This window comes from Drosophila navojoa, chromosome 3, assembly GCF_054131105.1.
Source record: "Drosophila navojoa isolate 15081-1374.11 chromosome 3, UAZ_NAV_1.0, whole genome shotgun sequence".
In the NCBI taxonomy this organism is placed as follows: Eukaryota; Metazoa; Arthropoda; class Insecta; order Diptera; family Drosophilidae; genus Drosophila; species Drosophila navojoa.
In genome coordinates this window covers 31,092,638-31,236,816 of record NC_142891.1, presented here as the reverse complement: position 1 = coordinate 31,236,816, position 144,179 = coordinate 31,092,638, and the positions used below count along the sequence as shown (strand labels likewise).

At 38.6% G+C, this 144,179-nt stretch overlaps 3 protein-coding genes and 4 long non-coding RNA genes across 10 annotated transcripts in view; 2 read left to right on the top strand and 5 right to left on the bottom strand.

Moving 5' to 3' along the window:
* The window catches only part of GATAd (GATA zinc finger-domain containing protein GATAd), a 37,654-nt gene extending 12,119 nt beyond the window's left edge, over window positions 1-25,535 (bottom strand). The window contains exons 1-7 of one of the 3 annotated variants that reach the window (XM_089257653.1): window positions 24,698-25,535; window positions 9,534-9,677; window positions 7,644-8,571; window positions 2,745-2,872; window positions 2,582-2,692; window positions 2,279-2,513; window positions 2,047-2,177 (exon numbers count right to left, since the gene is read on the bottom strand). In XM_089257653.1, coding sequence (XP_089113779.1) covers window positions 2,047-2,177; window positions 2,279-2,513; window positions 2,582-2,692; window positions 2,745-2,872; window positions 7,644-8,571; window positions 9,534-9,677; window positions 24,698-25,351 — 2,331 coding nt within the window. In that variant the 5' untranslated portion in view covers window positions 25,352-25,535. The remainder of the gene's footprint in view (window positions 1-2,046; window positions 2,178-2,278; window positions 2,514-2,581; window positions 2,693-2,744; window positions 2,873-7,643; window positions 8,572-9,533; window positions 9,678-24,697) is intronic. The other 2 variants (XM_089257654.1, XM_089257655.1) reach the window with 2 other exon arrangements.
* A 25,278-nt stretch (window positions 25,536-50,813) lies between these two features.
* On the bottom strand, window positions 50,814-51,757 carry LOC149092025 (uncharacterized). Its single transcript, XR_016196438.1, has 3 exons — window positions 51,139-51,757; window positions 51,036-51,071; window positions 50,814-50,976 (listed from the first exon to the last, which is right to left on the bottom strand). It is a non-coding gene; the product is annotated as an uncharacterized LOC149092025 (long non-coding RNA).
* An 87-nt stretch (window positions 51,758-51,844) lies between these two features.
* MFS17 (Major Facilitator Superfamily Transporter 17) lies at window positions 51,845-101,374 on the top strand. Of its 2 annotated transcripts, none has more exons than XM_089257674.1 (5): window positions 51,845-51,958; window positions 66,313-66,404; window positions 87,916-88,076; window positions 88,136-88,469; window positions 101,088-101,374. In XM_089257674.1, the coding sequence occupies exons 2-5, from the start codon at window positions 66,347-66,349 to the stop codon at window positions 101,117-101,119; spliced, it is 585 nt and encodes a 194-aa protein (XP_089113800.1). In that variant the 5' UTR covers window positions 51,845-51,958; window positions 66,313-66,346; the 3' UTR covers window positions 101,120-101,374. The 2 variants fall into 2 exon arrangements, with proteins under 2 accessions (XP_089113800.1, XP_089113799.1); XM_089257673.1 differs by having other exon boundaries at window positions 88,136-89,206.
* LOC149092024 (uncharacterized) lies at window positions 100,440-100,640 on the bottom strand. Its single transcript, XR_016196447.1, has 2 exons — window positions 100,552-100,640; window positions 100,440-100,485 (listed from the first exon to the last, which is right to left on the bottom strand). It is a non-coding gene; the product is annotated as an uncharacterized LOC149092024 (long non-coding RNA).
* A 1,113-nt stretch (window positions 101,375-102,487) lies between the features above and the next one.
* On the bottom strand, window positions 102,488-104,506 carry LOC149092023 (uncharacterized). Its single transcript, XR_016196448.1, has 2 exons — window positions 103,090-104,506; window positions 102,488-102,996 (listed from the first exon to the last, which is right to left on the bottom strand). It is a non-coding gene; the product is annotated as an uncharacterized LOC149092023 (long non-coding RNA).
* A 30,810-nt stretch (window positions 104,507-135,316) lies between these two features.
* gny (ALG6 alpha-1,3-glucosyltransferase garnysstan) lies at window positions 135,317-139,598 on the top strand. Its single transcript, XM_089257675.1, has 4 exons — window positions 135,317-136,035; window positions 138,687-138,884; window positions 138,951-139,110; window positions 139,167-139,598. Exons 1-4 carry the CDS (start codon window positions 135,371-135,373, stop codon window positions 139,566-139,568), a joined length of 1,425 nt encoding a protein of 474 aa, XP_089113801.1. The 5' UTR covers window positions 135,317-135,370; the 3' UTR covers window positions 139,569-139,598.
* Window positions 139,599-143,615: 4,017 nt separating this feature from the next.
* Window positions 143,616-144,036, bottom strand: LOC149092022 (uncharacterized). The gene is made up of 2 exons (XR_016196453.1): window positions 143,943-144,036; window positions 143,616-143,735 (listed from the first exon to the last, which is right to left on the bottom strand). It is a non-coding gene; the product is annotated as an uncharacterized LOC149092022 (long non-coding RNA).
* Window positions 144,037-144,179: the final 143 nt, after the last annotated feature.

Genomic DNA, 144,179 nt, shown 5'->3' with positions numbered 1-144,179 from the left:
TTCACTAAGACTCTTTTGAATTTTAGAAACAATAAAACTAAATGATATAAGAATTATAAAAACGTTGGTTCAAGTGTCGACTGGTCTAAATATTCCATAGCCAAATCTAAATTCAATCTTTTAAATTCTCGTTATAAGAATTATCTTATTAGTTGCAAACGTCAGTTTGGTTGATATCCTAAACAATTTGTATACTTAAAGCGCAAATCTTCTGGTTTGCCGTCCAAATTTGATTTTGGTGCTGAAAAAACTCGTACTGACCAGGATTTTTTTCAATCCACTTATTCTTCTGCTGATCTTTATAGCAACACATATCCATATTCACTTCCCGAATATGGGTCCATGAATGCTCCTAAGGTCACTGCAGCATCTCTAGGACTTTGAAATCATATTTCTCTCCTGGTGCCGATAATATTCCAAGTTGTGTGATAAAAGAGTGCAGTGTTTCTCTTCAGTTACCATTACTAAAATGGTTTAATTTTTCTTTGGAAACTTCTGTGTTCCCTTCAATTTGGAAAGCAAGATATGATATTTTCAATTATAAGAGGCATTACAAAATTATCCGCTATTCCGAAGTTATTTGAAAAAATTATACATCGGCCTTGAAACTTTTCAGAAATCGATTATTCAACCATCTTAGCATAGTTTTGTTCAAAATCGATCAACGTCCTCCACTAGAATTTAATTATCTTGTCAATGACAGTTTTTCTAAAAAAGCAAACTGATGTTATTTATATGGGCTTCAGTAAAGCATTTAACTCAGTACATCATAAAATACTAATTCTAAAGCTGGAACGCTTAGGATTTCCATTAGATTCGTGTCCTGGATCTCATCCTATTTAAAAAGGAAGAACCCAAAGAGTCTTGCTGAGAACAGAAATTTCTAAACTTATCTTTGTTTCGTCTGGTGTACCTCAGGGTAGCCATTTGGGCCCATCACTTTTTTCCCATTTGATAAATGACCTTCCTATCTATATTAGTGTATGACACTGACTTTCAGTCGTACAACTCCTTATATTGTTGACTATAAAATTAATAACATTTCCTTAAAACGCATATTTAAATCAAAGACCTTGGTGTTTTCTTCGACTTCATTTTAATATTCATATTTTTACCATCATAAATGAAGCCAAAAAAATGTATTTCGCTAGCTCAGTTTTTTGGTCTCCGTATCATAAACTGTATCAGGATCGTATCGAATCGGTTCAAAAACAGTTTCTTCTCTTTGCCTTAAGGGATCTTAGCTGAGACGATTATAGTCTTACAATAATAGGCTTCTGCTCATTGGTCTTCCATCGTTGATTCGTCCTCTTTGTTGGGTCGTCTAAATTTTTCGGTTCCGTCCCGAACAACTAGACGTTATCGTCCACTTCATTTACCTGTGTGCACTACGGACTATTCTTTGCATAGTGCGTTTTATTTTTTAAGTGTTAATTTCAATAAATATTAGCACTTATTTTCCTTAGAGCTATCTCATCCTATTAGATTACCTTAGGGAACCCAATCGCAATGCCAAGGCATAAGCACTTGCCAATGTTGTGTAGTGATTTCTCATTCCTATCCTATATTCCATTTTGTCTCTTCTTTGACTCAATTCTTTTTATTTTTTATTCATTGCTCGATTCAGTATTTCTTGCAATATTTGTAAGACTTTCCTTTTTCTTTAACATCTAATTTTAAGTTTTCCATTTTAACACTGTCATTTCATAGTTTCAATAGTATCACTGATCACATTTGGCTGTGAAGTAGGGCATAGCTGGCCAGGCTGGCAAATAAAATACCCTCATCGGGTTGGTGATACTATTGTTATAATGTGATGTACTTTTTATAGGCTATTTTAATTTTAGTTGGCCCCATTTTTTCAATATCTTTTAAATAAATATATTAATAAATAATAAGAGAAGATCTTCAAGTCGAGCAGGTTTATAAATTTATAGTTTATCAAATTAATCCCAAATATAATTAATTATATATAAATAAATATTAACTCGTAACTACCGCAATTACATCCGGACAAAAAAAAATTATAAAGAAAATACTACTTACCTTAAATACTAAATCAGAATATGTTGACGTCTCCTGGGACAGAGGCACTCTCAATTTTTTGCATTCTACTGGGCTATTTATATTATCCGTCTCATAATCCACTATTGTGTTGATAGGTGTTGACCTGTTCCCTATCAGTCATAAAAATTATAGTTATATATATATATTTTTTTTAGCATTATTGATAAAAGAATTTCAAGAAACAAGAAATGTTTATGTTATGACTGCTTACTTTTTTTAGATTTTTCGCACTCTTTTGGACGCCTGCGCCGAGTATGAATAGTGTCACGTCTCATAGAATGTGGTCTATTGACGCCATGAAGTTTGAAATACAATCCACAAGCGTTACAAACCATTTCTCCCCTTACACTACGTCTCCAAATTGTTGTTGTCAAAGTACCACAATTAGAACATGACATATCCTTTTGAGAAGTAGGTAAAGCTGATGTACTGCTACATTTCTGGCTCTATAAAATTTGTATTTATTCCCATAAATATGCATATATCTATAAATGTAGAGATCTTTTAGCTATACCTTTTTATCTTTTAATCCTTCAACCGCCACTGGGGTTTCCATACAATCTGATTTAGTGGGAAAACTTTGCTTTCTTCTACATATTTTAACAACATTTGGTTCAGGCAGGTCCTGTTAATTAAAATTCGATAATTTTTCTTTTCTTTTCTTTTAAAATTGTTACCTTTAAAAGTGGCAATGGTTCCTCAGGTACTTTTGTTAATGCTATAGTTGATGCTACAGGAAATACAAAAGTTTGAGTCATCATATTCCGTAGAAGTTGTGTTGCCCGACTTTCATCTTTATTTTTAGCTGAAAATTAAAAATATGTATATACAAACAAGTATGACAATTCTAGTCGAGAGTGCTCGACTGGATGTAAGAAATAAAAATGAAATTATTTTTGCGCCCAAGTGATTTTCATAGATATAGACATCATGTTAAACTCATAGCTTGTCTTTACTTATTTTTATTTTCGTGAAAATATGTGTTTTATTTGATAAAATTTTTGCAGGAGGGGGGGGGGGGGGGGGGGGGGGGGGGCATGTTAATGACTGATACCACTAACAAGAAATACTCCTCCCACACATCGCCATGCTATGTTATTAACAGCATTTTTTTAATAACTCAACCCCAGCACTAGTACTCCTACTGTTTTGCGGTATTTAGCGTCCCGCTGAGTGCTTCGTCTCCCCCCACTTGTCACTTGCCTCTACTGGTATTGACATTATATATGTGACATTATATTATACAAGAAAAACGAAGAAATTACAAACCGGTCTTTGTATATCGGCGACGCCACCACTCCAACAAGTATAATAATTCACTTTCGAAATAAGGACTTCTCGATCGAGCTTCGTGCCGCTAGTCACAACACTATAAGTTGCTGCTGCACGTGCGTTTGTTAATTGGCCTAATGGAGTTTATGAAACCTTTTTTTGAGCATTAAACTTTTTTTTCACATTATATATTTGGTTTAAATTTTTTTAGCACCACTGCAATATTTATCCGAAAGTCGGAAGATCCTAACAGCTTATAGCTTGATACATTTTCGTTATGTACACGTTTGTACAAAAGCAAGCATTAAACTGTCTGTCAAGTCGATTAGATGGTAAAAATGCAAACCTGCAAGAGTCTACTTCTTAGTAAAATATTATATCTTACGATTATGCTGTCGATCAGATATAGCCATTGTATTGTGATACTGCAAAAGGTCGGTAAATCTCTACGTATTCCTTTTTTGCTTTGTTGAATCGACGTGATTTTTCCTTGGGAAGTATAGCATAAGTATAGTTGGATGCCAATGATAAGACTTTATATGTCAACTCCGAAGTGCCGAATCCCCATGAAAGTAAAATTTGAACTACCATTGGGGTCTTATTGGCGAATGTACAAATTGGTTTCATTCGAAATATGCTCAAAAAGGTATTTTGGAAATAAAAAGAATTGTATGGGCTCCGAAAGTTCAATTTTTTTCAGGAGGCAAGGCAGTACTTGCGAGAAGCCGCAGTTGACACTCATTCAAAAGTTGTGTTGTCTCTATGGAAAAGAACTTTTTAGGTTGATATTCGACAAAGAAGTGCTATTTGAAGAAATGGTTACATCAACATCATCTTCATCTTGGTCATCAATGTCTTCTTTCTCAATACCATTGAAACCTTCTCTATCTGGTTCGAAACCACTTTCCTTATTGGCAGAAAAATCTAGTACGACCCACTCTCCATTAACAAATCTTGCGATTTCCAAAAGTGTCAATGCCTTTGCGAGCATTATTTCCAAGAAATACTGTCGAAAAAAATATATGGGTATTTTGGCTGCAAAGAATAACATATATACATCAGACAATTCAAAACCAATTCCGATGACTCAACTCAAGCAACACATAATCCATGTCTGCAACATACCGATATTCAAGAGTTACTAACAATACACAACAACCAACCCAAAAACTTGATGACGAACGCATTATTATATTCATTCACGAAAGTGAAATGAGTATATTGTATATGGGGCGTGGCAAATCGGAAAATTCGTTATCACATATACCAGAAATCATATTAGTTAATGAGCTAGAAAGCTGAAATTTGGAATGTACATCCGCGTCGACCATCCAAGATCACGAGCTATGGCGGATATATCTACGCCCATTGGGGCATGGCAAATCGGATAAAACTGTATCCCCTAAAGCTCTAAAACTATAACGTTAAAATATGGCACATGAGCTAATTTTATGATTCTATAAAGATTAATGAAAAAATCAGTAAGAACGTTGCAGTCGGGAGTTACCGACTGCGGAATACTCATTCACACCCCATCAGCAATTTACTAGCCAAGTTTTGCTCTAATACTGTAGAAAGTTCAGTTTTTCTCGATTTGCCAAACCCCTACTGGGCGTACACTTCATTTTTGGCCAGCTCGTGGTACAAGCTAACTGTAACCTAGCTGGATGCTTACGCTCCAATAATGCAAAAATAACTGGTATTGTTTTATATTCCACGTTCCTGAAGAGGCGTAACAATATTATTTGGGGAATCGATAGAGGAAGTTACTAGTAACTTTTGCGGTTTGCCACGCCCCCTTTGGGCAGAGATAACTCCATTATAGCTTGGGTGGTCAACTTGCGTATATATATCAAATTTCAGCATCAATAGTGTCTAAAATATAGCAGAATTTGAAAAATCACTATATATGTCCAATTTGCCACGCCCCTAGTATGCGGATCCAGAAAATTTTAACACTTTATAGATCGGAGTATAAGTTCCTAATTTCAATTATCTAGCTTCAATAGCGCCAAAATATACTGCGGACAGGCGGACGATCAGCAAGATGGACATTGCACAAAACCAATATACTCATTTCACTTACGTGAATGAGCGTAAGTAAAAACGCTCTAGTCGAGACTCCTCAACTAGAAGATACCTTGAATATGATATTCATTCTGTACTACTTTTATGCATACATATACATGCATTCGCACGCACGTATAACTGCGAAGTAAGCAGCGACTGCGCTTGGGCTGCGCTGCAGTATAAACAATATTATAAGAATTTATTTGCTGAATAATTTAATTTCTAGACGTACAATCTTAATGAAATTTTCAGAACGTAATAATAATGTTCAAATGTATGTACATTCCAAAGCACAAGTCTCTAGTATTTGAAATGCGTTTTTACAAATTTGGTGCGAAGTGGGCGTGGTATCCAAAATTGGTATATTAATGTTTGTATTCCAAGTCAATTTTTCGATTATCCTCGATAAAAAGATTTATCGAAAAAATAAAATATTATTTACAGAAATATTACATGTTTTTATATATAAAACATGAGCATATCAAGATTTGCGCTTGACAGCATTCTTCACTTTTCATTTAAAATTTTTCCAGAAGAGGAGAATACTCGCCCGCTGTTGCAGAGCTTACCGGAATACATAAAATATTTTTTGGCACCACTTGCAACAATTTTAAGTCCGTTGCCTCCTATGAACGACAAATTTGAATTATAGCGTGTGGTATAATATTTATCAATTTCTAAATCAATTGCATTTTTGTCAAGTTCTTCAAGTTTTCTTTCTTTTGGTTGATTTCTGTCCAAAAACTCTTGAAATTCGTGATTCACATTTGTCGGAGCGTTCTTAATTCTCGCGTCGTCAATTGAATCATTTTGCATATAATAAATTTTAAACATCATGCATTTAACGGTTCCTAAGACATTTTTTTTTTTTTCAGAAACCCGGTCAGTGCCCACCTCTAGTTCAGGGCATAAAAGTTATATGTCTATGCCTACCAGTGGCATGGCGAATCGGAACTGAAGATATTGATATATCCGCTATATTTTGGATACAATTGATGCTAGAGATATATACTCGGGATGACCGCCCAAGATGAAAAAGCTTTGTTGGATATATGCCCGCCCACAGCGGACGTGGCAAACCGCAAAAGTGTATATCTTTTAAAGTTTAATATCTAGAAGCTTCAAATTTGGATAGTTAAGCTATTAGTAACCCCCTCTATCAATTCCCCAAATAATATTGTTACGCCTCTTTAGGGGCGTGGCATATCAAAAAATACCTTGAAATTTTCTCATTTTTTGAGCATAAGCATCCAAATTTTGCAACTAGGCTACCGTTAGCTTTTTCTATGAGCAGGCCAAAAGTGAAGTGTCTACACTCAGTAGGGGCGTGGCAAATCGAGAAAAACTGAGTTTATTACAGTATTAGAGGTAAAATTAGCTATTAAATTGCTTTTGGGGAGTGAATAAGTATTCCGCAGTTTGTAATGCCCGACTGCAACGTTCTTTCTTGTTATATCTAGAGTGAGTGGTACAGGAATAATTTTCAATTGGAAATCAGGGTTTAATGGTTTTGTGAAAATGTATGTAACAGGCAGAATAAGGCACTCCCTACAAAGTATATAGTCTTGAACAGAGCGACGAGCTGAGTCGATTTAGCCCCTTCCGTCTGTCCGTATATGTGAGGGTGTCGACCTCAGAAGATAGAAGAGTTAGAAACTTAAATTTGTTTCTCAGGTCCGTGTATATCACTTACATATCAAGTTTTTAACAAAAAGTGAATAACTGCTCCCATTATTTTGTTATCGACTAGAAACTTTATCGAAAATTAGTTATTAAATTATATCTCCTACACCTTTATAGCTGGAGTCGCCATCCCGTTATCCCTAAGCCATAAATTAGTAAAAGATGTAATTAAAATTCTATTTCAAATGTTATAAGCACGATTTGATAGAGGGATCTTTTGTTCAACATTTGACCATCTCGGGCGAGCGCTTGAGGCGAAATGATTGTACTTTCGTATATTTTCGTAGCTCGAGCCTAAAAGTAATTCGCCGAGCGAGTTCAAAGCCATTTGGGGCGCTAAAGTCCCAGAAAAAGCGTGCAAAAAGCTTTCCACTAGTTGTCTAGTCTATGTGTTGTCTGGTTAGTGCTCATACCGATAGAAGGACAGTAAAATTTAATGAATTTCTGAACGAAAAATATTTCTTTTTGTTTCAACATAGAAGAGAGGAAAATATTCATCTGATTAAAACTATTGTGTATATTGTATATTTACATTTGAAATTAATACCTACCAGCCGAACGAGCTAAAGCTTGCCAAAGTTGAGTTGTGGCAGCATCTGTGGCATGATCCGAATTTACACTTTCCGGAGTCTTTCTGTCATACATAGTTGATGCAATGTCCATCTCTAATTTATTAGAATCAGAACTGTCTTCCGAAGTCGATAGACAAGACGCAGCAATACTTTCGGGTTGTAGATTTTTTGTGTTCAATTGATAGTTAGAGGGACCAACTTCATTAAGAGTAATATTACACTTTTTAAAGCTGTCGTCGGTCATTAATGGATTTATATCAGCAGCAAGTATATGAGGATGGGAAAAGTTACTTGTTGTAGGGACTATATTCAGCTTACTGTTATGTGCACTTTTCGGTTTTTTAACAGATAGGTCTATTTCAACACCATCTTGTACATCACTATTAATAGATGGACGTTTTGATTTTATCACAGAACTTTTAATACTTGTATTTACAACTGCAGAAAGACAGGGTGATTGACGATTTGAGCATGGAGGTGATATGACAATTTTTTTACTTATAGTCATAAGCACTGCCGCAGTTTCTAATTGCTGCTGCAAATTCTTATATTGTTCAATATCTGAAACATTATTCTGTAAATCCACATTCGTATCTATTTTAAAACTTCCATCTGCTTCTTTGGGATTCTGTGCGACAGCTTGAACCAGTGACTCATATTCAGTTTTGTCAAAAGACTGTTGCGGGTTTTCGATCAAATTAGAATATATTATATGCTCTCCACTGTCTTCATTTTGTTTTCCAGTTACTTTTTCCTTACTAGACTGAAAACCATCGCCATGAATGGCTTGTCGTTGGCTGTATCTAGTTTTTGATGATTTGCTCAATTCAGTCAGTGCCTTTGCAGCTATTGCTTCAGATGAAGACTTCAAAATCTCATCCAATTTTAGATCCAAATTGATTGTATTCTAAAAAAAAAAAAAATAAATAAAAAAAATGCATTGTTATTTTCATTATGTTAATAAAAATCGCATATTTGGTACATAATTTGTATATACATAAATAAGATTAAAATGTTTTGCTATGAGGACTGCTTTTGACGAGATGTCCTGAAGCATCTTTATATATCTTTTCAATACCTTTGATTATTTGCGTATTGGAAAATAAATTTGAAACGTCCTTAGTAGACTAATCTTAAAATTTTAACACTTTTTAAATTGAGGGTAAATACGAGTATATACCAAATTTCAAAGAGAGAGTTCTTAGTAAGAGTTATCAGACGTTTTTATTTTGTTCTCTGCGAATTTTATTGTTCTAAATAATTTATTAAATTTTCACATTATTGCGGTTGATTTATTAATTCAAAGATCTTTGTATGTTCTGATTTGTGATTGTTTTTATACCCTGAAATCATTTTCAATGGGTACTCATAATGATTTCGTTAAATCGACTCAGCTCATCGCCCTGATCAAGATACCCTGATCAATTACCCTGATGCCGATTGCTATGCGCCTAGTTTTTGTCAGTTTTTAGATCGAGCTCAAGATAACGTGACTGTAGAAGTTGTATGCTTACACTCCGAAATTTTCAATATTCTTTTATATACCCTCAAAAGACGCGTATTTTTGGGTCGTCGATAGAGGAGGTTACCAGTAACTCAACTTTCCAAATTTTAAGCTTCTAGCTGTAGAATAAATAAGCTTTTGTGGTTTGCGGCTAAGAACATGGTAAGCTCTTTTTAATTTAATGACTCTGTCTGCATATAAAATAACTTTAAATACTTTGTTGCAATAATGAATTGTATTTCGCTTATATTAAAGCAAAAAGTAGATCAATACATTGAATAATGAGAGCATCTTAAACTTTGAATTTGCAAGTGGTACTATTTTATTTTTCGCAGCTGTATATATTTATGTAGCTAAATACTTACAATATCGCTCGATTTTGTTAAAGACAAAAATTCCTTTAATGCTAAGTGTGAATTATGTGCCATATTTCGAAACTTCCAAAACGATTCCAGTTTTATTCGACAGTCGTAGCAGATAAGAGAGGGAAATCCATCGTTTGGAAAAGGCTGAAATATATAAAAAAAATAATTTCTATATTAATTTAAAATGGTTAACATGTCTGAACACTTTCTTGAAACAGAAATATAACCCCAAAGTCAAATAACACGTGTGTGAAAAAAAGTATTACATTGAGATAGATCGACAACAGGGAACAAAATTTCAACTGTCCACGTCTCATATATTGTGAGATCGCCGCGTTCATACGCACGGACAGTCGAGTCAGCTCGTTGCCCTGATCAAGAATATATGTGCGATTCCGACATCCCTGACAGATAAGCCACAGAGTAGTTCGAAGTGAACGCAAGCTTTGAACTAAATCAAGAGTCGATCTTAGAAGAAGAGACGTGATGTAGCCGTCGTACAGAAGAATTTTGTGGCTGAGAGTAGCAGATGATGTGGCAGAATAAAACAGTTAACCGCATAAAAGAAGTGAAATAGAAGTCAAATGAATCACGCTTCGCGTTAACTTATGTTTAACTAAAATCAAATCAAATCTATATATATATATATATACAGTGGCTCACACCTTATTTCGTGCAGCAGCATAGTAGAACTTTGAAACCGTATTCCCGCTAAACCAGTAAAGATATCCAAATGAGGTTTTATTTATTGGTTATTCATTATGTATTAACACTTTCAATTATTTTTATATTATAATTAATAAGTTTTAAAACTAAAGAAAACTAAAAAAACAGCCCTTTTCCATGTCACAGCTTATTTCGTGCACTTCACTTTCAATGACTTTATTGTCCAAAAATTCTGTAATTATGATAATATTTTAACTCATTTTTGTTTAATCAGCTCCTTGAATAGTGATTCCATCGAGTTTACTCATTTTCGGGTGATTCCACTGGAGATTTTTGGCCAATCCTCCAACACGGCCGTTTTGAGGTCATTTTTATTGAATATTGACCATTTCCGAATGGCCACGCCCAATTTTGCCCACAAATTTTCTATAACGTTCAGATATGACCACTGGGCCAGCGGATTTACCACATTTGGACTGTTCCAGATCAGCCAGGACTAGTCAATACCCGGTTTATTGTTTTGGTCATTTGCCTGATGCAATCGGGATCGCCCTTCTAGACCCAGTTCTTCTGCATTTTGGAGCAAATTCTTCTTCAAAAAGGATAGGTACATGTTATTGTTCATATTACCATCAATGAAAACTAAGTATCCAACTCCCAAACCCGACCTGCAGGCCCAACCATCCAACAGCCACTGCCATAGGTCATATTTGATTTTAGGTGCTGATCTTGGAGCTCAGTATTTGGTGGGCGCCAGGCAGAATGCTTCCAATCCGACCCATATATATGCACATGAGTCGAAATTTAATATATTTGCGTCGGATGGGTTCCAATATGATTGCCGCTAAGCAAATACTGAGCTCCAAGATCAGCACCTAAAATCAAATATGACCTATGGCAGTGGCTGTTGGATGGTTGGGCCTGCAGGTCGGGTTTGGGAGTTGGATACTTAGTTTTCATTGATGGTAATATGAACAATAACATGTACCTATCCTTTTTGAAGAAGAATTTGCTCCAAAATGCAGAAGAACTGGGTCTAGAAGGGCGATCCCGATTGCATCAGGCAAATGACCAAAACAATAAACCGGGTATTGACTAGTCCTGGCTGATCTGGAACAGTCCAAATGTGGTAAATCCGCTGGCCCAGTGGTCATACCTGAACGTTATAGAAAATTTGTGGGCAAAATTGGGCGTGGCCATTCGGAAATGGTCAATATTCAATAAAAATGACCTCAAAACGGCCGTGTTGGAGGATTGGCCAAAAATCTCCAGCGGAATCACCCGAAAATGAGTAAACTCGATGGAATCACTATTCAAGGAGGTGATTAAACAAAAATGAGTTAAAAAATTATCCTAATTTTAGAATTTTTGGACAATAAAGTCGTTGAAAGTGAAGTGCACGAAATAAGCTGTGACATGGAAAGGGGCTGTTTTTTTAGTTTTCTTTAGTTTTTAATCTTATTAATTATAATAGAAAAATAATTGAAAGTGTTAATACATAATGAATAACCAATAAATAAAACCTCATTTAATTTTTTTGGATATCTTTACTGGTTTAGCGGGAATACGGTTTCAAAGTTCTACTATGCTGCTGCACGAAATAAGGTGTGAGCCACTGTATATATATCTATAAGAGAATATCTTCAAATTGACTCTTAAAGCCAGATAAATAATAGTACAAATTGGGGGCTCGTCCGGGATTGGTCCAAGTTACACTTTAAACACGGATGCTGTGCGTTACGATTACTCAAAGGTGCTGGTGAAATTCGTCGTGGAACCCAGTTGATCTAGAGCGCAAGCCAGGTGTTAAGTTAAGTACGTAAGTTAGCGCTGAGACAGCATTGATAAGTGAATTTGAGGTATAAGTGACATCGGCAGGAATTCACAGAAGGTTAAGAAAGATGCAGCTGAAGAAAGGTAAGACATTTCAGGAATATTTGTATGCATTGATGGATATAGCAAATTTAGACAATTTAGACGAGGATAGTTTGATCTATTATTTTTTTTGAATAGATACCAGACTAAATAAAATAAAACACTTTTGTACCAAGCTCGATAAATTAAACAGTTATAAGTAAAGGAAGAGAGCTATCAGAGGTTGCGAAATTCGAAAAAGAGAAATCAGAGAAAAATTTTTCGGATAGAAAAGATAGGAAATGTGGAGATGACTCGCATATTTGGAATAATTGTCCTAAGAAAGAGTTTTCTTGCTTTATATGTGGTAAACCGAGACATCGTGCAGTGCAGTGTAAGGGCGAAGTCAGAAACGAGCGGATGAAATCTGTGAATGTTGTTAATGGATGTTAATTAATCGATTCAAAAGTCTGAGAGGACATTCGCTAGTTCCAAGTTCTAATTGAAAGATATAGTTTGTGGCGAAGTGATTTCATGCAGAAGAATATATATCAGAAGTTTCCGCAGAAAGTAACGTTAATTACAATTCTAGCGTTGTAATGGCAAATAAACTTGAAAAATGTGTATGGTTATTTTTAATCAAGATAAAAAAAATGTAAGAGTAAGATAAGGGAAAGAGTTGCCGGTGCATCAGCATCTGAGACAAGTAATACATAGCGATCAGAAAAAAAAAAAATGATTAGGCAAGGAGTATCGGAAAAAGTTTCCTCAATGGTGTTAGGCACCAAGAACAACGGCGAGAAGTGTATAAGGTTGAATTGAAAATGAAAGAAAAGTATTTGGAGCTGTCCAATATAAAAGAGAAGAAAGATCAAGGCGATATGATGTAGAGAGGTAGTTGGAGAACTACAGTGACGACAGATCAAAAGTCGTTCCTATATCAAACAAAGACGGAGCTACGCACTACACATACCTAAAAACAAGTAAGAATGGTCTAGTCAAGACTGCTCTAATAAGAGATCCCCAGAACCCTTAGATTAACTGCTATTTTAAAATTTCTTTACGTCTTAAAGTAAATCTCGGACTGAACGAATACACTTGACTATGATGGTGTTTAGTTTCGTATTGATCTTTATTCTTCTGAGCCCGGGTTTATGTACCCAGACTCATGCATAATTTCAACCCTTAAATCTAATTTATCTATTGCTGAGTGTGTAAGGCTCAGCATTGGGCTATTAGCTATTCTTATCCTATCGCTGAGTTTGTAAGGCTCAGCGCTCGTCTCCTTCGTAATCTGACTCTGGGGTTGAAAGGGTTGGTTTTCATTTGTATATTTATGCAGTCCGTACATGTGGCCCTTATCTTTTCACAGCGTACTACCTGCTAGTCGCTGAGTGCGTCGGAGGCATGTATACGATCATCGTATATTCATATGTTCATGCCTGAATATTCTGCGGGGGGCCAAGTATGTGACTTCCGGAATTGTTGTCTGTGGAAATCCTTATATTATACAGGACAAATACAAATTAGATAATTGTTAATATTCTTGACGAAGTGATCGTCAATCCAATCCTTATGTTCATTCCTGAACATTCTGCGGGGCCCAGAGAGTGGGACATCCAAATAAACCGAGTGTGCCACTTGCAGTTTTAGTCTCCCTAGTTGGTAGCGCTGATGTGGTCATCACTGGAGTGTTTGAGTCGGTATTGTCGCTGTTCTCTTCAACTGCACATTCAGCAGCTGTTGCAGTCTCCGCAGAATTTTGCTCTTCCGTCGTGCGGCCAACTGTGGAAATATCATCCATTGGTCGAACTTCCAATTGGATATCTGTTGATGTATCTTCAGCGATACTCAACGTCGATGTCGAAGTTGTGGCAGAAATTCCATTCTCGTCCTCATCTTCTATGCCCTCCGAATCCAATATCGGAGTTGGTGGAGGCCAGATCTTCTTTATTTGTCTCTTGTCTTCACCCAGCTTTTTTGTTGTTACTACTTGAACTTTATTTTCTTGTTCTGTAGATTCAGTTATATTTCTTCTCATGTGTGGGCTTGCCGGCGGGTTTAAATCCCACTTTTTGAACACAATTGCATCCAAAGCTGCCTGAGATGCTAGCATCTCATCAGCGGTGACCTCGTCACTGTTATCGGAGGAGCTCACGCAATTTCGGATACTGCCTTCATCATCATTCTTCAACAGTTCCTTGTCCACTGGCAAATAACGTTTGTAGCGTCTGCATAAACAGTCCCACGCTAACTTGTAGTTACCCACTCCCACTCTCCTTCGTAATCTGACTCTGGGGTTGCAAGGGTTGGTCTTCATTTGTATATTTATGCACTCCGTACATGTGGCCCTTATATTTTTACAGCGCACTACCTGCTAGTCGCTGAGTGCGTCGGAGGCATGTATACGATCAGCGTATATTCATATGTTAATGCCTGAACACGGACCCATTTCATTTTTGCAATCGATTACTATCATATGTATATGATAGACCAAAATATAAATCGCTTCGATTTTCTCTTAAAATCGCACAACTGCGAAGCACAGAAGACAACATATGCTGCTTAGCATTATCTAGAAACTGAACGTTGGTAGGGTAGAACTTCTAAGATTCGATTGGATTCGGTATCAATGTTTTTCCAAAAATTAGTCTGTTTATTACGAAGTGAAATCGTACACAATGAGCTGCATATACCCGCATATGATTTTATAAATATTTTTTTATCAACATTATCAGTGGCAGAACGAGAATTGTTGCTCCATTGCAAATGGAGCCTGATGCTTCAAAACAAACTTTTGCGGTAGACATAAATCTACACAAGTATAATCAATAATTTTAATGAAACTTTCAGAAAGTAATCATTCCAAAGCACAAGTCTCTAGTACTTGATATACGTTTAATTGGGGGTGAAGGGGCGTGGTATCCCAAATCAGTAAATTACAAAATGTTTGTATTCATTATTTGCATACAGTGTGCCACTAAAGTCACCGTACTCTTGTTGTATTTGCGCGAATGACCCTGAAACTTGGCCAAATTTTTGTTAAATTAAAAAATGTTAATGCAGGATTATAAACTAATATATTTTCTTCTAAACTAAAAAAGAAAAACAGTGAAATTTCAAACTTAACATAATAATATTAATTAAAAACAATAGGAACTCCAATGTCTGCGTCAACAAAAGTCTACGTACTCTTACAAACTAATAGAAACTACTAACTATAAGGAACAATCTTTTCAATTAAACTTCAAATTTAGTATCTAGTGGGATAACCCTTCATCTTAATCACCTCTCTGAGGCGATTTGGCATTGAAAGCACCAATTTTTCGATATATTTGGGATCTAACGCGCACCACTCCTGGTGTAATGCCTCTCGCAGGCGGTTTTTGTTGCTTATTTGGTGCTTCCTTATTTTTTTTTTTCGAGCATATTCCAAACATGCTCGATTGGATTGATATCCTCTGTGGCGGCGTCTCTAAAAGATGTGGAGTGTTGTACGCGAGATACAACCTAGTATTAATTGCTTTATGTTTAGGGTCATTGTCCTGTTGAAACCAGAAATCAGACCCAATTCCAAGTTTCTCGGCGCTGCTCTTTAATTTTTTTTTTAAATATCAATGTACACATATTGGTCCATCACTCCGTCGATGAATTCCAAATTTCCGACTCCTGCTGCAGCTATGCAACCCCAAACCATAATACCTCCGCCGCAGTGTTTTACGGTTTTTATTGTATTTTTGGGGTTCAGTGCTTCTCCTGGTCTCCTCCAGACGCGGAGACGCCCATCTGAACCAAAAATGTTATATCCGAGAAGATAACCTTCCGCCAGAAGTCCATTGGTTTGTCCACATAGGCTTTGGCAAACTCTAAGCGCTTTCTCCTGTTTGTTAAATTTACAAGAGGCTTCTTGCGAGGCGTGTTGGACCTAAAGTTATAGGTTTTAATGGCTCTACGGACTGTTTCCGGGTGAACTTCCTTGTCAATTGTTCGACCCAGCTCTGACACAATCTGCACTGCGCTACAAAAAGGATCCTTGTCCACCAGATGCTTTATTGTGCGCTTGTCACGATCGGATAGTACAGGTGGCCGACCAGATCTCTTGTTGTTTTTGATGCGCCCTTCATATTTGAATCTACCAATGACAGTCTGTATAGTAGACTTGCTTCTGGACATGATTTCTGCTATCTCTGCATACGACTTTTGCTCCTTTGTGTGGAGATGCAAAATCTTTCCACGATCTTCAAGCGATAACTCTTTTCGTGGCATTTTTACTACAAAACTCAAATATTTTGTCCAGCTCAAGTAAAACACGCCAACTATTAAGAATTTACTCATTATTGCATACATATTTCGAAAACCCCCGTTATTTCTAAGAAGAACGCTGGCGCCAGACAGTGCAAGAAAATAAGAGTACGTAGACTTTTGTTGACGCAAATATTTGGGTATGTTTACATTCGCTGTAATATTATGGAACTAAAATTAAAAGTAAATGTTTTTCTTTTATAATTTAGAAGAAAATATATTAGTTTATAATCCTGCATTAACATTTTTTAATTTAACAAAAATTTGGCCGAGTTTCAGGGTCATTCGCGCAAATACTGGAAATCGGCGGTGCAGAAGGAGTATGACAGCCTGCAAAACATGAAGACATGGAATCTGGTCGATCTTCCCGCAGGCGAAAAGGTGATTGGTTGTAAATGGGTTTTTACCACCAAGCGTGATGAGCATGGCAACGTTCAGCGTTTTAAAGCTAGATTAGTCGCGAAAGGATGCGGACAGCAATACGGAGTTAACTACACGGAAACGTTCTCTCCAGTTGCACGTTACTTCTCAATCAGATTGGTGATTGCGTTAGCTGTCGAGCACGGGATGCACTTGCATCAGATGGATGTTTCTGCAGCATACCTGAACAGCGAGCTACACGATGACGTGTATATGCGACAACCAGATGGTTTTATTGACGCTGATTATCCCAAGCGCGTACTGAAGCTGAAGAAATCGTTGTACGGCTTGAAACAGAGCGGTCGGGAGTAGAACCAAAAGCTGGAGAGCGCTCTTTTGGAGATTGGTTTCGTTCCATGTGCTAGTGAACCATGCATTTATACAAACAAAATCAAAGGGTATTTAAATATTATTGTTGTATTTGTTGACGATTTTTTTAAGCAGCTCATATCAAACAAATTCGATGTGGTCGATGGTGGTAGCTGCACTACTGTCTGGGAATGGAGATTGAGCGAGATGGCAAGACTGGTAGTCTCTCCATAGGCCATAAGCAGTACATTGAAGATCTGCTGAAGGATTAAGGCATGAAAAAGTGCAATCCAAGCGCGACTCCGTTGGAAATTGGTTTCCAGACGAGGTGCGATGATGTTGACTACGGTCAGGTGGATAAAAAACGCTATCAATCACTCATTGGTTCGTTATTGTATTTGGCGTTGACTACACGGCCAGATATAATACACTCTGTGGCTAAGCTGGCGCAGAGTAATGCAGATCCGCACAAGAAGCATGACGTTGCAGCCAAGAGGGTATTGAGATATCTGAAACGTAACTTAGATTTGAGACTACACTATAACAAAACGGGTGTGCCTGTCCACTGTTTTGTTGATGCAGACTGGGCTGGCGACAGTAACGATCGGAAGTCCTTTACGGGTTGGTCATTATACCTTGCTGGAGCAGCAGTCTCTTGGGAGTCAAAGAAGCAGAATTTGGTCGCCCTCAGTATCACAGAGGCCGAGTACGTGGCACTTTCTACGGCAGCCAAGGAGGCAGTATACGTTAGAAAATTGATCAATGAAATGGAGGTCGGGCCGATGGCAAAGGTGCTGATACAAAAACAATGTAATAGATATAAAGTCCATTCCCACAGATGACATGATATCAGATGTATTAACGAAGAATTTATGTGAAGTTAAAAGTGTTAAAATTATGTATGTAAACACCGCGAATGTCTATCTCTTTTGCTAACATTATTCTCTTGTTAGGTTCTGTTCATTGTAACGGACATTCCTTCGTTTATGCTTTAAGTTCATATTTCGGCTGCCTGCGCTGCAGCGTATATGCTTATGTATTTTTAGTCTCTAACAAACCTTTGAATCGAATACACTATCTTAAAAAAAAATTAAAAAAAAAAAAAAAAAAAGATTAATCAGTAAAACCTTGTTTTGACATTAATATTTATGTGTATTGAACTTATCTACAAAATAAAAGAATCCGTTTAAAAATCGCATCATTTTTGCAGAAGCTATTAAATCAGCCGGTTCGCGCATTGTACAGTGTGGGCTTACTATGGTTTTATAACTTTTCTTATCGATGGGCTATCTCATGAATGGTTCTAATAAAGCACGACAAAAATCGAACTTCTATAAACTACATATGAATCAATATTTAAAATTTGGCTACTCTATCTCTAAAAATATAGCAGATATACAAAAATAACTTATTTTTTGATGTTTTTAATCGATAACAAAATAACGGGGCAATTTATTAATTTTTAAAAGAAACACTCGATATGCGATTATTCCAATAATCGATTATTCATCTAAAGAAAAAATTTATCTATTAAAAGTCTTATCGAAGAAGCCTACGTTTTCAAAGCTAGAGTTTCAAATTTCAAACATAGATTCTAATGGTTTCGTTATTTGTTATACTTTGGATACCAGAACCAAGTTCCCAAGAATTCCAGTGAAGATCAGAGCCAGTATATTTAATTGTGAATAAATTGTCATTTGTATACCCTGGTCCTATTGAAAATGGGAAATTAGGGTATAATGGTTTTGTTAAAAACATGTAACAGGCAGAAGAAGGTATTCTTGATCAGGGCGACGAGCTGAGGCGATTTAGCTCTGTCCGTATGACTTTCCGTCCGTCCGTATGTATCAACGCGTCGATCTCAGAACACTTAAGAGCTAGACTTGAATGTTTTCCTAGGTTCGTGTAGATTACGCGCATATCGAGTTTACCAATAAAAATCGATAAATACTCCCGATATTTTATTATCGACTAATAACCTTATCGAAAGCTAGTTATTTAATTATATCTCTTACATAATTAATATAATGTAATGAATGTACATACATACATTTGATTATGATTAAACTTTAATTAAATTAAATGATAAAAAAAAAAAATTTTAATATTGCCCACACTACTGCGCAGCCCAAGCGCAGTCGCTGCTTAATGCGCAGTTAGCACAGCGCGTTCTAATACGTGCATGTGTCTGTTGGAGGGTTCAGGGTATCTCTTAGTCGAGCAGTCTCGACTTATAGATATAAATATGGCAAATATTGAACACGATTTGTAGATCATATGCTAAAAACAACATCTGAATTTGCGAAACTGCAAAAAAAAAAATCGATTCGTGATCTAGATGAGTTAGCGAGCAAGGAGGAGATCTTGGAGGCGATTACAGTTGAAGTAACTGATAGCTCACTCCCCATTGAAGCTATCAAATCGCTTCGACCAGCTTTTGGTGGACAGCAAAGAGCTACGGTTGCTCTTCCAATTGGGAAAGCTAAGACTCTGCTCGAGTTGTCCAAAATCAATATACGATTGGTAATATGCAGTATCCGGTCATAGGGCGCCTGTTTCAGGTGTGGAGAGATGGGTCACAGTGCACAAGCATGCACAAAGCCACCAAAATGTAGCGTCTGCGTCCGGAATGGTGACAAGCAGACGGACGACACAGCAGGCAGCTTCAAGTGCCCATCCTACCGTGAAGCTGCACATAAAATTAAATGTTAAGATATCTTCAGCTTACTTTCAGATGTTAAGTCATTCAATGAGTTCGAACGTGGCCGATATGGTAACTTATGGCTCTACAGTTGCTATCTGGCTCCCAGCATGCAGCTTAGTGAATTCACAACTGTGCTTGACGAGCTTGCTGAGGATGGTGGAAGGCCATTATAGCAGGAGACTTTAATTCATGGGCGTTACAATGGGGCAACCACAACAAATGCCAGAGGCCGTATCCTACTGGAGATCTTTGCAACACTAGATGTTGCCCAGCTCTACACTGGCCACGAGTTCACCTTCGGTCGGGCTGGATACGGATCTGTAATTTACATTGCTTTTGTCACTTCATCCCTGTTTCGGGAAGCATCATGGAGCCATTGCGATAGCTATACGAGCAGCGATCATACGGCACTTCTGATGAGCCACCTGCCAGGGCGTCAACCTCGTGGAGAGATTCGTATCGGCTGGATACTTTTGATCCTGTGGCCTTTTCAAGATTATTCTTGATAAAAAAAGTCATCGGATGATTTATCGAACAAACTGGAACTGCGTAGCAAAAATGGTGAATAGTCTCTTATAATAGAGGGTTCAGACAATACGTTTGCATTTAAACTTCATCTCTAATTGCCTCTATTTGTTATACTCCACGAAACTAGAACAATTTTTTTATTTTTTAGCTAAAATACACGACAAGAAAACATTGAAAAATTATAAAAAAAATTTATGGACTGCCCCTACTATATAATGCTGGGCTGCAAGTCGGCTGACCCAGAGTTGCTTTGTATGCAAAAAAAGCGCGGGAAAAATTGTGCAACTTTCAAGTTTAGTTCTGCGGTAAATAAAAATAAAATTTATAGCTTTAAAAATGGAAAACATTACTGATGGTATGTACTATAAATTGTCAATTCAAATTTTTGAGTACATTTGTTTAATTGTCTAATTTTTCAATGTTTTGTTGTTGTGTATTTTAGCTAAAAAATAAATAAATTGTTCTTGTTTCGTGGAGTATAATTACAACTAGAGGCAATTAGTGATGAAGTTTAAATGCAAACGTATTATCTAAACCCTCTATTATAAGAGACTATTAACCGTTTTTGCTCCTTTTTGCTCCATTTCGAAAAAATAACGTTTTTATAGCTAAGTATGAGTTTAAGCGCTCAGAGCTTCTAGACGTATGGGCAAGCAACAATCGCCAAGCAGACGCGGTGAAATTGTTTATGATTGAAAAAATGAATAATAATGTGGATGAAAATGTAGAAAACAGTATTTCTACCCGAGTTGCCCAGTTTATTGCTTTTGTTAAAAGATATTTGCCCAGATGTAACCCTAATCTGCATAGATTCAAAGCAACACATTCACGGTGGGTCGAGGGCAAAATATTTATCAACTTGAAAGAAGTTAAGTCCTCGCAACAAAAAGCTGGCCGTAAAGAACTTTCTTATAAAGAAGCAGGCAGTCGGCTGAAGAGAAAATTAGCTTCTGATCTTGCAAGTCAAGAAGAACACACAACCCAACTGTTTATACATGCTGCATCGGTTTCAGCGTGTATACGAAAAACAATGCACAGTGAGAATGCAAGTGAGATAAGAAAGAAAATAGAAGGCAATTTACCAACTTCTATAGAACTATTCTTGGTATCCCATGTCCCCAACTGTGTACAAAGTTTTGATCCATGGATACCAAATAATGGATAGCTGCATAGTTCCTGTTGGTATTCTCGGAGAAAACGCATCAGAAGCTCAAAACAAAATTTATAAAAAAGACAGAAGGTCGCATGCCAGAAAGAGCAGTAGGCTAAACAACATCACTGATGTTTTTCACAGGGCATTAGATTCATCTGATCCGCTTTTGTCAAGTCTTTGTCTTAAAAAAAGACAGAAGCTTCACAGAAAATTAAAATTTTCAAGCGAAGTGATTGATCTGTTTGCTCTGAATGAGCCTCCGCAAATCGCGCATCAAGATGATACAAATGAAACTGAAAGTTTACAAGCACAAGATGAGGATGAGGATGATACAAACAATTTCGACCCAAATATCGAATTAGATGAAGAAAATTATGATTATTGATGTTAATTTTTTGAGAATGTGGTAATTATTGTAAAATACAAATAAGCCAAAAATTTTTTTCATATTTTTCTTAATTTTACAGGGTATAAACGGAATGATAATACATTTAAATTAAGATATATATAATATATTTAAAAAATTTATGTGTAAAGTACATATGATTTAATTAATGGGTAACAAGGAGGCGGGGAAAGGGCGTGGTCAAATCGTAAAAAAAAAAAAATTTTCAACTTCAATTTCAACCTTCTAGCTCTATTTTTGGAATTGATGCCAAAATTTCGGTCTTTTTTCCTATAGTGCATTGGAAGCACTAGACCGAACAATAAAAGATCTGCGCAATGACTCGAGATGTTTTGGTGGTTCAATGATTTTATTATCTGGCGATTTCCGACAAACACTACCAGTAATTCCAAGATCTACTGCTGCCGACGAAATAAACGCTTGCCTCAAAGCATCAAATCTGTGGCGATACGTAACCAAACTTCAACTGTCTGTAAATATGAGAGTTGCATTGTTGAACGGTCTATCTGCTGATGATTTCTCGAAGCAATTGCTGAATATCGGTAATGGCCGTATTCCTGTTGACGAATCGAGTGGCTTGATTTCATTTTCTCAAAATTTTTGCAATTTCGTCTCATTAAAAGATGAGCTTATCAACAAAGTATTTCCGAATATCATTGCTCTCCACAAAAATAGTAAATGGTTAAGTGAGCGAGCAATTTTGGCGGCTAAAAATAAAGATGTGGATAATCTTAATCTTATAATTCAAAATAAAAACGTTGGTACTCTGTATTCATTCAAATCTAACGACTGTATAACAAACGAAGAAAAAGCCACTAATATCCAACTGAATTTTTGAACTCCTTGGATGTGCCTGGTTTACAACCGCACAATTTACAACTGAAGGTTGGTTATCATGCTTAGAAATTTAAACCAACCAAAACTGTGAAATGGAACGCGTTTGGTGATAAGAAAACTGATGAGCAATGTGATTCACGCGTCGATACTCAAAGGAAAATTTAAAGATGAGGAAGTTCTTATTCCCAGGACTCCGATGATCCCAACAGGTATGCCCTTGGAGTTTAAACGAATCTAATTCCCGATTCGTCTTGCCTTCGCCATGACGATCAACAAAACACAGGGCCAATCTTTGACTATGTGTGGCCTCAATCTAAAAAATGCGTGTTTTTCTCATGGTACGTGGCATGCTCACGTGTTGGCAAATCATCCGCATTATATGTTCTTGCACCTAACCAAAAAACAAAGAATGTCGTTTACCATAAGGTGCTTGAATGAAAATCCGATTAATAAATTAATCAGTGTATCCCAACCTGAACAACATAGCTTTCAACAATTTTTGACCTAGAAATAATGGATAGGATAGAATAATGGATAGAAACAACAAACAAACAAGAAAGCTCTAGTCGAGACTGCTCGACTAGGAGATACCCTGAACCCTCCAATCTGATATTCTAATCATTGTGAACTTATTTTATGCACATATACATACATACACAAGAATCCACACGCACGTAGTAGCGCGCGCTCTACTAATTGCGCAGTAAGTAGCGACTGCGCTTGGGCTGCGCTGCAGTGTGGGCAATATTATCAGAAATTATTTGTTGAATAATATTATTTCTAGACGTACGATCTGAATGAAACTTTCAGAACTTAATCATAATGTTCAAATGTATGTACATTCCATAGCACAAGTCTCTAGTATTTGAAATTCGTTTTTTACAAATTGGGGCGAAGGGGGCATGATATTAAAAATCCATAAATTACAAAATGTTTGTATTCATCATATGTATATGCACAGTAAATCTGAAGCTCTCAGGTCTAATTATGTTAAAATGAGGCTGAAACAACTGAATCCATTTTTCGATTATTCTCGATAAGAAAAGTTATCGGATGATTCATTGAAAAAATAAAGCAAACTCGTGCTGCGTATGGTATACAGGAGTATGCATGCCAAATTTCAGCTCTCTAGCTTTTGTATCTTTTGACGGACGAACAGGGCTATATCGACTCAGCTCGTCGTACTTTGTGGGGTCTGCGATGATTCCTTCTGCCCGTTACATACTTTTGCACAAAACCATTATACCCTGATTTCGCATTTTCAATGGGTTAAGGGTATAAAAAGAAGTATTGCCTTATGTGTCCTAAATAAGATATGACACACATGTAAACATAAAAATATTGATTTGTATTCATATGTACGCAGAGTTCTGCGAACAATTGTATATGGGTTGCTGGCCACGTGTTTTTGCCAATTAACTAAACGTTTATTTAATAATTTTTCTACTAATTATCTATGAAGTTTCTAATTTTTATGCCTCATATTAATTTAGTAAAAATCCAAAGTCTCACGCTTAAAATAAAATAATTCAGTTTCTACTATATGTATATTTACGCTAGGAGTAAGCAATGCATTTTTTGAAGTCTCATCAATTTTTTTACATATGTACATATGTATGTATGTATGTATGTATGTATGTATCTTTAGACTGTCTTCTAACTTCTTGTAAAAACCGCTGATGAGAAATATTGATTCGGTAACAACCGATTAAAACGTTCTTGTATATTGTTCTTAAATATGTACATAATGTGGTAAACAGAAATATTCTGGACAAATTTTTTTATAACAATTCAAATATTAATTAAGGAATCCTTTTTATTATTTTATTATTCCAAAATTGTAACTAAGTTTACATAAACCTCAAAAATTTTGGTTTTTATAATGCCATATCTTGCTTTTTTATTAATTTATATTTTATATGTATCTGCACAAGTGAACGTACGAGTGTAGGTTTGTGTATTGAATTAAAATTACTTTGGCTTACCTTAATAGAGAGACAGTTAAATATCTGAATTGTAATGTGTGGTGATGAATCATCTTTATGCTCTTGGCTGTTCTCATCGTTTGTTGAAGTATTTTCGTCACATTTATAAAAAACATTTTTTGTGGGAGGCGATTTATCAGTGGTAACTAAACTTTTTATAATTTGATGCTCTCCATGATTGATCGATGTTGATGATATTTTCTCATTTAATTTTTCATTATTTCTCGGCAACGAAGATTGAATATGTAATGGTGTCGAATTACTTTGTGCCCTGTCTTTTTTTGAAAATAAGGGATCAAATAGATTGGTTTCAATAGTGCATGGCGGGCAGGCGGAAGCAGAAGGCACACTCGGTGTGTAATTAATTGTTTTTAACTGATTAAATGAATCAGTTTCATTATTATTTTTCACTGTTGATAACGAATTATCACACTCACAGCAACATGTTTTTGTGTCAAATACAGTACATTCACATTTTGAAACATTTTCATTTATATTGCACAGTTTCGCGTCATGACTATATTGGTTTTTATGTGTTTCGTTGGAAATTTTTTCATTTTTCTTATAAATTTGTAAATCTGCAATATCGCGCTCATTGACCAAAGTGAGACACAAACGACAAACTTGGTGATACTTATTTGGTACATTATACATTATTATTAATACCGAGTGTTCTTTCACACTGTTGATGGAATAAGTAAATCTTGTCTGTTTTTTGTTATATTTAAAATTATAACTTTAAACCAAATTAGAAAACAAAGTTAAAGACAATTTATCAATTTTTCATCGTTTTACAACCCACATTCAGATCACCGAAATAGTTCACTTCCATAGTTCTGTAAACCTACGATTGGCGAACTACTAGTTCTCTGATTAATAGGGCTGGATAATCGACATTATAAAAGTACAAATCGAAATAAATACTACACCATCCATGTTAATGATTTCATCCCACTATACATAAGAACACTATATTCGGTGTTTCCCCCCTTATAATAATCTGTATTTCTAAATACGCCCTACTAGGAATATATCCATGTAATTTTTAAAATATTGATATTTTATGAAATTATCATTTATTATAAGTTAAAATAATTATAAAAAAATACATTTTTAGGTTTTTTTTAAATCGATATATCGATATATAAATTTGTTGTATAAAAATATAAATTTGTATCGGAATAATTTATTTACCTTATTATCGAACTATTTTTATATATGTATGAGTAGTGCTGCAAAACCATCGATGGACCGTCCATCGATTTTGTTTGAGTCCGATGGATTAAAATATCGATAGTATCGATGGTTCCATCGAAAATAGCTCCATCATTCAAAAATAGTTAAAAATTCATAGAAAAATGAATCAACTTAATAAACATTTATACTTAGTAAGTTTAAAACAATTCACGATTTTTCCTCTTAATTCATAAAAATAATATTTGTATTCCAGTTCTTCACAAAATATCCTGAAACTAAACTTTGGTTCATAAATATCTTATATAAAATAAAAAGTTCGACTGTAATTAACAAGTCCTTAAATATAACTTAAAATTAAAAAACAAAGTTTGACTATCTTTCACAAAAGTCTTGAGCTGAAAACTACAATTAATTATCATGAGCTCCATTATGTAGCCAATTATTGTGCTTTAAGAAAATTAGCATATCGACAGCTTTTAGCTAAAGACTGCTTCGTTTGTGCGCAGTAATTTCTCCGGCCTTGCTGAAAATGCGATTTATCGACATCGAGAAAATGCCATCGATCTATCTAACAAAAGAAAGTCCATCGATACTATCGATAATTCCATCGATAGATTTGCAGCACTAATTTGCAGCACTATGTATGGGCGTGTTGTAATAAAATAAATAAACAAATAAAATCTGCAGTTGCCAATCAACTTCGTATTCGCTCGGCTCGGTATTTGCTGGCTCGGGTAATGGAAGATAGCACGACGAAATGAGTGCATAAACTCAAACGAATTGGTCCCGTCGTATGTGCTTTGAGCGTTTTGTCCTACTCTCTATTACACTCTATCCTCTTCTCTCTCTATGGTCTCTCAAATCATCGAGCTCGACAGCGCACAAAAATTGAAATTTATTAGCGACGATCCCAGCTCTCTCTTTTTGAATGACGGGTACACCTACATAAATCATAAAATCGTTGGCCACGCTTATACAAAATGTTAGCGTTTTCATGATTATTTCTAGGAAGAGTATGGAAGCATTGCACACATGCTGCGAACGGTTAAAAAACGCCTGTCTTACAGACTTGTTAAAAATAACAACTAAATTAGCTCTAGTTTCGAAAAAAAAAAGTAAATAAATAAATTTCAAACCAAGCGTATGTATTCTAAAATTTTTCTGTACACGCGAAATTATCGTATGCCTATACAATTTTGTTTTCTAAGTGTAGTTAACTACTTAAAATGGGATAAGTTTGTAGCGGTGTAAAATAGAACGCGATTAGTTGATAAGTGACAGTGAATAATAAACATGCGTCTCACAGATATAAATTCTATTGTAGGGGTACCCTGGGCAGGCTGAGACAGACTGGGCAGACTTCCTATTCTTTAATTTATTAATTTAATTAATTAAAAAAAATAATTTAAAAAAATTTTTTTTTTTTTTGCACTCGCGACTATTTGAACAGCTTATATTGAGCACGTTTTGACAAGTATCGTAATATAGTCTTATAAGTAAATTAAGGCGCCGTGTTAATAGAGAGTGCTCTCAGTGAGAGTGTACGGTCGGATTCGTTTTCTGCTCCGCAAATTTGCCTGATTTTCATAATTAATCATTTTTATTAAATTGTTCACACAACTGCGGTCGGTTTGTTTAATCATTCCTGTGCAAGGTTTGATCCGTGGTTTGCTGTGACTCATAAAATTGCTTTTTAATTTTGTTGAAGTTTGGTGCAGCGTCGTATTTACATTTATTTTGCGCTTTGCTATAGTTTTCTATTTTCTGGCGCTCTCCCTGTCTTTACTCTTACACGTTAGTTAGTTTGAGTGTGAGCATACTTGCTCTCTCGATTTCGGTTGTCGTACTGCGCAAATAACTCTCTGTGTTTCTTTCGTTGCGCTCTGTAACGGCTGTTTTGTTGTTGACTATCTCTCTCAACAAAATCTTTCGTTCTGCTCTTAAACGGCTGATTGTTGTTGGACTCGCTCTGTCAACAAATTTTACTCTCTTTGTTTTTATTTCTGTTGCATTTCTTTAATTTCTACTTTGATCTCAATTGCCAATATGAGCTGCTGCAAAAAATCTTGCACGTTCAGGCAGGCAGTGGACTCTGCACAAGCGCAATTTGTCAATTGCTGGTTGTGCGATAATATGATGCATATTAAATGTGCAGGTCTCACTGGTCGTGAGGTCTAAATTAATGAACAACTACATTAGGTGGCCAGAAGTTTGGATCACATAAAGTTTTAAAATATTCTACCGGAACATTTATCTTGAAAGAGTCAATTTCACGCGGTGTTGCAAAGCCAAACTTCGCTATAAAAACATTAGCCGAAAGTCTTGCTTGCGATAAAAGCAGATACTGCCTCACAGGTCGTATCAGATGATAAGAAAACTTGGAGAAGATTCCAATTTTTGAACTGAGACCTGAGTTTCAATAACAGCCTCGACAGAAGAACCAATAGCTTGACAAAACTGAAGCGCAAGGTGAGGGAGGGGCAAGCGAATTAGGTGACGGTGTTGGTATAGAGGGTGGTACCAACAACGAAGAAGACTCCAAGTGAGAAGGGTGACTCTCGAAATTATACTGGGTGAATATTTCTTCAGCTGCAGCCATATCACTGGATAACTGCTTAGAAATCTTTTTCAGTTTTAAAAACTGAGCCCTTACAGCGCTGTACATTTTAGAAAAATTGATCTGTCTTTCTAAACAAATCGGAAAAGACCAGCGAGCACCTCCTTTACCAATTTTTCTTGTATATCACGACCATAATCTTGTAATCACGACCAGTGAGACCTTCACATTTAATATGCATCATATTATCGCACAACCAGCAATTGACAAATTGCGCTTGTGCAGAGTCCACTGCCTGCCTGAACGTGCAAGATTTTTTGCAGCAGCTCATATTGGCAATTTTGATCAAATTAGAAATAAAAACAAAAATTAGAAATAAAAAACAACAAAACAGCCATTACAGAGCGTAACGAAAGAAACACAGAGAGTTATTTGCACAGCACGACAACCGAAATCGAGAGAAAGTATGCTTACACTCACACTAACTAACGTGTAAAGAGCAAAGATAGGGAGAGCACCATAAAATAGAAAACTATAGCAAAGTGAAAAATAAATGCAAATACGACGCTGCACCAAACTTCAACAAATTAAAAAGCAATTTTAAAAGAGACACAGCCAACCACGGATCAAACATATGTGTGTGTTGGTGTTTGCTAGGTGCTTGGCTGCTATGTAAAAAGCACTGACTTAGCTCTACTAATCTCCGGGGTCCCTACTCGGGCTCCAAAAATTTATGTAGTGCAAGCTAGCTATAGATCATGAGGTAACGTGTAAGATCTCCTGGTCCCTTAGCTCATTCGGGAGTGTGGGGGGGGTTCGTTGTTACCTCTCAGATCTTGGAACACAAATTTCAATATTTTAAGATCCCTAAAGTTTTTTTTTATTATTTGGGCCTCATGACCGAATTGAAAGGGAAAGGGGAAGACGAAAACAGAGTTTGTGAGTATAACAAACCGAAAAAAAACATGAATGGGCCTCAGATGATGTTTGGCACACGCTTCTCTAACCTACCCTACCATGGATTATATTAGAAATTTGGAAAAAAAAACCCAAAGAGAAATTTATACGACTTCCTACCCCATTATATAACCGAATTTATTTGACTCCTAAAGCGTCATACCTCCTTTTCAATAAGTGGCGAAAAATTTCATTTTATCTTCATTCAAAAATAATTTTTTTTCTGCACTCTGCCGTTCCTCTCCCCCGTCGCTGAGATCTTCTGAGACTGCAGTTTTTTTCGTGCCCTGACCTCCGCTCGGCAAGGTGACCCTTGTTGGCGTGAAGGGCATTTAAGACAAGACAGAAGTCCACTTTATATATATGTATATATTATATATATATTTGCGCCTGCTGCGCTCTGAAAAATCCCGCCGCCACCACGATCGTTTACGTTTTTTTGCGTTTTGATAACGCTTGGGTTTTTTCTTTTTAAATTATATTTTTATTTATATAATCAAGTTGGTTTTTTTTTCTTTCTTTGTAACTCTAAGTACAAAAGCAAAAATTAAAGCAAAATTGGTGCACAATTGAAGATCTTCGTGTTGCGGCCGGAAAAGACTGAATTGACCCATGTGGCTCTTTTTATACCAACACATTCCAGTCTCCGCTCTTCCTCTTCTTGGAAAGTGCGAAACGAAGCTGGGTGCAAAAGCTTTTCGGGTTTATCTCAAAAGCTCGATCTAGAGGCTAGCTTTTTGGAAGCTCAGCGGGCATTGCAGTGCAGGCGACACATTTGTCGCGAATGATATGCACTGCAATTATTTATATATATCTGCTACGACCATTACAGCCTTGCACATGAATATTTCAACAAACCGATCGCAGTTGTGTGAACAGTTTAATAAAAACGATTAATTATAACAAGTAAGAAAGCTCTAGTCGAGACTGCTCGACTACGAGATCCCCTGAACCCTACAAGCAACTGATATTTCAATAATAATTCGCATACACACAAACATACACGCATACACACATACGCACACACACACGCATACAAGCAAACACAAGTACACACACGCACATATACAGGCGATTGCGCTTGGCTTGCGCTGCAGTGTTGGCAATATAATGAGAATGTATTTGTTGAATTGTTTAATTTCTAGACGTACGATCTTTATGAAACTTTCAGAACGTAAACATATTGTATAAAATGTATCTTAATATATATATATGAGACTCTAGCTTTAAAGATGTAGGATATATAATTTTATAACTGATTTTCGGTTTTTATCGATAACAAAATAAAGGGATGAGTTATCACTATATACGGACATTTTAAAAAAAAATTTGAAGTCTGTAGCTCTTATATCTTCTGAAATCGACGCGTTCAAATATACGGATAGACGGACAGACAGACAGACAGACAGGGCCAACTCGGCTCAGCTCGTCACCCAGATCAAGAATATATATACTTTGTGGGGTCTGCCACGCCTCTTTCTGCCTACATTTTAACAAAACCATTAATTATACTCTGATTTCCCATTTTTAATGGGTTCAGGGTATGAAAATCAGGCAAATTTGCTGAGCAGAAAAACAAAAACGACCGTACACTCTCACTGAGAACTCTCCATTTTTGTGGCTTGTTCTTGCGTCGGGAAACCATCCAGTTTGTTTGTGTTAGCTAAAAATGGCCTAACAAAGAATATACGCTGAAAGATTAATCTGTATTTTTTTAATATCATGATTATTATTAACAAATAAATCATACTTCGGTTGCATAATATTCCCTACAAATAATGGATATGGCATAGCAACGGTTGCTGGATCAGCTTGTTACAAATATAGAAAAAGAACTTATGGACAAATACTTGTAAAAACAAGTAAAAAAGCTCTATTCGAGACTGCTCGACTACGAGATCCCCTGCACCCTACAAACAACTGATATTTCAATAATAGTTAGCACACACACACACACGCACAGACACACACGCATACAAACAAATGCACGCACACACATACACATACAAACACACGCACACACGCATATATAGGCGATTGCGCTTGGGTTGCGCTGCAGTGTGGCAATAATAGGAGAACTTATTTGATGAATAATTTAATTTCTAGACGTACGATCGTAATGAAACTTTCAGAACATAATTATAATGTTTAAATGTATGTGTATACCGAAGGACAAGTCTCTAGTATTTGATATACGACTTTTACAAAGATGAGGGTGAGGGGGTGGATTTAGGGGTGGGGGGTAAATTTGAACAAACACCGAAATTGTATAAAATTCATCTTAATATACATTTTAAATTTGGAGACTCTAGCTTGAAAGATGTAGGAGATATAATTTTTAAACAAATCTTCGATAAGGTTTTTTATCGATAAAAAAGTATCGGAATGAGTTATCGTTTTTTAGTGATAAACTCGACATGCGCGTGATATATACGGACATTTTAAAAAAAAGTTGAAGTCTCTAGCTCTTATATCTTCTGAAATCGACGCGTTCATACATACGGACGGACGGACAGACAGACAGGGCTAAATCAACTCAGCTCGTCGCCCTGATCAAGAATATATATACTTTGTGGGGTCTGCCACGCCTCCTTCTGCCTGTTACATACATTTTAACAAAACCATTATACCCTGATTTCCCATTTTCAATGGGTTCAGGGTATAAAAATATTAAACAAGTAAGAAAACTCTAGTCGAGACTGCTCGACTAGGAGATACCCTGAACCCTCCAATCTGATATTCTACTCACTCTACACTTCGTTCAGGCACACATACATACACACGCACGTATTAGAACGCGCTCTGCTAACTGCGCAGTAAGCAGCGATTGCACTTGGGCTGCGTTGCAGTGCGGGAATATAATACGAATATATTTGTTGAATTATTTAATTTCTATGTACATTCCAAAGCAGAAGTCTCTAGTACTTGAAATACGCCTTTTTCAAAAGTGAGGGTGAGGGGGTGAATTTAGGGGGTAAATTTTAACAAAAATCGAAATTATATAAAATACACATAAGTCTACATTTAAAATTTGGAAGCTCTAGCTCTAAAGGTGTAGAAGATATAATTAAAAAACTACCTTTTGATATGCTTTTTAATCGATAATAAAATATCGGGAGTTGTTATCGATTTGTAGTGATAAACTCGATATGCGCGTGATACACACGGGCCTAGGAAAAAAATTTAAAGTCTCTAGCTCTTATATCTTCTGAGATCGACGCGTTCATACATACGGACAGACAGACAGACAGACGGATAGGGCTAAATCGACTCAGCTCGTCGCCCTGATCAAGAATATATATACTTTGTGGGGTCTGCCACGCCTCCTTCTGCCTGTTACATACTTTTAACAAAACCATGATTTCCCATTTTCAATGGGTTCAGGGTATAATAATAAGAATAGCAACAAAAACGTATAAAATAATTCCAAGCAAAAAAAACAGCAAATATCGACTGTCCATTAATTCTTTGCAAAATGCAAACATTAATCAACATGAGATCTGTATCTCTCTCAGATCGGTTTGGAATTGGCTAATATTTGGTATGTCCACCATTAGCTTCCATTACACCTCTGAGGCGTCGCGACATCGACAATATTAATTCATTTATGTCGTAGTAATCCGGTATTTTGCGCCACTCCTCGTGTATGCAACGATTTAGCTCGTTTTTCGTCTTCGGGCTCCGTTTGGCGACTTTTTTTTTTAGTAAGGCCCACAAATTCTCAATCGGATTGATATCCGGGCTTTGGGGTGGGGTGTCAATAACTTTGCTGCAGTTATATAGAAGCCAAGTTCGACACAGCAATGACTTGTGTTTCGGATCGTTATCCTGACACAGCTTATATTTTAGTTTGCTGTGGTTTTCAGGATTAATGAAGCCAAAGTTGTGCGCGCTTTTTGTCAATTAGTTCTTCAAAATATCCAAATAAAATTCCTTCGTCATGATATTGTCGAATATTCTCAGCTCTCCCACACCTTTCAAAGAAATACAACCCCACACCATTACTGATAGTTTGCCAAACTTAACAGTAGGCACAATGTTTTTGGCGTGGAGGGCTGTTTTTGGTTTCCGCCAAACTTTTCCTGGGCCATCATTATAAAACAACATTATTTTTGTCTCGTCGCAAAAGATTACATTATTCCAAAAGTTAGGACAGTCAATATGAGATCTTGCGAACGTCAGACGTCTCTCAATATTTACAGCAGATAGCAACGGTTTCCTTCTTGCCACATGTGAGGAGTATTTGTGTAAATTGATAACTTTTCTCACAGTCTCGGGACACACTGTCTTTTGTCTTTTCTAATGTCCGTCACCAACTCCCGGAGACTTGTGTTTGGCTTGTTTTCCACTGTCTTGAGAATTTGAGAACAATCCCGTCGAGAGAGCTTTGCTGGTCTGCCTTTAGAGCTGTTTAGCTCCAGTCTATTTTCTTTTTCTGCCCGATTAATAATATTATAAACTGTTCTAAGCTTAATATTGAACATTTCAACTAGCTCCTTGATGGTTTTTCCTTTGGTATAATTAAAATACACTAATTGTATCAAATTGACATCCGTGCGTTTACCAGGCATTGCGAAAATTGAATTTTATCAAAAATAGTAGTGATCGCACAACTTTATTAAAACGAATGAATTCGCGGAAGATTTGTGAAAATAGACGCCGCGAGCCGCATTTGATTTTGATGTCCCGTTAGCTTTTTCTCGTCTTCTTTCAACTAATGTTTGCATTTTGCAAAAAAATTAATGGACAGTCGATATTTGCTGTTTTTTTTGTTTGGAATTATTTTGTACGTTTTTGTTGCTATTCTTATTATTTTTGATATTGATTATCTTTAAGAATATATGAAACTAAATATGATGTTAAAGTTGAATTTGAACGACTTTTTTTGTTTTGCAAACAATTAATGGACATACTGTAGGTGCCTGGCACTCAACTATTGGGGACTGATTGATGATGAGATGTCAACGGCTGCGGCAACGCCCTCTGTTGTTGCTGCGGCGATCGCTGCAACGAGGAACGGCGCGCGAAAGCTTGCAGCTCGTCTTTCATCATGGCATCCATTTATCTCCGACTACCACGTGAAGCCTGTATTGGGCAATGGTTACTAATACAATTTGGGTTTAGAGAGCGCAGTAACTACAGTGAGAGCCCTAAAGTATGCACTACTTCTAATAACTGCTACTTTACTCCAGCAGCTAGGTTGCTGTCTTTGCTAAGACTTAGCACCTTATTTTTTATACCCTGAACCCATTGAAAATGGCAAATCAGGGTATAATGGTTTTGTTAAAATGTATGCAACAAGCAGAAGGAGGCGTGGCAGACCCCACAAAGTATATATATTCTTGATCAGGGCGACGAGCTGAGTCGATTTAGCCCTGTCCGTCTGTCCGTCCGTCCGTATGTTTGAACGCGTCGATTTCAGAAGATATAAGAGCTAGAGACTTGAAATTTTTTTCCTAGGTCCGTGTATATCACGCGCATATCGAGTTTATCACTAAAAACGATAACTCATTTCGATACTTTTTTATCGATTAAAAACCTTATCGAAGATCACTTAAATAATTATATCTCCTACATCTTTCAAGCTAGAGTCTCCAAATTTAAAACGTATATTAAGATTTTTGGTAAAATTTATCCCCCACCCCTAAATCCACCCCCTCACCCTCATCTTTGTAAAAGTCGTATATCAAATACTAGAGACTTGTGCTTCGGTATACACATACATTTATACATCATGATTACGTTCTGAGTTTCATTACGATCGTACGTCTAGAAATTAAATTATTCAACAAATAAGTTCTCATAATATTGCCAACACTGCAGCGCAACCCAAGCGCAATAGGTTATACATTTATATCTCCTACATTTTTAGAGCGGTTTTTGTTACATTTTGGATACCGGCTCCAAATTCACCAGAATCCCCAGTGAAGGTCAGATGCTAGTATAGCTAATTGTGAATGATTTGCCATGTTTTTTTTAAATGCCAAATATTCAATAGAATATGTAGATCATATGCTGAAAGTTTCATTAAATTCGGTTTAGTCAATCGACGTTAAAAAATAACAAATTGTTTGGCCAATTAACAAACGCACGTGCTGCAGCAACAGCAGTTTTCCAATACGTGTGCACACATACATTCAAACATCTAGCACATTCTTAGAATCACATCAGCAGTTAGTTTCGTATTGTATTTTGTAGTTTTCTTTAAATTTCTTCAAAATTTTTATATTTGATTAAATTTCTCTTATATTTTTTCAAAAATCGAAATTAAAATTTTAACCATACTATATGTACGTTTTTATTAGTTTGGTTGTTCTTGCACATTCTTAAAGTCACATCAGCAGTTAGTTTGACTTAGATTTGGTAGATGGCGCTGTAGCAGTGAATCTATTTCAGTTTTGACCTTGAGAATCAGAACAGAAGGGTGGCGTCAAGGTAGAAAGCGCGGCGCTTGATCACGAGGTCTCGGGCTCAAACCTAGAGCGTGTCGTAATTCTTTTTTTTAATTGTTTCAAAATTTTTATATATTTAATTAAATGAGTTTTCTATTTCATTTATATTTTTAAATACATCGAAATTGAAATTTGAACCATACTAAATGTGCTTTTCTATTAGTTTGGTTCAGGGTAGTATCTAGTCGAGCGCTCTCGACTAGAGTTTTCTTACTTGTTTTTTATTTGTTTAAGCCATACGAGGTTTATCAATAACCCCTTTGTGAGCTTATTATCTATTCATTCAGCCCAGCCGGCAACTTACGTTGCTGTCGCAATTTACAAATATTTACAATTACAAATATTTACAACCCAATACAATAATAACACAATGATGGCAGCTATATGTCAACTCCTGTTGACCGTCATACGGGGCGATCGGAGAATCAGGTCCCTTGGTTGTCTCCTTTTGAGCCTCCTAGGAGTTCTGTTTGTCATGAGCATTTTTGCTAGCCTGTTTTTGTGCCGCTCCAATCTGTCATTGTACCGGCTAGAAAGCTGATTTATCGCCTGCGATCCAGTATCACTCCAAAATATTTGGCATCATTCGCGTGCAGCACTGGGTTTCCCTTCAAAAGCACGGCTGGTGGCGTTCTCCGCCTCAGCGTGTAGCAAAACTTTGACGGATTTGCTTCCGTTGATGGCAATGTTCCATCGCCTTGCCCAGTCCGCTAATTTTATCGCAAAGTCTTAGATGCCATCCGCTGCATCGTACTCACAACGGGACCTGTATGTGATGCATACATCATCTGCGAAGGTGGACAGCATTGATGCTCCATACAGGCTGCTATCAGGCTGTGGCATGTCGTGGATGTACAGGCAGTAAAGCAGAGGGCCGAGGACACTACCCTGTGGTACACCAGCTGCCACAACGCGCTCAGTGGATATCGCCGTATGGAAGCGTACCAAAACGCCTTCCCTCAAGATACAATAACTTCCGCTACCTCACTTGGGTCGAATGGCTCAATAGGCAGATCCATTTGAAGCGCTTAAGTCAGCTGGTCGTCAGTATCCTGGACTTCTTGCAGGCTGGCCAAATTGAATGGCTGGAAGCGCTTGGCAAGATGTGTAGCAAACACCTCTTCTTGCTCCAAGTCCGTCCGACACCACGTCCCGTTACTGTCGGCCAGAGGCGCTTTCCTTACGCAACGCCTTTTAATACCGCGCGTGGCCTTCCAGAGAGAGTGCGTTGCGCCACTTGCAACCCCAAACCATGCAGATTTGTGCTCCTCAAGTGCATGGCGGAGCCTAATCCTTGCTCTATTCCACTCGGCTTTGTCCAAGGGGTGACGAGATCTCATCTATCTGGAGCGTATGCGCCTCTTTTTGGCAATGAGCAGCAGAATTTCTCTGTTTACCAGAATCCTGTCGGCTGCAGGTCGCCGAGGCGCTGTGCCAGAGGCCCTTCTAGCTGCTGCCTAAACAGATCAATCGGACGCGTCGATAGCATCATCAATATCGTTTCCAGAGCTCATCTCCACATTGAGGTGAAGTGTCGACTCGAGGTGCTCATGGAACCAATCTAGGTTAGTACGCCTAGTGATTAGCCGTTCCGTCCTAGGATAGCATAGAGCAGACGCATCCAGCGTAATTATGAGGGGTAGATGATCAGAGCTGAGATCAACAACCGCTCTTATGTCCGCGTGGATGCTCACTAATCCTTTGGTCAGAGCAAAATCGATGTAGCCTGGTGAGCCTCTGCTGCCGTACGGATATCTCGTAGCTCCCCCAGAGCGTTAATCTCTAAACTCAGGACGAGGTTTCCAAGCGCATGGCCTCTTTGGTTGCACCTTCCTACTCCCCAAAGCCAATGGGACGAATTCCAGTCTCCGGCGATGGCGAATTTAGAACGATGCTGCTCCAGAATCGCCTCAAACTCATCTGTAGTCCAGACAAACCTCGGTGGACAGTAAATTGCCCCAAAGTTAAAAGGATTAAAAGGATTAAAATAATAAAGGATTAAAATAGCAGCGCCTCCTTTGGCATTGCCGGTACTCGGGTCGTTAGCAGTGCATGCCTCAAAGCCAAATATTTTTGGTGCCAGCAGCTCCTTGCAGTGTGTCTCGCTGAGCAGCAAGACATCAATCTCGTGTCGCCGCATGAAACAATCTATTTCGTGCAGCTTCATGGCAACACCATCGGCGTTCCACACAAGGATGCGCAGCGGCATCATTATCGTGTCTTTTGCGCTTGAAAAGCTGTGAGCAAATTCAGTATTTGCCCCTTCTGCTGTGTCTGTTGTTGTTGCTGTTTCAGCATCATCATCATTAGCTCCATCTGCTCCTCTTGGAGTGAGCGGAGAGAGCTAATGCTTTCATTAAGCGCTTGCAATATGGCATCAATGTTGCCACTGGCCATTGGATGATGTGGATCCCTCGCTGTCCTTTAGCTGCTGCGGCTCCTGTCCTTAGGCAACTGCTGTTGCTGTTGATGTTGGGACTGCTGCTGCTGTTGCTTAGCTACATCCGCATATGAGACCCCGCTTTGAGGAGTGGCCACCGGTCTGCCTCTAGGAATAGCTAGTGGTCCCTCGTTGCTCACGCTTCTGCCGCCAACACCAAAGTTAGTGAGCAGCTGGATGTCTGCTGCAATGTCCAGCATTACTAACAGCTGGTAGAATGCGTGCACAAGTGTGACGCCTAAAAGAAAAGGAATGAGGAAAGCCTTGACGGCAAATCAATGACGCCATTGCCCCCCTCTCTTGCACCACTGGATTCTACCATTGGGGTATTCCATGAACCGCTGCGCAGCAAGTCTCTGGTAGTTTTCGAGGTCGCTGGGTACGTCTCGCCCACTGCATACACGTATATCGACCACACTTCATGAAAACGCAACTCTTTACTTGTGTGTGTGTGTGTGTGTGTGCGTGCGTGCGTGTGTGTGTCATCATTATTGAATATCAATAGCTCGAAGGGTTTAGGGGATCTAGTAGTCGAGCAGTCTCGACTAGAGCTTTCTTACTGATATTCTACTCACTCTACACTTTCTTTCTTTATGTACATACACACGCACGAATTAGAACGCGCTCTGCTAACTGCGCAGAAAGCAGCGACTGCGCTTGGGCGGCGCGGCAGTGTGGGCAATATAATACCAATTAATTTGTTGAATAATTTATTTTCTAGACGCACGATTTCAATGAAACTTTCAGAACGTAAACATAATGTTTAAATGTATGTACATGTCTCTAGTACTTCTTCTGCCTGTTACATACTTTTAACAAAACCATTATACTCTGATTTCCCATTTACAATGGGCTCAGGATATAAAAAGCTCTAGTCGAGATCCTCTGAACCCGTCAAGTAACTGATATTTAATATCAATTCGCACACGCAGACACATAAGCACATGCACGCACTTAACTGTTTAATAACTTTTCTTGCATGCCAAAGCAAAAGTCTCTAGTATTTAAAATACACACTAATAGTCACTCAACATTCTTGTTGTTGTCTTCACTAAATCGTTCACAGCTGTCTTTAACAGTCACTCAAGTATAGTTTATATTTATAGGAGCAATATTGGTATGCACGTATTAACGTAGTTGCTGTGCGTTTATATGCATATACAGCCTCCTACAGAAACAGCAATGGGCACGCGTCGCACGCATGACTATCATCGAGGACCGTTAGCCGAGGTGCCGGGGCTATAGTAGTGGACACTTTCACTCGCAAGGCACCAACGGTACATCGGCCAATGAGAGGCTGCCACGCAATTTGGCGGGAAAGTGGCGTCACCCAGATCACGCCACTTTACCGTTTTAATGGGCACGAAAGGTGATTATTAAGAGTGAAAGTCAGAGTGACAAGAGTGCGGAAGTAAAACTAGAACGTGAAATTCAACATGAGTGGCAAAACAGGACTTCAAAGGACTCCCAGGACCTCATGGGAACAGCAAGGACATCCAGCAAATTGAGCGTGGCCTGCATAACCGAGGAAGTGTTGTGAGTGAAACGAAGCTAGTGTTTTGCTGTGAGTGAGTGGAATAGTAGGAGAGGTCTGCATAGCCGAGCGGGCCGCCGGAATTTACAGATCCAGATCCTGTCGTTTCCCGAATCACTCAAGTGAAACTAGCGTGTCTTAGAACAACACTCTCCCAGCCGGAGTGCGCTGAACCAGTACTCAGCAAGTGTACCTTGCGAAAGCGACACATCACATAAGTTATACGTTAAGCGAAGTGTAAAATGTATATAAAACTTATTCAAGAAAATATACTGTATGTTTTTAAATCATAACTCTCAAGGGACTAACTATTATCGCAGGGGCTTCAACAAATAAATTTGTTGGTAGAAATCCACAGTCAGCTGAAACTAGCCCAGCTTAGACTCTAGTTAAATCGAAGGATCGTTACAATATATATTGAAATTTATTAAGATCGAGCGGATTTGTTAACATTCTTGAGTTGCTCTTCGCTTGTTGTCATAGGGTAAGTGAAGTTTTATTTACTTCGATTAAAATTGGTTTCAACATGACTTGTAAGCGAGGAAAGCATCTGCTGTATACAAACGATATAGCCCGCAAAAACAAATCATTGAAAGACTAAATTAAACCATTTGAAATTGAATGTCGACTTGTGATATTGAACCGATGCATAGAAAACGCCTTTAAGATACAACCTGAGTTGAACGGCATTAATCCAGATTTAGTGCCAACGTTAGAGGTTTTTGTGTGTGTCAACCAAGGCAATTCTAATGAAGCGAGGTAGTGATAGCCAACCTAAAAATGAGTGTCCCGCTAACTCTACAATGATTAGCCCTGCGTCACACTCAAGAAATTTACCGAATATAAAGTTTCCAAGCAAGTTTTTAGCGGAGAAATTTCGGAATATAAGAATATTATTGTACTTATTTATAGATTCAATAGTTCGCAAATTCTGGGAGTTGGAAGAAAAACAAGTAATTAGAATTTGTATACCCCAGAGCAACAACTGTGCGAAAAGTCATTTGTAGAGACTATTTGCAAAACTATCTCGGGGCGGTTCAGAGTGTTGTTGCCATTCAAGTCAAGCCCACATTGTCTTGGTACGTCTTATGACACAGCCAAGCGACGTGTTCTGGCCTGGGAAAGAATAATGAGCAAGCAAGAAGGTATTCGGCCCACACTGTAGGCCAGTCTATACATACATAAGTGACCAATCACATTACGGCAATTATGTATAGCTGTTACACACAGTATGTCACAGTATGAGTATAATACTCTTACTGTGAGCATATGTTTATACGACATATAAAGTACTACACGTCCCTTAGCTTTAAAATAACGTAATAGAATAAAGTTAAGTTAAGTTGTTGTTAAGTTGACATACCATACTTCGTATTTGCTCGGCACGACAAAAACAGTGCGCTGTGAGCGCTCAATCGAAATGGTCCCGATTCCGTATGAAGCACAGCTGTGAGCCATTTTTTCTACTCTCTCTCTCTCTCTCAGTCCCTCTCTCTCACTCTCTATGGTCTCTGAAATCATCACTCTCAGCCGCAAACAAAAATTTCAATTCCAGCTTTTTCCTTTTGAGTGAGAGGGTATACCAAAATTTGTAAAGCGATTGCCACGTTCATACAAAATGCTAGCTTTTCCATGATAATTTCTAAAAAGGGTATGAAAGCGTTGATGCTCATAATGAAAATGTTTCCGCGATGAGCATGCACACACACACTCTCCCTTTCTACATGTACTATGAACATTAGTATGCCTGTGTGCGAAGCTTTTGCTGCCTGTAGCAATTTTAAGTCCCCAGCATTTTCATTTGGTGGATCTTGGGAAGTGCTCACATACATACATATGTATGTGTATATGTACATTTGATTGTGTGTACGCATGCGATGCGATGGTCACAATTATGGAATATCACTTGTAGAAGCGTTTGTATGCCTATATGCCTTTACATGTGCGTGTGTGTATTTCCATGTTTGTAAGCATGGGACATGAGCATTGACGTGTGCCTACCTCAACTTAAATTTTGTGTGAACGTTTTTGGGCTCGAATAGAGGAGGCGCGCTTTTATTTAAGTAGCTGTCTAACTAAAGTGACAAGTGAATTTGGCAATTCTTATTATAAGTTTTTTTTTATTGGCATGCACCTGTATATGTATGTATGTAAATATATGAACAGGTATACTGAAGGCATACGAATGCTCATAATACATGTAGAAACGGAGACTGTGTGTGTGCATGCTCATCGCGAAAACATTTTCATTATGAGCGTCAACACTTTCATACGCTTTTTAGAAATTATCATGAAAAGCTAGCAATTTGTATGAACGTGGCAAACGTTTTACAAATTTCGGTATACCCTTCACTTAAAAAGAAAGAGCTGGGATCGTCGCGAGCAAAAATTTCAATTTTTGTGCGCGGCTGAGAGTGATGATTACAGCAACCATAGAGAGTGAGAGAGTGGGAATGAGAGAGAGAGAGAGTAGAAAAAATGGCTCATATCTGTGCTTCATACGGAATTGGGACCATTTCGATTGGGCGCTCACAGCGCACTGTTTTTGTCGTGAAGTATTTTCACTGCTTGAACCTCCAGCGACCGAGCCGAACAAATACGAAGCATAGTGGTCGACCAACTTAACAGTTTCGAGCTGTAGAAAAATTTGTTCTACATGTCTAGTCTATGTGTTCTCTGGGACGTATGGTTTCAGTATTTCGTGTATTGTTTAGCACCATCAGTAACTCATAATTATTGTCAATAGGAACTTGTATTTGGAAGGCAAATTAACCTTCCAATAAAATTTAATAAGTGTAATTGAATTTCAAAAGTTAAGTTTAGACTAGAATATGCGCATTAGAAAATCATAAAATTAAACAAAAAGAGATAAATGATAAAAGAGCAATAGATTTTAACATAGAAATAGGAGACCAAGTTTATCTGAAAAACGAAACAGACGCTAGAACCTGCTTATATAGGACCCTTTGAGGTCTGATATTCTATTCACACTACACTTCTCTTAGGTACACATACATACACACGCACTTATTAGAACTCTCTCTGCTAATTGCGCAGTAAGCAGCGTCTGCGCTTGAGCTGCGCTACAGTGTGGGCAATATAATACGAATTTATTTGTTGTATAATTTAATTTCTAGACTTACGATCTTAATAAAACTTTTAGAACGTAAACATGTTTAAATGTATGTACATGCACAAGTCTTTAGTACTTGAAATACGCGTTTTACAAAAGTGAGGATGAGGGATTTGATTTAGGGGTGGGGTGTAAATTATAACAAAATTCAAAATCATATAAAATACACATTGGTCTACATTTAAAATTTGGATGCTCTAGCTCTAAAGGTGTACAAGATATAATTTAAAAAAAATTTCGATAAGGTTTTCAATCGATAATAAAATATCGGGAGTGGTTATCGATTTTTAGTGATGAGCTCGAAATGCGCGTGATACACTAGGAAAAAAAATTTCAAGTCTCTAGCTTTTATATCTTCTGAGATCGACGCGTTCGTACATACGGACGGACAGACAGACGGACAGGGCTAAGTCAACTCAGCTCGTCGCCCTGATCACGAATATACAGTGGCTCACACCTTATTTCGTGCAGCAGCATAGGCAATTTTGAAACCGTATTCCCGCTAAACCAGTAAAGATATCCAAAAAATTTAAATGAGGTTTTTTTTATTGGTTATTCATTATGTATTAACACTTTCAATTATTTTTATATTATAATTAATAAGTTTTAAAACTAAAGAAAACTAAAAAAACAGCCCTTTTCCATGTCACAGCTTATTTCGTGCACTTCACTTTCAATGACTTTATTGTCCAAAAATTCTTAAATTAGGATAATATTTTAACTCATTTTTGTTTAATCACCTCCTTGAATAGTGATTCCATCGAGTTTACTCATTTTCGGGTGATTCCGCTGGAGATTTTTGGCCAATCCTCCAACACGGCCGTTTTGAGGTCATTTTTATTGAATATTGACCATTTCCGAATGGCCACGCCCAATTTTGCCCACAAATTTTCTATAACGTTCAGGTAAAACCACTGGGCCAGCGGATTTACCACATTTGGACTGTTCCAGATCAGCCAGGACTAGTCAATACCCGGTTTATTGTTTTGGTCATTTGCCTGATGCAATCGGGATCGCCCTTCTAGACCCAGTTCTTCTGCATTTTGGAGCAAAAGTGTTAATACATAATGAATAGCCAATAAAAAAAACCTCATTTAAATTTTTTGGATATCTTTACTGGTTTAGCGGGAATACGGTTTCAAAGTTGTACTATGCTGCTGCACGAAATAAGGTGTGAGCCACTGTACATATATAGTTTGTGGGGTCTGCCACGCCTCCTTCTGCCTGTTACATACTTTTAACAAAACCATTATACCCTGATTTCCCAGTTTTCAATGGGTTCAGGGTATAAAAACAATAACATAATTATGCACAATACAAAAATTAAAAATAAAACACAAAAAATTCATAAATTTTAACAATTGAAAGTTTTTTTTCTTTTTCCAAAAAGAGTACGACAATACATATATTTTGATACTTTAACTATGTATTGATATCCTATTAAAAAAAAATTTTTTTTTACCTAATTATCGGCGTTGCCGATAAGTAAAAAGACCGGGTTGTAATTTCCTTGTCTTTATTTCTTAGATAGCTGTGTTGCTCGTATAGCATTAGTAAAGATATATGTATCGTCAATACCAGGAGAGGCAACTGATCGTCGAGGGAGGACGAGGTACTCCGCGGGGCGCCCACTGTTATAAGACACACTATCAATCAATCTGGGTTATGTTATTAACACACATTAACGTGTGTTGCGGGAGGAGCAATTCTTGTTAATGGGATCTGGCATTAACAATAATAAAAGATTTTTTCCTAATACAAAAAAATATGTTGTTTGAATCTGCCGAGTTTTTTCGGCAACGCTGGCGCCAATCATTTACGAAGGCACAAATAAAAGCCAATACGATTTCATTCAGCATATTATTTCGATGCGAGAATAACAAATTTATAGATGTGCAGATGTGCAGAGCAGCGTAAATTTACATATGTATGTATGTGTGTAATGCTTAGTTGTGTCACTGACCAGAGAACACATAGACTAGACATGTAGAACAAGTTTTTCTACAGCCTGAAACTGTTAAGTTGACATACCACTATACTTCGTATTTGCTCGGCTCGGTCGCTGGAGGTTCAAGCAGTGAAAATACTTCACGACAAAAACAGTGCGCTGTGAGCGCCCAATCGAAATGGTCCCAATTCCGTATGAAGCACAGATATGAGCCATTTTTTCTACTCTCTCTCTCTCATGAGCATTGGTATGCCTGTGTGCGAAGGTATTGCTGCCTGTAGCAATTTTAAGTCCCCAGCATTTTCATTTGGTTGATCTTGTGAAGTGCTCACATCATATATACATATGTATGTATGTATATACATTGATTGTGTGTACGAATGGGACCTGAATCGAACAATTATGGGATATCACTTGTAGAAGTATTTGTATGCCTATGTGCTTTTACATGTGAGTGTGTGTATGTGCCTGTGTGTATGCATGGGACGTGAACATTGGCTGCCTACCTCAACTAAGAATCGTCTGAATGATTTTGGGTTCGAAATGAAGAGGCGCGCTCATATGTATTTATTTAAGTAGCTGATTAACTAAAGTGACAAGTGCATATGCCAATTCTTTTTAGAATTTTTATACCCTGAGCCCATTGAAAATGTCAAATCAGGGTATAATGGTTTTGTTAAAAGTATGTAACAGGCAGAAGGAGACGTGGCAGACCCCACAAAGTATGTATATTCTTGATCAGGGCGACGAGCTGAGTCGATTTGGCCCTGTCCGTCCGTCCGTCCGTCCGTCTGTCCGTATGTATGAGCGCGTCGATCTCAGAAGATATAAGAGCTAGAGACTTGAAATTTTTTTCCTAGGTCCGTGTATATCACGCGCACATCAAGCTTATCACTAAAAATCGATAACTACTCCCGATATTTTATGATCGATTAAAAACCTTATCGAAAGCTAGTTATTTAATTATAGCGCCTACACCTTTAGAGCTAGAGCTTCCAAATGTTATAAATTATATGTAGATTCATGTGTATTTTATATAATTTCGGTTTTTGTTAAAATTTACCCCCACCCTTAAATTCGACCCCTCCCCTCACCTTTGTAAAAGGCGTATTTCAAGTAGTGGAGACTTGGAATGTATATTCATTTGAACATTATGAGTATGTTCTGAAAGTTTCATTAAGATTGGACGTCTAGAAAATAAATTATTCAACAAATGAATTCTTATTATATTGCCCACACTGCAGCGCAGCCCAACGGCAGACGCTGCTTACTGCGCAGTTAGCAGAGCTTGTTCTAATACGTGCGTGTGTATGTATTTGTGCCTAAAAAAGGCGCAGAGTGATTGGAATATTGGACTGGAGGGTTCAGGGTATCTCCTAGTCGAGCAGTCTCGACTAGAGTCTTCTTACTTGTTTTTTATTGGCATGCACCTGTATATGTATGTAAATATATGAACAGGTACAAGGGATCGAAAATCGCATCCCATTTTGTATACTGAGCTTAATAAGGTACTAAACTTTTTTTTAAATTCCTTCTAATACCCAACCCACGATCATTAAAATTAAATCCAGGTGCTTAAATATAAGCGCGAGTTACCCTCCAATAACTATACTACACACATACACATATGTATGAACTATTCGCCGGTCACAGTGACACAAAGTATTGCCAGGTGCACTTGTCACTTTAGTTAATCAGCTACTTAAATAAATACATATAAGCGCGCCTCTTCATTTCGAACCCAAAATCATTCAGACAATTCTTAGTTGAGGTAGGCAGCCAATGTTCACGTCCCATGCATACACACAGGCACATACACACACGCACATGTAAAAGCACATAGGCATACAAATACTTCTACAAGTGATATCCCATAATTGTTCGATTCAGGTCCCATTCGTACACACAATCAATGTATATACATACATACATATGTATATATGATGTGAGCACTTCACAAGATCAACCAAATGAAAATGCTGGGGACTTAAAATTGCTACAGGCAGCAATACCTTCGCACACAGGCATACCAATGCTCATAGTACGTGTAGCAAGGGAGAGTGTGTGTGTGCATGCTCATCGCGGAAACATTTTCATTATGAGCATCAACGCTTTCATACGCTTTTTAGAAATTATCATGAAAAGCTAGCAATTTGTATGAACGTGGCAAACGTTTTACAAATTTCGGTATACCCTTTCACTCAAAAGGAAAAAGCTGGGATCGTCGCGAACAAAAATTGAATTTTTTGTGCGCGGCTGAGAGTGATGATTTCAGAGACCATAGGAGTGAGAGGGGGGGACTGAGAGAGAGAGAGTAGAAAAAATGGCTCATATCTGTGCTTCATACGGAATTGGGACCATTTCGATTGGGCGCTCACAGCGCACTGTTTTTGTCGTGAAGTATTTTCACTGCTTGAACCTCCAGCGACCGAGCCGAACAAATACGAAGCATAGTGGTCGACCAACTTAACAGTTTCGAGCTGTAGAAAAATTTGTTCTACATGTCTAATCTATGTGTTGTCTGGTCAGTGTTAATAATGAACACCCCATAGTTCCCATAGTTAAGCTTACAGAATTATCTACACTTAATGTGTTGATTACTATTAACGAATACACAGCAAAACTGACTACCGACGATAAGCCGGAGAAGCGAGTCTTGTAAGGCTGCTTGCCGATTGCCATAAGTAAGCGAATAATGAATTAGATTTGAGTTTCGGCTTAGTTAAAGTTAAGATTAGTAGTAAGCCAACAATGAATTTGATTTGATCCTCGGTTAAGTGAAAGTTAAGATTAGTTGTAAGAGAATAATTAGACTTGAGTTTTGGTTTAGTAATAAGTTAAAGTTAAGATTAATTGTAATTGGCCGCCCAAAGCGCAGATGATTTATCGGTGATCAGCGGCACAACCCTACGTAGAGATTGCTTGAGTGGAGAGTTGCGTCGCCGACGTCGAACGCTTCGGGCGAGCGTGAAAAGGAGAGGGAGTCGTCGAGTGGACAGCGTGGAGAACGGTCAAGTTACTCGCGTCAAAAGGTAAGTAAAATAGTGAATGAGTAATTTATAATTGAAGTAAGAAATAAGAGGCGAAGGACGCAAAATATTGGATTTATTGGAAAAGGGCGGCGAAACTGCAGGATCGACGATTGGCGGAAGATTTGGTACACGGCGACGATAATAAGAAGAAGACTGGAAGAAGACACGGCGGACGATAGATACTCATAACGGTGCACGTGATTGGTGGTATTATTAACTACCCCACTTTCCCCATTCCCAGCTTTTATTTCATCCAGCCTCACTAGGTGAATTAGGCTGAAGTAGCCATCCACTCTCCAGTCGCTGACCTGTCTCAACGTCACTAATTGTCCGTAATATTTGAAGAAGTAAAGAGGTCGCGTTGATATTGAGCATATTAATGAAAGTAATGTACAATACAATTTTTCCTTTAATATTAACAAGTTTTACTTAAGTCTATATGGGCTTAAGTCTATATCTCGTTTTAGCCTGTGATATCTTTCACGAGCTTCGGCTCATCCCGAGTCTAAGCTGGGCTAGTTTCAGCTGACTGTGGATTCGTGCTAACAAATTTATTTGTTGAAGCCCCTGCGATATTAATTAGTCACTTTTAAGTTATGATTTAGAAACGTATGTGATGATGTACTGAGTCATATGCTTTACTGAAGTCAGTATAAATAACATCCGTTTGCATTTTTTTAGAAAAACTGTCATTGACAAGCGAAGTCAATTCAAGTAAATTAGTGGACGTTAATCGATTTTGAACAAAACCATGTTGAGATGGTTGAGTATTCGATTTGCAAAAATGCAAATGATGAAAGATTCTTTCCAAATTGAACAAGCTTTTCGGTCGGTGATTATGGGTGGTTTTCCCAATATTTTGCACAAATGAGTGTATTGGTCAAATAAGATTTTTCACTTGGTATTTTTTGCAATGTCGCAATGCAAAACTACTAAAAACTTTGTTTTTTATGCGGTCAAAATGAGACCAAACTTCCGACACAAACTTCCGACACAAATTTGCGATCGGTTTTGCGAGCGTTGGCGTTATCCGGTGAAGACGTAGGGAAAAGAACATATATGTATATGTATGTCTAAGAAATCACAGAATATATTAAAATCAGGCTACAAATGAGTTTGCATAAAAAAAATGTACTCCACGTAGCGACAAATTTTTGTTCTTCAATTCGAACCCAAATGCGTTCACATAATTCTAAGTTGAGGTAGGCACACGCTAATGTTTATTTCCCATGCTTATACACATGCACATACACACAAGCGCATGTAAAGGCACACAGGCTTATGTATGTACTAGAGGGCTGCATGAGAAATGGTATGAGTAAGTGAGTGCGCTCATATATGACTCAGAGGCACAATATTCTATTAAACGAGAAAGAGTCGAATACATATGAGGACGGGTATATGAGTTGCTTCACCGAGTATCGCTGCTAGCAGAGAAACAAAATTAGCGAAAAAACGAAGGGCAATGTAGACAATGTAATCGTGTGTGTGCAGGCCAGACGGCCGACCAACGGCAAATTTGCCGTTACAATTTCGTAGTGAATACATATTCTTTATGCGTACCAACGCTTTCATATCCTTCCCACAAATAACGAAAATTCGATGTACATATATTTGTTATGCAATAAACTCGTTAGGAGTATTATTCTTTGCTCGATTTGATATATTGAATAAAGCAATTATAATTAATAAAGAAGTTAATAAAATTATGTATAGATCGATACATAAGATAATGACATGAAAACACTAACATTTTACATGAGCATGGCAAACCCTTGAAAGAGTTACATATACTCTCTAAAAGGAAAGGGCATAGAAAGAGACAAAACATGAAAAAATAGGCGTGCAGTTAAGTTTCATATTAAAATGCATGCTTTTCGTGTGAGGGCTCGCAGCGCACTGATTTTGATTTAAGATTTTTTCACTGAGCGAGCCTCAAGCGACGGAGCCGAGCAAGTACGAAGTGTTGACACGAACATATATGTGCACTCAAAGATGCTTCTGATAACTGTTGTATTCCTCTTTAGGTCTTATTTATTCTTATTCATTATATTGAAGGCAGAGGGTTATGAGTCACAGGACCTCGGACTCCCACACTCAGTCTCATCTCGAATGGACTCTATTTTGATAGTTTACAAATGGTAGTATGTACAAATGCTTCTACAAGTGATCTTCCAAAATTGTTATCATCAAAGCCCATGCGTACATATGTACATACAATCAAATGCATATAGTATGTAAATACTAATGTATGTATGCGAGCACTCCTCAAGATCAACCAAATTCAAATGCTAGGGCCTAAAATTGCTACAGGCAGCAAGTCCTTCGCACGCACACACGCAAACTAATGGTCATACATGTAACGTGCGTGTGCACGCTCGTCGCGAAAACTTTTTCATTAAGAGGACCAACGCTTTCATATTTTTGTGAGCTGCTGCTTGTGCTCACATGCATAAATACATATACCCAGTGGCGGAAATGTCCATTATTTTGTCCATTACTCATGGATTACTTGTCGTCTGTGTGCATGAAAAGATCGATTAAAAGCTGCCTTACTTTTTTAAGGAATGGCCGCTTTTTCTCCAGGGTGCATGAAATTATTGAATTTTGTATTGCAGAAAGTAATGAGGTGACGAAGTTTCCTTCGGCTCTCCATTACCCATGCGTATACTTTTTAAATATTGTAATGTAGAAATTCCGCAATCTGAACAAAACGCCTTATGGGTTAGTAATGTGCGTACATTACAACACAATATATGTACATACCTGCAACCCATTTTCACACTATATAAGAATGCTTACTTCTTTACAAATGTAATTGCATAAATAATAGAATACTAATGTAAATATAGAAACGATTCAGTAATTTACTGTTTTTTATTTAAATTTATAAAAATAATTTATTTTGTAATATTACGAATTTATTTATATAATTATTTGTGGTTTTTTTTTTATCAAATTTCTGCTTTGCAAGCTGATCCTTGTGACCCCGAAAGCAGTTCCTGTCCACCCATAGGTTTTAATAGCATCTGTTAAGTAAACATTATTTTTTGTCATTAAAAATTATATTAAGATAATTTATACATACCAGACAGAGCATGTTCGTATATTTGAACTGCTTTCACTAAAATAATGCAAGCCAATTTATAATATATATTATATATTTATAACTTACTGCCTTACTTACTTACCTTTAAATTTACGCAATTTTGCACTTGTATTTGCACTCATTAACACTATACACACAAAATGAATAGGCATAGACAAAAAAAAAAAAAAAAAAAAAAAAAAAAGCACGCATTCCATGCAACAAAATTCAAAACGAAATTCGGCGAAAAATTCACGTCGCAACGAAAGACGAAAATCGTTTGTTGATTAGCGGGGAAGGGGCATACAAAAACGAAGTTGACAAGAGCTCGATTCTGTCGTACGAGTAGCACTTTTTAATTTGTACATTACAAATGCGCTGAAAAAATGTTCATAGTTAATGCATTACTTTTTTCTCGTATGTAATGCATTATTTCAACAGACCTCAATCAGGTCGTCGCCACTGGGATACATATTTGAGAGAGCAGAGAGTAGAGAGAGCAAGAACAAAAATTGAGCACAGAGGCATCCTTTATTCAAAATTTGACCATCTCGGTTGAGCGCATGAAGCGGAATGATTGTGCTTTCGTGTATTTTCGTAGCCTGAACCTAAAAGTGAAGAGCCGAGCAAATACGAAGTTGGGTGGGTCGAAATCTTCAAAAAAAAAAAAAAAAAGTGTGCAAAACGCTTTACACTACGTGTCCGGTCTATACGTTGTCTGCTTAGTGGTGATAGAAATAAAATAAGACAAAATTAAATTGTCGATATATCGACCAGAATCCATCAATGTATCGAAAAAGTATAGTTCCATCGATATATAAACTAATGGTTCCGTCGATGGTTCTCCAGCTCTAATGTTTACTAAAAAGTGTAAATTCACAACTGAAACCGGTTTTGATTAATACAATTGCATATTTTAAATGGTAGGTTTGAAATGATGCTTATGTGTATAATATTTTCGTGTTGTGTAAGAATTTCCGAATATCATATACGCATGTAGCCATGCAATTATTGAAACATGTTGTATATGTACATACACATGGGTGCATTTATAAGAATATGTACAGTGAGGGAAAAGTCAACAAACACCACCCATTTTTCGATATTTTGGGGTTTCGAAACGAAAATAAAAAGTGGGTATGCCAATAGTTATTATTATTTTTTCCAAAAAACATAAAATGTCACGGAAAAAGTGTACATACAGCGTGGAAATCCCTATGCAAGATTGCAAGAAATTGTAGGAAAAAAGGAAATCACGAAAGTGAAATGATTTTATTGGTTTAGTGTAATGTCCGTCTTGCTGTTCGCCCGTCTATCCGTATGAGCGCAGTTTTTTTCGGCGCTATCGAAGCTAGAGACTTGAAATTTGGTACACATCTCCGATTTATAAAGTGTTCAAATTTTCCCGATTCGCTCACTCGGGGCGTGGCAAATCTGAAAATGCATTTTCCGATATGCCCGAAATTATATTAGTTCTAATCGAAATTTGATTATCAGCCTTCGTATTGACAACATATGGAGAAATCACTGATTTAAGGACTTCCACCGTCCAGACCATTATTCGCAACAACAACAACAACGATTCCACTGAAAGTAAGAAGAGGTCAGTTAGGCCAAAGAATCTATCGAGTCTCGACGAGAGGAACATCCGCACAGAAGTCACAAAAAACCCGAAAAAAGGTTTAGGAGTTATGCATCAAAAAACAATTGCCAATTTCTTACATCACGATGGTTTCAAGGGCCGAGTTCCACGAAAGAAACCTTTGATTACCGATAAGAATCGGACTTTGTACCGGAATTGGCCAAAACGCACTTAAATAGGATTTCCAATTTTCGGAAAACAGTTTTACTTGCTGATTAGATTAAAATATAACATTTGTGGAGGTGATGGCCGCTCTAAGCCGAAAGCTTGGTGGTATCGATGCCCCGTCGACTACAGGCTGTTATAAATGCCAATGGCGGACCAACCAAATATTAATAAAAACAAGTAAGAAAGCTCTAGAAGAGACTGCCCGACTAAGAGATCCCCTGAACCCTTCGAAGCACAAGTGTCTAGTATTTAAAATACGCCATTAACATATATGATGGTGAGGGGGTGGATATAGGGAGTAAATTTTAACAAAAATCGAAATTGTATTTAATGCGTCTTAATATATGTTTTAAATTTGGAGACTAGCACTAAAGAGATCGATTTTTAGTGATAAACTCGATATACTCGCGCTATATACGGACATTTTAAAAAAATTGAAGTCTCTAGCTCATATCTTCTGAAATCGATGCGTTCAAACATACGGACAGACAGATGGACGGACAGGGCCAAATCGACTCAGCTCGTCGCTCTGTCCGTCCGTCCGTCTGTATGAGTGCGTCGATCTCAGAAGATACTAAAGCTAGAGAGCTGAAATTTTGTGTGCATACTCACGTATACCATACGCAGTACGAGCTTACTTTTTTTTCGATCAATCATCCGATAACTTTTTATCGAGAATAATCGAAAAATTGATTTTGTTTTTTGAGCCTCATTGGAGTACTATTAGACGTGGAGACTTCAGATTTACTGTGTATATACATATGATGAATACAAACATCAACCGATTTTGGATACCACGCCCCCTTCGCACCCAATTTGTAAAAAACGCATTTCAAATACTAGAGACTTGTGCTTTGGAATGTACACACCATATGATTACGCTCTGAAAATTTCATTAAGATTGTATGTCTACAAAAGAAGTTATTCACCAAGTAAATTCTCATACCATTTCCCACACTGCAGCGCAGCCCACGCGCAGCCGGTGCTTACTGCGCACTTAGCAGAACGTGGACGCGTGAGGGTGGCTGCATATGTATGAATGTGCTTGGAGGGTTCAGGGTATCTCCTAGTCGAGCAGTCTCGACTAGAGCCTTCTTACTTGTTTTATTTTCGTTTCGAAACCCCAAAAGGTCAAAAAATTATTGGTAGACTATGTATGTACATATGTATATTTGTTTGCACATATGTATGTATGTATGCATGAGGTGGCCTATCTAGAATTCGATATAGCGCGCATGGATACATAATGGCCAAATCGACGTTCAAATGCCTGTAAAAACTTTAAAAATGCTTTAATCTGTTTTTATATTCTTTTATATTATCTTTGGAATTCTATTTATTTTATATATTTAAATATGAGAATAAAATCAGTTGTTTCACTTTTCATTCTAAATTAAAGTTTTTTCAGATGGATACATAAAATGAGCTACATATGTATCCACTTTTGCTCGTTTTAATCTTTTTTAAAATATTTATTATTTTTAATATTTTGTCCAAAGATTCTTTAGTTTTAATCACACTAGAAATGCTATTAGGCATACTTTCCAACACTTTCCAAAAAAAATATGCTGAATTTAGCTCTACTCAGCTGGATCCGACACCATAACCCCTCCGTCCCAGTCCGTGGTGTATCTTACTTTGAGAGCCATTTTTTAACCAAAGCGCAACAATTGTTATCAAAATTTTTGGATTTACATGTCAATTCTTGACGATTTTCGCTTTGTACTTGAAGTCATTGTCCAGCTGAAACACGACTTCTTCCTTGGGAGAGGAAGTTGAAGCCTATACCATATAAGAGCTAGAGGCTGCAATTTTTTTTTTTAATGTCCGTATATATAGCGCGTATATCGAGTTTATCAATAAAAATCGATAACTCATCCAGTAATTTTGTTTTCAATAAAAAACCTTATCGAAAATCAGTTATAAAATTATAAATCCTACATCTTTAAAGCTAAAGTCTCCAAATTTAGAACATACACTGCGCGTCATCAGGTTAGCGCCCATTGAAAATGGGAAATCGGGGTATAATGGTTTTGTTGAAATGTATGTAACAGGCAGAAGGAGGCGTGGCAGACCCCAAAAAGTATATATATTCTTGATCAGGGCGACGAGCTGAGTCGATTTAGCCGTGTCCGTCTGTCTGTCTGTCCATCCGTCCGTCCGTATGTATGAACGCGTCGATCTCAGAAAATTAAAAAAGTAGTCTTCAACTTTTTTTTAAATGTCCGTATATATCGCGCGCATATCGAGTTTATCAATAAAAAACGATAACTCATTCCGTTATTTTTTATCGATAAAAAACCTTATCGAAGATCAGTTATAAAACTATGTCTCCCACATCTTTAAATCTAGAGATTCCAAATTTAATATGTATATTAAGATGCATTTTATACAATTTCGATTTTTGTTAAAATTTACCCCCCACCCCTATATCCTCCCCCCACCATCATCTTTGTAAAAGTCGTATATCAAATACTAGAGACTTCTGTTTCGGTATGCACATACATTTAAACATTATGATTACCGTCTGAAAGTTTCATTACGATCATACGTCTAGAAATTAAATTATTCAACATATAAGTTCTTATTATATTGACAACACTGCAGCGCAAAAATAAAAATAAAAAACAAGTAAGAAGACTCTAGTCGAGACTGCTCAACTAGGAGATACCCTGAACCCTCCAAGCTGATATTCTTATCTTTCTGCACTTATTTTATATACGCACACATTCATACATATGCAGCCACCCTCACGCGTCCACGTTCTGCTAAGTGCGCAGTAAGCACCGACTGCGCGTGGGCTGCGCTGCAGTGTGGGCAATGGTATGAGAATTTACTTGGTGAATAACTTCGTTTGTAAACACACGATCTATATGGTCAAAATGTGTGTATATTCTAAAGCAAATCGGGGGCGAAGGGGGCGTGGTATCCAAAATCTGTTGATTACAAAATGTTTGTATTCATCATATGTATGTATATACACAGTAAATCTGAAGTCTCCACGTCTAATAGTACTCCGATGAGGCTCAAAAAACAAAATCAATTTTTCGATTATTCTCGATAAAAAAGTTATCGGATGAGTTAATAAAAAATAAAGCAAACTCGTACTGCGTATGGATACACGAGTATGCACACAATATTTCAGCTCCCTAGCTCTTATATCTTCTGAGATCTCGGCGTTCATACGGACAGACGGACGGACGGACGGACAGACGGACAGGGCTATATCGACTCAGCTCATCGTGCTGATCAAGAATATATATACTTTATGGGGTCTGCGATGATTCCTTCTGCCTGTTACATACTTTTACACAAAAACATTATACCCTGATTTCCCATTTTCAATGGGTTCAGGGTATAAAAATGCTGCGTCCTAGAATATCTAATCTTTCCCGGCGGTCCCTTGATGAAATTAGGAAACGGAATATCGCGAGTCAATTATCTGACGAAGAACGAGAAACCGCCCAAGAAAGGTGCCGCGTTAAAATTGCCATTCATTTTGGCAACTACGTGCGAGATACGAAATTGCGGTAGCGATTGCTTCTTCTGGAATAGCGGCCACATTGTTAGACGAATGCCGTACGGCTCACTGAATGTTAAAATTGTCATTGATTTTGGCAACTGAAGGTTGGCTCGGTAGTTATCATGCTTAGAAATTTAAATCAACCAAAACTGTGCATGAAACGCGTTTGGTGATAAGAAAACTGATGAGCAATGTGATTCACGCGTCCATAATCAAAGGAAAATTTAAAGATGAGAAAGTTCTTATTTCTACGATTCCGATGATCCCAATAGATATGCCCTTTGAGGTTAAATGAATTCGATTCCCGATTCGTCTTGCCTTCGCCATGACGATCAACAAATCACAGGGCCAATCTTTGACTATGTGTGGCCTCAATCTAGAAAATGCGTGTTTTTCTCATAGTCGTGCACACAGGTAAATGAAGTGGACGATAATGTCTAGTTGTTCGGGACTGAACCATAAAATTTAGACGACCCAACAAAGAGGACGAATCAATATCACCACTAATAAATTTGTTCAGAAAACCCGTTCCTAAAAAAATTGTACTGCGATTGATTAACGATGGAAGATGGGAAGCAGAAGTCTATTATTGTAAGACTGTAACCGTACATTACTGTCCCAGCTAAGATCCCTGTTAAAGAACAAAAATAAAAATGTTTTCCCATGAGAAAAAACTTTTGTGTATATTCTTGATGAATGACGACATGCTGAGTCGATATAGCCCTGAGCAGATATACCACATCCTTCCGTATGAAAGCATAAATTTACGAAGATATCTTGCATGCATACCCGTATGTACTATAGGCAGTATAATTTTTCAATAACTTTATGCTAAAGCTTCCCTTATTACAACTAAAAGCTCAAACCTCAAAAGATTTACTTACGTGAATTTATATCGGAACTTTGAAAATAAGAATTTTTTCCTGATATTAAAAATTTCGACATCTTTATTACTTCTATTGGCTTGATTTTTCTGATATTTTTGTATGAGATAGTTGGTATAAGATAATTGAACAAGAAGGCTCTATTCGAGACTGCTCGACTAGGAGATACCTTGAACTCTCCAAGCTGATACTTATCATTCTTCACTTCTTCTATCCATACTTACACACGCATCGGGCCGCACGTATAAAAACACGCTATGCAGCGACGGCGCTCGGGCTGCGATGCAGCCGGGATGGGCTATCGATTTTTAAAGATATATACGGACATTTTAAAAAAATTTGAAGTCTCTAGCTCTCATATCTTTTGAAATCGACGCGTTCAAACATACGGACAGACGGACGGACGGACATGTGCCAGTGCATTTGTCACTTTCGTCAGTCAGCTACTTACACACACACTTACACTTTTTATACAATGGGAAATCAGAAAATAATGGTTTTGTGAAAAAGTAAAAAGTATCTATGTATGCGCAGAAGGAGGCGCGGCAGACCCCACAAAGTATATATATTCTTGATCAGGGCGACGAGCTGAGTCGATTTGGCCCTGTCCGTCTGTCCGTATGAACGCCGAGATATTAGAAAATTTAAAAGCTAGAAACCTGAAATTTTGCGTCCATACTCGTGTATACCATACGCAGTACGAGTTTATTATATTTTTTAAATAACCATCCGATAACTTTTTATCGAGAACAATCTAATAATTGGTTTTTATATAAACCTCATTGGAATATTATTAGACGTGGAGACTTCATATTTAATGTGTATATACATATGAACAAAAAACAAACGTTTTGTCCTAGAATATCTAATCTTTCCCGGCGGTCCCTTGATGAAATTAGGAAACGGAATATCGCGAGTCAATTATCTGACGAAGAACGAGAAACCGCCCAAGAAAGGTGCCGCGTTAAAATTGCCATTCATTTTGGCAACTACGTGCGAGATACGAAATTGCGGTAGCGATTGCTTCTTCTGGAATAGCGGCCACATTGTTAGACGAATGCCGTACGGCTCACTGAATGTTAAAATTGTCATTGATTTTGGCAACTGAAGGTTGGCTCGGTAGTTATCATGCTTAGAAATTTAAATCAACCAAAACTGTGCATGAAACGCGTTTGGTGATAAGAAAACTGATGAGCAATGTGATTCACGCGTCCATAATCAAAGGAAAATTTAAAGATGAGAAAGTTCTTATTTCTACGATTCCGATGATCCCAATAGATATGCCCTTTGAGGTTAAATGAATTCGATTCCCGATTCGTCTTGCCTTCGCCATGACGATCAACAAATCACAGGGCCAATCTTTGACTATGTGTGGCCTCAATCTAGAAAATGCGTGTTTTTCTCATAGTCGTGCACACAGGTAAATGAAGTGGACGATAATGTCTAGTTGTTCGGGACTGAACCATAAAATTTAGACGACCCAACAAAGAGGACGAATCAATATCACCACTAATAAATTTGTTCAGAAAACCCGTTCCTAAAAAAATTGTACTGCGATTGATTAACGATGGAAGATGGGAAGCAGAAGTCTATTATTGTAAGACTGTAACCGTACATTACTGTCCCAGCTAAGATCCCTTAAGGCAAAGAGAAGAAACTGTTTTTGGACCGATTCGATACGATCCTGATACAGTTTATGCTACGGAGACCAAAAAACTAAGCTAGCAAAATAAATTTTTTTGGCTTCATTTATGATTGTAAAAATATGAATGTTAAAATGAAGTTTACAGTCGAAGAAAACACAAAGGTCTTTGACTAAAAGATGCGTTTTAAGGAAATGTTATTAATTTTATAGTCAACAATATAAGGAGTTGTACACTTTGAGCAACTTAGGTGCAACTGGTTTGCCACACACCAATGTTAAAATGCATTAAGGTCATCTTGAAGGTGTAGATGCCCATTTTCACTCAAGTATGGAAGGCAAAGTATATCATCCGCATAGGATGAAATCCAGGACACGAGTCTAGGGGAAAATCCCAAACGTCCCTGCCACTCAAGCTTCGGCGAAAAGGGCAGGATTTTTCTACAAGCGTGGATAAGTTAAATTTTTGTTTTTCCGATAGTACATAATGTCAACGTTTACGTGTACGTGTATAGGCTTTGTCGAATATTTATAAGTTTCGGTTATGGCATTGAGATCCGGTGCGTATGTCATTATGCTTTAGTTCAATCTATCTCTTTCACTCTTTTGCGCATACAGCAGGTAATGAATAGGTACTGGCAAGTGCAATGGGCAAGTGCCTTTGCATACAATTAAATATATATGTATATGTATAAGCACATGTACATATTTACATACATTAAATGACAGGTATAAATGCGTAGATCATATACACATATATAAATCAAGAGATATTGTATTTAAATTCAATTTTTATTCATAATAAAAGTTAATTTTTAATAAAACTATTGACAATAAGAGTTGGGATTTGATTAATATATACAAATTAATCTTAGGATTTTTAACATATAAATTATTTATAATAATAAAAAACATTTTTTTTTAATTAGCTGGGACAGTAATGTATCTTATTTTTTCGATAACTAATCCGATAATTTTTTATCGAGAATAATCAAAAAATTAATTGTATTTTCAGCATAGTTTGAATACTATCACTGACCAGACAACACATAAACTAGACAACTAGTGGAAAGCTTTTCGCACGCTTTTTCTGGGGCTTTAGCACCCCAGACGGCTTTGGATTTGCTTGGCAAATTACTTTTAGGTTCGAGCTACGAAAATATACGAAAGCACAATCATTTCGCTTCACGCGCTCGACCGATATGGTCAAATGTTGAACAAAAGATCCCTCTATGCTCAATGTTTCCCTTGCTCTCTCTCTCTCGATGTCGCATGCCGATGGAGGTATTTTATTTGCCAGTCCGGCTAGTTATGCCCCACTTCACAGCCGAATGTGGTCAGTGATACTATTGAAACTATGAAAACTATGTTCAAAATCGATCAACGTCCTCTAAGTTACTAGAATTTACATCGCTTGTCAATGACAGTTTTTCTAAAAAAATGCTAACTGATGTTATTTATACTGACTTCAGTAAAGCATTTGACTCCGTACATCATCATATACTAATTCTAAAGCTGGAACGTTTGGGATTTTCATCTAGACTAATATCCTGGATTTCATCCTATTTAAAGGGAAGAACGCAAAGAGTCTTGCTGAGAACAGCTATTTCTAAACTCATCTATGTTTCGTCTGGTATACCTCAGCGTAGCCATTTGGGTCCATTACTCTTTTCTCTCTTTATAAACGACCTTCCCCATCTCTTATTCTAAGATATATATGTATGCTGATGATGTAAAACTTTGCCTTCCATACTCGAGTGCAATAGGTCATCTACACCTTCAAGATGATCTTAACGCATTTCAGCATTGGTGTGTGGTTAACCAGTTGCAACTAAATTGCTCAAAGTGTATGACAATGACTTTCAGTCGTACAACTCCTTATATTGTTGACTATAAAACTAATAACATTTCCTTAAAACGCATCTTCACAGTCAAAGATCTTGGTGTTTTTTCAACTGTAAACTTAACTTTAATCTTCATATTTCTACCATCATAAGTGAAGCCAAAAGTGTGCTTGGCATTATTAAACGTTGGAATTTAAAGATCCATATGTTATAAAGAAATTATTTATTTCGCTTGCGTCCCATCTTAGAGTATTGCTCAGTTGTTTGGTTTCTGCAGCATAAACTGTATCAGGATCGTATCGAATCGGTTCAAAAACAGTTTCTTCTCTTTGCCTTAAGGGATCTTAGCTGGGACAGTAATGTACGACTACCCTAGTATCATAGTAGGCTTCAGCTCGTTGATCTTCCATCGTTAATCAATCCCAGAATAATTTTACTATTTTCCTGCTCAAATTGATTAACGGTGAAATTGATTAATGGTGATTCGTCCTCTTTGTTGATGCGTCTTAATTTTTCGGTTCCGTCCTGAACAACTAGACATTATCGTCCGCTCCATTTACTATAATAAATAAAATAAATAGAAGCATTAGAAGCATGTATGCATGCGACATCGAGAGAGAGAGAGAGAGAGAGAGAGCAAGGGAAACATTGAGCATAGAGGGATCTTTTGTTCAACATTTGACCATCTCGGTCGAGCGCGTGAAGCGAAATGATTGTACTTTCGTATATTTTCGTAGCTCGAACCTAAAAGTAATTCGCCAAGCGAATCCAAAGTGCAAAAAGCTTTCCAATAGTTGTCTAGTCTATGTGTTGTCTGGTCAGTGATACTATCTGACCTGGAGACTTCATATTTACTGTGTATATAGAATTAAGAATTACAAAGATTTTGTAGTTTTCGGATACCACGCTCCTCTCGCCTCCAATTTGAGAAAAGGGTATTTAAAGTACTCGTGACTTCTGCTTTGGAATATACATAAATAGAGTGTTATGATAACGTTCTGAAAGTTTCATTGAAATAGTCCCTCTACAAGATAAATTATCCAACAAATTAATTCCCATATAACTGCCGCTACAGCGCAGTTAGCATCCGCCTGCTTACGCGCACGTGTGGATGAATATGTATGTATTTCTGCGTATAGGTAGTACAAAATGATTAGAATATCAGCTTGGAGAATTCAGGGTATCTCCTAATTGAGCAGCCTTCTCTCTTGTTATACCATGAACCCATTTAAAATGGGAAATCATAGTATATTGGTTTTGTTGAAATATATGTAACAAGCAGAAGGAGGCGTGGCAGACACCACAAAGTATATGTATTCTGCGGCGAACGCGACCGATTTTCCGTAACGAGCACTGGATGAGTATTTGGAGAGCTTGTATTAAGCGTCGTTGGTTTGGCCAACTTCCGAGTTCACGTTGTAGCAAGGCCTTAAACTTCAGTAGAATTGATTCGACTATTAGCTTGTACATTAACTTTGTAATTGCAAGTGCACTTTTTTCATTAGTGACCATGACCAGTTAAAAACTACGGAGGTGCGTAGCATTTTCAAAAGTTGATCAGGCTCACTTATGAAAAAAGTGCACATGCAATTAAAAAGGTAAAGTACAAGGTAATGTAGATGCAGATGCATATTAACTTAAGAGAAGCTTATCAAGAGCAATTATTAACAGCTACTTGTTTTTTAATGTTAAAGAACAAAAATAAAAATGTTTTCCCATGAGAAAAAACTTTTGTGTATATTCTTGATGAATGACGACATGCTGAGTCGATATAGCCCTGAGCAGATATACCACATCCTTCCGTATGAAAGCATAAATTTACGAAGATATCTTGCATGCATACCCGTATGTACTATAGGCAGTATAATTTTTCAATAACTTTATGCTAAAGCTTCCCTTATTACAACTAAAAGCTCAAACCTCAAAAGATTTACTTACGTGAATTTATATCGGAACTTTGAAAATAAGAATTTTTTCCTGATATTAAAAATTTCGACATCTTTATTACTTCTATTGGCTTGATTTTTCTGATATTTTTGTATGAGATAGTTGGTATAAGATAATTGAACAAGAAGGCTCTATTCGAGACTGCTCGACTAGGAGATACCTTGAACTCTCCAAGCTGATACTTATCATTCTTCACTTCTTCTATCCATACTTACACACGCATCGGGCCGCACGTATAAAAACACGCTATGCAGCGACGGCGCTCGGGCTGCGATGCAGCCGGGATGGGCTATCGATTTTTAAAGATATATACGGACATTTTAAAAAAATTTGAAGTCTCTAGCTCTCATATCTTTTGAAATCGACGCGTTCAAACATACGGACAGACGGACGGACGGACATGTGCCAGTGCATTTGTCACTTTCGTCAGTCAGCTACTTACACACACACTTACACTTTTTATACAATGGGAAATCAGAAAATAATGGTTTTGTGAAAAAGTAAAAAGTATCTATGTATGCGCAGAAGGAGGCGCGGCAGACCCCACAAAGTATATATATTCTTGATCAGGGCGACGAGCTGAGTCGATTTGGCCCTGTCCGTCTGTCCGTATGAACGCCGAGATATTAGAAAATTTAAAAGCTAGAAACCTGAAATTTTGCGTCCATACTCGTGTATACCATACGCAGTACGAGTTTATTATATTTTTTAAATAACCATCCGATAACTTTTTATCGAGAACAATCTAATAATTGGTTTTTATATAAACCTCATTGGAATATTATTAGACGTGGAGACTTCATATTTAATGTGTATATACATATGAACAAAAAACAAACGTTTTGTAATTAACAGATTTTGGATACCACGCCCCCTTTAAACCAACTTTTAAAAAACGTATTTGAAGTACTAGAGACTTGTGCTTTAAAATGTTGTTTTCAGCTAGACACATTTGACATTTTTTTTAAATGTCCGTATATAGCGCGCATAACGAGTTTATCACTAAAAAACGATAACTTATTTCGATATTTTTTTTATAGATAAAAACTCTTATCGAAAATCATTGTTATACCCTGAACCCATTGAAAATGGGAAATCAGGGTATAATGGTTTTGTTAAAATTTATGTAACAGGCAGAAGGAGGCGTGGCAGACCCCACAAAGTATATATATTCTTGATCAGGGCGACGAGCTGAGTCGATTTAGCCCTGTCCGTCTGTCTGTCCGTCCGTCTGTCCGTATGCTTGAACGCGTCGATTTCAGAAGATATAAGAGCCAGAGGCTTGATTTTTTTTTTTAAATGACAGTATATACATCGCGGATGTCGAGTTTATCTTTAAAAATCGATGACTATTCCTGATATATTGTTATCGATTAAAAGCATTATCAATCAAGGCAGACGCCACTGTAGCTAATTCTGAATGATTTTTAATTTTTTCAAATTTGTCAATTATTCAATAGAATATGTAGATCATATTCTGAAACTTTCATTAAATTCGGTTTAGTCAATCGACGTTAAAAAATAAAATGTTTGCCCAATTAACAAACGCACGTGCTGCAGCTACAGCAGTTTTCTAGCACATTCTTAGAATCACATCAGCAGTTAGTTTCGTTTAGTTCTGCTAGATGGCGTTGCATCAGTGAATCTATTTCAGTTTTGACATTGCAAATCCTAACAGAGGGGTGGTGTCATGGTAGGGCGCGGCGCTCGATCGCGAGGTCTCGGGTTCAAACCCAGGGCGTGTTGTAGTTTTCTTTTAATTGCTTCAAAATTCAAAAATCGAAATTAAAATTTTAACCATACGATCTTACGATTTTATTAGTTTGGTTGTTCTTGCACATTCTTAAAGTCACATCAGCAGTTAGTTTGGCTTAGACTTGCTAGACGGCGCTGCAGCAGTGCATCAATTTCAGTTTTGCTATTACAAATTCGAACAGAGGGGTGGCGTCATGGTAGAAGGCGCAGCGCTCGATCGCGAGGCCTCGGGTTCAAACCCAGAGTGTGTCGTAGTTCTTTTTTTTAATTGTTTCAAAATTTTTATATATTTAATAATTGAGTTTTCTATTTCATTTATATTTTTAAATACATCAAAACTGAAATTTGAACCATACTAAATGTGCTTTTCTAGCGCTCTCGACTAGAGTTTTCTTACTTGTTAAAATTATATCTCGCACATCTTTATAGCTAGAGTCTCCAAATTTAAAATATATATTAAGATGAACTTTATACAATTTGTTAAAATATACCCCCACACCTATTTCCCCACCCTCACACTTGTAAAAGTCGTTTTTCAAATACTAGAGACTTGTGCTGGGGTATATGCACACATTTAAACATTATGATTACGTTCTAAAAGTTTCATTAAGATTGTACGTCTATAAATTAATTTATTCGACAACAAAATTCTTATAATATTGCCAACACTGTAGCGCTTTGGCAAATATATGCATATCCATGTTATAATCATAGTCTGAAAGTTTCACGAAGACAGTCCATGACAAGAATAGTTATTAACCTATTAAGTTTCCATAGTAAGCCTGTGGATGTGTGCATGGGTGCGTGTGTATGCGTGTGCGGATCTCGTAGTGGAACAATCCCGAATAGAGCTTACTTACTTGTTTTGTTTAATATTGTTGTTACTTCACTTGCGAAAGTGTTTTATTCGTTGAATATTTGTTTGATCGATTCGGTTTTTAGAGGATTTGGTTGGGTGCCAGTTAATTATATTCACCATTAGATACTTGGGTATCATGTACGAATTAACGGTTGTTATGTCTGTTGGAGGCGACACGCGGTGTTGCGAGGAATGACAAGACTAGAATAATTCAGTGGCGATGACCGACGTTTTTTATTTCCAAAAATCAACTAACTCTTACTGTCTTAAATTCTTATAATCGAAGGTATGCCTAGCCTAGAAAGCGCTGTCATTGCATATAGTGCGAGGGATTATATTTCTCTAAACAGCAACACTGTTGTTCGTCGACGCTTCTGACGCTGTTGTGCAATAAAAGAATGCGTGATCAGCTTGAATATTTACGTTCTGCTGGTCAGTTATTTAACTCATACTACTTTTTATACGCTGAGCAAATTTTTAATGGGAAATCAGGGCATAATGGTTTTGTTGTAACAAGCAGAACGAAGCGAGGTAGACTCCATAAATTACATGTATTCTTGATCTTGAGTCGACTTAGCACTGACCGTTTGTCTGTCTTCCCGTCCGTCCGAATGTATGTATGAACACGTCGATCTTAGAAGATATAAGTGCTAGAAACCCATATCGAGTTTTTTTCATTCCAAAAGCGATAACGACCTTAAGAAGGTAAGGCGACAAAACTGTGGGAACGCTTCATGCAGTCGGCCAAGATGGTCAACTTTTTAACGAGGTATGCTTATAATTTTCCTTGCTCTCTCTCTCTCTCTCTCTCTCCCTTTGTGCTTTCTGCATGCAAGTAAAACTTGCACCTCATCAAGATTGAAAGTTCTTAGCGATGAGCTATGAAAAAATGTTAGCACACAGAGAAATAAATGATTTGATATGAGTGGGACTTCATTCAAGTCTAAGACCATCGAATTCATTATGTTTCATTTACATATTTAGTAATGTTTTTAATTTTTTCTTTTTCATAGTAACTTTCGTATATTAAAAGGAAATACAAGAATTATGTGTTCGGCACCAAGGAATGTACGCAGAACAGTTTGGCATTATTCTAATGTGGGCGGTAAGATACTCTTTTGTAATTTATTATTGGGCGGTCAGCACGAGTATACATAAATATTTTGAGGTCTCCATTATTAATAGTGTAAAAAATATAACAGAGTAGAATAGTCGCTAGCTCTAAATGTGTAGGATATATAATTAAATAAACAGCTTTCAATAAGGTTTCTAATCGATACTAAAATATCGGGATTAGTTTTTAGATTTTTGGAAAATAGCTCGATATGCGCGTGACCTAGGAAACAAAATTTCAGGTCTCTAGTTCTTATATCTTCTGAGATTTATCTGCCACGCCTCCTTTTGCTTGTTACATACATTTCAAGAAAGTCATTATACCCTGTTTTCCTATTTTCAAATGGTTCAGGGTATAGTAAGTAAGAAAACTAAGAAAACGAGAGTGCTCGACTGGATACTACCACTGACCAGAGAACACATAGACTAGACATGTAGAGCCAACTTTTTATACTCATTCACGAAGTGAATTAGTATATTGGTTTTGTGCAATGTCCGTCTTGCTGTCCGTCCGTCTGTCCGTCCGTCCGTCTGTCCGTATGAACGCAGTTCATTTCGCCGCTATTGAAGCTAAAGACTTGAAATTCGGAACACATATTCGTGTATAACTCCGATTTATAAAGTGTTAAAATTTTCCCGATCCGCCCACTAGGGGCGTGGCAAATCGGAAAATGCATTTTCCGATATACCAGAAATCATGTTAGTTGAAGAGCTAGAAAGTTGAAACTTGGTATGTAGATCCGCGTTGACCCCCCAAGTCCAAAAAGCTATGGTGGATATATCTACGCCTATTGGGGGCGTGGTAAATCAGATAAAACGGTATCTCCTAAAGCTCTAAAGCTAGAACGTTGAAATTTCGCACGTGAGCTACTGATATAATTCTATAATGACTGATGAAAACATTTTATGTCTACGCCTACTATGGGCGTGGCAAATCGGACCTGAAGATATAGTGATTTTTCAAATTTGGCTACATTCTTGGCACTATTGATGCTAGAGACTTGAAATTTGGTATATATACGCGAGTTGACCTCCCAAGTCCATCGAGCTATGGTGGATATATGTCCGCCCAAAGGGGGCGTGGCAAACCGCAAAACTTGATATCTCCTACAGTTTAAGAGCTAGAAGCTTCAAATTTGGATAGTTGAGTAACCTCCTCTATCGATACCCCAAAAATAATTGTCACGCCTCTTTGGGGGCGTGGCATATCGAAAAATACCCTGTAATTTTCACATTTTTTGAGCGTAAGCATTCAAATTTCGCATTTACGTTACCGTTAGCTCTTTCTAAGAACTGGCCAAAAATGAGGTGTCTACGGCCACTAGGGGCGTGGCAATCGGCATTTGTAGTCTCAAATTGCGATATTTATATGCTTGAGCTATATATTTATTTATTTATGTGTACATACATACACACATACAAATGAGCGCGTGCATAAGAAAGGCTGGAATGCTTGATGCTACATATGCGTGCAGACTTATGTACATACATATACATGCATATATGCGTACATACATATATGAGGGCTTTTTAAGAAGAAACAAATTTAAACTTATAAAATTTTTCAATTAGAAAAAAGAATAAAATAAATATCTATTTTATAAAAAACGAAATATGTATGAAAAAAACACACAACATTGAAGGGGCTTTGAGCCTCCGCCGCTGTAACATAACCTGCGACGCCTCTATCACCCACGCTATCGTCGTGCTTGACAATCTGGTAGCTAAAATACAATAAGCTAATAACAGAGCGTCATCTGACAAAACTACAATAACAGCTAGAAAATGCAGAAATCAATCGCAATTCTTAGAATGCTAAAAAGCGCGCTTTTGTAATGTAAACAAACGCTTAAGAATCTGCAATAGGTGTAACCGAAAGCTATTAACGAAAATTACCATACATTTGTACTCAAAAAGTGCACGATCAATATAATAATTATCGATTACTCGATAAAAATTACCAAAAGCTACAATATAATCAAAAAGGGAAAGAGTGGGGAGTCACTACCGTTGTTAGTATTTAGATCATTATACAAATGATACGCCGAGTTTCGTTTTCATTTCTTTTCAATTTATTCTTCAGCAACTTTCATACGCTACATGCGCTCTTTTCGCTACCCGCATTTATTTCACTTAACAAAAAAAGAACAACACTTAAATTCTAGTTGGCTACTATTCGCTGCTCAAAACTTAATAATCTAACTTCTTTGTCATCGTCCGCCTCTAAGCCTCCGCCGCGATTGGCCTCGGCGTCGGCAATGCAACTCACCACGGCGTCGGCTCTTCGAACCTTCGCCGCGAAGGACAGAGTTGCATTGCTGATCGCCGCGACTTGCGCGCGTCCCTTGACCCATTTTTAAAAAGAATAACAAAGCTATGTGAGGCGGTTCAGCGAGCCGCCTTACAGTTTTGTACTAAATTTTTTTAAAGCCAAATTAAATTTGAAATAAGAATAAATGCTCTTTGTAAACATAGCATAATGTATACGGACTGTGAATGAGTATTCCGCAGTCGGTAGCGCCTTACAAAGTTCTTACTTGTTTACAGGTGGAAACTGTTAAGTTGGTCTACCACTATTCTTCGCATTTGCTAGGCTCGGTCGCTGGAGGTTCGAGCAGTGAAAATACTGCACGACAAAAACAGTGCGCTGTTAACGCTCAATCGAAATGGTCCCGATTCCGTATGAAGCACGGATATGTGCAGTGCTGCCAACTTTTCAATGCAAGAATATGCTAAATTAGTCTTTCAAACCTGCTAGAAACGGCTAGATCAAATTCAAGAATAGCCAGAAAAAGAGCCATTTCAGTTATTATACTCTGAACGTCGAGCTGAGTCGATTTAGGCCTGTCCGTCGGTCTGTACGTCCGTCTGTCTGTATGTATGAATACGTCGATCTCAGAAAATATAATAGCTAGATTTAAATTTTTTAAATGTCGGTGTATGTATATAGCGCAGATATCGAGTTTATCTCAAAAAGAGTCCATCCACAATAAATATTTTGAAACAATTAAATTCCAATAGTATGTGGGCCTATAGAATATTTATACCTTGTTTTTTTTTTTTTTTTATATTCGTTTATTAACAGTTTTTATAATAATACAAGGTGCAAGTTGCGTGTTGGCTAGGATAGTGCGCGATGCTTGCGGGACGGCCGTAAAGCATTGCTTCGCAAGCACTGTGCGCTACCTTAGCCTGGGACAGCTCGACTTCTCATTCGCTCGACTCTGCGGAGCTCCATCAAGCTTCCCAAGCTTCCTCCGATTCTAGCATGGTGTTGACAATGTTGTCCGCTCTGATGGAGCGGCCCACTGCCTCTTCTTGTATGTGTATATGTACATTTGATTGTGTGTACGCATGCGATGCGATGGTCACAATTATGGAATATCACTTGTAGAAGCATTTGTATGCCTATGTGCCTTTACATGTGCGTGTGTGTTTTGCATATGTGTAAGCATGGGACATGACCATTGGCGTGTGCCTACCTCAACTTAGAGTTGTGTGAACGATTTTGGGTTTGAATTGAAGAGGCGCGCTTTTATTTAAGTAGCTGTTCAGGCATGAACATATGAATATACGATGATCGTATACATGCCTCCGACGCACTCAGCGACTAGCAGGTAGTGCGCTGTAAAAAGATAAGGGTCACATGTACGGACTGCATAAATAGACAAATGAAGACCAACCCTTGCAACCCCAGAGTCAGATTACGAAGGAGACGAGCGCTGAGCCTTACAAGCTCAGCGTTAGGATAAAAATAGCTAATAGACCAATGCTGAGCCTTACACACTCAGCAATAGATACATTAGATTTAAGGGTTGAAATTATGCATGAGTCTGGGTATATAAACCCGGGCTCAGAAGAATAAAGATCAATACGAAACTAAACACCATCATAGTCAAGTGTATTCGTTCATGGTTTTTCGAGCCGGATGAAGTATTTTAATACTTCGATGCAGTCCACAAGGAAAATTGTTTGTGTCTAGTACAAAGTGAAGTGCTAAATAATTGTAGATTTGTGCATTGGCTTACCAACCCAAGCTGTGAGTCGAGGAACAGCAAGATCAACCTGGTGATCAAAACAAAAAAACAAAAACAGGAATTCCATTAGTGTACAGGTCTCCAATGTCATATCTTGCTATAATGTTATTTCAGTGTTTTAAAAAACAATTACAAGGCAACAACTTTTCGTAGAGTTTTTTTTTAGTACCCTAAACCCATTGACAATGAGAAATCAGGATATAATGGTTTAGTGGAAGGTATGTAACAGGCAGAGAGAATCATCGCAGACCCCATAAATTATATATATTCTTAATCAGGGCGTCGAGCTGAGTCGATATAGCCCTGCCCGTCCGCTTGAACGCATGCATTATCGTATATGTGTGCTTTTGGAATGTACACACATGTTAATCATATGATCATCGGAAAGTTTCATAAAGATAATCGTAGCATAATGTACACACACTTTAGAAATGTACACACATTTTAACCATATCATCCTCTGAGAGTTTCATAAAGATAATTCTTCCAGAAGAGAAAGTCAACTAAGAAATTCTAAAAATATTGCCCACATTGCATTGCCCAGTAGCAGAGATCGTGCTTATATGTATCTTCTAGTCGAGCAGCCTCGACTACTTACATTTGTTCTTGTTTTTACGTTCGCTGTAAGTGTAAATGCGACCGGCCAGCGTTGACGTAAAATACTGGGGTGACAAGCAAAAAGAAAACGGTACATTGGTGTGAGGGACAGCAAGAAATTGCCTGCATGAGTACCACTCACACAATTTTAATACTTATTCAAGAACGTGAAATGCCGTCTTGTGCAATGTCCGTCTTGCTATTGAAGCTAGATTCTTGAAATTTGGAACATATATATTTATTTATTTATTTATTTTTTATTTTTTTATTTCTTAAAGCTATTGACAAAAACGAGAGTCAAATTAAATTTAAACAAGTAAGAAAGCTCTAGTCGAGACTGCTCGACTACGAGATCCCCTGAACCCTACGAGCAACTGATATTTCAATAATAGTTAGCACACACACACACGCACGCATACAAACAAATACACACACACACATACACATACAAATAAACACACGCATACCCACACACTCACATATACAGGCGATTGCGCTTGGGTTGCGCTGCAGTGTTGGCAATATAATGAGAACTTATTTGTTGAATAATTTAATTTCTAGACGTACGATCGTAATGAAACTTTCAGAACGTAATCATAATGTTAAAATGTATATGTATATCGAAGCACAAGTCTCTAATATTTGATATACGACTTTTACAAAGATAAGGGTGAGGGGGTTGATTTAAGGGTGGGGTGTAAATTTTAACAAAAACCGAAATTGTATAAAACACATTTTTATATACATTTTAAATTTGGAGACTCTAGCTTGAAAGATGTAGGAGATATAATTTTTTAAGTGATCTTCGATAAGGTTTTTTATCGATAAAAAAGTATCGGAATGAGTTATCGTTTTTTAGTGATAAACTCGATATGCGCGTGATATATACGGACATTTAAAAAAAAAAGTTGAAGTCTCTAGCTCTTATATCTTCTGAAATCGACGCGTTCATACATACGGACGGACAGACAGACGCACAGGGCCAAATCGTCTCAGCTTGTCGCCCTGATCAAGAATATATATACTTTGTGGGGTCTGCCACGCCTCCTTCTGCCTGTTACATACTTTTAACAAAACCATTATACCCTGATTTCCCATTTTCAATGGGTTCAGGGTATAAAAAGAAAATGGTAAGTATTAAAAGAAATTGCAAGAGAAGTTAATAAAAAAATAAGAAATAGTAAAAAGAAAAGAGTAAAGGAAGAGCACAGAATAGAATATAGGATAGAATTGAGAAATCACTACACAACATTGACAACGAAAATGTGTACGAATGCTTATGCCTGGACATTGTGAGTCATTTCCCTAAGATAAGCTAATAGCAAACTTTTCATTTTAGGAAGAGAGAGCTTTAAGGAAAAAACGTGATAATATTTATTAAAATTAAGACTAAGAACATGAAACGCACTGTGCAAATGATAATCCCTAGTGCACTCAGGTAAATGATGCGGACGATAGTGTCTAGTTGTTCGGGACGGAACCGAAAAGTTTAGACGACCCAACAAAGAGGACGAATCAATATCACCACTAATCAATTTATGCAGAAAAACAATTCCTAAAATCATTCTGCGATTGGTTAGTGATGGAAGATCAATAAGCTGGAGCCTACTATGATAAGACGGTAATCGTAAATTACTGTCCCATCGAAGATCCCTTAAGGCAAAGAGAAGAAACTGTTTTTGGAACGATTCGATACGATCCTGATGCAGTTTATGCTGCGGAGACCATACAACAGAGCAATACTCTAAGATGGGATCTTTAAATCTAAAAACCAACGTTTAATAAAGCCAAGCACACTTTTGGCTTCATTAATGATGGTAGAAATATGAAGATTAAAATGTAGTTTACAATCAAAGGAAACACCAAGATCTTTGACTGTGTGGATGCGTCGTAAGGAAATATTGCTAATTTTATAATCAACAATTAGAGGAACGGTACGATTGAAGGTCATTGTCATACACTTTGAGCAATTTAAGTCCAGCTGGTTTGCCACACACCAAAGTTGAAATGCATTTAGGTCATCTTGAAGGTGATGATGTCCATTTGCACTGGAGTATGGAAGACAAAGTTTTACATCATCAGCATACATGAATATAGTAGAATACGAGGTACAATTAGGAAGGTCATTTATAAAAAAGGAGAAGAGTAATGGACCCAAATGGCTACCCTGAGGTACACCAGACGAAACAAAGATAACTTTAGACATAGCTGTTCTGAGCAAGACTCTATTCCGCAATTAAATAGGATGAAATCCAAGATGCAAGTCTAGGCGAAAATCCTAAGCGTTCAAGCTTAAGAATTAGTATGTGATGATGTACTGAGTCAAATGCTTTACTGAGGTCAGTATAAATAACATCCGTTTGCATTTTTTTAGAAAAACTGTCATTGACAAGCGAAGTAAATTCAAGTAAATTAGTGGACGTTGATCGATTTTGAACAAAACCATGTTGAGATGGTTGAATAATCGATTTGCAAAAATGCTGCAAGGCCGATGTTATAATTTTCTCAAATAGCTTCGGAATGACAGATAATTTCGCCATGCCTCTATCAGATCTTCCACCTTTTTTGTATAAGGGAATGATGAAAGATTCTTTCCAAATTGAGGGGAACACAGCAGTATCCAAGGACAAGTTAAAAAATGTTAGTAATTGTGACTGAAGAGAAACACTGCACTCTTTAATCACACAACTAGAAATATTATCGGTACCGGGAGAGAAAGATGATTTCAACGTCCTAATGGCCGCAGCAATGGAATATTTGGACGAGTCAACACTTGAACCAGACTTTTTATAATTTTCAAAACATTTAGATTTGATGTTTCTCAAGTTCAAAAGAGTCTTGGTAAACCAAGGTGGCTTATTTGAAACTGGCGAAATACGGCAGAGAGGGACACAAGCATCCAGAATAGAGTTTAAGGTAGAGTAAAAATACGATGCTGGCAAATTAATATCATTCGACTCATATAAAATAGACCAGTCTGTTGAATTAATTAATTCATTTAGCAAAACAAAATCGCATTTACGATAACAACGACTTGAATTAGAAGGCAAAGGAATATAATTGCGATGATTATCAACAGCTAATAATACTTCTAAAGTGGGGTGATGTATATCCTCAGGTATACAGAAAGGAGTCGATCTCACGACATTAAAGAGCGAATCGTGATTAGTAAACACAAAATCAAGTGAGCGATTTAGATGATTAGAAATAGAGTCAATCTGAAACAGAGACAGGTTAAACAATTCATCAAAAAGTTAGTAATCAATTGTCGGAATAACGTAATATGTATTACAAGTTGCTGACCAAGAAGTGTTGGGAATGTTAAAATCCCCCAACAGAAGAAGCAAGTCTCTATCATTCACATGCTCATAAACTTCTTTAATCCAATTAATATGTTGTGCATAAACTTGTAAATTAGAATAGGGAGGGATATAAGAGCATGTGATAAACAATGAGCGCGATGGGAGAGTTAATTTAACCCCTAAAATCTTCGCATCATGAAGGGACGAAAAGGTAAACACATCAGAGAGGATACTGGATTTGACCGCAATTAGCACACCACCCCCTCTGCGCATTAAACGGTCGAGTCTATAAATAGTGAAATTACTTGAAAGGATTTCACTATTATAAATATTATTACTTAGCCACTTTTCAGTAAATGCAATAATTCAAGCCGCGTACATTTTGATAAAGCAGAGACAGCTGAGAAGAAGATTGGAAAGAATTAACTTTTTTGGTACAGTATTAGATGACGATTGCACCGAAGGTAGAAGGTATACTCGTGTATATCTCCGATTTATAAAGTGCTAAAATTTGCCGGATCCGCCCATTAGAGGCGTGGCAAATCGGAAAATTCATTTTCCGATATGCCAGAAATCATGTTAGTTGAAGAGCTGGAAAGCTGAAATTTGGTAGATCACCAGCAAATGGGATAAAACTGTATCTCCCAAAGTTGTAAATCTAAAATGCAAAAGTTTTGCACGTGAGCTAATGTATCGGTTCTTTTAGAGATTATATATCCACGCCTTTTAGGGGCGTGGCAAACCCTTTTGATGCTAGAGACCTGAAATGTGGTATACATACGCAGGTTAACCTCCCAAGTCCAACAAGCGATGTTGGATTTATCTTTGTCCAAAACGGGCGTGGCAAACCGCAAAAGTTTATATCCTAAAGTATAAAAGCTAGAAGCTTCAAATTTGGATAGTTAAGTTACCAGTAACCTCGTCTATCGATTCCCCAAATAATACCCTGTGATTTTTTTTTATTTTTTGAGCGTAAGCATCCCAATTTTGCAGCTACGTTACCGTTAGCTTGTTCTATAAGCTGACCAAAAACGAAGTGTCTACGCGCATTATGGGCGTGGCAAATCGAGAAAAACTTAATTTTCTACAGTATTAGAGCTAAACTTAGATACTAAATTGCTTATGACGTGTGAATGAGTATTCCGCAGTTATTAACGCCCGACTGCAACGTTATTACTTGTTTATAAGTGTATACTGAGCCAGTTTTGAGTGACACCGGCTCACAAATTTCTTTGAGTGTGAGCAAGGTGGCATAAATTCACACTCTTGCACTTCTCTGAGCAAGGGATTCCTAGAAATAAAATCTACGTGGGCCATACGCTTCCCTTCCCGATACTGTATATCAAACACATGCAAGATTGAACTTGCATCAGTATGAAGTTCCGGCATTTCAGATCAAATACTGTTAAAACTGGTTTTTTTGTAAAAATCGTGACAATTTTTTTGCGAACTAATTCATGCTTCTTTTTATACTCTGCACCCATCAGAAAGTGAAATCAGGTACAATGGTTTTGTTGAAATTTAATAGGCAGAAATAGGCAGACTCCACAAAGAATTTGTATTCTTAATCAGGGCGTCGAGCTGAGTCGATTTAGCTCTGACCGTTTGAGCGCGTCGATTTCAGAAGAGCTAGAGACTTGAATTTGTTTTAGAATGTCGATAACTCATCCTGTTATTTATTATCGATTAAAAAAGTTAAGGGAAATCAGTAATCAAATCATCTTTAAAGCTACAATTTTCAAATTTGCAACATATATTCAGATGCATTATATACAATTTCGTTTTTTTTTTATATATAATTCGTCATATACGCAATTCAATAATATGATCATAGTCTGATAATTTCATAAAGAAAGGTTATTAAACAATTAAATTTCGATAGTAGGACCACACTAACGCTAATACGTGTTTATGCGTGCATGCGTATGCCTATGTATTGTGAGGAGCAATATAGGTATGCACGTATTAATATATATGAACGTGCGTTTATATGCATATACGTGCATATACATGTTGCTCCACACAGCGACGCGAATACTGTAGGAGCGCCTGTTAGAGGCGGTCTCTTTCGCTCCTACAGATTCAGCAATGGGTTCGCGTCGCACTCACGACGATCATCGGTGACCGTTAGCCGAGGTGCCGTTCGTGCCGGGTGATAGTAGTGATCACTTTCACTCGCAGGGCACCAACAGTACTTCGGCCAATGGGAGGCTGCCACGCAATTTGGCGAGAAAGTGACGTCACCCGGATCACGCCACTTTACCGTTTCTGTGGGCACGAGCGGCTGAAAGGCCCCGCTCCAGAGCCGAACAGGCCCCGTTACCACCCGAAGCAGGGCCTGTGGCTGGGCTATAAAAGGCCACCGGCGGCTCCATACGGGGATTCAGTGAGGATAAAAGGATAAAAGGAAGTGACGATTAAGTAAGTGAAAAACGATTAGTGAAAGTCAGAGTGCCGTGAAAGTCAACGCGAGTGGTAAAGCAGGACTTCAAAGGACAGCAAGGACATCGTGGGAACCGCAAGGACATCGTGGGAACAGCATCATCAGCGGCACCGATCAGGACTTCGGTGCACATCAGCGGCTTAAGCGAGACCTGCACATCTGAGTAAATTCACGTAGCCGTGCGCAAGAGAAGTGTTCGTGAGTGAAAACGAAGCTAGTGTTGTGCTGTGAGCGAGTGGAATAGTAGGAGAGGCCTGCATATCTGAGCGAACCGCCAGAGTTTTGTTCAGACCGAAGTCCTGGCGTTTCCCTAATCGCCCCGGTGAACTAGCGTGTTTTTAGTACAAAACTCTCCCAGCCGGAGTGCGTTGAACCAGCGCTCAGTAAGTGTGCTTCGCTAAAGCCAACCAGCGAACCAGCATAAATTTAAGTGACCTGTACATTTTAAACTTATTCAAGAGAATATACATTTACGCTATAAAACCTAAATTCACAAGTGACTAATTAATATCGCAGGGGCTCCAACAAATAAATTTGTTGGCACGAATCCACAGTCAGCTGAAACTAGCCCAGCTTAGACTCGGGATAAACCGAAGGTTCTTTACAAGTGGCGCCCAACGTGGGGCCCTGCGATAAGAGCTTAATTAGAAATTGTGACTATGGTGCGAGCGTGGGTATATAACTTGAAAAAGGATGAAGTGTTGAGTTATGGTGTGTTCGGAATGAGTTTGTCAGGCACACTGGACGCTATGCGGACGCAGTTCGGCGACTGGGTTGAGAGGAATGAAGGTAGCATTCCTTACTCACTGAGGATCGCCGAGCTGAGTCGAATGCATGGACGCCGCGCCATACTGAGGGATGAGGCAACAACCGCCGTAGTTGACGACGACTTAGAGTGCGCGAGTGCAGTGGCACGGCTGCAGGACACGCGACAGGGTGAGATGAGAGCCACATCCACCCCGCAACCCGAAATAAGGCCACGAGAACTTCGCAGCACAGTCCAAGAATATCCGAAGGTGGCCAAGCAAGTGCGAGAGTGGAGCTTCCGCTTTGATGGCACCACAAAGCCGTTGGAGTTCTTGGAGCAGGTGGAGTGGTCGGCGGACACATATGGCCTGGATCTGGACATGATCCCGAGGGCGATGCCAGAGCTGCCGATAGCCCCAGAGGCTATCTGGAGAAGCTGGACACATCTACAACAACAGCCTGCCTGATCTGCGTGCCTACGCCCGCCCGTATCATTTCCATAATCTGGTGGAATTGATGCACCTGGCAGACGAGATCGAGGAGCTGGAGAGGGACCGCGAGAGGTTGCGGCAGCAGCCACGGTCGGGCCGGACACGATGTATGGCCATGGACGACGCTGGAGGCGATGAGTATCGCCGCATGGAGGATGAGGCGAAGCCTCAGGACAGGCGCAACCGGAGCAAGGACTCACATCTCGAATCCAGCCAGGGCATGCCGGGTGTGTGGCCAGGAGGGGCACCGCGCTTGTACGTGCCGCAACAAGGCACTGGATTTTTGCTGGCAGTGCGGGCGCATTGGGGTGAGAACGTTTGCCTGTTGCCAGTCGGGAAACGAGCAGCGGCACCCGCCATCCAGGGGCGAGCGGGAGCAGCGGCCAGGAGCCAGATGGCCAGATGACAGCGATTGTGGCCATTGGAGCCACCCAACAACACAAGCAGCTTTACAAGCGAAAAGCTTGCTGACAGGCTCAGAGGAGTGGGCGTGGTGCGTGCAACACGGCGGCGCATACGCTTAGCGGACGGCAGTTGCAGTCATGTAGACTCGCAGCTGGAGACGACGATCAGCCTGGGGAATCAGCAAAGCCAAATCCCGTTGCTGATTCTGCCAGGAGTGATCGACGATCTGGTGCTGGGCTGGGATTTCTTGGCCAGCATGGGCACCACACTGAAGTGCGGTGGCTTGACGCTGAGGATCAAGCCAAGAATTCCACAGTCGAGCGGACAGTCAGAGGAGAAGCTGTCCGTGGCTGTGGCCAGCGTGGAGGCGAGCCCAGAGACGCCAGTGGAGGCGAACATGGAGCAGCCAACGCCTATGCGCAAAGACCCAGAGGTGGATGCTTTTCTGAGGCATGAGCTGAAGAAGTTCCAGCATGTGAAAGGCATGCAGGACAACAGGCCCATAAAGCAGTGCTACTTCCCCAAAAATCCAAAAATGCAGGCGGAGATCAACCTGCAGGTGGATGAGCTGCTGGCCAAAGGCTGCATTGAGCCCTCGAAGAGCCCACATAGCGCGCCGATTGTCATGGTTCGCAAGAAGAATGGGAAGTGGCGGCTATGTGTGGATTTTCGACAGCTGAACAGCAGATCCATTAAAGATGCATACCCGTTGCCGCGTGTGTATCACATTTTGGATCAGCTGCGAGAGGCGCGCTATATCAGCAGCCTGAATTTGAAGGATGGGTATTGGCAGATACCCATGGAGAAGGCCAGCAGACCACTGACGGCATTCACGGTGCCAGGAAAGGGGCTTTATCAGTGGAAAGTGATGCCGTTTGGACAAGCAGAATGTGGTAGCAGATGCGCTCTCATGGCAGCCTCTGGGAGAGGAGGCGTGCTGTTTGGTCAAGAGCAAGGAGATGCCAGCTGGGACACGATGTCGCTGGCTCGCCAAGCTTCGGCAGGACATAAAAAAGGCGCCACATAAGTTTCCAGACTATATGGAAGAGTCTGGGAACTTATATCGGCACATCCAGCATCAAGCCGGCCACGAGGATGTGGCGGCATGGAAGTTGTGCGCGCCGGCGGACCGGCGCAAACAAGTTCTGGAGGAGAACCACGACGCAGCCACCGCTGGCCACCTTGGGAGCCGAAAAACAATCGGTCGGGTGGCAGCGCGGTATTACTGGCCAGGTATATACCGGGATGTCAGAGCATATGTACAGCGCTGCGAAGTGTGTCCAGTCAGCTGCAAGCTGCTGGGCAAATGCTGATGGCCTCTGCCATCTCTGAAATGGTTGGCCCTCTGCCGAGATCAAAGCATGGGAACACTATGCTTTTGGTTTTCATAGATCGCATTTCGAAATGGACGGAGATGGTGCCGCTGCGGAGCGCGAATAGCGCGGCTCTCCAAAAGGCATTTCGAGAGCGGATCTTGGCGCGGTTCGGCACGCCAAAGGTGCTCATTACAGACAATGGCACCCGATTCACCAGTCGGGTATTCAAGGTTTTTCTGGAGGAGCTTGGAGTGCGTCACTAGTTGACAGCACCATACACATCTTAAGAGAATCCCACTGAGAGGGCCAACAGAACAGTGAGGAAGACGATTGCGCAGTTCGCTGGAGGTGACCAGAGATGCTGGGACGACGCATTGCCGGCATTATAACCTATGGAGGCGCAGTGGAAGCCGGCCGTAGGTGACAAGGTGTGGGGAAAGGAACTCCACTTGTCGAATGCCGCAGAGGGATTCGCAGCAAAACTGGCACCACGCTATGGAGGCCCTTATATAGTGGCCAGTTTTGTGTCACCAGTAATCTGTCGGATCAGGTTGGAGGCCGATAAGCGGACCAGGACGGTGCATGTGGCGGATCTCAAGCCGTGGAGAGGAGACACGGGTGAGCATTAAAGCGGCTTCGTTTTTTTTCCAAAAAAAAAAGGGAGTGAATCACAGCGAAGTGTACTGCTTCTAATTTAAGCGCAGAAAGAAGAAGAGGAGAAAAAAACACAGCAAAAATTTTGCTCAAAAGTGCATAATTTTGGTACATGTCATAACGCCCAGTGTCATAAGGCCCATGGGCGCTAAGACACACATTTTTGCGACATAAAGCTCACGGGCGCAATGACACTTTTAAATGTGACATAAAGCACGCCGGACACGATAAAAGGGCTTTAAAAAATAAGAAAACAAAACAATTACATTTTTAAATATTTTATTGAAAAATTTTAATGGGATTCTCAACTATTTGTCTACAATATGGGCAGAGCAGTAAAGAGTTAGCAGTTCGATTTTGTAAATTTGTGTGACACTCCAAACATATCTTGAAGTGGTTGCAAGGCAGAAGTACCACATCTCTCGGTTTGTCAACACAAATTATGCATTTTAATACATCAGTCATTTGACTGAAGTGCAAATTGCTATCAATATCCTCCTGTTTAGAATCTGAAGGTAACTCTTCATTTTCGAAGCTGGTGTCCCACTTAATTAGGTCATTATTTTCGTTTAAGAGACAACTAAAAAATTATATTTCGGAAATGTTTTTGCTCTCCAAGTCCTTGAGAAGGTCTTCAATTTTATTTTCCTTATCTTTTTGTTTTTTTTTGCGCTTTTTGCTAAGAGCGGTTATATCGCTATCAATAGCACTAGCTAGCATAACGGACAAAGCATAGTCCTCATCTCGAATAACTTCGAGAAATTTAATAAATCGGCCATGCTTCTGGAATTTTCTCGATAATACCGCGTTGAAGGATTCTAAAGAGCTAGTTGTTCGCATAATCTGTGAGCGCACAGAGAAAACATCAGGGGTGATCTGGAAAAATATATTTTGGTGAATGATGAAAAACGTACAAATAGTGATGAAACGAAGTTATTATTCTTACTTTGACCATCCATTCCATTTCAAAATATTTCAAGAACCGTTTGAGAATATCATGCTTACTTTTTGGTAGTTCAAGCATTTGGTCCTTCAAAATGGTAAACATATCAGAAATTTGCCAAGGCTGAATTAATGGGAGGCTGAGAAAAGTTCTGTACCATTTATAACAGTCTCTATTATTTTTCATTGTTGCTCGAAAATTTTATAATATTAAACTGTTGCGCTTCAATGCTTGACAATAGTGAAACCAACAGACATTTAATGTTGCCATTGGGAAAACAATTTTCAACGCTTTTCTTAAGGCCATCTCATTGTCAGTTGTAAAGTTTTTTGGCTGGACTTAAAGTAGTTTGCATTCAAAAATGCAAAAAGGTGTTCGTAAGCATCAGTTTTTTTTTGTCATCAAAATGTATATAAATGGAAAGGTCTGTAACATAAAGAAATATATATGTTAATTGAGAGCAACTAATTTGAATATAGCACAACAAGTATTTGTGTATTTACGTAGTTTCTGTATTAATAATGAACAATAAGTAGTTGTTTAAAGCCGCATGAAGGAGTTATATTAAACGTTCCATCTATCAACAAGAAACAAAGCTCTAGTCGAGACTGCTCGACTACGAGATCCCCTGAACCCTCCAAGCAACTGATATTTCAATAATAATTAGCAAACACACACACACACACACGCATACAAACAAACACACGCATACAAACAAACACATGCACACACATACACATACAAACAAACACACGCATACACACACACTCACATATACAGGCGATTGCGCTTGGGTTGCGCTGCATGTTTGGCACTATAATGACAACTTATTTGTTGAATAATTTAATTTCTAGACGTACGATCGTAATGAAATTTTCAGAACGTAATCATGATGTTTAAATGTATGTGGATACCGAAGCACAAGTCTCTAGTATTTGATATACGACTTTAGGGGTGGGGAGTAAATTTTAACAAAAACCGAAATTGTATAAAACACATTTTTATATACATTTTAAATTTTGAGACTCTAGCTTGAAAGATGTAGGAGATATAATTGTTTAAGTGATTTTTTTTTTTTGATATTTTTTATCGATAAAAAAGTATCGGAATGAGTTATCGTTTTTTAATGATAAACTCGATATGCGCGTAATATATACGGTCATTTTAAAAAAAAGTTGAAGTCTCTAGCTCTTATATCTTCTGAAATCGACGCGTTCATACATACGGACGGACGGACGGACGGACGGACGGACGGACGGACGGACAGACAGACGGACAGGGTCAAATCGACTCAGCTTGTCGCCCTGATCAAGAATATATATACTAAGTGGGGTCTGCCACGCCTCCTTCTGCCTGTTACATACTTTTAACAAAACCATTATACCCTGATTTCCCATTTTCAATGGGTTCAGGGTATAAAAAGTGATGCTCTCCTACTCTGTTTTCAATCATCTTTGCAATGCTTGGCGATAAAAAAATAGAATAAGCAAACTTTTCTTCTAATATTGTTGTCCTATAAAAGGGTTGCTGGTTGTGCTTTGAAGTGCCATATTCTTGCCGAAATTCGGTATCGTCAAATAGCAATTTAGTTTCAATTGGTGAATTTGGATTTTTCTGCGTGACTTCACTCCGAATTCTAAACAATTGCCGTCTTATTTTCGGATAAGCAACTGAATGTCCAGTTTCTCCACTCTTTTGACACTCCTCATAAAAGATTTCACGCACTCCTTTTCTTTTTAAGTTTTTTTGAGGAGACGAATGATTATACTCGAGACTCAGTTGAGTGCAAACGCCAGCATTGGACAAGCTCACGGTCACATTGCAATCTTTAATATAACAAATATACCGCGAAGTACTTTTAATTTTAAATAATTGTTGCTGGCTTGGTAGAAGCAATAACTTCGAGTTTTTTCGAAAGCCAGCAACAAAATATTTTCATATTCCATTTTAAGTGCACTTTGCCTGAAGATTAATGACAAACTGATGACAATTATTTTTAGCAAATGCGCCAAGAACGTGTAAAACACCAAAACAGAAGAGATAACATATTAAACGGTACTTTTGGCACGGTTCTTTCATCGATTGATAATGCGCTTTGCAAGTTTTTAGAAATTTCGGGCGTTATGACACTCTTCAATTGTGTCGTAGCGCCCTCGGGCGCTATTTCGCTTTTGGAGTGGGCGCTAGCTCACATTTAAATGTGTCATTGCGCCCGTGGGCTTTATGTCGCAAAAATGTGTGTCTTAGCGCCCATGGACCTTATGACACTGGGCGTTATGACATGTACCCGCATAATTTCGTCTGCGAATTACGGTATATTGGGTGCGCAACAACAATTTGTTTGAGCTGCGCGCGCACGACAGCAAGCAGTGTACAGTACTGCACCGAAAAACTTAGCTGCCAGTGCATGTGCAATGCACTATGCACAGATACAACAACAAAGCAGTGCAAGTGCAAGCAGTACCCACCTGCAGTGTATGCGCCCTTAGCAACAGCGCGCGCAGCCGAAATTATATTTCTAACGAAAGCGAGAGCGAAAAACAAAAACAAACCGCACGCATTCCAGGCGAAAATTGCTGCGCACCCACACCCAAAGCGAAGCGAGAGCAAGCAAGCGTAAGCCCGGGTCAAGGGACTACGTCGGCTGCTCAGCGATCGCTAGCGGACGAAGTCAAAGTGAGCGACAACTAAAACCACCAACAACAAAACACCCAGCGGCATATAAAACGATCGCTAGCGAAGAGATGCCAACAACAATGCAACGCCAATAAAAATGCTACGCGGCAGAAGAGCTTGCATTTGGATATTCGGCTAGAAGGGCTATGTATGCGTGTGCCAATGGGAATGTGGGAAAAACGGTATCTGGGCAGTACCGTAGGCTGCCTGGAATTCAGCCATAAGGCAGCGAAGGTTAGAGTGGGCTGAGCGTAGTACACAGGACCCGTTATGTGCTGCCGCCTAAGCAGCGGCGCGCGGCAGCATAGGGTATAAAATGAGCATGTGGGCGTCGGGCCGGTTTTTCTTTTGGATGAGTTACCAGAGTGGACCGACGGCGCTCGAGTGCGCCGTCCACATGCCATCAAGTATTCGAGTGCAGACGAGGAGCACGCAGCCATGATTTTGGGGTACTCGTTGGGAGTCCTGGCCACCGTCGATGCCTGCCACGCGACGAATTCATCCGATTGTCCGTGCTTGGGCGTAGGCGCGAATGAGGAGTGGCCGCAAAATGCCAGCCGGCGTCAAAGTTCGACACCAGTGGCAGTTGCGAACGACATCGATGTGGCCAACTCCCAACAACAGCCCAGAATTTTGCCTTCAGCAACGGAGAGGACGGCGAGGGATGTCGGAAGGCAGGTGGCCGCCGCACGAGTGCCAAAGCCACCGGGGACTACAAAACCACCAGGTGAGTTTTGTAGGAGCGCCCGGCGCGGGCAGAGGCAGCGGCGGCAACCCATTAACGCGGGGCATGCAGTCGGGCATGTGGCTGCTTGCTGGGAGAGGGTGGTTGCAGACGCCCGCCACTCAACTGGCTCCACCGGTTGCGGAACTTTGGGTGTCGACAAAGCTTGGCAACCGATCCTCGCGCACTGGCCAGTGACTTCGCTGTGAACTGTGCGCGAAAGAGGATTGACCAATAAGCGTACCGACACCAAAGACGCGACACCGGTGTCCAATTGCGAACGACGTCTGTGGCCCGATCTCCTAGCAGCAGTGCATGGAACTGGACTGCAGTACCCCACCGGAGCATCCCCAAGCGTCCAAGGAGCAGCAGGAACCAGCAGAAAGGCGTCTCCAGCGGCGAGGGGCAACATGCGCCAAATGGGTGAAGTGCCGCGCGCACATGCGCCAATGCCACCGGGGGCTGCAAAACCGACAGGCGAGTTTTGCAGCAGTGCCCGGCGTGGGCGTTGGCAGCGGCCATCAGGGGGCATAATGGAAAAGATGCCCGGCCTGAAAACAATATTTTTGGTAATTTTATGAAAAATTAAAAAAATAATGAACTTTTCACTTACCGGCAGAATACAGCATTGCCAGCGGTAAGCGGAAATGCAGCTGATGGCGTTAGTAGAGCGTTAACAGCGGCGTTCAGAGCAAAATGGAGCAGCGTAAAATGGAGCAGCGTAAAATGGAGCAGCGCAAAACGGAGCAGCGCAGCGGAGGCGGGCGCCAAATTCAAACACGATGGTCTCGTGTTTTCCCGAAGGAAGAGGGGAGTGTGAGGAGCAATATAGGTATGCACGTATTAATGTATATGAACGTACGTATTTGCTGTGCGTTTATATGCATATACGTGTTGCTCCACACAGCGACGCGAATACTGTAGGAGCGACCCTCGCATTGGAAAGGGGGTCAAAGTCCTGTTAGAGGCGGTCTCTTTCGCTCCTACAGATTCAGCAATGGGTTCGCGTCGCACTCACGACGATCATCGTTGACCGTTAGCCGAGGTGCCGTTCGTGCCGGGTGATAGTAGTGATCACTTTCACTCGCAGGGCACCAACGGTACTTCGGCCAATGGGAGGCTGCCACGCAATTTGGCGGGAAAGTGGCGTCACCCGGATCACGCCACCTTACCGTTTCTGTGGGCACGAGAGGCAACCAGCATCATCAGCGACACCGATCAGGACATCGGTGCACATCAGCGGCTTAAGCGAGGCCTGCACATCTGAGTCAGTTCACGTAGCCGTGCGCAAGAGAAGTGTTTGTGAGTGAAAACGAAGCTAGTGTTGTGCTGTGAGCGAGTGGGTTAGTAGGAGAGGCCTGCATATCTGAGCGAAGTCCTGGCGTTTCCCTAATCGTCCCGGTGAACGGGAGTGCGTTGAACCAGCGCTCAGTAAGTGTGCTTCGCTAAAGCCAACCAGCGAACCACCATTAATTTAAGTGACGTGTACATTTTAAACTTATTCAAGAGAATATACATTTTCGCTATAAAACCTAAATTCCCAAGTGACTAATTAATATCGCAGGGGCTTCAACAAATAAATTTGTTGGCACGAATCCACAGTCAGCTGAAACTAGCCCAGCTTAGACTCGGGATAAACCGAAGGTTCGTTACAGTATGTGCGTTTGTGTGTGCATGTACGAATAATTATTCAAATATCAGTTGCTTGAAGGGTTCAGAGGATCTCGTAATCGAGTAGTCTCGAAGAATTCCACCTGCTTGATATCCATGATAATGAACTGAGTCTTTTAAAAGTTAACATGTTACACAATAGCTTCAGGAACAGGTGATATAGGATCAAGCAAGTTTGGAGCGGATGACAAAACTGAAGCGCATGGTGAGGGAGGGGCAAGCGAATTAGGTGACGGTGTTGGTGCAGAGGGACAATGGGGTGGGGGACTCTCGAAATTCTACTGGGTTAGTATTTCTTCAGCAGCAGCCATATCATATCATATCGAGAGAGCAAGTAAGCTCACACTCACACTAACTAACGTATAAAGAGTAAAGACAGGGATAGCGCCAGAAAATAGAAAACTATAGCAAAGTGCAAACTAAATGTAAATACGACTCTGCACCAAACTTCAATAAGATTAAAAAGCAATGTTAAAAGAAACACAGCAAACAAAGGATCAAACCTTGCACAGGAATATTTAAACAAACTGACCGCAGTTGTGTGAACTGAGAGCTCTCTCTCTATATTTTTCAATATATATATGGTTGTTTATACGACGCGTGCAGACTTTTGTAAGTTTCAGAAAGTTCAGTTTTTGTTGTTCTAACAAAAAAGTCTCTGTTGATCGACAGTTTGATCTCATTTCTGATCAGTCGAATTAGGCGCGTCTTGAATGTTACATTACGCCACTAAAATTGTGCAGCGAGTCTCAGCGTGCTGTCAGGTTCTCTGACGCGCTTTTCACATTCATATATTTCATACATACATTTCAACAAAACTATTATACACTGATTCGCATTTTCGATGGGTTCAGCATAAAAAAAAAGCAACGTAAGATAACTCTATTCAAAGAGTGCTCGATTAGTTACCCGACCCAAACTAATAAAAACGCACATTTGGTATGGTTAAAATTGCAATTTCGATGTATTTAAAAATATAAAAAAAGACTCATTTGAATAAAAATATGGAAAACGGTTGTAGCTGCTTTATAAGCTCGTCGCCCCGTTCAAAAATTTATATACTTTTTACTTACATTTCATCATTTAATTTTCAATGGGCTCAGGGTATAACAAGTAAGAACGTTACCGGGTTACCGCCTGCGGAATACTCATTCACATCCCATCAGCAATTTAGTAACTAAGTTTATCTCTAATACTTTAGAATATTCAGGTTTCCCGATTTGCCACGCCGATACTATGCGTAGACACCTCATTTTTAGTCAGTTTTTAGAACGAGCTAACGGTAACCTTACTATAAAATTTGAATGCTTGCGCTCAAAAAATGCGAAGAACACAGGGCAATTTTCAATATGCCACGCCCCTAAAGAGGCAATAAAATAGTAAGAAATTGGAAACTTCTAGCTTATATAATTTAGGAGAAGTTAACTGTACAAAAAATATATAAATAAAATAAATAATATATAAATAAATAAAATTTTTCTTAAATTACAATTTCAGATAAAATTCCTGCCAGAATAGTCTTATATTTTCTTTCCTGGTCTGGTTTTCTGGTGTCATTCATGATGCGTAATGATATGAATTTTGCTCTGGTTGCCATGATATCGTATCACAATGGAACAGAGAATGAAAATGGAAATGACTTTTATGCATTGAATATAGTAAAACAAACATAAATACAGTTATTCAATCGAAACATTAAATCTTTTTTCTATTACAGGGTAGCAGCGCTGAAGATCATACATCAATAGTCAAGTCTGTGATCATAAGCTCGTTTTATTGGTGCTATGTGCTGTCTCAAGTCGTTGGCGGTGTCGCAACGCAAGCTTTTGGTACTAAGTGTGTATTTGGATGGTCACAGTTGGCAACAGCTTTGTGCAGTCTACTTATGCCATTAGCTGCAGAATTTCATTACGCTGTTGTTATATTCTTACGCTCAATTCAGGGATTTGCATCTGGCCTCACTTGGCCTGCCATGTACGCAATGGTGGGGTACTGGATTCCTATGATAGAGCGTTCACGCTTTATGTCAAGCTTTCAAGGATTTAGTATTGGTATTGGTTTAACGTATCCCCTCTGTGGATTTATTATAACAACGTTCGGTTGGCCAGTAGTTTTTTATACGACTGGTCTTTTGGGAATTGGATGGTGTTCTCTATGGTACATGCTAGCGTTTGACACACCACAAGAACATCCCCGTATAAATGCCGAGGAACTACATTATATAGAGCGTCATATTGGGGAAGATGTACGAAAATCATATTCAATAAAAGTTCCATGGGGTCAAATATTTAGATCATTGCCAGTTTGGGCGATTGCAATAACAACATTTGGTAGAATTTTCGTACATTATATTTTTATAGTTAATGGGCCGACTTTTATGAATCATATTCTAAAGTTCGAATTTGGAACAAATGGAATTTTGTCTGGAATGCCATTTCTGTGCTCATACATATCGTCGGTATTTTTCTGTTATATTGCAGATAAACTATTATTAAATAATATTTTGAGTCTTACTAAAGTAAGGAAATTGTTCACAGCATTATCGCAAGTTGTCCCTGGATTACTAATATGTTGTTTAGGGTATATAAATAATATAACGATTCTTTTGACAATCTGGTTCATATCTGTTATTTTTATTACGGCATCTTACGCTGGAGCAATGGCCAATATTATAGATATCTCACCAAACTATGGACACTCAGGAGCAGTGCTAGCATTCTGCCAAACAATTCACATGTCTGCATCATTTCTATCACCGTTGACTGTTGGATTCTTAGTAACTCAAGAGGTAAATTCTAATAACTACTAAAAAGATAATTCCATTGAAAAGATTAATTTGTATTATACACTGAATCCATAGAAATTGACGTATGTCTGTATTTTAACGCATTGATCTCAGAAAATAAACTATATACATTCGATATAATAATAATATATACTATATACATTTCCTATATCAATTTTAATGAAAACTAGGCATAAGGTCATTTTGTACTAGCTGGCCCGGCAAACGTTGCATTGCCCTATCCATTATTTTTAGGTAAAAAATTGTTTAAAGCTATGTTGTTCAGTTTGGGATACACTCTGATTTATTTATTAATCGTATTTTCATTCAAGCACCTTGTTGTAAACGACATTCTTTGTTTTTTGGTTAGGTGCAAGAACAAATAATGCGGATGGTTTGCCAACACGTGAGTATGCCACGTACAATTGACTATGAGAAAAACACGCATTTTCTAGATTGAGGCCACAAATAGTCAAAGATTGGCCCTGTTATTTGTTGATCGCCATGGCGAAGGCAAGACGAATCGGGAATCGAATTCGTTTAAACTCAAAGGGCATATCTGTTGGGATCATCGGAATCCTGGGAATAAGAACTTCATGTTTAAATTTTCCTTTGAGTATCGACGCGTGAATCACATTGCTCATAAGTTTTCCTATAACCAAACACGTTCCATTGCACAGTTTTGGTCGGTTTAAATTTCGAAGCATGATAACTACGTAGCCAACTTTCAGTTGTAAATTGTGCGGTGGTAAACCAGGCACATCCAAGGAGTTCAAAAATTCAGTTGGATAATTAGTGACTTCTTCGTTTGTCACACAGTCGATAGATTTGAATGAATACAGAGTACCTACGATTTGACTTTGAATTATAAAACCTTAATCTTTATTTGTAACTTAACCATTTAGTATTTTTGTGGAAAGCAATGATATTCGGAAATACTTTGTTGATAAGCTCATCTTTTAATGAGAACAAAATGAAAAAATTTAGAGGAAATGAAATCGAGCCACTCGATTCGTCAACAGGAATACGGCCATTACCGATATTCAGCAATTGCTTCGAGAAATCATCAGCAGATAGATCGTTCAACAATGCAACTCTCATATCAACAGACAGTTGAAGTTTGGTTACATATTTTTGATTACATTTGATGCTTTGAGGCAAGCGTTTATTTCGTCGGCAGCAGTAGATCTTGGAATTACTGGTAGTGTTTGTCGGAAATCGCCAGATAATAAAATCCTTGAACCATTTCTTATTGCCGTCTCACGGGCCGCCTCTCTTTGAGAAGCACGCATTAAGGCCCTTCTTTGCTGGGAACTAACGCACCGCCTTTCTCGGGCGATTTCTCGTTCTTCGTCAGATAATTGACTCGCGTTATTCCGTTGCCTAATTGCATTATGGGTCCGCCGGGAAAGATTAGATCTTCTAGGACGCGGCATTTTTATTAATAGTAATACTGAATATGCCCTCGCACATAACCACAAAACAATCAAGATATATAAATAATTTACACAAATTTATGTTTGAGACAAACAAATAACTGAACTTTCGAGATATTTAGCTTCTGTACGTGTAGGCTGTGCCGTAGACTGACTGACTACATTTGTTTATTTACTTCTATACTATTGTATAATATGAGAGCAGGACCGAAAACTGTCACTGCCTACTGAGTATCAATGGAAATTTGAATCTTTAGGGAAAACCGCGTTTTTCAAGTATTCGTGAAATTTTTTCAGTATTTTTAAGATCTGCTATCCTACTCGTAGCAGAGATAAATCCAACAAATCCAAAACCATGAAAATTGGTCAGGCAGATCTCGAGTTATAAGTGCTAGAAAACTGTTCACAACTCTCTTTTATATACATAGATATATAAACAGGTGCAAGGGATCGACAATCGTATACTGAGCCTAATCAGCTACTACACTTTTTTTTTTTTTAATTCCTTCTGATAAGTAACCCACGATCATTAAAATTAAATCAGGTGTTTAAATACAAGCGCGAGCTACCCGCCAGTCACTATACTACAGCTCATACATATATGTATGAGCTACTCGCCGGTGCCAGTGCCACAAATTAGCAAGTGCACTTGTCACTTAAGTTAATCAGCTACTTAAATATAAGCGCGCCTCTTCAATTCGAACCCAAAATCATTCAGACAATTCTTAGTTGAGGTAGGCAGCTAATGTTCACGTCCCATGCTTACACACAAACGCACATGTGAAGGCACATAGGCATACAAATGCTTCTACAAGTGATATCCCACAATTTTCGGCATCGCGTCCCCTGCGTACACACAATTATACATATATACATATGTATGTACATATCTATGTACATATATATGTACATAAGTGTGAGCACTTCTCAAAATCAACCAAATGCTAATACTGTGCTCTAAAATTGCTACAGGCAGCAAGAGCTACGCACACAGGCACACAAATGCTCATAATACATGCAGCAACGGAGACTGTGTGTGTGCACGCTCGTCGCGAAAACATTTTCATTGTGCGCACCAACGCTTTCATACCCTTCTCGCAAATAATAACGAATACGCAAATTTTTTTTTGTACGAGCCTGGCAAACGGTTTGAAGAGTTCGGCATACACAGAAAGGAACACATGGGTTCTAGCTGCAAAGAAATTTCAATTTTCGTGAGCTGCTGCTTGTGCTCACATGCATACATACCTAAACATAGTTGAGAGAGCAAAAAGCACCGAGATAGAGAGAGAACAAGGGAAACATTCAGCATAGAGGGATCGACCATCTCGGTCGAGCGCATGAAGCAAAATGATTGTGCTCTCGTATATTTGCGTAGCCTGAACCTAAAAGTGAGGAGCCGAGCAAATACGAAGTTGTGTGAGTCGTAATCTATGTGCTCTCTGGTTAGTGCTCTTGACGAGAGGTATTAGCTGACTCGAGCTGGAAGCGATGGAACCATCAATAATTTCCTAACTCTTGTGTACAGAAGAATGTACGCAGAGTGAATTTTGGGTTAAAAGAAACATTCTTTTCACATAATCTTAGGTGTCTTGAATAGTCGGAACATTATTAATAAAATATCTAAAAATACAAAAAAATCATCTTACGCTATCCGCATCATGTGGTGTTGGATAGTTTTTGATGACATCATAGTTCTTGTCATCTGGCAATACTCCTTTATCCGTGCATTTGTGACCAAGGAAGATCACTTCATGCATAAAAATTAACATATTTGGGTATTTAGTTTAAGATTGCATTTCCTACCTGTTTAAAATTTAATATACACTACATTTTCATTTTAGTTGGCTGACTTCTGAGTAGGGAAGATAAATTTCACATCCTGAACCCATTGAAAATGGGAAATCATAAAATATATATATTCTTGATCAGCGCGACGAGCTGAGTCGATATAGCCCTGTCCGTCTGTCCGTCCGTCCGTCCGTATGAACGCCGAGATCTCAGAAGATATAAGAGCTAGGGAGCTGAAATATTGTGTGCATACTCGTGTATACCATACGCAGTACGAGTTTGCTTTATTTTTTCGATAACTCATCCGATAACTTTTTTATCGAGAATAATCGAAAAATTGATTTTGTTTTTTGAGCCTCATTGAAGTACTATTAGACGTAGATACTTCAGATTTGTGTATATACATATGATGAATACAAACATTTTGTAATCAACAGATTTTGGATACCACGCCCCCTTCGCCCCCAATTTGTAACAAACGTATTTCAAGTACTAGAGACTTGTGCTTTGGAATGACCATATGACCATATAATTACGCCCTAAAAATTTCATAAAGATCGTATGTTAACAAAAGAAGTTATTCACCAAGTAAATTCTCATACTATTTCCCACACTGCAGCGCAGCTCAAGCGCAGTCGCTGCTTACTGCGCAGTTAGCAGAGCGCGGGCGCGTGAGGTTGGATGCATGGTTATGTATGTATGTATGTGTGCGTGCATAAAAGAAGTGCAGAATGATAAGAATATCAGCTTGGAGGGTTCAGGGTATCTCCTAATCGAGCAGTCTCGACTAGAGTCTTCTTAATTGTTATATAATGCTTTTATGTTGAAATATTGTTGCTTAGATAACCCGTTTTCAATTAAAAACTCTACTGACACCTTCAGCAGTTATAGGTACTGAGACATTCAATGATAGTTTATTTTCCATATCCCATAAATTGTCACTACTCATGGTTTTTTGCAACACAAGTTTTATTGGTTTCTTTGATGAAAAAATGTGTTTTGAATTATTACTATCTGAGGCAAGTTCAGAAGCGAACTTCCTCTTTAATCGGGATCCTGTTTCGGTATAGCTAAAGGTCTTCTCCCATATTCTTATTGTTGGCGTGACAGTATATCGTCAGATGCTAGCCAAGGCATATGTTTTTGCTTAAATCAACTCAGATTACGATTTCGAGATAAAAAAATCAGGTTTATGCCAAACTATCGGTATTTTTGCCCATAGTGCATGGGCTAAAAACATCTACTCAATTTTTTAACATATGTTTTTATACCCTGAACCCATTTAAAATGGGAAATCAGGGTATAATGGCTTATAATTCTGCGAAGCTCCATCACGATTGTGGTCGGAAATTGTGCTTATAAGTTTCCAAGCTGCCTCCGATTCCAACATCACGTTGACCATGTTGTCCGCTGTAATGGAGCGGTCCAATGCATCTTCCAGACAACGCCTCTCCTCTAGGAAGCTTCCACATTCGAATAAGACGTTGTTGGCGTCCTCCACCAGACTCGTCCGCATTCGTCAGTTTCATCGTGGCCACAGCGCTTTAAGTAGCTCCGAAAGTATCCATGTCCCGATACAATCTGTGAAATATAAAAATTAATTTTGCCGTGTTTGCGTGTTATCCATGGCTCAAACTCAGAGCCCTTTAGTTGAGCATCGTATAGGCTCGTGTGCATTCCGTTCCACGGCCTCGGCGACTAGGTCATCCAGAGACACCCTGCTGGCTATGACGAGCGCCGCGTCGTCAGAGAGTGTTCTGAATGCGCAACAGACTCTGATTGCGCTCAGTCTGTAGATCGCGCAAATGCCCCGGCTGTACCTCGGTGTTGCAATCGCGCTTGCCCATATTGGCGCAGCGTAGAGGAGACGCCGTTGCTGTTTTGGTCCCCGCGTATTAAGCATAATTCTTGAGAGATCTCTACAAGAATCAGTTGACTTTTTATTCACATATTCTAAGTGCTCGCGGAGAGTTAATCTTGTGTCTATCATGACACCAAGATACTTTATCGCTCTCTTTGACGCAATGGTGTCGCTGCCGATCTTTATATTGGCAGTTTCCACTCTTTTGCGACTGCTGATTAGGACGGCTTCAGTTTAGTGTGGCGCTAGCTCGAGCCCAGCTCCTTGCCTATTGCGACGACGGCTACATCACCAGAAAAGTCAATGGTGTGTGCACCTGCTGTGTGTGTGTGTATGTATGTATTTGTGTGTGTGTATCCGCCCGTCCGTCCGTCCGTATGTATGAACGCGTCTATCTCAGTAGATATAAGAGCCAGCGATTTTTTCTAGGTCCGTGTATATCACGCGCATATCAAGTTTATCACTACAAATCGATAACTACTCCCGATATTTTATGATCGATTGAAAACCTTATCGAAAGCTACTTTATATCTACTACACCTTTAGAGTTAGAGCTTCCAAATTTTAAATGTCGACTTATGTGTATTTTATATAATTTCGGTTTTTGTTCAAATTTACCCCCGACCACTAAAAGCCTCCCTCAACCTCACCTTTGTAAAGAGCGTATTTCAAATAGTAGAGACTTGTGCTTTGGAATGTATATACATGATCAATTTTCTGAGTTTCATTACGATCGTACGTCTAGAAATAGCCCAAGCGCGTGTGTGTGTGCGTGTGTTTGTTTGTATGTGTATTTGTGTGCGTGTGTTTTGGTTATATTGAATTATCGGTTGCTTGTAGGGTTCAGGGGATCTCGTAATCAAGCAGTGTCGACTAGAGCTTTCTTACTTGATTTGTTATTCGTGTATTAACAACTTTTATAATATGAGTGTGTTTAGGTGACTAGGGGTAGCGCACGATGCTTGCGGGACGGCCGTAAAGCCTTGCTTCGCAAGCACTTTGCACTCCCTTAGGTTTGCCCGTCGTCGCTCGATTCTGCGAAGCGCCATCATGATTGTGGTCGCGAAGGTGCTTATAAGTTTCCAAGCTGCCTCTGATTCCAACATCACGTTGACCATGTTGTCCGCTCTAATGGAGCGGCCTAATGCTTCTTCCAGACAACGCTTCTCCTCTAGGAAGCGTCCACATTCGAATAAGACGAGGTTGGCGTCCTCCACCAGACCTCGCCGCACCAAGAACATTCGTCGGTTTCATCGTGGCCAAAGCGCTTCAAGTAGCTCCAAAAGCGCCAATGTCCCGATAGAATATGTGAAAGATAAAATTAACTTCGCCATGTTTGCAAGTTATCCATGGCTGAGCTGTTCCACCTTGTTTGCTATCGTGCAATGTTGTTCGCTCTAATTTCGGTGCGTCGTATAGGATCGTGTACATTCCGTTCCACGGCTTCGGTGTGTGTGTGTAAGTGTGTTTGTAAGTGTATGTGTGTGTGTGTGTTTTTTTTTTATATTCGTTTATTAACAAAAGAATGGGAATTCGTGTGAGTGTGTGTGTGAGTGTGCGTGTGCGAATTATTGAAATATCAGTTGCTGGGAGGGTTCCGGGGATCTCGTAGTCAAGCAGTCTCGACTAGAGCTTTCTTACTTGTTTATATATGGAATTCAGCCCCATTCCCATATATAAAAATAAAATAAAATTCAAAACTTTATCTCTTTTATCTTCTGAGAGCGAAGCGTTCAAGCATATGGACATATGGACGGACAGGGCTATATCAACTCAGCTCGTTGCCTTGATCAAGAATATATATATTTTATGAGGTCTGCCACGGCTCCGTCTGCCTGTTACATACATTTTGACAGTACCAGTATACCTAAATTTCTCATTTTCAATGGATTCATATAATTGAAAATAAAAAACAAAATCAATTTTCAATTATTTTCGATAAAAAAGTTATCGGATGGTTTATCGAAAAATTAAGACAAACCTGTACTGCGTATACTATTCGCACTATACACGATACATGCCTAATTTCAGTTCTCTAGCTTTTGTATCGCCTGAGATCGACGCACTCATACTAACGGACGGGTGGGCAGACGGACAGGTTATATCGACTGACTTCGTCATCTTGATCAAGAATATTTAAACTTTATGGGGTCTGCACGCCTCCTTCTGGCCGCTGCATACATTTTCACAAAACCATAATACCCTGATTTCCCATTTTCAATGGGTAGACAAAGTTTTAATTATTTTTGTAGAATCATAACATTAGCTCACATGCAAAATTTTAACAGTCTAGCTTTAAAACTCTAGGAGATACAGTTTTATTCGATTGCCACGCCCTCAATAAGCGTAAATATATCCGTCATAGCTCGTGATCAACTAATATGATTTCTGGTATATCGAAAATGCATATTCCGGTTTGCCTCGCCCCAAGTGGGTGGATCGGAGTATGTGTTTCAAATTTCAACGAGTATGTGCTTCAAATTTCAAGTCTCTAGCTTCAATAACTCCGAAATAAACTGCGTTCATATGGACAGACGTAAAGACGGACGGATTTCAAGACAGACATTGCACAAAACCCATTACACTTTCGTGAATGAGTATAAAAATAACGGCACGAGCCATCGATATTTGAAGTTAAGCTCTTGCCTCATATATTCTGAGATCGGATAGACACACAGACGGACAGGCTGAACTCGTCGACCTGATCAGAAATATGTATACTTTGTGGGGTCTGCCACGACTTCTACATAGAATCCAAGAAAACCAATTGTTTTTTTTAACGGGTTTGGCTTATAGAAATTGCAGACTATAGCTTTTATGATATATTAGATACATAAAGGATTTTTATATAGGTTTCAATCGATAACAAAATGACGGGAATAGTTGAGAGTCATCTTGAAAATGGGAAAGAACAACCTTTTGAAATTCCATTCAGCAAATCAATTTTTTTTCTAGTCCATCGTTTTCATATATATAGAAGGCTCTCAACAAAAAAAAATTTAAAAATAAAAAAAAATAATAATAAAACAAGTATTTTTTTTTTTTTTTTTTCAAAAAGTTTTAGTTTTTCCTAATGGCTAGCAGTTAGGAAGGCATGCTTAACTTAATTTTTAATTTTTTCTTTATTTTGTAAAATTATTTTGCTAATCGGAGTTGTACAGCTCTGTCAAGTTTTGAGACAATACTGTGTCTACCGAATCTTCCGTCTCCGGAATGCTCAAACTTTAATTGGAGCAGCTGGCCTCCAAATTACCAACCGATTGCTTGGATTCATTGGGTATTTTAAAAACAATATTGACTCAAAATAAGGTTACGAAGTTTATGTACCAGTATCAGGTGCACAATCTCTTCTTTTCAAGCGACCTTTACTTGTACCCGTTTCGGGACTGGTCCCAAAGATTTTTATATAATTTATACACTGAACTGAGTTTTGCATGCATTTTTCGATAAATCATCCGATAACTTTTTTATCGAGAACAATCGATAATTCTGTTTTACATATTATTAGGCGTGGAGACTTCAGATTTACTGTGTATATACATACGATGAATATAAACATTTTGTAATCAATAGATTTTGGATACTTCGCCCCCAATTAAAAAAAAGTACTAGAGACTTGTGCTTTGGTACTACATTTGTGAGTGTGGATGAATATGTTTTTATGTGTGCGTGCATAAAAGAAGTGCAGAATAATTAGAATATCAGCTTTGAGGGTTCAAGGTATCTCCTAGTCGAGCAGTCTCGAGTAGAGCCTTCTTACTTGTTTTTTAACAGTCTCCAATGGTTAAGAAAAACAATTTAATTATGAAAAACAAATATTAACCATTTTCAGATATTTGGCAACGTATGCTTCCTTCACATCATTGTCATATGCATTTTAAATTGGAAGGTCTAAAGTTTAGGTTATTGCGAAAGAAACGGTCATTGAAGTTCGGGAAAAGTCGCAGCCAAAGCATATGATACAGCCTTCAAAAGAAATGATTATTGACATAACTGAAAAATTTTGGAAATTGTATAACTTTCCAAATTGTGCTATAGATGATATGGCAAACAAAGTGATGGTGGCACCTTTAATGCATCACATCTTTGTCACATCTTTGTTTTTATCAATAAAAAAAAGCGGGAGCAAGTTATTGATTTTTAGTGATAATATGATATGCGCGCTATTTATGTATATGTACCTCTGAGGTCTACGCGTTCATACATACGGACAGACGGACGGAAGGTTAAATCGACTCAGCTCGTCGCTTTGATTTGTGGGGTCTGCCACGCCTCCTTCTGCTTGTTACATACATTTTAACAAAACCGTTTCCCATTTTCGATGGGTTCAGGGTATACAAATATAAATACATTTTTAAGCAAACTGTTATTTAGGCTCAAATTGCGAAAAAGAACATATTTCAACTACTAACCAACGCCTGTTTAAGCTTTTTCGCGAATCGCTTTACTTTTCGCTATGGCTCTCTTCTCGCTTCGCTTGCACTCTAACATGTTTTAAGCGATTACATTTAAATCTGCATGTAGAGCTTTCTCGCATATTGCCGCTCAATATTATAGCATCGCCGTTCGCGGCCACTTTAACGTCGTCTAGCTCGTTTCTTTCAATGCCGCAGTGGCTAGGGATCCAATGCGCTTTGTATGACAGACAGCTAACAGGATAATAAGGTATCAGGCAGTCAGGTAAATAAATAGGCAAAGAAGCACACAGCGTCGAGCTTATGGAAAATCCATCAATCTACAACTTTGAATAATTAAAATAAACTCTTTTACATTTTCAACAAGCAAGTCTAGTCGAGACTGCTCGACTAGGAAATACTCTAATCATTCTTTACTTCTTTTATGCACACATACATAAAAATGCTTTCGCACGCACGCAATGTGTCAATATTATGAGAATTTATTTGATGAATAATTTAATTTCTATGTGTACAATCTTAATGAAACTTTCTGAACATAATCATAATGCTTAAATGTATGTATATTCCAAAGTACTCTTACAAACTAGGGGCGTAGTATCCGAAATCCGAAATATTTATATACACAAATACACACTAAAAGTGTTCAAGTGGGGCTGAAAAAAAAAAAAATTGTTTGGATTATTCTCGATAAAAAAATTTATCGGATTACTTATCGAAAGCTTGTACTGCGTATAATCACTAACCAGAGAGCACATGGACTATACAACTAGTGGAAAGTGCACGCATTTTCTGGGGCTTTAGCACCCCAGACTGCCGTGGATTCGCTCTGCGCCTTACTTTTAGGTTCGATCTTCGAAAATATACGAAAGCACAATCATTTCGCTTCATGCGCTCGACCGGGATGGTCAAATGTTGAACAAAAGATCCCTCTATACTGAATCCCAATGGCGGAAATGCCCATTATTTTGTCCATTACTCATGGAATACTTGTCGCCTGTGTGCATGAAAAAATCGATTACAAGCTGCCTTACTTTTTTAAGAAATGGCCGCTTTTGCTCCCGGGTGCATGAAATTAGTGAATTTGTAATACAAAAATTAATGAGGTCACGAAGTTTCCTTCGGCTCTCCATTACCAATGCGCATACTCTTTAAATATTGTAATGTAGAAATTCCACAGTCTGAGGAAAACGCAGTATACAATTTCAAAGTCGCTTATTGGTTAGTAATGTGCGTACATTACAACACAATATACCCGCAACCCATTTTCCCACTATATAATATGGCTTACTTCTTTGCAAATGTAATTGCATAAATAATTGATTACTAATGAAAATATAGAAACGATTCAGTAATGTACCATTTTTTATTTACATTTATAAGAATCATTTAATTTGTAATATTACGTATTTATTCATATAATTATTTGTGTTTTTTTTTTATCAAATTTCTGCTTTGCAAGCCGACCCTTGTGAACCCGAAAGCAGTTCCTGTCCACACATTGGTTTTAATAAACATTATTAATTTTTTGTCATTAAAAATTATATTAAGATAACAAAATTAGAAAAGTGACTCGTCACAGCGGATAAAACGAAACATAGACAATAAAACAAACGAAAGAAGGCACGCATTCCATGCATTCGCGATTTCGTCACGACGCAACGAAAGACGAAAATCGCTTGTTGGTTAGCGGGGAAGAGCATACAAAAACGAAGTTGACGATCGAAGCTCGATTCTGTCGTATGAGTAGCACTTTCTATTTTGTACATTACAAATGCGCTGAAAAAAATGTTCATAGGTAATGCATTACTTTTTTCTCGTATGTAATGCATTATTTCAACAGACCTCATTCAGGTCGTCGCCACTGGGATGTTTCTTTTGCTCTCTCTCTCTCTCTCTCTCTCTCGATGCTCTCTGCTCTCTCAAATGTGTATGCACGCGAGCACGAGCAGCAGCTCACGAAAATTGAAATTTCTTCGCAGCAAGAACCAATGTCTTTCCTTTTGTGTGAATAGTATACCGAACTCTTCAACCCGTTTGCCAGGCTCGTACAAAATATTTTTTTATGGGAGTTATTAGCGTGGTGTTCATAATGAAAATGTTTTCGCGACGGACGGGCACACGCACACTATTGCCCCTTGATACATGTATGAGCATCTGTATGCATTTGTCTAGCTTATAAAACTTCTGATATCTAGGTTTTCATAAATCGGGCGCACGGACAGACGGACTACATTGACTCAGCTCGTGGCCTTAACAAGAATATATGTATGTATATACTTTGTTGGGTCTGCGATGATTCATTCTGCCTTTCCCATTTTCAATGGCTTTAGGGTAATAAATAAGTAAATTAATGGAACTTACATTTATTTTATTTTTAGGATTCCATAGATCAGTGGAGAAAAGTTTTTGAAGTGTCGGGAATTATTTCTGTATTGACATATATGTTTTATCAATTCTTTGGTACTGCAGAAATACAATCTTGGAATACACAACGACCAGTTAGCAATCCGCGGCATGAGTTGCTTAAAATACTGTCAACGAAAAATGGAGAAAAAACACATTCCTAAACTTTAATATCTGATTTATCTTTGTAATAATTACAACTACATTTTTATCGTGCATGTATAAAAATAAGTTTAGTTAAAATTGATTTTATTGTGTTTTATTTATAATTGTATATAAAGATTCTAAATTATATATAATTGACCTGTAAGAACTGGAATCGTATACTTCTATTGGCTTTGGCTTCCATATTGATTTTTAAGAATACCGATAAAGTATCTTGGTGTCATGATAGACACAAGATTAACTTTCCGCGAGCACTTAGAGTATGTGCAAAAAAAGGCAGCTGATTCTTGTAGAGCTCTCTCGAGAATTATGCTTAACACGCGGGGACCTAAACAGCAACGACGTCTCCTTCTAATGAGCATCATTAGGTCCGTCATCCTCTATGCTGCGCCCATATGGGCAAGAGCGATGGCAACGCCGAGCTACAGCCGGGGCATTTGCGCGATCTACAGACTGAGCGCAATCAGAGTCAGCTGCGCTTCAGGACTATCTCCGATGACGCGGCGCTCGTCATAGCTGGTATGGTACCACTGGAGTACTTGGTCGCCGAAGCCGTGGAGCGAAATTCGCACGCGCCTGCGCGACCCAACGCTATCAGGGCGAACAGCATTGCACGATGTCAAAGAAAGTGGAATAGCTCAGCTAAAGGGCGGTGGACGCACAAGCTCATCCCGGAGCTTGAACCATGGGTCAACCGCCAGCACGGCGAGGTAAACTTCTACCTTACGCAGATCCTCTCGGGACATGGATGCTTTCGGAGCTATTTGAAGCGCTTCGGCCACGAGGAATCTGACGAGTGCCCCTGGTACGAACGAGGGCACGTGGAAGACGCCAACCACATTGTTTTCGAATGTGGACGGTTCCTGGAGGAGAGGCGTCGTCTGGAAGAGGCAGTGGGCCGCTCCATCAGAGCGGACAACATTGTCAACACCATGCTGGAATCGGAGGAAGCTTGGGAACTAACAAGCACCTTCGCGGCCACAGTGATGATGGAGCTCCGCAGAGTCGAGCGAATGAGAAGTCGAGCTGTCCCAGGCTTAGGTAGCGCACAGTGCTTGCGAAGCAATGCTTTACGGCCGTCCCGCAAGCATCGCGCACTATCCTAGCCACCACGCAACTTGCACCTTGTATTGTTATAAAAACTGTTAATAAACGTATATTAAAAAAAAATATATATATATATTTATATACTACTGGGAGTCGAGTTGCGTTTTCGTGGAGTGCGGTCGATATTATTGGGATCCATGTGAAAGTGGAGAGATCTAAAGAAAAGGTGTATGCTGGCGCATATCAATCCTATCTTCCCTACTCGATCATCGCAGTGATCTTCCTGCTTATTAGGTGTATGGCTTCATGGGCCATACGCTAGCGGGCAATGCAATTATCGCTTCCGCTTTACAATTGTTTTCTTAACATTAATTATGTTTATGCATCGCAGTGCAAAAAAAAAAAAAATTTGTTCTTAATTTTTAGTTAAACTAACATCAGCTGGTCGTCACCGGTTGGTTCGCTGATGTTCCCTCGATGGCGTAAAAGGCGGCCTGCCTTTCACGCTGTTGTTTCTGCTGCTGATGTCCGGGGCCTATGGGCACGTGTAATTGCAATGTAGGCTTCCTAGAGGTCCCTCGCAGTCATTTGGGCACGTCTTCTTCGGTTTGTCTATGGTGACTTTGGGCAGTGTAGCATTCCTGGTTTCAGAAGTTGATTAATAATTGGTATCTGTAAATAGTGGTAGAGGTTGAGTTTTTGGTCTTTAAATGTTATTGTGCTTGTTGAATTTTATCAAGCTCATTTTGTAAAGCTACAACGTACCCAGCGACTTCGAAAACTACCAGAGACTTAGTGCGCGGCGGTTCGTCGAGTACCCCAGCGGTGAAGTCCAGTGGCTGCCTACCTCAACTAAGAATTGTCTAAATGATTTTGGGTTCGAATTGAAGAGGCGCGCTTATAACTAAAGTGACAAGTGCATATGCCAATTGTTTTTAGAAGTTTTTTTTTTTTATTGGCATGCACCTGTATATGTATGTAACTATATGAACAGGTACAAAGGATCGAAAATCGCATCCCATTTGTATACTGAGCCAAATAAGGTACTAAACTTTTTTTTTTTAATTCCTTCTGATAGCCAACCCACGATCATTTAAATTAAATCCAGGTGCTTAAATATAAGCGCGAGTTACCCGCCAGTAACTATACTACACACATACATATACAGTATGAGTTATTCGACGGTCACAGTGCCACAAAGAATTGGCATATGTACTTGTCACTTTAGTTATAAGCGCGCCTCTTCAATTCGAACCCAAAATTATTTAGACAATTCTTAGTTGAGGTAGGCAGCCAATGTTCTCGTCCCATGCATACACACATGCACGTCAATGTTCATGGGACATGCATACACACATGCACACCAATGTTCACGTCCCATGCATACACACAGGCACATACACACACGCACATGTAAAAGCACATAGGCATACAAATGCTTCTACAAGTGATCTCCCATAATTGTTCGATTCAGATCCCATTCATACACACACAATCAAATGTATATACATACATACATACATATGTATATGAGCACTTCACAAGATCAACCAAATGCAAATGCTGGGATTTAAAATTGCTACTAGCAGCAAGAGCTTCGCACACAGGCATATAAATGCTCATAGTACATGTAGCAAGGGAGAGTGTGTGCGTTTTCACTATGAGCACCAACGCTTTCATACCCTTTCCACAAATAATATCGGAAACACATATACAGATTTTGTACGAGCTTGGCAAACGGTTTGATAAGTTCGGTATACTCTTCACACAGAAGGGAAGGCATGGGTTCTTGCTGCGAAGAAATTTCAATTTTCGTGAGCTGGCAGCTCAGAGCTGCTGCTTGTGCTCACATGCATACACACATATACACATTTGAGAGAGCAGAGAGCATCGAGAGAGAGAGAGAGCAAGGGAAACATTTAGCATAGAGGGATCTTTTGTTTAACAATCGACCATCTCGGTCGAGCGCATGAAGAGAAATGATTTGGTGTTCCCATATTTTAGTAGCACAAGCCTAAAAAGCGAGGAGCCGAGCAAATACGAACGGTCTGGGAACCAATGCTCGAAAATAAGTGTGCAAAACGCTTTGCACTAGTGCTGCAAATCTATCGATGGAATTATCGATAGTATCGATGGACTTTCTTTTGTTAGATAGATCGATGGCATTTTCTCGATGTCGATATATCGCATTTTCAGCAAGGCCGGAGAAATTACTGCGCACAAACGAAGCAGTCTTTAGCTAAAAGCTGTCGATATGCTAATTTTCTTAAAGCACAATAATTGGCTACATAATGGAGCTCATGATAATTAATTGTAGTTTTCAGCTCAAGACTTTTGTGAAAGATAGTCAAACTTTGTTTTTTAATTTTAAGTTATATTTTAGGAGTTGTTAATTACAGTCGAACTTTTTATTTTATATAAGATATTTATGAACCAAAGTTTAGTTTCAGGATATTTTGTGAAGAACTGGAATACAAATATTATTTTTATGAATTAAGAGGAAAAATCGTGAATTGTTTTAAACTTACTAAGTATAAATGTTTATTAAGTTGATTCATTTTTCTATGAATTTTTAACTATTTTTGAATGATGGAGCTATTTTCGATGGAACCATCGATACTATCGATATTTTAATCCATCGGACTCAAACAAAATCGATGGACGGTCCATCGATGGTTTTGCAGCACTACTTTGCACTACGTGTCCGGTCTATGTGTTCTCTGGTTAGTGGTGTGACCGATAGCTATTAACGAAAATTACCATACATTTGTACTCAAAAAGTGCACGATCAATATAATAATTATCGATTACTCGATTAAAATTACCAGAAGCTACAATATAATCAAAAAGCATAATTGTTTTGTACTAAATTTTTTTAAAGCCAAATTAAATTTGAAATAAGAATAAATGCCCCTTTGTAAACATAGCATCATGTATACGGACTGTGAATGAGTATTCGGCAGTCGGTAGCGCCCGACTGCAACGTTCTTACTTGTTTTTAATTTAATTTGACTCTCGTTTTTGTCAATAGCTTTAAGAAATAAATACATAAATAGATAAACCATTTTACTCTCGCGCAAAAGAGAAGTAAGTCGGTATCTTGGTTGAGAAATTAGCGGAAAGTACAAACAATTGACAAGTGCCTTCAAAGGATATTTTTTTCTTTTCTTTTGACAATGTGAATGTGTGATTCATTAAATCGAAAATGTGTCAGATATTTTTTAACTTTCCTTCGGCTGGATGGTGTTTGTCGTGATTATAAATTATTTTTAAATTAGTATATACAGATTTTATTATCTAATAGCATTATTTCTATATTTACATTTCATTATACCCTGAACCCATTGAAAATGGGAAATCAGGGTATAATGGTTTTGTTGAAATGTATGTAACAGGCAGAAGGAGGCGTGGCAGACCCCACAAAGTATATATATTCTTGATCAGCACGACGAGCTGAGTCGATTTGGCCCTGTCCGTCTGTCTGTCTGTCCGTCCGTCCGCCCGTCCGTCCGTCCGTCCGTCCGTCTGTCCGTATGTATGAACGCGTCGATCTCAGAAGATATAAGAGCTAGAGACCTCAACTTTTTTTTAAAATGTCCGTATATATCGCGCGCATATCGAGTTTATCACTAAAAAACGATAACTCATTCCGCTATTTTTTTATCGATAAAAAACCTTATCGAAAGTCAGTTAAAAAATTATATCTCCTACATCATTATAGCTAGAGTGTCCAAATTTTAAATATATATTAAGACGTATTTTATACAATTTCGGTTTTTGTTATAATTTACCCCCCGCCCCTATATCCACCCCTTCACCCTCATCTTTGTAAAAGTCGTATATCAAATACTAGAGACTTGTGCTTCGGTATACACATACATTTGAACATCATGATTACGTTCTGAAAGTTTCATTACGATCGTACGTCTAGAAATTAAATTATTCAACAAATAAGTTCTCATAATATTGCCAACACTGCAGCGCAACCCAAGCGCAATAGGTTATACATTTATATCTCCTACATTTTTAGAGCGGTTTTTGTTACATTTTGGATACCGGCTCCAAATTCACCAGAATCCCCAGTGAAGGTCAGATGCTAGTATAGCTAATTGTGAATGATTTGCCATGTTTTTTTTAAATGCCAAATATTCAATAGAATATATAGATCATATGCTGAAAGTTTCATTAAATTCGGTTTAGTCAATCGACGTTAAAAAATAACAAATTGTTTGGCCAATTAACAAACGCACGTGCTGCAGCAACAGCAGTTTTCCAATACGTGTGCACACATACATTCAAACATCTTCTAGCACATTCTTAGAATCACATCAGCAGTTAGTTTCGTTTAGTTCTGCTAGATGGCGTTGCATCAGTGAATCTATTTCAGTTTTGACATTGTAAATAAGAAAAGAGAAGTAGTGTCATGGTAGAGGGCGCGGCGCTCGATCGCGAGGTCTTTGGTTCAAATCCTGCTAGGCGTATTGTAGTTTTCTTTTAATTGCTTCAAAATTTTTATATATTTGACTAAATTTCTCTTATATTTTTTCAAAAATCGAAATTGAAATTTTAACCATACTATATGTACGTTTTTATTAGTTTGGTTGTTCTTGCACATTCTTAAAGTCACATCAGCAGTTAGTTTGACTTAGATTTGGTAGATGGCGCTGTAGCAGTGAATCTACTTCAGTTTTGACATTGAAAATCAGAACAGAAGGGTGGCGTCAAGGTAGAAAGCGCGGCCCTTGATCACGAGGTCTCGGGTTCAAACCCAGAGCGTGTCGTAATTCTTGTTTTTAATTGTTTCAAAATTTTTATATATTTAATTAAATGAGTTTTCTATTTCATTTATATTTTTAAATACATCGAAATTGAAATTTGAACCATACTAAATGTGCTTTTCTATTAGTTTGGTTCAGGGTAGTATCTAGTCGAGCGTTCTCGACTAGAGTTTTCTTACTTGTTTTTATTTGATTTCGTTCATAGGAGGTGGTATGTTTTAGATTTTTTAATAAACTCAATTATCTTGCGGATGTTAATCCCGGTTGGGTTTGCTAGGATTGATAAGGGGCACGTGTTTTGGAAGATTTGGGTATGCAGGTTAGAGGTTGTGGGGCAGTCGCAGAGGATGTGTATTATATTAATTTATGTGGTTGTGTTGCCCCTTGTTGGGGCAAGGAAGGGTGTTGTCAGGGTTGTTATAGTGCTGTTATGTCATGCTTGTGTGGCCTAGTCTTAGCCTTAGAAATTTTATTTGATCACTGCGTGTGATGCTTTTTTGGTCTGTCTGTTAGGTAGTTGGACGTGTTGGATAGGTTTGTATTTAATCTCTGGTACCATCGGTTGCAGAGCTCTATGTTCAGTTTAAGTTTTTTTGAGAGTTCGTTTTTGAGGGGGCATATAAAATGTGTCTTTGGCTGTCGGCTAACTCGCTCCCATTAATGCCGCAGTGGCTAGGGATCCAAAGGAGTTTTATTTTTGAGTCAGATTGGGTAAGAAGGGCTTTAATAGTTGTGGGATAAAAGTTATTTTTATTAATATTGCGAATGGATTTTATGGATGCGAGGGAGTCGGAGCAAATTATATACTTTCCAAGTCTGTTTTTGATCAGATTTATTGCATCGAGAATGGCTATGGTTTCAGCTGATAGGATGAATAATGGGAGAGGGTGCATCTTTTCAGGATTTTGCTTTAAGTCTTAATTGCAAAGGTGACTGTGCTGTGGTTTTGCTTGGGAGGGGAAGGTAGGGAACGTTGGTTTCTTTACATCATGTTATGGTTTTTTCTATTGTTGTCAATTTGTTTATTTTTTGGCTGTCCTTCTTTTTGGTTTTGGCTATGTAGGAGTGTTTTGTAGGCTTTGGCTGTGATCAGGTCTCTTTTTATACCCTGAACCCATTGAAAATGGGAAATCAGGGTATAATGGTTTTGTTAAAAGTATGTAACAGGCAGAAGGAGGCGTGGCAGACCCCACAAAGTATATATATTCTTGATCAGGGCGAAGAGCTGAGTTGATTTAGCCCTGTCCGTCTGTCTGTCCGTCCGTCCGTCCGTCCGTCCGTCCGTCCGTCCGTCCGTCCGTATGTATGAACGCGTCGATTTCAGAAGATATAAGAGCTAGAGACTTCAACTTTTTTTTAAAATGTCCATAATTATCACGCGCATATCGAGTTTATCACTAAAAAACGATAACTCATTCCGATACTTTTTTATCGATAAAAAACCTTATCGAAGATCAGTTTAAAAATTATATCTCCTACATCTTTCAAGCTAGAGTCTCCAAATCTAAAATGTATACTAAGATGAATTTTATACAATTTCGGTTTTTGTCAAAATTTACCCCCCACCCCTAAATCCACCCCCTCACCCTCATCTTTGTAAAAGTCGTATATCAAATACTAGAGACTTGTGCTTCGGTATACACATACATTTAAACATCATGATTACGTTCTGAAAGTTTCATTACGATCGTACGTCTAGAAATTAAATTATTCAACAAATAAGTTCTCCTATTATTGCCACACTGCAGCGCAACCCAAGCTCAATCGCCTGTATATGCGTGTGTGTGTGTGTGTGTGTGTGCGTGTGTGTTTGCTAATTATTATTGAAATATCAGTTGCTTGGAGGGCTCAGGGGATCTCGTAGTCGAGCAGTCTCGACTAGAGCTTTCTTTCTTGTTTGCTCTATTGTAGGTATATTTGCTTCGATAAGTAGGTTAGCGATAGGTGTTGAGCGTAGTGCCCCAAGTGATATGCGGATTGCGGCATTAAATAAAGTTTTGAGTTTATTGAGGGTTGATTTGGGAGCATAGCCGTAGATGAGCAGTGCGTAGTCAATTTTCGGAATTACTATAGACTTAGTTACATTTAATATAGCAGTTTTAGCTTAGAGCTTGCTAGGCATTTAATGATAAGTTTGTTGTTTAAGGCTGGCAGGATTTGTTTGATGTGCGCGTCCCATCTATATTTATTATTAATAGTTAGTCCTAGGATCTTTATTTTGATGACTGAGGGGATAGGGGTGTTGTTGCATGATATGCTGCAGTTTTGCGCTTGGATATTTTTTTTTGTTTTGGATATGCAGCAGTTAAGGATTTTATTAGGATTTATTATAGGAATAACAAGGCTGGTTTTGTTCCCACAATCCTGTGGGGTGGTGTTTGTTGAATATAGTATTGAAGAGGTTTGTAATTCTGGCTTTAAGGGCGCTATAGGTATTTTTTATCATAGGATAAGAGATTCTGTTTAGGCCGGGAATTGTACCTTTGAGGGTGTGTAACGCTGCTAGTAGTTCAATTAGTGTTATGTCAGATTCTATCGCTTGTGCTCTAGGGCTGTTTGAGTAATTGACATATACAACATATTTGCTGGTAATGAAGCTATTGCTAAAATTTTGGTCGTTGGAGCAGTCAGACCAATGTTGGGCAAACAAGAGGGCTATGTGGTTTGTGTCTGTTGTTAGTGAGTTGTTGGTTGTATCTGTAATGCAATGTAAAGTTTTGGTAGGGTTAAGCCCGCAGAGCCATCGGATATTAGTCCAGATCTTGTCGGAGGGGGTGATGGGTTCTATTTTAGATGTGAAGTTTGTAGTAGCATTAGATTTGGATATTTGAAGTTCTCTCCGGAAGAGGCCGTTAGCTCTTTTGTAGTTGAGAAGGTTGTCGGTGGTGCTATTGCGTTTGAAATTTCGCCAAGCTAAAAAATTCGTTGGATCTGACTTCGGTCAATGTTTTATTCTACTAGGAGGTGTTTTTGTTGTGAGTGTGAGGGGTTGTTTGTGGTATATTATGATGAGCGGATTGTAGGATTATTTTATTCATTATTGCAGCTTCTTTATTAATGTTAGAGGTTCTAGGTATAAGTTCGTTTAGGTCGTTAGTTAGTTTGGTGAATAATGGCCAGTTGGCTTCTTTTATTTTGAAGAGGAGACGGGAGAAGTTGTCTGATTGGGGTTGTGGGAACAAGGATAATAAAATTGGAAAATGATCGCTGCTCTGAAGGTCATTGATTATTTTCCAAGTGAAGGGAGTTAATACTGAGATTTCAATATGTGTGAAGGTGTTGTGAGTGGAGAAGTGTGTTGGTGATCCGTCATTAAGCATACTGAGATTGGCGTTTGGAGGAACTTTGATAGGCTACGTCCTCTCCGGTTATCTTGGGCTGATCCCCAGCTGTGATGTTTGCTGTTGAAATCGCCTAGGATAATTTGGTCGGTGCTGTTAGTGTCTGGTATAAAGTGTTCGGTTAACTGATTAGGTGAAAATGTTTAATTTCGATTCCTAGCGTTTCTGTGTGCAGGTTGAACTAGTGTCTTATGTTCTATGGATTTGTGGCCCAATATATATTGGTGTAAATTTGAAAGTTTACTGGGTCAGGGATGGAGATAAATGTATTGTAAAAGTGGGTTTCTTGGAGACATACTATGTGTGGTGAGTATTTTTATACCTGTCCGTCTGTCCGTCCGTCCGTCTGTCCGTATGAACGCAGTTCATTTCGCCGCTATTGAAGCTAGAGACTTGAAATTTGGAACACATACTCGTGTATAACTCCGATTTATAAAGTGTTAAAATTTTCCCGATCCGCCCACTAGGGGCGTGGCAAATCGGCATTTTCCGATATACCAGAAATCATGTTAGTTGAAGAGCTAGAAAGTTTAAATTTGGTATGTAGATCCGCGTTGACCCCCCAAGTCCAAAAAGCTATGGTGGATATATCTACGCCCATTGGGGGCGTTGCAAATCAGATAAAAAGGTATCTCATAAAGCTCTAAAGCTAGAACGTTGAAATTTCGCACGTGAGCTAATACTATAATTCTATAATGACTGATTAAAATCGGCAAATCGGACCTGAAGATATAGTGATTTTTCAAATTTGGCTATATTTTAGGCACTATTGATGCTAGAGAGCTAGAAAGTTGAAATTTGGTATGTAGGTCCGCGTTGACCCCCCAAGTCCAAAAAGCTATGGTGGATATATCTACGCCTATTGGGGGCGTGGCAAATCAGATAAAACGGTATCTCCTAAAGTTCTAAAGCTAGAACGTTGAAATTTCGCACGTGAGCTAAAGCTATAATTCTATAATGACTGATAAAAAATGTTATGTCTACGCCTAATAGGGGCGTGGCAAATCGGACGTGAAGATATAGTGATTTTTCAAATTTGGCTATATTCAAGGCACTATGATGCTACAGACTTGAAATTTGGTATATATACGCGAGTTGACCTCCCAAGTCCAACAAGCTATAGTGGATATATGTCCGCCCAAAGGGGGCGTGGCAAACCGCAAAACTTTATATCTCCTACAGTTTAAGAGCTAGAAGCTTCAAATTTGGATAGTTGAGTTACTGGTAACCTCCTCTATCGATCCCCCAAAAATAATTGTCACGCCTCTTTGGGGGCGTAAGCATTCAAATTTCGCATTTACGTTACCGTTAGCTCTTTCTAAGAACTGGCCAAAAATGAGCCACTAGGGGCGTGGCAATCGGCATTTATAGTATCAAATTGCGACATTTATATGCTTGAGCTATCTATGTATGTACATGAATATACAAATAGGCTTAATAGGCATTGATAACACGGAAGGAAACATTTTTATAAAATCTAAAAATAAAATTTAAATATTTAAAAAATATAAAAGAAGCTAAAATAACAAAATTTGCAATTTACAAAAAAGAGTTTTCCGCGGGACTTGAACTCGCACCCAAGCCATGTTTGTCAAAATAACAAAAACAAATTTAGCCGGCGCCTTTGCCGACAGCGCTACCGCCTACTGTCAACAATAGTAATTAAAATGAAATTCAAAATTAAATTCAAAAACAAAGCAAAACAAGAAAGAAAGCTCTAGTCGAGACTGCTCGACTACGAGATCCCCTGAACCCTACAAGCAACTGATATTTCAATAATAATTAGAAAACACACACGCACACATACACACTCGCATATACAGGCGATTGCGCTTGGGTTGCATTGCAATGTTGGCAATAATAGGAGAACTTATTTGTTGAATAATTTAATTTCTAGACGTACGATCGTAATGAAACTTTCAGAACGTAATTTTAATGTTAAAATGTATGTGTATACCGAAGCACAAGTCTCTAGTATTTGATATACGACTTTTACAAAGATGAGGGGGTGGATTTAAGGGTGGGGGGTAAATTTGAACAAAAACCGAAATTGTATAAAATACATCTTTATATACATTTTAAATTTGGAGACTCTAGCTTGAAAGATGTAGGAGATATAATTTTTTAAGTGATTTTCGATAAGGTTTTTTATCGATAAAAAAGTATCGGAATGAGTTATCGTTTTTTAGTGATAAACTCGATATGCGCGTGATATGTACGGACATTTTAAAAAAAAGTTGAAGTCTCTAGCTCTTATATCTTCTGAGATCGACGCGTTCATACATACGGACGGACGGACGGACGGACGGACGGACAGACAGACGGACAGGGCTAAATCAACTCAGCTTGTCGCCCTGATCAAGAATATATATACTTTGTGGGGTCTGCCACGCCTCCTTCTGCCTGTTACATACTTTTAACAAAACCATTATACCCTGATTTCCCATTTTCAATGGGTTCAGGGTATAAAAAAACAAATCAGTCTCATTTCAACGCTAGAGTATGCTTTTATGTGTACATACATACACACATACAAATGAGCGCGTGCATAAGAAAGGCTGGAATGCTTGATGCTACATATGCGTGCAGACTTATGTACATAAATATACATGCATATATGCGTACATACATATATGAGGGCTTTTTAAGAAGAAACAAATTTAAACTTATAAAATTGTTCAATTAGAAAAAAGAATAAAATATCTATTTTATAAAAAACGAAATATGTATGAAAAAAAAAAAAAAACACAACCTTAATGGGGACTTGAACCTCCGCCGCTGTAACAACTTTCGACGCCTTAAGCGCCCACGTTATCGCTTTGCTTTACAGACTGGTATCTGAAATACAATAAGCTAATAACAGAGCGTCATCTGACAAAACTACAACAACAGCTAGAAAATCCAGAAATCATCGCAATTCTTAGAATGCTAAAAAGCGCGCTTTTGTAATGTAAGCAAACGCTAAAGAATTTGCAATAGGTGTGACCGAAAGCTATCAACGAAAATTACCATACATTTGTACTTAAAAAGTGCACGATCAATATAATAATTATCGATTACTCGATAAAAATTACCAAAAGCTACAATATTATCAAAAAGCATAATTGTTTTGTACTAATTTTTTTTAAAGCCAAATTAAATTAAATTTACAAACGGACTGTGAATGAGTATTCCGCAGTCGGTAGCGCCCGACTGCAACGTTCTTACTTGTTTTAATATCCGTATATATAGCGCGCATATCGAGTTTATCACTTAAAAACGATAACTCATTCCGATACTTTTTTATCGGTAAAAAACCTTATCGAAGATCTTCTACATCTTCCAAGCTAGAGTCTCAAAATTTAAAATGTATATTAAGATGCATTTTATACGATTTCGGGTTTCGTTAAAATTTACCCCCCACTCCTAAATCCACCCCCTCACCCTCATCTTTGTAAAAGTCGTATATCAAATACTAGAGACTTCTGCTTTGGCATACGCATACATTGATGCCTCATGATTACGTTCTGAAAGGTTCATTACAATCGTACGTCTAAAAATTAAATTATTTAACAAATAAGTTCTCATAATATATTGCCAACACTGCAGCGCAACCCAAGCGCAATCGCCTGTATATGCGTGTGTGTGTGTGTGTGTGTGTATGCGTGTGTTTGTTTGTATATGTATGTGTGTGCGTGTGTTTGTTTGTATGCGTGTGTGTGCGTGTATTTGTATGGATGCTTGTGTGTTTTTTTTATATTCGATTATTGACAGTTTTTAATATAATAATAATACAAGATGCAAGCTTCGTGGTGGCTAGGATAGTCCCCGATGCTTGCGGTTGACCCATGGTTCAAGCTACGGGATGAGGTTGTTCGTCCACCGCCCTTTAGCTGAGCTATTCCACTTTCTTTGCCATCGTGCAATGCTGTTCGCCCTGATAGTGTTGAGTCGCGCAGGCGCGTGCGAATTTCGCTCCACGGCTTCGGCGACCAAGTACTCCAGTAGTACCATACCAGCTATGACGAGCGCCGCGTCATCGGAGATAGTCCTGAAAGCGCAGCTGACTCTGATTGCGCTCAGTCTGTAGATCGCGCAAATGCCCCGGCTGTAGCTCGGCGTTGCCATCGCTCTTGCCCATATAGGCGCAGCATAGAGGATGACGGACCTAATGACGCTCATTAGAAGGAGACGTCGTTGCTGTTTAGGTCCCCGCGTGTTAAGCATAATTCTAGAGAGAGCTCTACAAGAATCAGCTGCCTTTTTATGCACATATTCTAAGTGCTCGCGGAAAGTTAATCTTGTGTCTAACATGACGCCAAGATACTTAATCGCTCTCTTGGACACGATGCTGACGCTGCCTATCCTTATATTGGCAGTCTCCACTCTTTTGCGACTGCTAACTAGGACAACTTCAGTTTTGTGTGCCGCTAGCTCGAGCCCAGCTCCAGTCAACCAGATTGATACTTTCGCTGCACATATCCTCTGTATCTTTGAGCTCCTTTCCTATGGCGACGACAGCTACATCATCAGCAAAGACAATGGTGTGCGCACCTGTTGGTAGTTCCAAGCGCAGTACGCCGTCGTACATGATATTCCATACGAGAGACCCCAGCACTGAGCCTTGGGGTACTCCAGCTGACACTGTATGAGTTTGGGGACCCTCACTCGTATTGTATACCAGTGTTCTTCCTCTGAAGTAACTCTTTATTGTTTCTTTAAGATATTTAGGGATATTATATTGTGACAGCGCATTCAGTATCATATCCCAACTAGCTGTATTGAAGGCATTCTTTACGTCCAGGGTCGCAAAGGGCGTCAATGGAGCTTAAACTTTCTGGAAAGAGCGTTTCCACAATCGATTTAAGCTCCAGACGATCCGTAGGCTGCACCTGTCTACCTGCGTATAGTCTTTTAACTACTATCTTATATGCCCTGTCCCAAGGGTCATATTCGGCTGAGTCGCTCAACTCTAAAAAGCATTCTCTTTTGCTTGCCTGAATGGCCCGAATGCGTATGTGTGCATGTTTGTGTGTGTGCGAATTATTATTGATATATCAGTTGCTTGAAGGGCTCAGGGGATCTCGTAGCCGAGCAGTCTCGACTAGAGCTTTTTTACTTGTCTTTATTCAAACGCATTAATGATTATTTTTTTGATTCGATGAGATTGCTCTATCGTACCGTGTCCTCTTTTGAACCCAAACTGGTGTTCGGGTATGATGTTTAGTTTGTCCAGCACTGGTAACATTCGTCTTAAAAGTACTTCTTCTACTTAAGAAAGAGTCGTTTGGTATATCGACAGACTCAAGGTTATTGTAAAAATTATCTACAATTTCAACAGTTTGAGTATCATGTACATCATTGCGTTTAAAACCCGAGCTTAAGTGTTCTGCAAATGCAGCGTTAGCTCTTGCTGTCGATAATTGTGCTCATTCTTCTGGCCGGTCTCTTCAGATACCTCATAGCCTTCCAGAGACTATAATCAAGGTCACTCGTATTTGGACATATTCTGATGTCGCTTCATTTTTTAGATCCTTGGCAGCCTTGTTAAACCTTTTCCTGTCAGTCGGGCTTCGATTTAATTGCCATATTTTCCGAAGTCTTCTTTTTGCAGATTCAATTTCATTCCCTGACTTAAGTCATATATCTAGACTAATTTGTTCTTCAAGCCACTTCTTAAAAGCATTTATGTTTTTTTTTTTTGCATTAATGATCCTATTAGGTCTCTGCTTGAAACAATCTGTGAAGTCGTAGGTGACAATTATTGGTGAATGATCAGAGCTCAGATCAAATTTCTTCTCTATTTTGAAATTGTTGTGTGGTAGTCCAGAGTATACAATAAAATCTAGTAAATCTGGGATATTATTCAGATCACTAGGCCAGTGTGTTGGCTCTCCGAAAGATAATGTTGAATAGTTGTTATTTCTTATGCATTTATATAGCTCGGCACCTTTTGGGTTTACCCACCAGGGGTGGGTAAGCATCCTAATTTTGCAGGTTACCGTTAGCTTGTTCTATAAGCTGACCAAAAATGAAGTGTCTACGCCCAGTAGGTGCGTGGCAATTAGAGCAAAACTTGGCTACTAAATTGCTGAGGGGGTGTGAATGAGTATTCCGCAGTTGGTAACGACCGACTGCAACGTTCTCCCTTGTTTTATTACGAAATCAGTTACTATGCGTGTGCGCGACTGTACTCTATGAGAGTTTCATAGCAACTGACTCGGATCTGTTATTGACATTACTTCATACGGCACTTCTATTCACAATAGGTTAGCCAACTGCCAGGGTGCCAACCATGTAGACGGAATCGGTATCGGTTGGATATTTTTGATTCCGCAGCCTTTTCGGTGGCCATTCAGTCGCTGGGAACAGTTGGTAATACTGGCGCCAGGGCATACCAACTGGTAGCTCTAATACAGAGTACCTGCAATAGCAGCATGTTACGCCGCAAGCAATTCACGAGACATCAAACGCCAAAATTTACAAATAGGTTACAAACGCATTCAGGCGAGAAGAAGCGAAGACTATACGCAGGTAGACAGGTGCATCCTACGGATCGCTTGGAGCTTAAATCAATTGTGGAAACGGGTTTTTCAGAAAGATTAAGCCCCATTCATGCCCCTGAGTCCAAGTCTGCTGATTAGAGCTCAACGAGCACTCAAATTGTTTTAGTTACAGACGAAGAAATCTTATTAGCCAGGGCCAGGATCGGACGGGATCCCAAATATTGCAATAAAGCTAGCCGTAGTCTTGCACCCTAGTACGTTTACCGAATTATACAACGAATGTTTAATTCACGAGATGTTTCCTGCGGCATGGAAAATCCAGAACCTGGCATTGCTACCCAAGGCTGGCAAACCACCAGATGAGCCATCTTGATAAAAATAAAAATAACAAGTAAGAAGGCTGCTCGACTACGAGATACTCTGATCCCCCCAAGCGTATATTCTTATCATTCTGCACTTCTATGCACGCACACATACATACATATGCATCCACCCTCACGCGTCCGCAGTCTACTACCTGCGCAGTAAGCAGCGACTACGCTTGTGCTTGTTGAATAACTTCTTTTGTAGACATAAAATCTTAATTTCAGAGTGTAATCATATGGTCAAAATGTGTGTGTTCTACGAAAGCACAAGTCACAAGTACTTGAAATACGTTTTTTACAAATTTGGCGAGAAGGGCGCGTGGTATCCAAAATCTGTTGATTACAAAATGTTTGCATTCATCATATGTATATGCACAGTAAATCTGAAGTCTTCACGTCTAATAGTATTCCAATGAGGCTCAAAAAACAAAATCAATTTTTCGATTATACTCGATAACAAATTTATTGGATGAGTTATCAAAAAAATAAAGCAAACTCGTACCACTAACCAGAGAACACATAGACCGGACACGTAGTGTAAAGTGTTTTTCACACTTTTTTTTTGACATTACGACCCACACAACTTCGTTTTTGCTCGGCTCCTCACTTTTAGGTTCAGGCTACTAAAATAATCGAGAGCATAATCATTTTGCTTCTGGCGCTCGAAGATGGTCGATGGTTGAACAAAAGATCCCTCTGTGCTCAATGTTTCCCTTGCTCGCTCTCTCTCTCTCTCTCTCTGGGCTCTTTGCTCTCTCAAATGTGTGTATGCATGTGAGCACAAGCAGCAGCTCTGAGCTCACTTGTCACTTTAATTAATCAGCTACTTAGATATAAGCGCGCCTCTGCAATTCGATCCCAAAATAGTTCAGACAATTCTAAGTTGAGGTAGGCAGCCAATGTTCACGTACCATGCTTACACACATGCACACACACAAACGCACATGTAAAGGCACATAGGCATACAAATGCTTCTACAAGTGATATCCCATAATTGTTCGATTCAGATCCCATCCGTACACTACATACATATGTATGTATGTGAGCACTTCACAAGATCAACCAAATGCAAATGCTGGGAACTTAAAATTGCTACAGGCAGCAAGAGCTTCGCACACAGGCAGACAAATACTTATAGTACATGTAGCAAGGGAGAGTGTGTGCGTGCACATTCGTCGCGAAAGCATTTTCACTATGAGCACCAACGCTTTCATACCCTTTCCACAAATAATATCGGAAACACATATACAGATTTTGTACGAGCTTGGCAAACGGTTTGATAAGTTCGGTATACTCTTCACACAGAAGGGAAGGCATGGGTTCTTGCTGCGAAGAAATTTCAATTTTCGTGAGCTGGCAGCTCAGAGCTGCTGCTTGTGTTCACATTCATACACACATATACACATTTGAGAGAGCAAAGAGCACAGAGAGAGACAGAGAGAGAGAGCAAGGGAAACATTGAGCACAGAGGGATCTTTTGTTCAACCATCGACCATCTTGGTCGAGCGCCAGAAGCAAAATGATTATGCTCTCGATTATTTTAGTAGCCTGAACCTAAAAGTGAGGAGCCGAGCAAAAACGAAGTTGTGTGGGTCGTAATGTCAAAAAAAAAGTGTGAAAAACACTTTACACTACGTGTCCGGTCTATGTGTTCTCTGGTGATTGCTCGTACTGCGTATAGTATACACGAGTATACACATATCAGCTCTCTAGCTCTTATATTTTCTGAGATCTCGACTCAGCTCGTCGTGCTGATCAAGAATATATTTACTTTATTAGGTCTGCCTCGCCTCCTTTTGCCTGTTACATACATTTTAACCAAACCATTATACCCTGATTTCCCATTTATAATGGGTTCAGGTCATAAAAATAACCTTTTAACTTATCTGAAAATTCATGATTTAGGATTAGTTTACATATAAGAGAAGTATTTATTCATAAAATAGACAAAAAAAAAATTGTTTGCTTCATAACCGTTTTATGCACTTAAAATGGGTTACACTACCTAAACTCAGGCCAAAAAAGATAAGATAAACTTTCTCTGACCCGTTTACAGTTAGGTCAATTTTAGCATTTGAAACGGCAAATTTCTTATTTTTGTTTATCATCTAAATATATCAATCAATGTTCTAATTAAATTTAATGTAAATATTATATCTCAGATGCACAGACATTACTTATTTTTATATCCTGAACACATTGAAAATAGGAAAACTGGAGAGCACAATGACACGACGCCGACAGTAGGGCGAACAAAATTAATTATATCAATAAAAGGTAATAAACGAATAAATAGAAGGTAAACTTGGGATAAACGATAATGTTAATGATATCAATGAGAGTAATGAGATTAAAATAATAATATAAAAAAAAAAACATATATGAATAAACAGATGCAAATAAATAAATAAAGAACAAGTAAGAAGACTCTAGTTGAGACTGCTCGACTAGGAGATACCCTGAACCCTCCACTCTGATATTCCAATCACTCTGCATCTTTTTTAGGCACACATACATACACACGCACGTAATAGAACGCGCTCTGCTAACTGCGCAGTAAGCAGCGACTGCGCTTGGGCTGCGCTGCAGTGCGGGCAATATCAAACGAATTTATTTGTTGAATAATATAATTTCTAGACGTCCAATCTTAATGAAACTTTCAGAGCATGATCATAGTGTTCAAATGTATGTACATTCCAAGTCTGTACTACTTGAAATACGCCCTTTACTAAGGTGAGGGTGAGGGGTCGAATTTAGGGGTGGAGGGTAAATTTCAACAAAAACCGAAATTATATAAAATACACATCATTCTACATTTAATACTTGGAAGCTCTAGCTCTAAAGGTGCAGGCGCTAAAATTAATTTGTCTCTCCCTCTTTTTTATACCCTGAACCCATTGAAAATGGGAAATCAGGGTATAATGGTTTTGTTAAAATGTATGTAACAGGCAGAAGGAGGCGTGGCAGACCCCACAAAGTATATATATTCCTATATATATTCTATATATCTTGATCAGGGCGACAAGCTGAGTCGATTTAGCCCTGTCCGTCTGTCTGTCTGTCCGTCCGTCCATCCGTCCGTCCGTATGTATGTATGAACGCATCGATCCCAGAAGATATAAGAGCTAGGACTTGAAATTGTTTTCCTAGGTCCGTGTATATCACGCGCATATCAAGTTTATCACTAAAAATCGATAACAACTCCCGATATTTTATTACCGATTAAAAACCTTATCAAAAGATGGTTAACTAATTATATCTTGTACACCTTTAAAGCTAAAGCTTCCAAATTTTAAATGTAGACTTATGTATGTGTATTTTATAAATTTTCGATTTTTGTTCAAATTTACCCCCCACCCCTAAATTCAAGTACTAGAGACTTCTGCTTTGGAATGTACATTCACTTGAACATTACAAGTATGTTCTGAAAGTTTCATTTAGATTGCACGTCTAGAAAATAAATTATTCAACAAATAAATTCGTCGCTGCTTACTGTGCAGTTAGCAGAGCGTGTTTTAATACGTGCGTGTGTATGTATGTGTGCCTAATAAAGGTGTAGAGTGATTGGAGTATCAGGTTCAGGGTATCTCCTAGTCGAGCAGTCTCGACTAGAGTCTTATTGTTTTTTCTCTCTTCTTTTTTTCTTTTGTTTTCTCTTATGCTATACAATTTCGTTCGCTTTTATCGTCTTAATCTATCTTATTACTTCTTTATTCTCTTCTCTGTCTTCATCCACTCCTGCTTGTTTTACTTCACTTTTCGTTATTCGTCTTAATCTATTTTGTTCCCCTTTACTTTTCTTCTTTATTTCATCTTAACCTATTATGTTTTTATTTCGCTTTCTTTATTTTTCCTAATTCATTCTGTTTTGCTTCGCTTTCTTTATTTTTCTTATTTTATTTTGCTTTTACTCTGCTTTTCACTCGTTTCAGCTTTGTTATGTCTACCCATTTCATTTAATTTCTTTTAATTTTATTTCATTTTATTTAGTTCCGTTTTTTTTTTTTTTCATTTTATTTTATTTTATTTTATATTACTTTATTTTATTTCATCATCTTTTATTTTACTGGCCTCGGCCCACTGTCCGTCCCTGCGATCAAAATCGCCTAATGTCATTTGCGCATATTTGCACATATACACGCACCCGCATATGCGCACATATAATCATACTCTATTACTCTGGCCTCGGCCCGCTGTACCATCAAAATCGCCTAGTGTCATTTGCGCATAACTACACATATCCGCCCCCGCGTATGCGCATACATATACGCTTGATCAATTACCCTCTCTCGATGCATATATACGCTTGCCTTCTCACATACATACATACATAAACACTCTTCTTCTTTTGTTCTCTCCCCGCTAATCCTCACATGCACCTATGTATATATACGTACATATGCACACTTGACTATGAGCGCTTTCTTGACTATTTATTTCACAACTACACTTTCTTAGGGCGGGTATATTCACTTTTCTTCTTACTATTATCGCGACCCTTTTCTCTCGACTTGCTCGTTTGTAGCCACATTAGTTTCTTGGTGCAATTGCAGCGGTATCAATAATCTCGATGACATTTAATTTCGTTCCCTTTGACATGCTTGTGCATGTGCGTCTTCGACTTACGCTTCTGCGTAATATTTTCCGCACGCACTATACCTTTCTGCCGCTCTGCAGCTTTCACCACGCGACCAGCAATGCAGTTCACCACGACGAGCTTTCGAGCCGCACGGTTGAATTGCTGATCGCGCGCGCGTGCCTAATTATTTAAATCTCTGCTTATATCCTAAAACTGATTGCTACAACACTTATGACTACTTATTAACTACTTAATGCTATTTTACAAACTAATGCTTATTCTACTTATTACCTAACTTACTCTCTACCAAAATATGACTTCATGATTCAGCTCGTAAACAAAAATATAAATCAAAATATAACAAAACGTAATTCAAAATATAACCTCTTACTTACTATAAACTAAAATTATAATTTCAATTCCCAACATATTACTTCATTTCAAAAATATTCCGCCAATTCATTATTAACGATAGGTACAATGTAAGGTGGGCAAATAGGCCATCTTACAATACTTTAACCTTTAACTCAAAACAAACCCAAATACTTAAATATCCAAATCATAAAATATAGAAATGCTTAAAATAATACAATGGAATATGAAAGGATACAGAACAACTATAACGAACTGCTAATTATTAAAAAAAATTAAAAAAGTAAGAAAGATCTAGTCGAGACTGCTCGACTACGAGATCCCACTGATATTTCAATAATGATTAGCACACACACACACACACACACACACCCACATCCTTGGAGTTCGAGTTGCGTTTTCGTGGAGTACGGTCGACGTCATCGTGATCCATCGTGGACAATAGCTGTAGACAACGTGGTTGCTGTGGGCGCGACGCACCCAGCGACGGCAAAAACTATAAAAAACTTACTTCGCGGCGGTCTCGCGGAGTACAATCCGGTGGTGCAAGAGAGGGGGGCAATAGCGTCACTGTTTTTGGCGTCAGGGCTTTCCTCCTTCCCTTTCTTTTTTAAGCGCGAAAGATTTGTCACATTAGGCGTCACATTTGTGCAAATAATAAAAAATCAGGCGCATTCCCTCTAACAGCTGTTAGTAGTGCTGGAAATTGCAGCGGACAATCAGCTGTAGTTAGGTTGAGTTTAAGTTACTGCGGTCTCAAATTATATTAGTAGGCAGTGCCCACTACAGGCTTCACGCCGTGGTAGTCGGAGCAATATGGAGGCCAAGATGGAGGAGGAGCTGCAAGCTTTCGCGCGCTATTCTTCGTTGCAGCGATTGCCGCAGCAACAACAGAGGGCGTTGCCGCAGCCGTCGACTTGTAATCAGTCTCCAGTGGCTGAGTGCCAGGCACCCAAGTCTTTAAAGGAAGCGTTAGCTCAAATGGGAGTTACGTTAGAGGGTTTGTCTGCCCTATTTGGGGGGCAGCGGCATATAAATGCACTAATGAGAGAGGAGCTGGCTAGGCTGGTCAGTCTCCACAAGACGGCCGAAGCGTTCTGCAACCGACCGGTCAAAGACTGCAGACCACGCTGGTCAAGGAAGTAGCTCAGAAGGCTAAAACAGCGAGTGTTAGTGCTACAGCATTATAGTAATACGCCCAAGCGGTCGAGGGAAGTTGCCACTGAGCAGAGGAAAACTCCCTCGAAAAAGCCGAGGCACAATAAAAGCGCAGCAAATCCAATAGAGCCAATGGCTCTACGGGCTGCAGCCGATAAAACCAACCAAGTAGGTCGACAGACGAATTCAAACAGCTGGACGGTTGTTAAGGGACGCAAGCCGTTGCAAAAACGTTCCAGAAGTGACGCCATCGCGGTTTCAGGTGTATGTGGTTGCAGCTATGCGGACATGCTTCGCGTAGTCAAGAGCGAACCAAATTTAAAGCATCTGAGCGGCGACGTCCAAGGTATTAAGAAGACCGCTAAGGGGGACCTTTTGTTGCAACTGAGTAGGAAGCCGGAGCATAGCTCTGAGGCTCTGCACGAAGCTGTAGGCAAAGCCTTGGGTGACCGAGCGGTAGTTAAAACACTTACCGAATCGGCTCAAATTGAGATTCGCGACCTAGATAAGTTAGCAAGCAAAGAGGAGATCTTGGAGGCAATCAGGGTGGAGTTGAAGGATAGCTCACTCCCCAATGAGGCTATCAAATCGCTTCGGCCAGCTTTTGGTGGACAGCAAAGAGCTACGGTTGCTCTTCCAATTGGGAAAGCTAAAACTCTGCTCGAGCTGTCCAAAATTAGAATAGGATCGGTAGTATGCCGTATCCGAGCCGTGGAACAGCCTAAACGCTGTTTCAAGTGCCTCGATTACTGTCATATGGCAGCAAACTGTCGCAGCGACTGTGACCTAAAGGGCGCCTGTTTCAGGTGTGGAGAGATGGGTCACAGCGCAAAAGCATGCACCAAGCCACCAAAATGTAGCCTCTGCATCCGGAAAGGTGAAAAGCAGACGGACCATTCAGCAGGCAGCTTCAAGTGCCCATCTTACCGTGAAGCTGCTCGTAAAATGAAATGTTAAGGTTCTTGCAGCTTAACTTAAATCATTGTATTGCTGCCCAAGACCTTCTAGAGCAGACTATTAGGGAAAAATGTATAGACGTAGCTTTTCTCAGTGAGCCCCACCACTGTATAACCAGCTGCCCAGCAGACGTTAATGGCAAAGCTGCGTTGTGGGTATGCGGCAACTCAACGATCGTACTTTCGAATGTTAAGTCATTCAATGGGTTCGTACGCGGCTGATATGGTAACTTATGGCTTTACAGTTGCTATCTGGCCCCCAGTGAATTCACGACGGTGCTCGACGAGCTTGCCGAGGATGCTAGGGGTCGGAAGGCCATTATAGCTGGAGATTTAAACTCCTGGGCGTTAGAATGGGGTAGCCTCACAACAAATGCCAGAGGTCGTATCCTACTGGAGATCTTCGCGACACTAGATGTTGCACTGCTCAACACTGGCCACGAGTACACCTTCAGTCGGGCGGGATATTGCGATAGCTATACGGGCAGCGATCATACGGCACTTCTATTCACAATAGGTGAGCCACCTGCCAGGGCGTCAACCTTGTGGAGGGAGTCGTATCGGCTAGATACTTTTGATCCCGCGGTCTTTTCTGAGGCCATTCAGTCTCTGGGCACAATTGGTAATGCTGAGGCCTGCAATAGCAGTATGTTACGCCGCAAGCAGTTCACGCGACAACAAGAGCCTACGTATTGGTGGAATGCACAAATAGGTGACATTCGTCGCAAATGCATCCAAGCTACCAACGGGCTCGCGGTAGGTCTACGTTTTTTGAGAAACAACTATCTTACCAGGCAGCTAGAAGACAGCTGAAGAGGGCCATTCGGGCAACCAAAGAGAATGCTTGTTAGAGTTGTGCGACTCAGCCGAATATGACCCTTGGGACAGGGCATATAAGATAGTAGTTAAAAGACTATACGCAGGTAGACAGGTGCAGCCTACGGATCGTCTGGAGCTTAAATCGATTGTGGAAACGCTCTCTCCAGAAAGTTTAAGCTCCATTGACGCCCTTTGCGACCTTGGACGTAAAGAATGCCTTCAATACAGCTAGTTGGGATATGATACTGAATGCGCTGTCACAATATAATATCCCTAAATATCTTAAAGAAACAATAAAGAGTTACTTCAGAGGAAGAACACTGGTATACAATACGAGTGAGGGTCCCCAAACTCATACAGTGTCAGCTGGAGTACCCCAAGGCTCAGTGCTGGGGTCTCTCGTATGGAATATCATGTACGACGGCGTACTGCGCTTGGAACTACCAACAGGTGCGCACACCATTGGCTTTGCTGATGATGTAGCTGTCGTCGCCATAGGAAAGGAGCTCAAAGATACAGAGGATATGTGCAGCGAAAGTATCAATCTGGTTGACTGGAGCTGGGCTCGAGCTAGCGACACACAAAACTGAAGTTGTCCTAGTCAGCAGTCGCAAAAGAGTGGAGAATGCCAATATAAGGATAGGCAGCGTCAGCATCGTGTCCAAGAGAGCGATTAAGTATCTTGGCGTCATGTTAGACACAAGATTAACTTTCCGCGAGCACTTAGAATATGTGCATAAAAAGGCAGCTGATTCTTGTAGAGCTCTCTCTAGAATTATGCTTAACACGCGGGGACCTAAACAGCAACGACGCACAGTGGAGCCTTTGCTCATTTTGCGTTACAAAAATCATAACTTTTAAACCAAGCAAGATATTTCAAACATTTAAAAAGCATTCGACAGAGAATTCTTCAAGCTATAAATAAACCAAAATACAGGGTGATGCGTTAACAGGGTGCTTCACAGTTTTACCTCAAACCTGAAAAATGTGATTTTTGTCCTAAAATGTATGTTTTTGTATGAAAAACTACCAATTTTTTTGTTGAAATTGATTTTATTTAAATTATATGCAATAAATATAACAAAACAAATAAAAAAAAAAAAAAATTAAAAAAATTAAAAAAAAATTTTTTTTTTTTAATATTCTGTAAAGTAGTTTTGCCGTCGGCATTTCTACTTACGGCATGCAGCTGCATGCAGATTTGACCTTTTTTATGCCGACTTTGGGTTAGTTTTTTGCTATAGAAACCCGGGGTGGAACATGGTGGCAGCAAAAGTTTTATTTATATTAAAGAGGACATATTCAGAAACACGTGTGTATAAATTGAACTCGGAACTCGGCGGAACTCAAAAGATATAGACTACTTTAGGTAAAAAAAATGGTCAAATTTAGAGGTTTAGTAAAAAAAAAAACCAGCTCTACAATGAAAAGTCGTATTAACTTAATTTTTTGTTTATTCTATTAGTAATAATCCATTCTTTAAATCGCAACCAACACTGCAAAAATTGGTGAAAGATTTTTCCTACAATTCTATTGACAAGTGGGATACTTTTCACAAAAACTCGCTGCTTTTCACAACATTGCCACTTTCCCAAATTTTGAAGGGCTATAACTACCCTTAAAATTGATCGATTTTCAAAAATCTTTCGGCTACAAACCAGTAGATCGATTTATTTTCATATGACATCAACTTTTTAAAAATCGCTTAAAGTACCTTTTTTGATTTTTGCCACGCTATTTCGGCAAAGGCTCCACTGTGCGACGTCTCCTTCTAATGAGCGTCATTAGGTCCGTCATCCTCTATGCTGCGCCCATATGAGTCGCACGCTCCTGCGCGACTCAACACTATCAGGGCGAACAGCATTGCACGATGGCAAAGAAAGTGGAATAGCTCAGCTAAAGGGCGGTGGACGAACAACCTCATCCCGGAGCTTGAACCATGGGTCAACCGCAAGCATCGGGGACTATCCTAGCCACCACGAAGCTTGCATCTTGTATTATTATTATATTAAAAACTGTCAATAATCGAATATAAAAAAAACACACAAGCATCCATACAAATACACGCACACACACGCATACAAACAAACACACGCACACACATACATATACAAACAAACACACGCATACACACACACACACACACACGCATATACAGGCGATTGCGCTTGGGTTGCGCTGCAGTGTTGGCAATATATTATGAGAACTTATTTGTTAAATAATTTAATTTTTAGACGTACGATTGTAATGAACCTTTCAGAACGTAATCATGAGGCATCAATGTATGCGTATGCCAAAGCAGAAGTCTCTAGTATTTGATATACGACTTTTACAAAGATGAGGGTGAGGGGGTGGATTTAGGAGTGGGGGGTAAATTTTAACGAAACCCGAAATCGTATAAAATGCATCTTAATATACATTTTAAATTTTGAGACTCTAGCTTGGAAGATGTAGAAGATCTTCGATAAGGTTTATTATCGATAAAAAAGTATCGGAATGAGTTATCGTTTTTAGTGATAAACTCGATATGCGCGATATATATACGGATATTAAAAAAAAAGTTAAAGTCTCTAGCTCTTATATCTTCTAAGATCGACGCGTTCATACATACGGACGGACGGACGGACAGGACCAAAACGACTCAGCTTGTCGCCCTGCTCAAGAATATATATGCTTTGTGGGGTCTGCCACGCCTCCTTCTGCCGGTTACATACTTTTAACAAAACCATTATACCCTGATTTCCCATTTTCAATGGGTTCACCACACATAGTATGTCTCCAAGAAACCCACTTTTACAATACATTTATCTCCATCCCTGACCCAGTAAACTTTCAAATTTACACCAATATATATTGGGCCACAAATCCATAGAACATAAGACACTAGTTCAACCTGCACACAGAAACGCTAGGAATCGAAATTAAACATTTTCACCTAATCAGTTAACCGAACACTTTATACCAGACACTAACAGCACCGACCAAATTATCCTAGGCGATTTCAACAGCAAACATCACAGCTGGGGATCAGCCCAAGATAACCGGAGAGGACGTAGCCTATCAAAGTTCCTCCAAACGCCAATCTCAGTATGCTTAATGACGGATCACCAACACACTTCTCCACTCACAACACCTTCACACATATTGAAATCTCAGTATTAACTCCCTTCACTTGGAAAATAATCAATGACCTTCAGAGCAGCGATCATTTTCCAATTTTATTATCCTTGTTCCCACAACCCCAATCAGACAACTTCTCCCGTCTCCTCTTCAAAATAAAAGAAGCCAACTGGCCATTATTCACCAAACTAACTAACGACCTAAACGAACTTATACCTAGAACCTCTAACATTAATAATGAATAAAATAATCCTACAATCCGCTCATCATAATATACCACAAACAACCCCTCACACTCACAACAAAAACACCTCCTAGTAGAATAAAACATTGACCGAACTCAGATCCAACGAATTTTTTAGCTTGGCGAAATTTCAAACGCAATAGCACCACCGACAACCTTCTCAACTACAAAAGAGCTAACGGCCTCTTCCGGAGAGAACTTCAAATATCCAAATCTAATGCTACTACAAACTTCACATCTAAAATAGAACCCATCACCCCCTCCGACAAGATCTGGACTAATATCCGATGGCTCTGCGGGCTTAACCCTACCAAAACTTTACATTGCATTACAGATACAACCAACAACTCACTAACAACAGACACAAACCACATAGCCCTCTTGTTTGCCCAACATTGGTCTGACTGCTCCAACGACCAAAATTTTAGCAATAGCTTCATTACCAGCAAATATGTTGTATATGTCAATTACTCAAACAGCCCTAGAGCACAAGCGATAGAATCTGACATAACACTAATTGAACTACTAGCAGCGTTACACACCCTCAAAGGTACAATTCCCGGCCTAAACCCTATCTCCTATGATAAAAAATACCTATAGCGCCCTTAAAGCCAGAATTACAAACCTCTTCAATACTATATTCAACAAACACCACCCCACAGGATTGTGGGAACAAAACCAGCCTTGTTATTCCTATAATAAATCCTAATAAAATCCTTAACTGCTGCATATCCAAAACAAAAAAAAATATCCAAGCGCAAAACTGCAGCATATCATGCAACAACACCCCTATCCCCTCAGTCATCAAAATAAAGATCCTAGGACTAACTATTAATAATAAATATAGATGGGACGCGCACATCAAACAAATCCTGCCAGCCTTAAACAACAAACTTATCATTAAATGCCTAGCAAGCTCTAAGCTAAAACTGCAATACATATACTATATTAAATGTAACTAAGTCTATAGTAATTCCGAAAATTGACTACGCACTGCTCATCTACGGCTATGCTCCCAAATCAACCCTCAATAAACTCAAAACTTTATTTAATGCCGCAATCCGCATATCACTTGGGGCACTACGCTCAACACCTATCGCTAACCTACTTATCGAAGCAAATATACCTACAATAGAGCAAAAAAGAGACCTGATCACAGCCAAAGCCTACAAAACACTCCTACATAGCCAAAACCAAAAAGAAGGACAGCCAAAAAATAAACAAATTGACAACAATAGAAAAAACCATAACATGATGTAAAGAAACCAACGTTCCCTACCTTCCCCTCCCAAGCAAAACCACAGCACAGTCACCTTTGCAATTAAGACTTAAAGCAAAATCCTGAAAAGATGCACCCTCTCCCATTATTCATCCTATCAGCTGAAACCATAGCCATTCTCGATGCAATAAATCTGATCAAAAACAGACTTGGAAAGTATATAATTTGCTCCGACTCCCTCGCATCCATAAAATCCATTCGCAATATTAATAAAAATAACTTTTATCCCACAACTATTAAAGCCCTTCTTACCCAATCTGACTCAAAAATAAAACTCCTTTGGATCCCTAGCCACTGCGGCATTAATGGGAGCGAGTTAGCCGACAGCCAAAGACACATTTTATATGCCCCCTCAAAAACGAACTCTCAAAAAAACTTAAACTGAACATAGAGCTCTGCAACCGATGGTACCAGAGATTAAATACAAACCTAACCTGCAACCTCTAACCTGCATACCCAAATCTTCCAAAACACGTGCCCCTTATCAATCCTAGCAAACCCAACCGGGATTAACATCCGCAAGATAATTGAGTTTATTAAAAAATCTAAAACATACCACCTCCTATGAACGAAATCAAATAAAAACAAGTAAGAACGTTGCAGTCGGGCGCTACCGACTGCGGAATACTCATTCACATCCCGCGGAAAACTCTTTTTTGTAAATTGCAAATTTTGTTATTTAAGCTTATTTTATATTTTTTTAATATTTAAATTTTATTTTTATATTTTATAAAAATCTTTCCTTCCGTGTTATCAATGCCTATTAAGCCTATTTGTATATACATATAAATACATACATATGTATGTATGTAGGTAGCTCAAGCATATAAATGTCGCAATTTGATACTACAAATGCCGATTGCCACGCCCCTAGTGGCCGTAGACACCTCATTTTTGGCCAGTTCTTAGAAGGAGCTAACGGTAACGTAAATGCGAAATTTGAATGCTAACGCTCAAAAAATGTGAAAATTACAGGGTATTTTTCGATATGCCACGCCCCCAAAGAGGCGTGACAATTATTTTTGGGGCATCGATAGAGGACGTTACCAGTAACTCAACTATCTAAATTTGAAGCTTCTAGCTCTTAAACTGTCGGAGATATAAAGTTTTGCGGTTTGCCACGCCCCCTTTGGGCGGGCATATATCCACTATAGCTTGTTGGACTTGGGAGGTCAACTCGCGTATATATACCAAATTTCAAGTCTGTAGCATCATAGTGCCTTGAATATAGCCAAATTTGAAAAATCACTATATCTTCACGTCCGATTTGCCACGCCCCTATTAGGCGTAGACATAACATTTTTTATCAGTCATTATAGAATTATAGCTTTAGCTCACGTGCGAAATTTCAACGTTCTAGCTTTAGAACTTTAGGAGATACCGTTTTATCTGATTTGCCACGCCCCCAATAGGCGTAGATATATCCACCATAGCTTTTTGGACTTGGGGGGTCAACGCGGACCTACATACCAAATTTCAACTTTCTAGCTCTTCAACTAACATGATTTCTGGTATATCGGAAAATGCATTTTCCGATTTGCCACGCCCCTAGTGGGCGGATCGGGAAAATTTTAACACTTTATAAATCGGAGTTATACACGAGTATGTGTTCCAAATTTCAAGCCTCTAGCTTCAATAGCGGCGAAATGAACTGCGTTCATACGGACAGACGGACAGACGGACGGACGGACGGACGGACAGACGGACGGACAGCAAGACGGACATTGCACAAAACCAATATACTAATTCACTTCGTGAATGAGTATAACAAGTAAGAAAACTCTAGTCGAGAGCGCTCGACTAGATACTACCCTGAAACAAACTAATAGAAAAGCACATTTAGTATGGTTCAAATTTCAATTTCGATGTATTTAAAAATATAAATGAAATAGAAAACTCATTTAATTAAATATATAAAAATTTTGAAACAATTAAAAAAAAGAATTACGACACGCTTTGGGTTTGAACCCGAGACCTCGTGATCAAGGGCCGCGCTTTCTACCTTGACGCCACCCTTCTGTTCTGATTTTCAATGTCAAAACTGAAGTAGATTCACTGCTACAGCGCCATCTACCAAATCTAAGTCAAACTAACTGCTGATGTGACTTTAAGAATGTGCAAGAACAACCAAACTAATAAAAACGTACATATAGTATGGTTAAAATTTCAATTTCGATTTTTGAAAAAATATAAGAGAAATTTAGTCAAATATATAAAAAGTTTGAAGCAATTAAAAGAAAACTACAATACGCCTAGCAGGATTTGAAACAGAGACCTCGCGATCGAGCGCCGCGCCCTCTACCAGGACACCACTTCTTTTTTCTTATTTACAATGTCAAAACTGAAATAGATTCACTGATGCAACGCCATCTAGCAGAACTAAACGAAACTAACTGCTGATGTGATTCTAAGAATGTGCTAGAAGATGTTTGAATGTACATATGTGTGCACACGTATTGGAAAACTGCTGTTGCTGCAGCACGTGCGTTTGTTAATTGGCCAAACAATTTGTTATTTTTTAACGTCGATTGACTAAACCGAATTTAATGAAACTTTCAGCATATGATCTACATATTCTATTGAATATTTGGCATTTAAAAAAAACATGGTAAATCATTCACAATTAGCTATACTAGCATCTGACCTTCACTGGGGATTCTGGTGAATCCTGCGCTTGGGTTGCGCTGCAGTGTTGGCAATATTATGAGAACTTATTTGTTGAATAATTTAATTTCTAGACGTACGATCGTAATGAAACTCAGAACGTAATCATGATGTATAAATGTATGTGTATACCGAAGCACAAGTCTCTAGTATTTGATATACGACTTTTACAAAGATGAGGGTGAGGGGGTGGATTTAGGGGTGGGGGGTAAATTTTAACAAAAACCGAAATTGTCTAAAATACATCTTAATATACGTTTTAAATTTGGAGACTCTAGCTTGAAAGATGTAGGAGATATAATTATTTAAGTGATCTTCGATAAGGTTTTTTATCGATAAAAAAGTATCGGAATGAGTTATCGCTTTTAAGTGATAAACTCGATATGCGTGTGATGTATACGGACATTTTAAAATAAAGTTGAAGTCTCTAGCTCTTATATCTTCTGAGATCGACGCGTTCATACATTCGGACGGACGGACGGACGGACAGACAGACGGACAGGGGCAAATCGACTCAGCTTGTCGCCCTAATCAAGAATATATATACTTTGTGAGTCTGCCACGCCTCCTTCTGCCTGTTACATACTTTTAACAAAACCATTATACCCTGATTTCCCATTTTCAATGGGTTCAGGGTATAAAAAGTAAGAAAGCTCTAGTCGAGACTGCTTGACTACGAGATCCCCTGAACCCTACAAGCAACTGATATTTCAATAATAATTAGCAAACACACACACACACACGCATACAAGCAAACACACGCATACAAACAAACACACGCATATACACACACTCACATATACAGGCGATTGCGCTTGGGTTGCGCTGCAGTGTTGGCAATATAATGAAAACTTATTTGTTGAATAATTTAATTTCTAGACGTACGATCGTAATGAAACTTTCAGAACGTAATCATAATGTTAAAATGTATGTGTATACCGAAGCTCAAGTCTCTAGTATTTGATATACGACTTTTAAAAAGATGAGGGTGAGGGGGTGGATTTAGGGGTGGGGGGTAAATTTTAACAAAAACCGAAATTGTATAAAATACATCTTTATATACATTTTAAATTTGGAGACTTGCTTGAAAGATGTAGGAGATATAATTATTTAAGTAATCTTCGATAAGGTTTTTTATCGATAAAAAAGTATCGGAATGAGTTATCGTTTTTTAGTGATAAACTCGATATGCGCGTGATGTATACGTACATTTTAAAAAAAAGTTGAAGTCTCTAGCTCTTATATCTTCTGAGATCGACGCGTTCATACATATGGACGGACGGACGGACGGACGGACAGACAGACGGACAGGGCCAAATCGACTCAGCTTGTCGCCCTGATCAAGAATATATATACTTTTTGGGGTCTGCCACGCCTCCTTCTGCCTGTTACATACTTTTAACAAAACCATTTTACCCTGATTTCCCATTTCAATGGGTTCAGGGTCACTATACCACACACAACTATGTGTATGAGTTACTCGCCGGTCACAGTGCCACAAAGAATTGGCAAATGCACTTATCACTTTAGTTAGACAGCTACTTAAATAAAAGCGCGTCTCTTCTATTCAAACCCAAAATCGTTCACACAACTCTAAGTTGAGGTAGGCACACGCCAATGCTCATGTCCCATGCTTACACACATGCACATACACACACGCGCATGTAAAGGCACATAGGCATACAAATGCTTCTACAAGTGATATTCCATAATTGTGACAATCGCATCGCATGCGTACACACAATCAAATGTACATATGTATATATGTATGTATGTGAGCACTTCTCATGATCGACCAAATGCAAATGCTGGGTTTCAAAATTACTACAGGCAGCAATAGCTTCGCACACAGGCATACAAATGCTCATAATACATGTAGCAACGGAGACTGTGTGTGTCTGCATGCTCATCGCGAAAACATTTTCATTATGAGCATCAACACTTTCATACCCTTTTTAGAAATAATCATGAAAAAGCTAGCATTTTGTATGAACGTGGCACACGCTTTACAAATTTCGGTATACCCTTCACTTAAAAGGAAAGAGCTGGGATCGTCGCGGACAAAAATTTCAATTTTTGTGCGCGGCTGAGAGTGATGATTTCAGCGACCATAGAGAGCGAGAGAGAGGGACTGAGAGAGAGAGAGTATAAAAAATGTCTCACAGCTGTGCTTCATACGGAATTGGGACCATTTCGGTTGAGCGCTCACAGCGCACTGTTTTTGTCGTGCAGTATTTTCATTGCTCGAACCTCCAGCGACCGAGCCGAGCAAATACGAAGTATAGCGGTCGACCAACTTAACAGTTTCGAGCTGTAGAAAAATTTGTTCTACATGTCTAGTCTATGTGTTCTCTGGTCAGTGGCAATACTCTAAGATGGGACGCACAAGCGACGATTGTGTGGATGCGTCGTAAGGAAATATTGCTAATTTTATAATCAACAATTAGAGGAACGGTACGACTGAGGGTCATTGTCATACACTTTGAGCAATTTAAGTCCAGCTGGTTTGCCACACACCCAAGTTGAAATGCATTTAGGTCATCTTGAAGGTGATGATGTCCATTTGCACTGGAGTATGGAAGGCAAAGTTTTACATCGTCAGCATACATACATATAGTAGAATACGAGATACAACTAGGAAGGTCATTTATAAAAAGGGAAAAGAGTAAATTTACACAAATAAAAAAAAAATAAATAAATAAGCTGTTTTCGCTTCAAACACGCGCAAAAGAATGAAAAACTATCGATAGCAGCGACCAAACATGGGTAAAAAAAATCGATGTATCGATAGTACCATCGATGTCTGTCAGTTCCAGCTCTAACTTCTAGTACACAATCATTGATCGGAATAGCTTATTAAAATTGCAATACTTTTTGTTGGACAATATGTCCTCGGAAGAATTAGCAATAGTTTTTGTTGCGATATCACTAAGGTCTATCATATCAATGAGTTCCTACTCTGGACTTAACAAGCCGCCGATGTTTGGTGATTATGAAGCTCAGCGACACTGGCAGGAAATTACATTTAATTTAGAAGTAAAACTGTGGTATACTAATAGTACGCTCAATGACCTACAGTATTGGGGGCTAGATTATCCACCCCTTACAGCATATCACAGTTATTTACTTGGTCATGTAGCAGAGAGACTTAATCACAGCTATGTTGAATTACACAAGAGCAGAGGTATTGAATCAAAGGAGCACAAGAGCTATATGCGCTTTACAGTTTTAGCAGCGGACGCTTTAATTTTTATTCCTGCTATATTGGCTCTGTCTAATTGTATGGATCGTACTTTTAAAAAAAACTTGAGGCAAAAAATGCAACTACTCTTTGCAATATACCCAGGACAAATGCTAATAGACAATGGACACTTTCAGTACAATAACATGTCGCTTGGACTCGCATCTGTAGCTGTTGCTGCTTTGCTGTGTGATCGAAATTACGTTGCCGCTTTTACATTTACGTTGGCTTTGAATTATAAACAAATGGAATTATACCATTCCTTGCCGTTTTTTGCTTACCTCCTGAGCACATCTTTATTTAAAAAAAGGTATATATTTAGAATTAAATGAATAATAATTTTAACGTTTGATCGATGACTCCTTTTTATGCCCTGAACCTATTGAATCAGGGTATTGATTTATTATATGTACATACATAGTATATATGTAAGTAATACGTGTGTCAGACACAAATGCTAGGTTAAAGAAGTTCTCCTAGATATTTACATTTATCAGTGTATTGATGTACTTTTTATACCCAATAAAATTGGGAACTCACGGTATAATGGTTTTGATGAAGTGTATGTAACAGGTAGAAAGAGGCGTGGCAGACACCACAAAGTATATATATTCTTGATCAGTGCGACAAGCTGAGTCGATTTGGCCCTCTCCGTCTGTCTCGCGTCGATAGAATCAGAGTTTATCACTAAAAATCAATAACTGCTCCCGATATTTTATTTTCGATTAAAAACCTTATCGAAAGCTGGTTATTTAATTATATTGTCTACACCTTTAGAGCTAGAGTTTCCAAATTTTGAATGTAGACTTATGAGTATTTTTATTTTTGTTGTAATTTACCCCCTTCACCCCTATGGAATGTATATACATTTGAACATTATGATTACGTTCTGAAAGATTGTATGTGTCTAGATTGTATGTCTAGAAATTAAATTATTCAACAAACAAATACTTATAATATTGCCCATACTGCACCGCAGCACAAGCGCAGTCGATGTGCAGTCAGCAGAGCGCGTTCTAATACGTGCGTGTATATGTATGTGTGCCTAAAAGAAGTGCAGAGCGATTAGAATATCAGATTGGAGTGTTCAGGGTATCACCTAGTCGAGCAGTCTCGACTAGAGTTTTCTTACTTGTTTTATTATCTAATGAAACCCCTATACAAAAAATATTCCAGATACTATTAAATATTTTAAAACTTACTCTGAAGATAGTAATTCTATACAAAAACCGGTAAGAAAAACCAGCTCAACTACCGGATCCCCTTTTGCCTGTTACACACATTTTAACAAAAGCATTATACCGTGATTTGCCATTTTCAATGGGTTGAGAGTATAACAAGAAAGCTCTAGTCGAGAGCTACAAAAAAAAGCGATGTTGCAAAAGAATTTAAGATTTAAGATTGGGGACGCTGTGTTGGGTTCTTGTGAATATATAACAACTTGGTGTTCAATGAAATAATATATTTTATATAATTTGGAACAATAGGTCTGAATTGTGTCTAGTCCGAATATAAACTGAACCAAATCAGGTCTATTGATCAGGTTCTCTCCTTGAATGTCTGACTGGACTCTCCAGCCTCCTTAGATTGTCGATAGTCTTAACTCCTCCCCGTCTAAATATTTGCGTCCCGCAGATCAATCCTCCAGCCAATCATACCCTCTATAGTTTTGTAGTCCCCGTCTAAATATTTGTGTCCCGCAGATCAATCCTCAAGCCAATGATAGTTACGAAGTCCAGGATCACAATTCTGGCATCTCCCCGTGAATATTCGAAACTAGGAGACATCCCATTGGCATCTTGGATATCCACGAATATTCCAACTAGGAAGGATATACACATGTTAAATGCTGTGGGTGCTGTTATATCCACGAATATTCCAACTAGGAAGGATATACACATGTAAAATGCTGTGGGTGCTGTGAAGTGATTATTAATTAAATCAGAAAATGATATTAATCGTCTCGCAGAATTCCTTGCTGTGGAGATAAAACGTTAGTAATGCTAGTAATGCTCTAACAGCGTTGTAAACACAATTTTTTTTAACACATTTTTTTTTTAAATTGTTGACATGAATATTATTTCTTTAAAATTATTTCATCGAATTACCAATTGTATTACTACGTGTTATTGTTTTGTCTGTTGTAGAATTATTTGAATTATCAATTTCTAAGTATGTTATCTTTATATGGCATGGTCTCATCATCTGGTTTCTCTCTTACATTTATTGCATTTGCATTTATTTAAATAATTCATGTTTTTATATTTGCATATTTATGCCTTGTTTGTTGAGATTTCCAGACAACCGCCTTTTAATTTTGTTATATAGTTAGTGCATTAAACTTAACTCCTTTTAATTTATACGGAAACCCATAATTCAACACACGTGGAAATTGTAACGTTTATTTTTTATGACATTTGTCTTACGGAAGGATTTGAACCTCGATACGAGAATCAATCTGTACCACCATTTAGCCTGCAAATTTCTTGTATTTCGTTTTAAGAATCGTCTCGGCAAGGATTTTAACCTAGGTATTGTCAATACCACCATTTTGCCACGACTTCTTTATGTTTATAGAATTGTCTAGTGCTTGCTAGAAATTATGTTATTTATTGTATTATAATGTTATGGCAAGGTGTTTCACCCCATTACTTTGCAAATCACAGAAGTACTTCTTAATTTTGCCAACAATTGTCCAATCCAGCTTTTAGATTTGAAACAATTTATTTGTACTTGCTTTTTTATAAGTTATTTTTATATTTTGTTATTGACACGTCACCATTTTCCTTTTTTTCGTGAAGAATTTGGGTCCCTGCTCGGGCGCCAGTTAAGCGCACCCACACTCGATATATATATATATATATGTATATATATATATGTATATATATATATATATATATTAATAGTGAATAAGTCTCAATCTAATGTATCAAAACTAGTATTATTTGTATTATTTTTTAGTGTAAAGACGGCCGTGAAAGAGCTTACTATAATAGCTACCATTGTGCTATTAACATTTGTGATTTTATGGTATCCTTGGCTAAGTTCAATTGACTCAACTTTAAGAGTATTTCACCGTCTCTTTCCTCTTGGACGTGGGGTATTTGAAGACAAAGTCGGCAATGTTTGGTGCACCCTTAATATCTTTTATAAATTAAGGTAAAATATATATTTATTTGTTCGGTAATTGCAGATATATATTATAAAATATTAATTTTTTTTTAGAAAATCCATTAGCAATCACAAAATGGCATTCATTTGTTTTGGAACCACATTATTAACAGCCGTACCTATTAATGTGCATCTTTTTTTCCAGCGAAGTAAATACACATTCTTATTAACTTTATTCAACACGGCTTGTGTATTTTTCTTGTTTTCATTTCAAGTATGTATGAACTATATTATATATACCAAGTATATTAAAAATTAACCTCTTTTTAGGTTCATGAAAAGTCAGTTTTGCTTGTAGCCCTGCCCTCGTTTTGTTTAATATACTGGTGGCCAACGGAAATGCTATTTTTTCTTAAAGTTTCTGTTTTCAGTATGATTCCACTCTTAAGAAAAGATAATTTGTTAGTTCCAACAGCGGCTCTAATGATAATTTTTCGTTTCGTTTTTAAAAGTTGGGCATTTAAAACTGATGACATTACGATATCTAAAAGTTATTTAAAAATGAAAATCGGACAAGTCTCGGAAATTTTAATGATTGCCACTTCGCTAGCGTTTTTATTAATAGAACCACCCTCTAGGTTTCCGGACACTTGGCCATTAATAATTTCTGTAATAAGTTGTGGTTATATATTGATATTTCTAATTTGGGGGTATACCAGACAGTTTATGTAAATCTCATTATTAAAAAACTTGATGAATCGACTATTATTGTTTTTAATTATTTTTATTAATTATCTTTTACTGGCATATTTAAATAAAACAATTATTGAATTTGCGGTTAATTTCCACAAATCGGCCAAAAGAAGTCTTTTTTTTTTAGTTAAATAAGATAATGGAAAGGTTGTATCCTTTGATTTTATACTCATTCACGAAAGTGAATGTGTGTGTCATTTATAGTGTCAAAATTTTCCCCATCCGCACTAGGGGCGTGGCATGCATGCATTTTCCGATATGCAAGAAGTCATATTAGTTGGAGAGATAGAACGCTGAAATTCGCAATGTAAATCCGTGTCGACCACCAAAGATCATGACCTATGACGGATATACATACATGTGTACGCCCACTGAGGACGTGACAAATCGAATAAAACTGTATCTCCTTGAGTTTTACAGGTACAACGCAGAAATTTTGCATTTTATCTAATGTTACGATTCTATAAAGATTGATGCTAGAAACCTCCAATTTGATATATATACTCGGACTGACCACCCAACACAAAGAGCTTTTTTTCAAGAGAGTCTTGTACTTTGGTATGTACATTACTTTGAACATTATGATTACGTTAAAAGTTTCGTCTAGAAAATTCTCATAATATTGCCAACACTGCAGCGCAGCTCAAGCGCAGTCGCTTGGGATTAGGGACTTTTGCTTTGGAAAATGTATGCTTATTCATTCTATAACCATAATCTGCAAGTTTCATGAAGATAGTCCATTGACAAGAATTAAACAATTAAGTTCCCATAGCATAAATAGTAACGAGCCTTCGGTTTATCCCAAGTCTCTTAGCTGGGCTAGTTCCAGCCGAATGTAAGTTCGTCACAAAACCAAATTTATTTATTGAAGCCCCTGCGATAATAATTATGAATATATGTATATGTAGATATGTATGTATATATTTACCAAAGCAAAAGTCTCTAGTATTAGAAATACTCCTTTTACAAATATAAAAGTAAGGGGGTTGCTATAGGGGTGGGAGGTAAATTTTAACATAAATTGAACTTGTATAAATAGCATATATTTAAAATTTGGGTTTATAGGAGATATAATTTTATAACTTCAAAAGAAATGATTACTCAGATAGATGACAAGTTTTGGCAATTGTGGAACTTTCCAAATTGTGCTGATTAATGGAAAAATTCGTATTCAGTGCGCACTTCATTCTGGATCTATATTCTATGACTAGTGATTGACTCAACCTAGAGGTGCCAAACTATCGATAGTGGGCCCCATCGATTGGGGACGCTAGTAATTTCCAAACCAGCGACAGAGGTCGATAGTACCATCGATAGTGGTCGATAGTCGCAATAAAAAAACGGTGATTCTTAACCTTACAAATTTTTTAAAATTTGTTCACAGTCGCTGCTTTTGCAATCGCAACTTGCTTCAGAACTGTGACCTAAAATTAGACAAAAATGTTCTAAGCATTCTAGCTAATTATTTGAAAATGTATTACCTCTTTTAAGAAAGCGATCCATTTATATATTTTTAATATATAATAAATAAATATTTGTGCACCACAAATTTATTAAAGCGCGAATAGGTGTATCGAGATAAATTGTCGGATAAGTCGATAAAACCAGAGTTGCATTGAGTAAGCAAACGAACGGACAAGTTTGAATTTACCGCAGATGGCTATTATAGTTATCATATTGTCATATAAATTGTAGACTATAAAATTAGTAACATTTCCCTGAAGCGCATCTTTACAGTCAAAGATCTTTTTTGAGTATAAGCTTAGTTTTAATGTTCATATTTCTATTTTTTATTAAACGTTTGTCTAAAGAATTTAAAGATCCATTTATTACCAAACATTTCACTTTTGCGTCCAATCTTATCTTAGTTGTATGGTCTCCGCAGCATAAACTGTATCAGGATCGTATCGAATTGTTCCAAAAACAGTGTCTTGGCCTTAATGTACGATTACCATCGTACCATAGTAGGCTTCATCTTTCATCGTTAATCAACCGCATTACAATTTTAGGAATTGGTTTTCTGCACAAATTGATTAGCGGTGACATTGATTCGTCCTCTTTGCTGATGCGTCTTAATTGTAAGGTTCCGGCCCGAACAACTAGACATTATCGTACGCTTCATTTACCTGTGTGCATATTCTTTGCATAGTGCGTTTTATGTTCTATGCGTTAATTTCAATAAATATTACCACGTATTTTCTCTTGGAGTTCTCTCTTCCTAAAATAAAATCTTTTCTATTAAGTTACCTTAGGGAAACCACTCGCAATGCCCAGGCATAATCAGTGGTGTACATATACATATATCTCTTGTTTAACTCATTTCGTTTTATTTCTTATTCTTTGCTCTTTTCACTTTTTTTGGTAATACCTACCTTTTTCTTTACCAAAATGTTTCCTTAAGATTAATTATAATTTTAATTATATTTAATCTCTTTTAATATCTAATTTTAAGTTTTCCATTTTAACACTGTCTTTTCATACTTTCAATAGTATCACTGACCACATTTAGCTGGCCGCACTTTCAAATAAAATATATTTATATAAAATATATATTTTAATGTCCGTATATAGCGCGCGCATATAGAGTTTATGACTAAAAAACGATAACTCAATCCGATATTTTCATTGATAAAAACCTTATCGAAAATCAGTTAAAAAATTATATCTCCCACATCCTTAAAGAAAGATCTGGACGAGACTGCTCAACTACGAAATCCCCTGAACGCACGCATGCATAAACACGCATTGGCTGCAGTGTGGGCTTACTATGGGAACTAAAGACGCCAAATTATCGATGGCACTATAGTCATAGCCTGATCTCATAGCAGCAGTACAAGTAATGACTGCAGTGCCCCACCGGAGCATCTTTGGGAATCCAGAGAGCAGCAGTGGGGCGTTTCCTGTGGCGAGGGACAGCATGGGCCAAATGGGTGGAATTGCCGCGCGATCATGCGCCAATGCCACCGGGGGCTGCAAAACCAACATGAGAGTTTTGCAGCAGCGCCCGGCGTGGGTATTGTCAGCGGCAGGCCATCAGGTCAAGGGGCATGGAGGGAAAGATGCCCAGCCTGAAAAATAATTTTTTTTTTTTGTAATTTTGTTGAAAATGAAAAAAATTTTGAACTCCATTCACTTACCGGCAGAGTACAGCATTGCCAGCGGTAAGCGGAAACGCAGCTGATGACGTTAACAGAGCGTTAACAGCGGCGATCAACGCAAAATGGAGCACCGAGGATGGAGCGACGAAAATCGGAGCGGCGCAGCCGAGGTGGGCGTCAAACTCAAATACGATGGTCTCGTGTTTTCCCGAAGAAAGAGGGGAGTGTGAGGAGCAATATAGGTATGTACGTATGAATGTATATGAACGTACGCATTTGCTGTGCGTTTATATGCATATACGTGCATATCTGGCTCTATGGAGTTCCAAGCTGCCAGTATTCCGTTTTTTAATTATTCTAGATTGTTATACCGGTTTTGGTAAGCTTTCCTCGCCAAAATTTCCCACAGATTTTCTATAACATTTATATCCATGCTCTGGGCAGGTGTTTGGATAAGTTTGGGACAATTATGGATTAGCCAGAGCCTAGCTAACATTGAAGTATGCTTGATAGAAACCAAAGTCTTCCAGAATCCCCAATTTCTCCGCACTCTGCTTAACATTTTTTTTTCAAAATGTCAAGGTAGCCAAATTTAACTAATGTGCCATCAATAAAATGCAATTGGCCAACTCCCGCACTCGACATACAGCCCCAAACCATGACTGAACCTCCTCCATGCTTAACTGTGCCTATTGTGTTCTTGGGCTCAATCTCAGTATTTGGCTTACGCCACACATACACCTTACCATCGGACCCATTTAATATAAATTAATAAAAAAAAATATTTGAATATGATATACAACCAACTAACATGATTCCAAAAGTCATCGGTTTTTAGCAAATACTCTTTTTCGAATTTTATCCTAAACGCCTTGTTCTTAGGCCTAATATAAGGCTTTTTTTGGGCAACTCGGCCATGCAAATCATATCGGTGCAAAGTTTTGCACACTGTGTTGTCAAACATATCCTTTCCAAAGTTTGTTTTTTCTCAGTTCCTTTGCGGTTTTAAAGGGATCAACCTTAATTTCCCTTATAATCGACCGCTCTTCTCTTGAGTTTAGTCGCTTTGTTAATTAACCTTCCATCTTCCCGAAACCTTTTTATAATATCATGGACGGTAGATTTGCTTCTTCCGACCAGATCTGCTATTTCCCTAACGGGTTTGCCATCAAAATGTAGTTTTAATATTATTTGGCGTGCCTCAACACCAGTTTGCACCCACGTGGAGCCACTTCGCAAAATTAATTTTTGTTACTGTCACTTATGAGCTTGAGAACATAACGAAAAGCAATAAGCAAAACGAAAACGAAAATCTCCGCCAAATAACGGATCTTTTTCTTGCAGTTTTCTTTTGTTTTTTGTTTTAGGAGGCTAATACATAATGGATTTAAGTAAAAATATGATAACGGTAAATAATTAACTTACTGCTAAAGAAAAAACACATTGAAATAAATAAATAGTCTTGTCCGATTTGGCGATGGAGGCACTGTAC

What these genes read in the sequence shown, in the direction of transcription:
- MFS17 (XM_089257673.1), top strand. Translation starts at nt 66,347, where the DNA reads ATGTGTTCGGCACCAAGGAATGTACGCAGAACAGTTTGGCATTATTCT. An exon ending in ACTTTTATGCATTGAATATA is followed by an intron (nt 88,077 to 88,135) that starts GTAAAACAAACA and finishes TTTCTATTACAG; the next exon opens with GGTAGCAGCGCTGAAGATCA. An exon ending in GATTCTTAGTAACTCAAGAG is followed by an intron (nt 89,207 to 101,087) that starts GTAAATTCTAAT and finishes TTTTATTTTTAG; the next exon opens with GATTCCATAGATCAGTGGAG.
- gny (XM_089257675.1), top strand. Translation starts at nt 135,371, where the DNA reads ATGTCCTCGGAAGAATTAGCAATAGTTTTTGTTGCGATATCACTAAGG. An exon ending in ACATCTTTATTTAAAAAAAG is followed by an intron (nt 136,036 to 138,686) that starts GTATATATTTAG and finishes ATTATTTTTTAG; the next exon opens with TGTAAAGACGGCCGTGAAAG. An exon ending in TTTTCTTGTTTTCATTTCAA is followed by an intron (nt 139,111 to 139,166) that starts GTATGTATGAAC and finishes ACCTCTTTTTAG; the next exon opens with GTTCATGAAAAGTCAGTTTT.